At 36.9% G+C, this 144,179-nt stretch overlaps 1 long non-coding RNA gene across 1 annotated transcript; it reads right to left on the bottom strand.

Moving 5' to 3' along the window:
• Positions 1 to 63,693: 63,693 nt before the first annotated feature.
• Positions 63,694 to 122,602, bottom strand: LOC118540170 (uncharacterized). The gene is made up of 6 exons (XR_004919498.2): positions 122,530 to 122,602; positions 89,757 to 89,855; positions 87,421 to 87,494; positions 86,523 to 86,621; positions 64,781 to 64,831; positions 63,694 to 63,896 (listed from the first exon to the last, which is right to left on the bottom strand). It is a non-coding gene; the product is annotated as an uncharacterized LOC118540170 (long non-coding RNA).
• Positions 122,603 to 144,179: the final 21,577 nt, after the last annotated feature.

The raw sequence follows: 144,179 nt of genomic DNA, 5'->3' as shown, positions 1-144,179 counted from the left end.
CTTAAATGACTTAGACCTCTACTACTCAAAATAGTAGCCACTCACCACATGTGGCTAAATTTAAATTAAATTACTTAAAGTTAAATAAAGTTATAAATACTGTTCCTCAATCATACTAGCTACATTTGAAGCTCAATAGCCACAAGTGGCTAGTGGCTACAAATTGAAGAGTGTAGAATGTTTCCATTTTTGTGGAAAGTTTATTTGAACACTGCTTGTCTAGAGTCTGTTACACCATCTTTGTGTTCAGTATAGACTGTTACCATAGCTTTCTTGTTTACTGATCAGTTTGTAGGATCCCTCCTTTAAATACATTATAATGTCAGATTAATTTTACCTAAGACCTAGTCAGTAAATACCTTGACCAAAAAATCTTTAAAAAATCCTACTGACTAGGAATTCATGTCATAACTTTCAACACCCAGTGCCTTTTTAATGGACCACAGTAAACCTCTTTAAATTTATCATACTATGTTCCCCAAAACGAATGTGCTCATCAAGAAAAAGTGGACCAGATTCATTCTAAACTCCAGTCCATTTCTCACATCCTCACAAGAATTTCCTCCTCACCTTTCCTCACATGATTTACCAAAATCCTGAGCCCCGTGTAACCCCCATCTTTCCATGAATTCTCTGGGACTCTCCTGTGGTCGGTGATCCCAGTCTTTTCTTCCACTCACACTCCTGCAGCATGTCTGGATAGAAAGAAGGCTTTCTTGTACTTGCCATGTGAAAATGGTCGGTAGTATCTGCACAGAATGCAGTGTTGAGAGAAGCTATGAGAAGGCATGAGGGAAAGAGGGATGAGATCAAGTGGCAAGCAGAGTCATCAGCAAGATAAGGAGAGGATGCCAAACAAGCCATATGCCTGTCAAGCCTTCTCTGGGTAGGTATTTGAATCCCCAAGTATTCATTCTGGGCACCTTACTTGTCATGCTCTCCTCTCCCCTCTCTGCATACACAAATGTGACTTTTCCAAGGTTCGGCTCTCATATTCAGCTTCTCTGGTGAAACCCTGGAAAGACCTTGAGAATCTTGTACTTTACGAATATACTTTATCACACTACATATTATAAATTCTCTAAAAGCAATCTTGCTTCTCTTCATTGGGCCTAAAACCTTGCAATATTTAAAGAAAATAGTAAACAAACTTTTTGTGAAATGAAAGAACAATTGTTACAGTTGCCATGATTCATTATTTTCATTTAAATGACTTCACTATAAAGAGAAAAAAAAAATAAATTCGAATTTGAATTTTTCTTCGCCTTGAACTTTTGCTCAAATTTAACTTCCTTTTCTTTTATTTCATGAATATATGTTAAAAACTTGTAAGGAGGGGCGCCTGGGTGGCTCAGTCGTTAAGCGTCTGCCTTCAGCTCGGGTCATGATCCCAGGGTCCTGGGATCAGGCCACACGTCGGGCTCCTCGCTCAGCGGGAAGCCTGCTTCTCCCTCTCCCACTCCCCCTGCTTGTGTTCCCTCTCTCGCTGTGTCTCTCTCTGTCAAATAAGTAAATAAAAAATCTTTAAAAAAAAAACTTGTAGGGAGATCTGGATTGGAAATTTTCTCTTGCTGATCTAAAATGAGAAATTCTGGACTTAAGAGTTTGATGTCAAAAGATTATATCACTAGGGTGCCTGGGGGGCTCAGTTGGTTAAGCTTCGACTCTTGATTCGGGCTCAGGTCATGGTCGTAGGATCCCAAGATTGAGCCTCGTGTCAAGCACCAGGTCTGGCTCTGTGCTCAGTGGGGAGTCTGCTTGAGATTATCTCTCTCCCTCTCCCATTGCCGACCCCCCCACTCTCTCTCTCTCAAATAAATAAATAAACCTTAAAAAGAAGAGTATATTACTAAAATCCAGATCAAATTTGAATAAATATCTGGATTTCTGAAGATTTTATTTTATTTTTTTTTAAGATTTTATTTATTTATTTGAGAGAGAGAATGAGAGAGAGAGAGAGAGAGAGCACATGAGAGGGAGGAGAGTCAGAGGGAGAAGCAGACTCCCTGCTGAGCAGGCAGCCTGATGCGGGACTCGATCCTGGGACTCCAGGATCATGACCTGAGCCGAAGGCAGTCGCTTAACCAACTGAGCTACCCAGGCACTCTGGATTTCTGAAGATTTTAAAGGAAAGGAAATCACACTCAAAATCAAGCTCAGTTTATCCATAAACTAACTTAAAAGAAATTGCATTTGAGAAACATGAAAAACCAATCAACTGCTCCTATTTGTGATTAATACTCAGATTTTAAATGTGAACTAAAACATTTCTAATTGTTCACCCACATATATAAGAAAATCTTGGCATTAATTTAAGTAATCGTTATAAGATCATATTGGTCATTCATTTTACTTATTTTTTAGTTCATTAGAAATGCCAAGCACTGGGGCGCCTGAATGGCTCAGTCGTTAAGCGTCTGCCTTTGGCTCAGGTCATGATCCCAGGGTCCTGGGATCGAGCCCCGCATTGAGCCCCGCATCGGGCTCCCTGCTCAGCGGGAAGCCTGCTTCTCCCTCTCCCGCTCCCCCTGCTTGTGTTCTCTCTCTCGCTATGTATCTCTCTGTCAGAAAATAAATAAATAAATAAATAAATAAATAAATAAATAAATAAATAAGAAATGCCAAGCACTAAGCTTTGCCACAACAAGTATTCAATAACTACTGAAGGAATTAACTGCAGATCTGCTGTCTTATTTTCCTAGCCCCCCCAAAAAAGACAAATGGTAGGTCTAAATACCATGATGCCCATTACTCACAAAAGGTTGCTTAGCTGTTTTATTCAGAATGCATTTCTAGTCATTAGTCAGAGCAGCAATGTGTAGACAGGAAAAGAAAAATAAAACAGTTCTCAAGAAGTCCATCTAAAGTGAGGTTGATGATATAAGGCATAGAAACCCCCAAATTAAATGTCATAGTTGACTTTAGAATAGCCTAAAACCCATTGATATCCTTGCATATTTGATCCAAAGCATTATTTCCAGAGACTGAACCCAGAAAGAGTTGCTTAAGCCCAGGAGGCTTATTCTGGCCTAGCTCCAATGCTATTGAACATCTATAAGGCTTCTTTGACTGTACAACCATTATACATAGTACTGACATATATAAAGCTGTGTGCATTTAATTTTATAATTATTGTTCATCTGTGGGGGACTTAAGTTATATATATATAAAATACATAAAGGTGGGATAGTAGAACGGTGGAATAATGTTTTCCGTGAAAGTGGTTGAAAACTGATTGTTTTTCTTTTTTTTTTTTAAGATTTTATTTATTTGAGAGAGAGAGCGCGCGCACATGAGAGGGAGGAGGGTCAGAGGGAGAAGCAGACTCTCTGCTCAGCAGGGAGCCCGATGCGGGACTCAATCCTGGGACTCCAGGATCATGACCTGAGCTGAAGGCAGTCGCTTAACCAACTGAGCCACTCAGGCGTCCCGAAAACTGATTGTTTTAAGGACATGCTGCAATGAGCTTCCACTGGCAGCAGTAAGGCTCTCAAAATTAGTCATTCTCTTTTTCTCTAACAACAGAAAGTAATTGGAGACTTCTATTGCTATAAAATAAATAATTATCATTTATCCTGAATAGCTAATATTACTTTCTTTTGATGTTATAAAATCAAGATGATTGACATATGAAATGTGGCTTACAGTTATGAAATAATGTCAAGAGTAAAAACTTTTTGGAAAGCACAAAAAGTAAGAAAGATGTATGTGTTGATCATGAAACAGTCATATAATAACCCAATGAACACAGAAAAATGGAAAGTGTGACAGTGTTAACTTATGCATAATATGTAGACTCAAAAGACTTCACTCTAAAATATTATTTAAACTTGGAGACATTTTCAATGAGGATTATGTCAAAATTTATAAGTGAGTAATAGTAATAACAAGAACCTGACATTTCCAGTAATCAATTAAGAGAAATTTGCCAAGGCAACATAATTTAAGGACAATCATAACTAGTGATGAAGCATGGTGTTTTTTCTATAACTTGGAAACAAAATAGCAAAACACATTGGAAAACTCCAAACACACCCAGACAAAGAGGGCACAAACAAAAGTCAGAAAAGAAGACAATGGTTATTTGTTACTTTGACATCAACGCCGTGGCTCCTGCAGAATTCCGCCTACAACATCAAGAAGTCAAGCCTGGGTAGGAAATAGAAATTGAGAATTTCAAGGATTTGATATGATGGAAAAGTAGAACAGTGATTCCCTACATCTCACTGATGCTGCTTTAGCTCAGTATTTATTTATTAAATATGCGCTGAGAACTATGTGCTAGGCAAATCCCAGCTTTCATGAACCTTACATTCTAGTGGGTAGACTGATTGTGGAAGAATCGACACATGGATAAAATAATTTTAGGTAGTAATGAAAGCCATAATGAACAACTAAAGATAAAAAACAAATAGTACATTATATGTTAAAAAAAGAAGAAGAAGAAGAAGATAGCAGGAAGGGAAAAACGAAGGGGGGGAAATTGGAGGGGGAGATGAACCATGAGAGACTATGGACTCTGAGAAACAAACTGAGGGTTCTAGAGGGGAGGGGGCTGGGAGGATGGGTTAGCCTGGTGATGGGTATTAAAGAGGGCACGCTCTGCATGGAGCACTGGGTGTTATACACAAACAATGAATCATGGAACAGTACATCAAAAACTAATGATGTAATGTATGGTGATTAACATAACATAATAAAAAAATTAAAAAAAAAAAAGAACAAGCTCTGTATGCTTCTTAAGCAGCAAGAGGGCCTGTGTGAGCAAAGGCAAGAGGAGAAGGACAGATGTGGATGGAGACAGAGTCAGATTGTGCAAAGCATTGTAGGAGGGGTAAATGAGTTTCCCCCTTAGTGTGATGACAACCACTTGTGAGTTCTGTTACCTGATTTACAATTTTACAAGTTCATTCTGGCTGCTATTATAACACTGTAGGGGAACAACAAGGAAACAGAGAAACTAATTAGGACTCTTTCAAAATATTCCTGAGGAGAGATAATGGTGTCTTGGGCAAAGGAGAAGTGGGGGAGGTGGTGAGAAGTCCTTGGATTTAGGTCATATTTAAAAGTTAAAATGAACAGGTCTTAACAATGAATCATTATGAGGTTTGCAGGAGAAGAGGCAAGAATAACTTAATATGCAAAAACCTGTATCCAAGTAAATCTTTCTATACTGGAAGTTTTTAAGATTTTGCTGGCTTTGAGGGCAATGATCAAAGAAAGATCTCAGGTACGTTTTGAGGAGTTGCCAGAGATGAGTTCTTTGAAAGTCTCCTAGGATGTCCTTGAATGTACAAGTTCAGTAACTCTTGATAAAGACAACCACACACATGGGGAGCCTCGCTGGCTCAGCTGGTGGAGCATGTGACTCTTGATCTCGGGGTCGTGAGTTTGAGCCCCACGTTGGGTGTGGATCTTACTTAAAAAAAAAAAAAAAAGATAACCACAGACATAATTTTAAGTTCAGCAATATTATGTCACTGTCAAAGATAAATGTTGCCAGATGGATTCACTTAAGCATATGTGACCCATGCACTTCTCTCAAACCAGATAGTGAATGAATAAATGTAGCAGTTTAGTTACCCGTCCTTGCATCCTGGCCTTCAAAAACAATTACTATTTGATCTATAGACCAGATAAAGAGCAGATAGATAGTTTTTATGTTTAGAGCACAGATCCTTAGGTCACACATGGCTTTTTGGAAGGGAACCATGAATCCCTATATGTACCAAGTATTATCTGCAGACTGAAAAAATTAATAATTATTGTACATATGTATAATATTTGAAAATATCTGGAAATCCAGTGTGATTAATTATAGACATAATTATTTTAATGTATTACTTAATAATTAGTAGTTTTCTGCCATGCATTACTCAAAGATCACACACCATAAATAACAAATCAGGAAATTTGCGGTGTTGGTTAACCAAGAATATTGACTCAGTTTTTTTTTTTTTAACCTGGATAGAGGACCCAGGCACTGTGAGGAGCCTAAGATGTATAAGTTCTCAGCAGAGGGGAAATATAGTGAGGACAGTCAGGGAAGCAAATATATGGTCAGCTAGCTGACGTGGTAACTGGTAGTCCCTACAGTCCGGTGTGGCCCATGGCAGTGGGCCCTCCAACTGCACTCAGTGAGAGTCTATAAAACCATCTGATACCTGCTGTAGGCCAATCACTGGGATTTTCACTTTCTATTTCATATTGGGCTCTGGAATCCTACACAGGCCTCGAGTCCTAAAGGCTTATGTGGTTTGTATTTTATGATTTAATACAGAAATATTTGTCTCATTCTAGTAACAATTTCCAAATGGTAGATAAATTGATTTAATAGTAATTTCATATTTAGAAATTTCCTTAACATCTGATTTTTTTCTTATCTTCATACTCACCACTCATCGACATAATTATGTTTGAAACCTACAATCTTGCTACCAGTTTTTAAGCTTCATAAAGACACCTTTCCTGTCTAGTTCACTGCTATAATCTCAAGCCTAAACACAGTACTAAGAACTGTTTAATGGATGCATAATAAAGATTTCACTCATTTAACAGTTATTTTTAAGTACCTACTAAATATCTACTTGACCTAAGAGCTAGGTTAGAGCATAAATAAATAAAAGTAGTTGCTCTTACAGAGTTCATATTCCAGTGAATATTTGATGAATGATGAGCAAGAAGTTTTTACTTGATTCATAGTCTCATACTTACTTCCCAGGTGTGGTGTTAGGATGTTTAAGAGTCCCTCAGTTGTTTATTTAAATAATACCTGAAGAACTATGTCAGAAGACATGTCCCTCTCTCTTTTTTTCTCATGCTCTCTCTCTGTCTCTCTCCTTCCCTCTGCCCCCATCTCTCTGTGTTTTCCTCAGGTGACAGACAACTACCAGCCCACCCAATAGCCACTTCCCTCTTATCCCACAGTAACCAAATCTTAGGAAATACGTCCCTGGGAAATTCTGCACGTCCCAGACTCACTGATGGTTGGGCATGGCCATGCAACTAAGTTCTGGCCACTAAAACTTAACTAGAACTTATTGGTGGTACATCTGGGAAAATTGTTCAAAAAAATGTGGCCTTTTGCAAGTCCCCCTTGCTTAGGGCCCGAGCTATTCTGTCACTAAACTCCATATTCTTCTTAATGTTCCCTATACTACGACAAACAGAGAAAAGTTTTCAAAATACAGAAATGGACATGATAATATGATAGGGGAAAAAAGCATTTGGTATATTCAAGCCAAAAGGCAAATTTCAAAGATTTGTGAAAGCTAATAAATATAAGCTAAAAATAAAGGAATAACCATGTAATACACAAATATGTAATAGGTTAAGAGGAATTTTCTGCATTATTACATAGAGATAAGAAGAACAGGTTCTGAATGTAGTCAGACCTATACATAAATAGCAATTACTAATTGTGTGAACTTTGACAAATTACATAAGCTCTCTCGGCCTTCATTTCTTTATTTTAAAATGATAATAATACTACTAATTTTACTGTAATGTTCTAAGGATTAAGTTAGATAAGTTTATGAAGTTTTTAACATATAGATTAAGGATCAATAAATGGAATTTTCAATTAAAAGGCAATATATTAAGAATAATAGTATAGAACAAAACTGATGTTTGGAAAGAATAAAAATTTAGAGGATAAAGTGAGAAGTTGTAATATATATACACATGCATACATAATTTAACAATTAAGAAGGTCAAAAGAAAGCTTTTAAGAAGGCAACAGTATACATTTTAGGGCTTAATCAATTTTTGCTAAGAAAAACAGGATCATTTGAGTAGTGTTTATAAAAAAAAAAAGTCCCCTGGGAGGTGGGAAAAATGGAGAGATGTTGTTTAAGGATACAAACTTCCAGTTATAAGATGAATAGTTCTGAGGAGGTGATGGATAACATGGTGACTATAGTCAATACCGTATTATACGCCCAAAAGTTGCTAAGAGGGTAGATCTTAAATGTTCTCATCACACACACACACACACACACACACACACACCCAATCATAAATATGTAAAGTGATGGTTGTATTAGCTAACCTTATACCAGGAATCATTTAACAATATACTTGTGTATCAAATCATCACTTTGTACACCTTAAACAGACACAATATTATTTGTCAATTACATCTCCATACGGCTATAAAAAATCTATAGACCTCCAATTTGCCTTCCCAATATTCCAGGATCTCTGGCCAGATGTCTGCCAGGAGAGCTAAGGGCAGAGAGCAAAACCCTTGGCCTCTTGCTTTTTGCCTCACACTCTTGGTTGCCTGTGTGTTTAAGTAATTTGGGGCAAGGCCTAAATCCAACACCTGTCATGCGGTGTTTACGCCGATAAAAGCAAACCCTCCCACCCACTAACGACTAGCAATCCCTTTATAAAGCCACCACTTATGGAATGTCAAACACAATATTGTGTTTGCTGCTGAGTCTCATTAGTTTTCTAGTTTGATCTTCCTTGCTTTTATTTCCATGTCAATTTGCAAATCATCTTGCCAGATTTATAGCATTTGATATACTGTAAGTTGGATTCTACTTTCTAAAACCTTGGAAACACATTTAAGAGAAACGTCACATCCAATTTCAATTTTAATATTTAAAATGGTTTTAAACTTCAGAGTGTTTTTTTCTTTCTTATTTCAGAGACCACTCACCCTTGCACTCCTATCTAGTTATATTTTAATCTGAGTATGGCGAGGAAGAGTGGAATAAAGAGTACCCAATCTTTGGCCTGAATTTAACAAGGGCACATGGTTGAACAAGAGGTAATTCTTAGGTTACACACACACACACACACACACACATCCCTCATCTCATTGAATTTCCTAGCACCAAGGATAATGTGTGGTTTGTTTTTTTTTTTTTTTTTTTTGGTTTGTCTTCTGATGTCCCAAGTCTGCAGATATTTTAAACTTTAGGTAGGAAGGGGGTCAAGTTCTTAATCAAGCAAAAAACAGCCTTACTGTGGTTTTTTTTCCAAAATATAAGTCTCCCCAGTTCTTCAAGAAAAATATTATGTGTTAACTGTGGAAAGTCAGAATGTCAAGTCTCTTGTCAAAGGGCAGATTGATGTGATATGAACTGAAAGAGAGAGAAACATTAGCTAAACTGTAACCCTCCTGAGACAAAAAATTTAATAAAACCAAGTAGACTTTGAAGTTTATTCATTATTTAAGGTGATTTTTTCATGAACTTGTCTCCTTTTATATGTTATCCAAATATCCATATATTTTCCCATAGGGATAAGAAAAAAATGCACATAAGACTTTTTGAACATATGGGTTTCTAAGTTTCACACTGATACAGATAAGGTACTTCTATAAGATCTTATACTGGCCACGTGGTTAGGTTGGAAGCATCCAGAGCTTGACTACCCATGGCCAGAGATACCTAAAACTACTTTGAAATGTAAAGTGCATGATTCTAAGTTAGAAGAATCTCTAACCTCTCTCTCACCACTCTGGCAACTTATCCAAAGGAACATTTTCCAACATATGTTACTTAAAATGCATATCATCACTGGATGTTTGTAAAACAACTGGTTAATTTAAACAGGCTTCTTCATCGCAAACTTTCTCAGAACATTTGCTAAACTAATGTGCATGGGGAGGGACAGAAATATATATAATATGTAATATGTCAGGTCTTAGGCTTATTTTCCCATAGAAGATATTGTTCTTTTTCCAGGGCAAGGAAGGGTCAATATGTGTGAAGCAAAGGCAGGGTTAAAAAAGAGGATGAGAGGGAAAAAAAAAAAAAAGAAACTAGTGAAGCTAACAAAGGCTGGAAGAGAAAAAAGAAAATTTCCACAGGGCTAAAATTAGAGCCCCTGGAAATCAGGGCCATTTCTTTATTGGAATTGTTAAACTTACAGTGTGATATAAATAACTTTTCTGAGCTGAGAACAGTCATGCTACTATTGGCTAGACTCATCCTGTTAACAATTTGTAGCAGTATGATATTTTGATATACTAACTGATTACACTTTCCTGCCTGCCATGTCCTTTTTGTTCCTTTGGCCTTCCCCATGCAAACCCGCATGAAGAATCCCCACTGTCTCAGCTGATGGTTGTTACACCAGAAGTGGAAGGGGTGGGGGGGATTCAAAGACTTGATTTTCCAGTTTAAAAAAAAAAAAAATCTGACCAGTCATACAGTGTCCCTTTGTCAGGGACACTAGACAGGTTGGAGAGGGAGGGGTGAATCAGAGAGGACATAAGAGGTTTAAATGCAGGAGAGTCCTTCAAAAGGGCCTGGTGCTCCACTCCCCTCTAGCTTCCCAGTTTGCAAACACATCTTATAGGTTCTGGGTGCCTTTCCTCTTCTGGAGAGGACTTAGGAAAAATGTCCCAGTCTTTCCAGTATGGAAGGATGCAAGGCAGTTGTGTGAAGGGGCTGCAGATGTGTGTAGGATGGAGGCCTTGAGATGGTCTTGCTGAGTTTCCTGGAGCCTAGATGCAGGGGGCTGAAGTTAGCTGAGTCAGAGAAACTCTCAGGAAGCACCTGCTCACATCAAAGCTGAGGACAGGGGGATGAAAACTCAGTTGTGACATGGGGCTGGATGACCACACTGAGTCCAAGAGGGGATGTCTTTTCCCTTCCCTCGCCCTTGTCATTCAGTAGCATTTCATCTATTTGTAGAAGAGAGAACCAATGAATACAGAGTTTATGTGTCCTAGGAAAGTTCACATAGCTAGTAAGTGGCCCAACCAGAGCTCTATGAATCCAAATTTGATGCTCCTTGAACTACTTCATGGCAAATGGGAACACAGTCGGCTTAGGGAGAAAATGATGCACTGAATTAAAAAAAAATTGTTTTTGTTTGAAATCTCATTTAGAAATTTGGCAGTTGGAAATTAAAGACTCGATTTCAGAGACTAAGGTTTAGAGAAAGAAGCCATGGCCTTGGTTATAGTGTAGGGGAACATGGTGAAGGGGCATGTCGGTGGTGGAGGGGAGAGGGAGGATAGGACTGGGGGGAAAGCCTGCAGGTTGGCCGCCAAGGCAGGGGTGGAAGAGCCCAGCTAGAAAAAGAGGGAAAGAATGCGAAGATGATCCAACAGTCAAAAAAGTTTCAAGAAGAACGTGTCTCCTGCTTTTAGTTAAAAATGTAACGGAGAGCCAATCACAACTGTTCTCAAGGCCTCGTGTCAGAAAGACAGGCATTGAATTTTGAGCAATTAACCTACAGGAAAACAAGTCATTTTCTCACTCATTTACTACATATCCAATTCCTATAAATGCAGTTATAGAATTTCCTAACAATACACAGATGATTTGGGGTAGTAAATCAGGAGGAGTAGGAAATGTTCTGGAATTAAAATAAAACATAGAATAAGTAACATGTAAAATCACATCTACGGTAAAGAGTGCAGAAAATTATTCAAAGAAGTAACACCCCCTAAAATGCAGCAACGGCAATAAGGTGCATAAACAGCTCTACAGACTCTCCTACTTCTGAATCCACTCCCTAGAACACGAAGTTAAAAAAAAATCAAAGATACTTCTAGTGATGTTCCAGAATCTGCATTAAAAAATTTCTAATTAACGAACTCCGGCAAAGAAATCAGGAAAGTATGCAGTTTCTTTTAGAATAAATATTCATCAGAAGTATTGGCTAAAGGAACATGGTAAAGTAACAGGAAAATTTATTTACGTGGAATGGTTTGATCCTAAAGTAATTCTTCATTTTCCCAGTACTTTGGTCAGTCGGGAATCTTCTTTAGGTGATAATAATGTGACATGCATGTATTTGACAAAGTATCAACACAATTTAGTGTCTCCAGAGCTCGGCCTCCGGAGCCAAGCAGTTGGAGTTAGAATCCTGGGTCTGATGCTCACAGACTGTAGGACTCTGTGCAGGTTTTCTGCATCTTTCTGCCTCAGTTTCTTCAACACAAAATGGTGATAATAAATATATTATTTTGTGGGAATTCATACAAAATAGCACTTAAAATAGTGCCTGGGACACAAGTGAACATACTATATAACTTTGCTACTGTTATTACATGCCATATGATTTTATTAATTACAACTTTCGTGAGGTTATTAGAAAATGCAGAGAGTAGAATAACTTTGAATAAATTTAGTGAAAATATCCAGAAATAATTTCCCTTTACTGTGCTTTATTTTGCTGATTATCTTCTCCTAAGTTTTAGGATAGCTACTTTTGCTTAACCTTAAGAAAAATAATCCAGAACATTATCATGATTGTAGAAAAAGAAAAGAATATTCTAAATACCATATATGAGGATCTTAGATAAATGTCTCTTAAGCTCCCCTTTCAAATCTGAATGTCTGCCCTAGGGAAACCAAATAAACATAGACCTTTCCATGTTTTGTAGATTTACCATGTGTGAACTTCTGGACATAGGTACAAAAGCTTACAACATAAATCTGGGCTGTCCTGGACATAGGTAAACTAATCCTACTGTGGACAGAGGTGGAGACAGATGGAAAGGACAGCTACTGCAGGTAGGTATGAATGACTACGTTCCCATCTGGGGGGGACTGCCAGGCTTTCAGAAAATGGACCCAACAGTAATTTTTAACAACATACATCTTTCCTTCTGGAAGCAATACACCAATCTGCAAATAATCTTGTTTCTTTTTCAGTTCTTGGAATTTAAACTACTTTAGGTTTTTGATTCTGACAAGGATTGCTTTCCAATGGAAGTGGTTATTGGAAGTTTTTTACTTTCTTCCCTGATGGCTCTCCTTCGTGAAAATTCATACCTGTTTTATATATAGACGGATATAGTTGTGGGCATAAATATAGGTATAGATTAACAAGTCAGTTCTTTTTGATTTTTGCTAATATTATCTTTTAATTTTATCCTAGCTTAAATAAAATTCTTGAAAGTTCTCCCTTCAGAGTCTCAAAATGAAAGCAGGCCTGTAAATAACCAGGTGAAAAAGTACCAATTAATAGTTTAGTCCTGGAAGATAACTTCTGAAATTTTATGTACAATTCTTCTTGTAACTTTTCTAAAATTAAGCATTAGTGACTTACCCCTTGAATTTAGGTTTATCTTTATGAGGTGAAAACTTTCAATCTAAAAGACAACGAATGATTTTCTATCCCTTCCTTTTCTTGTGTCTCTGAACAGATACAACTTCCAAGTAATCCAAGGTCCACTATTTTTCAGGGTATTTCTTCTGTACTAAGGATATTCTTAAAGAAGACACCTTAGCCACACAGGCTAGTGACTCCGGGACTGTCACTTCTCTTGAGGCAGTGTAACTTACTGGTTAAGAGCATGGATTTTGGAACAAGACTAACCTGGTTTTGAATTTCTATCACATATTAACTCAATGGTCAGTGGAAAGATATTTTACTTTTATGAATTTCAGTAAGATTCAAAATGTTAAAAAAATAAGGATAATTAAGGATAATAAGGATAAGACTTCTTTAAATATCTCTCATACAAATTAAATGAGATTCATTCTTTCATTATTCAAATCTCTATTGAGTACCTAATTATGTATTAAACTCTACTCTAGAGCTGAAGGATACAATGAGGTGAATAGGGACAGATAACCATATTCACAAATAAAAGAAGAAAATATCAGTTAGTGATGAGAAATATGATAAAGAAAATAAAACCGTTGGGCTCCTGAGTGTTTCAGTCAAGTGTCTGTCTTTGGCTCAGGTCATGATCCCAGGGTTCTGGGATCTAGTCCCAACGTTTTCTGGGGGCGGGGGGGGGGTCTCTGCTCAGTAGGGAGCCTGCTTCTCCCTCTCCCTCTGCTGCTCTCCTTGCTTGAGCACTCTCTCTCCTCTCGCTCGCTCTCTCTGTCAAACAAATAAATAAAATCTTCTAAAAAAAAGAAAAAAGAAAACTGTTCAATGTGAAAGTAGTTGGACTACTTTAAACGGGTAGTTGGGGAGGCCTTCTGAGGAGGTGCTATCTGAATTGAGATCAACAAGCAAAAGGAGTAAGTTGCAAGAAAAATTTTCTGGGTGGGAACTTTCTGGGCAAAAGGAAGAGTAAATGCAAAGATCATGAGATGGAAACAAGATCAGTTTATTCAGGGGACAAAAAGGAGGCCAGGATAGCAGGCATTTAATGATTAAGAGAGGGTAGTAGCACAGGACAGAGATCAGAGAGATTAGAAGTAGAAGCTAAGCACCGGTGCTTGGAGTCAAACAAAAGAGAATTTGGGGTCAAATTCTCTTTACCACTTGCTAGCTCTGAGACAAGAAGCATTTAAAGTATTTGACCACTGATTTCTTTATCTGTAAATTTATATGCTATTGGGCTATGATTATAGTTTTCTTTAAAGAACAGAGTACATAAAAATTCCCCCCAAATGGCAGGAGCCATTATTATTATTATCATTATTATTCTCTTACTACCTTTACTAAAGTAATCCAGTACACTTGCACCTAAAGGAATAAATGTATAATCGAAGTACACATCCCTGTGAAATAACTATTTCAGCATGTAGTCGGCTAGTACAATATTTCAAATCCAGTTAGGATGAAAGATGTTCTAAAAAATCCTTTTTCCAGTCTTTCCGCAGTTCCTAGAGCTCTGTGCCTTAAAGCATTATTTTTTACCACACAAGCATAGCAAGGTTAGATGCTGGCTGGAGAAGGGCAAAGTGATTTATAAAGTCACTTTCATTTTTCAAGGGTTTTTCTTTCCAATGATAAGTGAGGAAATGTCATTGGGAATGTCAGCTGGGAATAAACTAAAATATTTCAGTTGCTGTGGGTTCACTTACTTATTGTCTGTATCCTGTACTTTGACATTTGATCAAAAGCCACATAAATCTTGGTTTGTTTCCTCCAAACCAAGTTTATTTCTTCTGTATCCTGAATTTGATCCTTCTTTCTCATATTGTATTTCTTTATCACCCCTGTCCTTGTTGGTTCTTCTAATGATCCATGTTCCTCTGCAGCTGTATTTCCACTGGACTCATTCTCTCATTAAACCTGTTTTGAGCTCTCTCACTGGTCCCTCAGCATTTGGTCCCCCAATATTTATACACAGGCAAGAAATTTTATTAAAAGCTAATAATGGCCATGATTGGTTTTTTGGGTTTTTTTTAAGATTTTTATTTGAGAGAGAGAGTGGGTGAGAGACAGCACAAGCCAAGGGAGAGGTGGAGGGAGAGGAAGGAGCAGACTCCCCGCTGAGCAGGGAGCCCGATGTGTGACTCGATCCCAGGATGCTGGGATCATGACCTGAGCTGAAGGCAGACACTTAACCAGCTGAGCCACCCAGGCGTCCCAGTGGCCCTGTTTTTGAAAGGGTACAAGTCATCACTTTTTCCAGGTTTGGGATGTGAGAAAGAACCATCAAAGACACAAGTGACGCAGCACCAGAGTTTATATCCAAATCACAACTATTCTAATTATGTTGGAAAAAGTCAAATATATGGATATTTCCAAATATATGGAATACTGCCCATCAGATAAAGTATATCAGTGCTTCACTTAATTTCCCACTTTTTGTTCTGACATTTTGTTATATATATTGTTGAATTACACTTTATGATTGGTTCAACAAAGGCACTTTAAGCTGAACTTAAGGAAACATTAGCTGAACTTAAACTTTTTAAATGTAAGGGTTATTTTTTGATTGTTTTAAAAATAGCTTTCTTTAGACCATAAAATAAAAATATTCATAATGAAGAAAAGTAGAAAGAAGAAAATGCAAACCATTCCTGAACTTGGTTACATGTCCAAGCATATATTCTTAGGATGTGGCCAAACATGTGACGGTGGATAAAAGTGTGTGAGGGGCTAATTAAGAGAGTGGCTAGCCTCTCTGATAGTATCAGTCAGCTCTGGCTGCCGTAACAAACTACCACAGACTTGGTGACGCAAACAACAGAAATTTATTTTCTAGTTCTAGAGGCTAGAAGTCCAAGGTCAAAATGACAGCCGATTTAGTTCCTCCTGAGGCCTTTCCCCTTGACCTGCAAATGGCCACCTTCTTCCTGGACCCTCAGGAGGTCTTTCCTCTGTGTATGCACATCCCTGGTGTCTCTGTGTGTGTTCAAATTTCCTCTTCTTATAAGGACTCCAGTCAGATTGGACCCAGGACTCACTCTAATGGCCTCATTTTAACTTAATCACCTATTTAAAGGCCCCATATCTAAAACCAGTCAAATTCTGAGGTAGTGGAGTTTAGGGCTTCAACATATGAATTTGGGGGGACATAATTCTGCCCATAACACCGCCTATTTTTAAGCCCCAGAGATTTTTTCTCTTTTGTGCCTGGAGCAACCAGGGCCTTAGGGACTGGCTACTAGAAAAGCAAACAAAAACTAAATCTGAGGAAGATACCAGAATGTTCACTGTTTATTTATGATGATAACTAAGAATGTCACTCAGACTAAAAATTCTATTATTGGCATCACAGAAAATGGTTCATGTGCTCAAGCTACATAGGGCTTTAGAAGGTTGCCTGATCTGTTGTGTGTTTTCCAAAATCACTATGCAGTTAATGCAATTCTAATACTCTCTATGTAGAGACAGCATCAGATCCCACAGGTAAGGGCTCAGTCCCACAAGACTACAATCTCTTCAGATGTCAATTGCAAGTCTGTGCTTCTGGCCAACCAGCTAGAGATTGGAGGTTCCCACAACCTCCTCCTCTGGTTTGATTAATTTACTAGAATGGCTTGCACAACTCAGAGAAACATTTACTTATGTTTACCAATTTATTATAAAAGATATTATAAAGGATATAGATGAACAGCCAGATGAAGAGGTGTATAGGGTAAGGTTAAGAAGCGTCCTGAATATAGGAGCTTTTGTCCTCATGGACCTGGGGTGCACCACCCTCCTAGCAATTTGATGTGTTCACCAATGTGGAACCTCTCCAAACCTGTCCTTTGGATTTTTACGAAGGCTTAATTACCTAGGCATGATTGATTAAATCGTTGGCCATTGATGATTGAACTAAAATCTCCACCCCCATTCTTCTCCCCAGAGTTGGGGTGGCGGTGGGTGTGGGACTGAAAGTTCTAACTCTCTAATCCTTGGTTGGTTCCCTTGGCAACCAGTCCCCATCCTTACTTTCTGAAAGTCTCATTAACATAAACTCAGGTATGGACTAATAAAAGGACTTGTTATGAAAAGGGACTTGCTATGAATAGCAAAAGACACTTTTATCTCTGTTATTATGTAGGAAATTCCAAGGGTTTTTGAAGCTCTGTGTCAGTAGTGGGATGAAGACTAAATAATGTATTTCTTATAATAAATCACAATATCATATCTGGTTACCTTCAACTCAGAAATATGCTTAACTAATACTGAGCATCTCCACCTTTTGATTAATACCTTTTTCTTCACATTTGTTAATATATATATAGAAATTTACAAATATTGTGAAGTCTTATTGGAATATGAATCACTTTGTCTCCTAGGCTGATTTTACAAACTGACTCTGACAATAACTGATTTCTCTTTGTTTTTTGGGTTAGTACCAGCTATCACAGTAAAGAACAGGATTGATAAAGACCACAAGTTAGAGTTTGTTATCTTTCTTTTTCATACATGCAAATAAATGAATAATATTTCTCATGACATTAACTATTCTATATCACAGAAGAGTAATTTTCACTATTACAGATGTGCATTTGTTGAACATCAGTATTGTTTGAATTTTATTAGTGAATATGCCACTTAATCATTATGAATAGCTAATGGTTGCATAACATTCCATTATTCACTTATAGTCAGATGTTAGATTTATGTCAGTTTTTTTCATAGTAAATACCATTGTGAAGAGCACTCGTTCAACATGTCTTAGGATACTTTTAATTATTGATTAACTTATTAGTAAAATTGTCTCCCCAAATTTACTATGATGTGGCATATTTTTAAGGCTGTTGATATACACTGTACAAACTACCCTATACAAGGGTGGTACTAATTTATACTCTGACTAACAGTGTTGAAAAGCTGTTTCCCCACAGCTATCATTTATGCGTAATTTGGTGGAATATACTATTTTAAAAATATTTTTCCTTTTGGTACATTAAACACTGTCATCTCATTATTTTCATATGCATTTATAGTAACTAATTAAACTTGGCTTTTCACATTTTTTTTTTTTTAAAGATTTTATTTATTTGACAGAGAGAGACACAGAGAGAGCGGGAACACAAGCAGGGGGAGTGGGAGAGGGAGAAGCAGGCTTCCTGCGGAGCAGGGAGCCCGATGCGGGGCTCGATCCCAGGACCCTGGGACCATGACCCGAGCCGAAGGCAGACGCTTAACGACTGAGCCACCCAGGCGCCCCGTCTTTTCACATGTTTAATGTAATTTTTGAATTACCTGTTTATGTTTTCTGCTCCTTTTGCTATTGAATTATTTACCTTTTTCTGATTTGTATGAGATCTTTGTATATTAAGTATACTAACCATCTGTACTAGTTTTTAAAAAGTGTCAAATTTTTTGTTCCTGATATTTTCGATCACCTGAAATTTTTATTCTTGTGTACTCAGAAATCAATATTTTTCCTTTTAAAAAAAATTCGGATTCTTCTTTTCTTACCCAAAAGTCAGATCATTGTTTATATACATCATGCACTGTGCTTTCAAATAAAATTCACTTTAGTTTTTCAATAAATTATATGTGCTGCACAATGTCCAAAATTCCTCCGAATTTAAGACTTGCAAACTCAGCAAAGGGATGATTATTTCTTATCAGAGGCTGTGTAGTATGGTATAAGAACTACCAGCTATATGACCTTGGGTAAAATTACTTGTCCTCATGGAAACCTATTTCCTACAAAGTGAGGATACTAATTACCTCACAGGGTTGACATGAGGCTAAAACAATATTATAGATGTGAAAACACGTGAGAAACATTTAATAAATGTTAGTGACTTTCATTTTCACAGATCTGTTATTGTTGAACATCAGTACTGTTTACCTTTCACTGGTGAACTTATCACTTGGTTTATCTTTATCTTCAACATAATGCAGCCCACTCTCTAACGCATTTGAGATTTTTTATGTACTAAAATACTAACACAGTAATACGATTGTTCATCTACTTATCTATATCTTTAATACTTCGAATGCTTTACTACCATTACTTTTTTTTTCCTGCTAGCTATGTATTTCTCTATAGGATATCTCCATATTGCCAAGGAAATTGAACACTAAATCCTACAAATTACTTCAGCAACATAGGAAATATCAGATACCAAAATATTCTATTTCCAGTTTTGTAGCAAATCAGTTTTTTTAATTAGGCTGCTTTCAGTAACTGGTGACATTTTTCAATTAATTGTAACATTAATACAATTCAAAAGAACCTAAATAAAAGGAATTGATCAGTTTTTGAAGTTAGGATGTCTAAGGATGCAGTTGGCTTCCAGGACCCAAGGAATCAGTGGTTTAGTCAGAAAGAATTTTCTTGCTCTCCTCTCGCTGCTTGCTGCACTCTCCCCCCTCCACCCCCACCATTACCATTGGTTGTTTCCCTATGTTACAAGACATATGACTCCCCTGACTTTAAGCCACTTTTGCTTCTTACTGACTCAGCTATCGATGATAACACTACTTCACCATCTCTAACTCAGGAACGTATCGGGGAGGAGGCCAACTGCCCTTCATCTTGGCGTGGGCCACATGCTTCTGGCTTCAATCACAGTGTCCACAGCGATTCAGCAATGTGATTGGCCCAGCTGAGGACACATGATCAGTTTCATGACCAATCGCTTCTCTGCCTTTTGGCTGAACTGAAATGCAACCTCAGGACCAGCAGGAAGGGCACTGTAATTGGGAGCCCTATCAGGACCACAAGAACAAGGGAGGAACACATCCTTAAAGTAAACGTGGGAGTGTGCTACTACAGAGGATGTGAATGGGAAGACCTGTTTGGTGGGGTCAAAACAAATCCCACACATCCCACAGAATCAAATCACTTTTGTTAGAACATAATAGAAGATTTTATTTATTTATTTATCCATCAGAGAGAAAGGGAGCACAAGCGGGGGGCGGGGGGTTGAGCAAGGAGCCCAAAGCAGGACTGGATCCCAGGATCCCTGATCCACCCTGATCATGACCTGAGCCAAACACAGACACTTAACTGGCTGAGCCACCCAGGCATCCCCAAGGAAGATTTCTTTAATCCCCCCCCTATTTTTCACTCATGCCGCACTGGGCTTAATCTATAGGATTATTATTTAAAGTGTTCTTATACCCAGAGCTGATGGTCCTTCACAAAGGCAAGAGAAAGGACAATTACCTTAATTAAAATATATTTGGCACAAAAATTGTCAGGAGTATATACCTTAATTCTCACTGTCTTAAATCAAGTTTACTTTAGCTCCTGGAGTTGTTGGGTCTTTTTGGTTTTTTTTTTTTTTAATTTTTTTTCTTCTTTTTTTTTTCAGTGTTTATAAGTGCCTTGCAAATTTCTGAGCAAATGATCCATTTGTATGTTATGTTAATGGCATAAATGACTAATAATTGCATTCATAATTATCTTTACTTTAGCATGGCATTCTGAGCCTCGTGAATTCAAAAACATCCAACCATGAAAATAGACCTTTAGTGGCATATGATACAATCTAATTTCCTTCCACCCAAAGGGCAATTTAGCAATATTGACCATTTAAAGGGCCAAATCAAACAAGATAATGAGGGATAATTCACTTTTCTCTTTCTGGATTACCAACCCAGATTTGGACAATATGGACAACAGAACAATGCCACCATAATTATTATTTGGCTTTCAGAGCTATACAAATGAATAATCTTTTTCAATGTTGCTTCCAAAAAAAGTTCTAACATTGTTATATAACTACATTTTTCCCTTGCCTTGGCTATTTTGGTCTTGTTAAAATGTTGTTTTTGATCAAATAGCCCATACACGATTAGCTGCAGTATTATAAAATAAATGAATCACAGCTGCACTGGAAAATACATAAGCAGGAATAAAGAATGATAAATGCAAAAACAATTCCATCTCTAGCTGGAAGTATCCTGACAGCAATAATTATAGAATGCAAGAGAGCCAGTTTGTCCATCATATATTAATTTGACTACATTCAAATATGCTGACTGAAATTTAAGGAATAACTTAAAATATATCTTCAGTTATATTGATCTCATGTATCTGCTTCTGGAAAATGGAAGCACAAGGAAATAGGCAATATAAAGGGAGGTCATGGCATTAGAACATGGTTATAAATGGTAAAGTTCTTAAATAAACGTGTGTGTGGTATGTTGATCTTACATTTATGCCCTCTCCCACCCAATGCACACTTTTTTTTCAGGCCATGTTGCTTCCTGACATTCAGAGAAAGACTCCTAGTTATTCTAGTGGGAGTCTAATCAGTTCACCCCCAGATATACCATGTATAACTAAGTACAACCTGCTATATCTTAATGGATCCTGATTATGAGATGAGAAGGCAATAAAATGAAAGAGAGAGAGGTGAGATAAGAAAAGTCTTCAATAAGAACAAGAGTAACAGTAGATTGTAAATCCACTCTACATGCAATAACAACAGAATTGACACTTTTTTCAGAAACTTCTTTTTTTTTCTAAGAAAGAGGTGAATCCAAAATGTGAATGGTAAATTAACTTCTACCCTCTGCACTTGAGATAAAGATACTGGCCACCCTCCCCTGAAACAGCAACTGAGAGGAAGGATGACAAATTTGGACGATAGAAAACAGAGGCCCCACATTATGCAGTGTTCCCGCGAAAGGTACAAGATCACATGGGGCAACTACAAGGAAGTTCTCACACAGGTAAATGCTGACTTGTAATGTGCACTCAAGTCAAAGCACCTAGGTTCAAACCATGACTCTGTCTCTTCCAAGTTGAGGCACCTGGAGCAACTTACTGAACCTCTCTGTGCCTTAACTTATGGATCTGTAAAATATGGATACTTATAATACCCTCTTCAAAAGTCTGATGTGAGGATATAACAAGGTTTAACTCCATCAACCTGGCATATGTTAGCAATGATTACAGTAAAACTCTAAAACAAATTTGGGTTATTCATTTCCTACTTTCTCATTGCCTACCATGCTCTGTTGATTGAGTGAAAAATCAAAGACAGGAGAAAACATTCCTAACCTGAAAAAAGACATGCATATGCAGAATGAAGGAGCACATCATTTTCTAGGCAAAAAAATAAAGAAAAGAGACATAGGAGACATATTCTGGCTAGATTTTGGAACTGCACATGTAAAGAAAAATCTCTAAAGTTAAAAAAGGATAAAAGGCAGAATATTTAAAATACATACCTTTAACTCTCTCTTTCACATTAGACAATTTATCTCATTATTCTCTGATCTGCTTTTTTAACCTGCTATCTTCTGGAAGTCTTTCCATGTCATTGCATGCTTAGTTATCTCATTTTTAAAAACACACATAATGGAGTTTGATATTTTTTTTAATATTCCCATTCATTGACTTTACCAGGGGAGAAAACATTGTATTATTTTAAATGAGAATCTGGTTAAATTTTGTGTTCTTAGACTACAATATAAAAATATATGTCATACTTCTTCATTACACGTTGTTTAACTGTGTGTACTTGTTAATGATCAATTTTGAAGAAATGGTTCAGAATTTGGACATAGCATTCTTAGTCATTAAAAAAGGATTAGTTTAATTGCTCCAGGATGTATGCCATTTTGTTTGCAAATTGCATTGCACTTCTCAATGTCATCCAAAAACTGGAAGGCCATATGGCTCTCACTTCAATATTATAACAACTTTTTAAGGAAAGGGCACCTGTTGTAAATACCCACCCACCCATACAAAAATACATAGCAGCACTAAGTTTTCGGCAAATTCTAGCAGAGAAAGTTTGTCTTTTGAGTCAGAAAGAATCATGATCAAGATGTGCACACACCAGGGAAAAAAACTAAGAGTTCACGTCTCAGGATCAGCTGTCTGTCCATATCTCTTGCCCTCTGAGCTCTGTGGCAGAGCAGAGTGGCCCCCAGTCAGATGCTGTGTATGCAGTAGGTTTGTGCCACATCTGGGGCACCCCAAACTTAGGAGGCCTCATTTTTTATAATTGCTCCCCAAAAACCTGCCCAAACTTTGCCCCAGGCTGTTTGCTATACAAACATGCTTTAACAGAGAGTCTAGAACAAAATGTTGTCATGCCTCTCCTCTCGACCTGGGCAGAAACACAAGAATGACCTCTTAGCAGTTACAAAGAGTCCTATCCGGGTGCTCAGTCCCTGTCTCCCTGGTCACGGTGATTCTTGCACTCCCAACATTGTTGTGTATACAGTCTATATACTTCTGGAACCTTGTGCTTTAAGGCATTGGGATATATTAGAAGGAAAATGGGAATTGGTATAATCAGATGTAAGTTTTAATCTCAATCTATCGTTATGTGTAGAGAGATATCAGGTATCAGAATTAATATTCATAGATTGTTAATAATGGCTATTTTCAATTGTAGAATTTGGGATGATTTTTAAAATTTTATATTTCTGTATCATTTGCACATTTAAATAACAAGCATGAATTAGTCTAGCAAGGCAATGTCATCATCATCGTATGAAACATATTACGAGTACAATTTTTAGATAGTAATTTATCTATATTTCTAAAATCTCTTTCATTTCTGCAGTAATTCATCCAGCAGTTTGATAATCATTATTTTGGTCAGGAACTGAGACACAACCCAGCGTGGCTTCAAATGAACGAAATGACTTCTGAACAAAATCAGATTAATTTTCCTGGAAATATAATGGTGACAAAATTGTATTATTGTTCCTTGCAAAAGCCAAGTTATATGACTGGAAAGAAAAAAAAAATTCTTATAACCTTTTAAAATGAGGATCAACCGCTATGCAAAACTATATATACTAGTCCTACATAAAATGTTTGATTTTTTTACTTCAAAAGTTGACTCTTAAACAAAATATTTTACTATCTCCTTCATGCCTTTGAACTGGTTTGAATTATTTTTTAGTCATTTAAAGATGGGTTTCCAGTTATGTCTCCAACAACCATGGTCATCATTTTTCTGAACTTTCAAAGTGGAATGTGCTTATGCCATGTTGCACATAGATGAAATTGCTGAAAACATGAATTTCTAAGACCTAGAAACCCCCTGACCTTTCATATATATAAAATGGCACTAGAATACATTGGCTGAAGAATTGCATTATTGCAAAATAGTCAACAGGATACTATAGCAAAAACAATAGTACCCACTGATAAATGAGACCTAAATTGCCAGGATATTCTGCAGATATATTTTGGTTTGATAGAATGAACTAGGTAATGCAGTGACCACAGCATTCCTTACAAAGCACCATATTCATCTCAAGAAATACCGTTCTACCACAATAGAGGCTTGCTGTCCACAATATCTTCTGGCAAATATGTTTACTTTGGTGAAGTACATTCGTATATAAATCAAAGAGCACACATAATTTGTAGCCGAAGTAGAATGAATATGAAACACCAGAAATTTCAACTATTTTTCTAACATGTGACAATCTATATCATTCATTCATTCAACAAATAGTTATTAAAGGCCAAAAAATGAGTCAGGAATTTGACAGATACTAGGAATTCAAATGGGAAAATAATGAACAGAGTCTCTGCCTTTATTAAGCTCATGGCCCGTTCTTCATTGTGAAGAGCATATAAAATGAAGGATACATAATTTCTGTTTTACTATAATGCTGAAAGTAATGGTAAAATATGATCTGATGCTATATTGGAAAAATGATTTCATTGCTAGGGTGCCCCCTTATTGAGAAAAAACATCTAAGTAGAAGATAAGGGAATTCTTACTTTCAGTTTTGCAAGCCTAAGTGATTTCCCTATAATATTTTTATTTTATTTATTTTTTAAAGATTTTATTTGTCAGAGAGAGAGAGTAGAAGCAGGGGGAGCAGTAAGCAGAGCAGGCAGAGGGAGAAGCAGGCTCCCCGCTGAGCAGGGACCCCGACGCGGGACTCGATCCCAGGACCCTGGGATCATGACCTGAGCCGAAGGCAGACGCTTAACCGACTGAGCCACCCAGGTGTCCCCCTATAATATTTTTAAGATAGCAATTTAGGTGACTAAAATGAAAGTGCTGTATAGGAAGAAATACAGTCTTCATCCTTCAAAATATTGAAAAGTCTAATTAAATTATTACATTCCAGTGTTCCTTTTTAACCTTAAGACTTACTAATGGATACAATGATTAAATAAAACAAAATCATTTCACTAATATTAGTTTTCTATGCTACTTTGAAAATAGGAAGAAAGCATAATGAATCTACATAGCCTCAAGAAGCCTTCTAATGTTTTGACAATATGAAATATATTTATTAATATTGTGTGGCGACATCAACATGGGGGAAAATGTAACTTCGCTTGGCTTTTGGATATCTCCAGACTGGTGTGGAATGTTGAGCATGACTGATGTCCCAGAAAAGTCATTTAGGTAATCCTCCAGGGCCAAGGAGAATGCTTATGCAAATTAGGTAAATTGCGTAATATTGTGCACAATTTAAGAATGGTCCAATCTAAAAGTAAAATGAGAAAATGACCACCACAAGTAACTCCTGGTGCTTAGCTGTTCTTTCTAGCTCGACTTCCCTGCAAATCTGGCCTTCAGCAAACATACTCTAGCCTAGTCAATACGTTATGTTGAGGAAATTCTCATGAACTGAGAATCCTGTTTCCTTCATTTCCAGTGGAAGGATCCATATAAAGAGAGAAGACTTCATTTATTGCAATTTCATTCCACCTCCCCTCCACACACATTTTTCCCCCAGAATACTTTACAAAATTATACTCTGGTTTAGATGAGCCACAGAAATATTACTTACGAATGTGAATTTTATATACCTATATCGCATTCCCCATGGTCGCACATTATTCTCAATTCCATTATACAGTTGACCCTTGAACAAAGTGGGGGTTAGCAGCACTGATGCAGTTGAAAACTCAAATATAACTTTTCTTCTTCAAAACTTAACCACTAATAACTTACGGTTGATCGGAAGCCTTACCAGTAACATAAACAGTCAATTAACACATATTTTGTTTGATATATGTATTCTATAGTGTATCCTTAAAGTAAGCTAGAGAAAAGAAAATGTTATAAGAAAAGCATAAGGAAGAGAAAAATACATTCACAGTACTGCATTTATCGAAAAACATCTACATGTAAGTGGACTCGTGCAACTCAAACCCATGTTGTTCAAGGCTCAGCTGTACTTTCATTTTCTTTAAAGGACTCAGAAAGAGTCTAACACCTGTTTTTTTTTTTTTTTAATTTGCCTCTATGTGTAGGTATGATCTATGAGGACAAAGACTTTGTCTTCTCATGTATTAGGACACACACACACTCATACACACACACTTCACCTCTGTAAGATGTTAGGATGATAACAGAGAGAGTATTAACGAAGACAAAATGGGAACAGAGACTTCAGCCAGTGAAACTATCTTTAAAACTAAGATACTTATCAAGGCAAGAGGTGAAGATTTCAGAAAGGTTGGATTGGTCGCTGACGCGGGGGCCAATAGTACAAGATTGTAAATATTACTTCACATATACTGCAGTTACATTCAATAGGTGAGCAATAATGTTTGAAAAAGGCATACTAAGGCTCTATCTCAGCTTCAACTTCTATAACTGTATGAACTTGAGCGAGTTTTTACATTTCTTTAATTTTTTTTTATTTGAATATAGCTGACACAGAATGTAACATTAGTTTCAAGTGTACAGCATGGTGATTCAGCCTCTCTGTACATTATGCTGTGCTCACAAGTGTAGCTACCATCTGTCACCATACAGGGCTGTTACAATATTATTGACTGTATTCCATATGTTGTGCCTTTTATTCCCGTGACTTCCAGTTATGGGGTTTTTTAACTTCTCTAAACCAGTTTTGTTATCTAAAAAATGAGATTCTGTTATATCTTATTGTGAGTCTATGTTAAGTATCATATTAGATAGTGCATGGGAAATGCTTAGTGCAGTGCCTGTGGCTATTCAATAAATATTAAGTCAGTAAGTATTCAAAAAATTAATATTATCTATAACTGTTAATTTACATTTTTCTCAATAACTAGAGTCATATAGTTATTTAGGTTTATGTGTATGTTTACTTATTTAAATTATCCACGAGTGGAAAAAGGAAGGAGCAAAAACATAGTCTTTTTTTTAAAGATGTCATAGTATCGACAGTGCCCGACATGCACCGCGCAGGCGGGGGCTGGGGGCTCAGCGGTCCGAGGTCACCCTCCTCCCCACCGAGCGCCGCGAGCGCCAAGCCCTGCTCCCGGGGGGCTCCGCCGGAAACTGTCTCCAGCGGCCCAGGCGACTCACCGTCCCCGCGGCACCCGCGGCCGCCGCAGCTGCAGGAACGCACACCTCCGCAGCTCGCGGTCGCGCGTCTGTCAGAAGGAGGCGGCTAATATGGGAGCCTCCTCCAAGCTTGGGACGACAGTGGACGTACTGCAGGAAAAGATCGGGAGCCTCCAGAGATCCAGGATAAAGGAGGAGGAACTCAAGAGAGTTTGGGGTCACCAGATAGAGAAGATAAAGAATCACCACATCGTGCTGGACAGGGCAGTGGAGAAGCTGCAGATTCGCTTGGATGACTTGAAGATTGTCCATGCTCAAATTAAAAACCTTGAAATGCACAAGGTGGACAAAAGTGTGATGGAGCAGGAGTTGAAAGAGAAAATCTTAAAAAAAAAAAAAAAAAAAAAAGGAAAGAAAGAAAGAGATGAGTGAGCAGTTTCCTCTCTCCTCCCGCCTATGCATCCTGAGCCCAGCTCTCCCACCCAGGGGAATGGAGTCATCCAGCCAAGACAAAAACCAGGCAGAGAACCTCCCACAGTTTCCTTCCATCTTTCTCATATAGAAAGGCTAGGGAAGCTTCCCCAAAGTTGTCCTGTCAACTCCTATTTTCAGTGACTCAGGATTAATGACAATTTATTATGTGAACTTAAAAATCATGCACCAGCTTCTCCATCCACAGGAAGACCTTGGCTTAGACATGACAGTCGTGTTTGAGCCAGTTAGACCCCAAGGTTGAATTTAAACAAAGGCCGGGCATTCAGGGTCCCGGACTAAAAAACACAGACCAGAGTGGTCGGATCCCCCAACTTCCTCCTGCTCCCACCCCAGCATCCCTGGCTCCCTGAGTCCCCTGTGTCTCTAGAAAGCCGACAGGAGCACCCTGGCAAGCAAGGCGAGCCGGGCCGACCTGGAGACAGTGGTGACAGAGCTGAACGAGATGATTCAGGGCATGCTCTTCAGGGTCGTGACCCATGAGGATGACTGGAAGAAAGCTCTGGAGCAGCTGAGCAAGGACCTGAGCACCAAGGTGAGTACCCCATAGCAGCCGTCACCTGCTGCGTAACAAGTAGCCCTGAAATGTGACACCTTGAAACGACAAGTGCTCAGAGTTGCCGAGGGCCAGGAATTGGGGAGCAGCTTAGCTGAGGGACTCAGATTCTCCCGTGAGGCTGCAGTCAAGAGGCCATCCAGGGCTTCAGCCCACTGAAGTGCCATTTCTAAGATGGCACCCTCCTATGGCTGTCAGCAAGACACCGTACTTCCTTGCCACTCAGACTTCTCCTCAAGTCTGCCTGAGTGGCATCACAACATGGTAGCCTACTTCCCCAGAGCGAGTGACCCAGGAGAGCCCTACGGGAGCTGTGTATTGTCTTCTAGGACAGCCACACCGTATCATTTCCGTAGCATCCTGTGGTTCCACAGGCCAGCCCTACTCCGTGTGAGAGGGTGTGAGGACCGAGAGGTGTGGGCCAGGAGCACCTTGGAGGCTGACTACCGTAACTCTCCTGCCTGGCCCAGCAAAGGGGCATGGCAGGGTGGCGGTGGGGGGCGGGGGAGATCTGCTGATCATTTATTTCTTCTTCTGTCATTTACTGACCACCTGTGATAAGCCAGACTCTGGAGAAATGTTGATAATGAGTCCCAGCCCCTGCCTTGATCAGGACTGTCCAGTAGAGAGACAGCAACAGTCAAACCAACAATGACAGTGCTGTGCAGCTCCTGAAGTTTGGGTTCAGAGTCCAGCAGCCCTGGGTGCAAGTCCCAGCTCCCCCTGAGCGGCCATGGGCCCCAAGTGGTATGACCTCCCTGAGCCTCAGCTTCCTCCTCCGCAAAACGAGGATTTGTTCGTTCATCAACTGTGACCTACAGTGGATGTAATGACAAGCAAAACAGATACGGACGTGTTTGTCTCAGGGACACGTTCCTCATAAAAGTCACATAGATCACTGCGGAATCGCAGCCTGAGTGAGTCCAGTCATCTACAGAAAACTGACCTACTTTTCTTCAATAATTCAATGATGGGGTGGGGAAAAGAGTGGAGACAGAGACTGTTCTAGATTACAAGTGTCTCCAGAGACAAAACAACCAAACGCAGCTCATGAGGAGACCTGGCTTGTGTCCTGGTTCAGTTGCGCCAACTCTACACATGGGCTGGGAATTGGTGCAAAGTCAGGAATTCCTGTTCGTGTGTTCGGTGTCCTGAGGGCATTGCGGTCATGTAAGAAAATGTCCTCACGGTGGGGGGGCGTGGGGGGGCACAGTTGGTGGAGGCTCTGACTCTTGGTTTCAGCTCAGGTCGTGATCTCAGGGTCGTGAGATCGAGCCCCACGTCGGGCTCCATGCTCAGCGTAGGGTCTGCTTGAGATTCTCTCTCTCCATCTGCCCCTCCCCATCTCAAAAATAAATAAATAAAGCTTAAAAAAAAAGAAAGAAAAAGAAAATGTCCTCATGAGTACTACAGTATTTATGAGTGAGGTATCATGGTCTTTCTGTTTTAGAGAAAGAGAACACACAGGGAGGTGGGGGAGGGAGAGAGAATCTCAAGCAGGCTCCACACCCAGCTGGTTAACCTTTAACCATTTTAAAATGACTAAATCGGTGACATTTTGTACATTTACAGTGTTGTGTAAGCACTACCTCTGTCTGGTGGTAAGACACTATCATCTCCCCAAAAAGAAGCCCATACCCATTTAGGCAGCACCCCCCCAGCCCCTGGGAACCACTGGGCTTCTTTCTGTCTCTGTGGGTTTGCCTATTCTAGACATTTCATATAAATGGAGTCATACAAACTGTGACCTTTTGTGATTGGCTTCTGGCACTTAGCATCATATTTTCAAGGTTCATTTATGGATCAGATCTCCATTCTTTTTTATAGCTGAATACTAATTCCATCGACAAGATAGACCACATTCTGTTTATTCATTCATCTGTTGATGGACACTTGGGTTGATTCCACCTTTGACTACTATGAATAATGGTGCTGTGAACATACATGTACACATTTTTGTTTGAATGCCTGTTGTTAGTTCTTTTGGGTAGATAGCCAGGAGTGGAATTGCTGGGTCATATGGTAATCCTCTGTTTAACTTTTTATAGGTAGGGGTGATATATCATGTCTGCAATTCACTCTGAAATGATTCAGAAAATGAACGGATACACATATGTACAGATAAAGAAAATGTGGTAAAATGTTAAACGTTGATTAAATGGATGTCCAAGTGTCAAAAAAAAAAAAAAAAGATGTCATAGTATCAGAGGTGTCATTCTGTTCTACATTTTATGTGCTCTCCATTCTACAGACTTTGATTAAGTGACATTATATATTCTTATGTCTTCAACTAATAATGCAATTATGCAAAGAACTTTATCTCCAGTGTAGACCTCTCTCATCAGGTTTACACTCTGTAAAAATCTACTCATTGGATATTTCTTCTTGGATGTCCCACTGCAACCCTAAACTGAAGAGATTTTCAAAACATTATTCTGAAAATCTGTTTTTCCTCTTGGATTCATTAACAGCCACTGGGTTATAACCTTACTCCTCTCTCTTTTGATCCCCACAGGCCATCACATCCCAAGTCCTAGCAAGACTACCTCTTTCATCTTCATCAGTCATGCCTCTCACCCTGGTCTCCAGCACTACGCCACTTCAACTGAGGTCCTGATCATCCTCGGTGCTGAAGGCAGCAACAGCTTCCTAACACATCTCCCTGCCTCCATTCTTACCTCCATAATTGTTCCAAAGGAATCTTTTGAAATTTGAAAAGTGACCAGGAAAGGTTCTCCATCACCTCCAGGGTAAAATCTGAAGTCTTTAGCGTGGCATACAATACCTCTCATCATTTAGGTTCTCTCATATCTCCAGCTCTCGCTTCTTCCCACGCCGTACACTGCACGAGAATTACTTGAAGTTTATCAAATATTCCATGATTCCCTCACACTTTTTTTTTTTTTTTTACTTTTCCCAAGTGGCTTCTACAATGTAGAACGTTAACCCCCTCCATTTTTTCAATCTAGCTGATTCCTAACTGTAAAACTAGGCTGAGATGCCTTTACTTCTAGGCAGCCTTCCCTAGACCTTCTCTCTGTCTGTGCATGCAGCTTTCAGTGTTTGCCTTCACGTTGCACTTACCATTCTGTACATGATGATGGGTTTGCTTCTCTTCATCCCAACTTGGGCCTGAGTTTCTTGATGGAAGGAAAAGTGGTTTGAGTCTCTGTATCCTATGAAATAATTCCCACCATTCCACATGTGCAGAAATGGTCATGTAGGGATGCCTGGGTGGCTGAGTCGTTAAGCGTCTGCCTTCGGCTCAGGTCATGATCCCAGGGTCCTGGGATCCAGCCCTACATCGGGCTCCCTGCTCAGTGGGGAACCTGCTTCTCCCTCTCCCACTCCCCCTGCTTGTGTTCCCTCTTTCACTGTGTCTCTCTCTGTGTCAAATAAATAAATAAAATCTTTAAAAAAATAAATAAAATAAATGGCCATGTATTCAATACAGTGGGCTCAGTAGATTTGAATAAATGATATTATAACTGTATCCAATCATATATCATGCCTTTGTGTCCTCCTTTATCTCTAACTACGTGCCCCCTATCTTCTCTCAAAACTTGCCCAGACTTGAAGGTAAAAAAGAAGATAAGACAGCAAGCTTCTGTCTGTAGACTGTTTCCCCAAAGCTCACTGTCATTAACAGCTGCTAACTTGAGGAATGTGGTGTGAAGGGAAACTAGTTATTGTCCACTGTCTTAATATTGGCCTGGTCCACTAGCAAATATGATCACTTGTACTTATATGATCACTTTAAGATAGTTAAATTTATAGACACTTTGTGTATACTAATTAGGAAAAAAAGGGCGCCTGGGTGGCTCAGTTGGTTAAGCGACTGCCTTCGGCTCAGGTCATGATCCCGGAGTCCCAGGATCGAGTCCCGCATCAGGCTCCCTGCTCAGCAGGGAGTCTGCTTCTCCCTCTGACCCTCCTCCCTCTCATGCTCTCTGTCTCTCATTCTCTCTCTCTCAAATAAATAAATAAAATCTTTATAAAAAAAAAAAAGGAAAAAAATCAAATTATTGAAATTAGATTGTGTTGCCTCGATTGACAAATTCAGGTTTCTAAAGAATTACGTTTGTTCTTAGACTTATATACAGTTTAAAGGGATACCAGCCAATAGAGACATTTGAAAGTCCCATGAAACACTTTGGGAGTGGGACTGTTGTTGCCATGACCGATGGGCTCAGCAACAAATACTGACAATCTTTAGAAATCAAGTTAGTCTCATTTTTTTGCTAAGTCACAGTGTTTATAAAATTTAAGGTCACCATAAAATGTAAGTGGTTTGCTGGTATTCTGGGAAATGATTTCCTTTACACCCCAAGTACAAGGTGTACATTACTTTGTATGATGGGCTTAATTTGAATGTGTATTGAATAAAGCAAAATATATTCTGTAAGCAAACTGAGGCAAATTTCTTTAGAGCTTAACCTCCCTACATATGCATAATTCCTGAGCAATGAAATGAATTCATGTTGCTTGCTGGATTTATGTAGTCTTTTTGTGAATATCTGATATTGTTGACTTTATCACTTTCGTCAACATGGAGTCTTTTGTCGGTGAGCCATCATCCCAGCAGGCTCAATTCTGAGGGCAGGCATTAACTTTGCTAACGCTGTGAGGATTCTCAAACATTAGTATTCTAATGAGGCACTCATGTGTCTCCTTCTATATTAAGAGCATCTCTATACTAAACCTGCTGCTTCTATGTCTACACCAAAGTCACAGATCATGGATTAAAGAAAAATTGACCTGAAAACAGAAGTTAATTTTTTGTAATGCTTTTTACAGCTTGCCATCTATAACACCCAAAGTCATTTACCAAGTAGTTTAGCCAATTAGTCATCAATGAGGGACCACAAAACAGTTTGACTCTCTTTACAAATGGAAGTAAATTGTGATATAATATCTGCCTATTTTATTTGCTTGTTTGAAGAGCAAGAAAATATGTAGCTCTACTTGATCCCAGGACTTTTGAACCAGGAGTGCTTTAATGGTAAAATGATGAAACATTCCTGACATTTTCCCAGCTCAGTAAAAGGTAAGCCAAGCTGTGCTGTGAATACCAAAGCCTCAGGCAGATTTCCACCAAGAGGGCAAAATTGTTTTTCTTTCTTTGAAGGAGTACATGTGGCTCCTGAAGAACCATGAAACTAGGGAGAAAATGAAGAGGAAACAGTAAATCTGTTGGGGGGAAAAAAGATGTGGTAAAATATATACATTACAAATCACTTCAAAATTTGCTCCAAAGATCTAATATAATTAAAAGGCTTTGAGAAAATAGGCATAACTTACCTGCCAAAAAGTTACTTAACATACCCTCTCTATTTTGTATTCTCCTTTCTCCCCCCTGGCTTGCTGAAAATTGATATCCTTATGGATGTCATTTGTAGAAACCAATTTAGCATTTCTAAGTAATTAATATTCATTATATTCCTTACACATGCATATATTTAAATTTGCAATTCCCCCTATTATTATAAAACTTTTGCAAAACTTTAAAAGAAGAGTGTTAAACAATGTATGTATTTTTAAGATCTAATATTTGTGGTAAGCCTGAAATAATTCTAACATTTGGAATAAAATAATAATGATCTCTTGAGGTGGCAGAAGAGTCTTGTGTTAGGTTGGAGTTATAAACGTCAGTGTAGAGATTTTTAGAATCCTTTTATATAAGAGATAAAGTGGGAATCCATCCGGCACGCTTCTTCAGTTCTCATTCCAAGCTTCCAGACTGCACTGAGAAACTCTAATTTTAACTCTAATTTTGGGGTTTCCCCCCATCTAGAGCTTCAGCTGATAGGAACATTACATGGAGAAATGTCCTTGACTGAAATACAATGCTTCCCCTTGCTATCACGACAGTTGGCATCATGGGGAAGAGTTAACTGTGCAACGTGTATACTCCTTTCTGAGGTTGTTGGTTCTCCATCTTTGGGTACCCTAGAATAAACTCTGTTACACAAATTTTAATAATGTCATTGAATTTGACGAAAAGAGAAACATCCAGTCAACATGTATGCTTAGGTGTTTCAAAAATATCTACATCAATTTATATAGCTACTCATGTATTCATCAAACATGGGTTGAGCACCCACCATATCCATATCCCCTCTGGGGATTGGAAATAAAGGCATGCTGGCCCACCCTTGGAAACTTTATGGCCTCATATCAGGAGATAGCCATATGCAAAATAAGCACAATAGGACACAGGAAGCAGAATTCTGATACTCTGCGTGCCTTTATGCCACTGAGGAATCCCACAATTAAATAAAAGTTCAGGAAACAAATAGTTCCTTTGATAAATTTAGAAAGTCTGAATCCTAGTTTCAAATAAGTGCTCCATAGTAACCACAATATACCAGTAATATTTTTGAATGTTGAATCTGACTCAACCAAGCTCAACTTTCAAATTAGAAAAAAAAAACTTATTTGAAATGTATATTATTTGATTTTCCAAGTCTTTCTTTATTAAACAAATCACCATAAAGATCTTAATATTAACTTTAAATTTTAACAATCACAAAATACATTAAGAAAGAATTTTTGTTTGTCAAGGAAATGTAGAGGCAAGAAGATAATATGGAATATACATAATATAATGTAATAGACAATTTGAATAGCATACCACTTGAATATTCATGTGCAGTAATGGCAACTTCTAATTAAAGGGTTATAGATATTTTAAAGCTGTAATACATGGCTTTTAAAATGAAATATTAATGATTAAAATAGATTTCTCCGATTTCATGCAGCAACTGTGATTATATGTAAATTTATCTACAATTAGATAAAATGCGTGAAACGCTATAAAGATTGCTCTACACCAGTTGATCAAATGAGTCCGGATTTTATCCAGTGCAGACCATTTGATTATGTATGCAGACACTTATCTTGCTGTTTGAATAATGCATGGGAATGAGAAGATGTTTATTTTGAGATTTCAAAATGAACAGTGACTGTGCTCTGGAAACAAAGCATTTTGTTTGTTTATTTATTTATTTTAAATGTCGCTGTCTCCTGAGCCCACAGCGGGAGAGTTTAGGACCTCCAAAGAGTCTCCTGATCTCTATCTGCTCTCATCTTTCAACTCATTTGACTTTGAACGACCACTTCAAAGTAAATTGCTTAAGAAACAATTCTTAATTTGGGTCAATTAAAGATTTGGGGGTACATAAGAATTTTAAAACTTTTAAAATTTAAAACTAAAAGAAAAGTAAAACAAAAGGAAAATTGTAACCTTACCTTTTGAAATTGAAGAAAGTATGATCAAAAAGAGTGACACTTATATAAAGAAAATATGCTAACAACTACAATGTGCCATTATTTTGCTTATAGGTGTATGGAGAATGGAAGTGAGCAATTTGAAAAATAATACTACAAATAATTAAGAAATATATGAAAAAACCGGTCAGCTTCATAAGAAATAGAAAAGAATCTTAAATATATACATATATGTATACATATGTACACATACGCATATATATTATACATCTTTCTATATATACCTATATTCCTATACCTCTGTCTATATTATATAAATATACATTTATTATAAACACAGAATATATACTCCTATCAACTAAGCAAGGCCAAAGAAATGTATGCATACCCAACTTACAGGTGAGTTTCTGTACATGTCAAGAACAATAGAAATTAGATGAAGAATTATTCTCATGTTCTCTGTTCTGAGTATTTATCTCTTGATATGACAAAGCATGTAAACACAATTTCAAATGAGCTTAGCAAAGCATCATCATTTTTTGGTACCCCCCCCCCAAAAAATCTGTCTACCATTTGCATGACTAGTCAAATATTTACTTTTAATGATGGAGTTCTGTACTTTTCAAGGTGCATAATAGATTTTTATACCAGGCAATTATTTTCAGGCTCCAACATTCAGATGACAGGGGAACAAAAAGTCCATTAAGTAACCTGCTTTACATCTTCACAGAAAGGCAGGAATGAATTGAAGTTCGAGCTCCCCTCATCTGACTCTGCCCGTGTGTGAGGGCAGAGGGGAAATTGGGTTGGAGGTTTGTTTCAAAGTTTCTGAGAACATTTTCTTTAGAATAATATTCATGTAAAAATACTCTGAAACATTCCTATTCCTCCTACAGTATTTATCCTGAGCGTCTTAGCACCAGAGCCGGCTCAGAGCAAGCCCTCAGACATAGCACTACTCATTTCCCATTTCAGAAAAGCAAAGCATTTAAATAAAATTGCCATTTCTTTTAGTGATAAAAAAGTATAGACTTTAAAAATCATTTACATAGAGCAGAACTGCAATGCAGATGCTGCATAATCCCTCCCTATTGAAATGAAAAATAAAACTTTCTCTCTAACATCTTAAAATAGTTCATTACAGAATAGAAAAAGATGAGGTAGAGTCAAAGATGACATTGGGACATCTAGCTTTCAGTTTGTTTATTTGTAAGAGTAAGCTTTAGGCTTCACTCTGGTACAGAACCGAAGTTAAATACCAAAAAAACAGTTCAGATATTCCATTTTGATGAAAAAAAAAAATCTTTTCTGAAAGCTAATGCTTTGTTTAACTCTTCAGGAATTCAGGCTGAAAGATCGGGAGTGATATTTGTCTCAGGAAAGAGTTTCCGAGGGAATCAAATGTGTTATTTGAACGATTTATATACATTATGTAGGTAGGGTTGTTGGGACTGACCCTAAGTAATTTGCTTCCAAGCTGTCTTTCCTAACTTTCTTGTTTGGAATCCTCATCTCTCAATTTCCCAGGGCTGTTCTGGGCTCCCTTGGGCATGGTCCCCACAGTTATGCTTCATGGTTCAGATTTCTCCCTTTCCCAGATCCAAACTTTTGATTCCAATTTCCTTGGGCCCTGCTTCATGATTATTTAAACACACACACACGCACACACAGACACACATACAAAATAGCACAAATTTTCCCTATGTATGCATAGGACAATGCATTACTTATTTCAAGGGCACATTCATAATTTAACCTCTGCTCACACTTAATACAAAGACATGCTTCTAACAGTTAAAATTCAGGCCCTAGGTGAAGTCACTGGTGGAAATAAGGACATGCAAGGCTTTTAATGTGTGCAATTCTATTAGTAAATAAGGCTGAGCCTGAAAGTAATATGGAAAGTAAAAACTCACAATCACCATAGTGTCATGAAATACGATGATCAATTTTTCCCTCCTCACTTCACTCCATCCCCACCTTCAGACATGGTGTCAGTGCTTCTCAAACACCAAAGTATCTGAGATCTTGGTTGAATGAGATTCTGATTCGGTGGGTCTGGGGTATGGCCTAAGGCTCTGCATTTTTAACTAGCTCCCACGTGATACAAATGCCTCTGGCTCATGGACCGCATTTTGAGTGGTAAGATATCGGGAGACATCAGAATGTTTTATGTTTGGGAATTAGACACCTGCGGTTTATCTAAATTAATGCATCAGGCTATAAAGGGTGTTTTACCTCCTAAGTATTAGGAAAATAATATGTCTTGATTTAAATACATATATGTATATATTTTTTCTCTATTTACTCTCCCACTTTACCAAAATACTTCATCATGACAAGATAAATGCCTCATTTGGAATGGAAGTTTTTTCATGGTTTGACCAAACAGACCACACCTAACTTCTTTCTAACCATGCAAAATTGTGCTCGTTTGGTCAACACCTAGTATTGTTTTTATATAGTACAGTACTTCTCTACATACAGAGTCCCTCTGTCTGGGCTTTACTATCCTGATTTGCCTTCCTGCTCCCTCTAGAAATGTCCTTCAAGAATCAGATCATACACAGCCATCTTATGCCACATGATCTAGTGTAGCAAATATTAAACACTTGACATTAAAGGGATTCTCTTAACACAATTCGCAAAAATCAGCAGAAATTTCTAGAGAAAAAGATGTATCATGGCAAAAAGTAAAACCTATTATTATATTGTTTATTAATTTCGGAGCAGCTAGGATTTTGACTGTCAATTATGTTTTCTTTTGGTACACTGAAAAACATATTCTCAAAGAAATATACAGAATTGAGGTTAAGATGGACTGATTTAGTAGTCATCACCTCCCACACCCTTTATTAACTTTCCCATGAAACCCTTATGCAATCTCAAAAGCAGATGTAAATCTGCAACAGTGCTAGAAAGTAGGACTATTGATAAAAGAGATGCTAGGTCTCAGAGGGAATTTCCACACACAAAACACAGATGAAGCCCTTAGTCAGAGTAGCATGACAAGAGATACTGGGAAAATGAACTGTCCTGAACAGTGCCCCACATACATGGACACTCCATCAAGCCAAGGGAGGCAGTCATCATCCAACTCAGGAAAGCAGATTTCTTCAGTAGCCATACATATTTTATTTTTTTCCCATTCAAGACCTAACCTCCAATAGCACTTGGGACTCCAGCAAGCCCCATCAGTTGCCTACTGCAACAACAATTTCCTTTCTCTCCTTTAGTGCAAAATCTGCCTCCCTCCTATTATAAAATGTAAGCCACTCGCTTCCCAGGGTTCCTTGTGGTTAAGGGTGGTCATGTGGCCCTATTCTGAGCAATGAGATAGAAGGGGTCTTCCAGGAAACTTTTTTTTTTTTTTTTTTAACCTGGGAAGGGAAGAACTGTCTCTCTCATCACTCCTTTCTTCCTGCCTTTGTAAACAGCTCATTTGTAAGGCTGAAATCAACCTGATGAAGATGATGAGCAGAGGAAAAAGAAGGAAAAGAATTGAGCTGCTTATCAACTTTGGGCTTCTCTCCCTCTAAGTGTGCCCGGGCTATTGTGTTTAGTACAGCCGAAATAGGAGGTACTGTACATAAAATAGCCTGAAAGAGTGAGGGAGGGGTGCAATCTGTGCTTTATGCATATTTGACTTACTGTTGTTTATACACAAAAGGATTCCAGCAATATGGTGTATAGAAAATCATTCCCCTTTCTTCAGCTTTCAACCCATCTGTCCTGAGTCCTAGAGTTTTGGAGCCTCTCTGCATTTTATTTTGGATCTCCTAGAATGGAGACACCTGAGGTCAGTATCAGGAACCTAGGTCAAAGGCAGAGAGTGGGAAGTCCTGAAAGGAGATTTCTGTCTATCTAAAGAAGGTAGCTTTCAGTTCTGCATGAGGGATCCTCTTCACCCTGGCCTGCCAGAGACCAATAGGACCTGTGCCTCATTGATCTATCGAAGATCAAGAGACCACTTAAAGGAGCCCAAGGGAGCTCAGTAACCAGAAAATTAAGAAAGCAATAAAATAAAAATGCACAACTAGTAAGACAGCTGCTAAAGGAGAGAGATGACATTTTGATTACAAAAATAATAATATATAGAACACTTACTAATGTTCTAGTGAAGCACTAATGAGATATTCTTGGATAAAAATAATAATTTCCTAAATAAATAATTCAGTAGATAAAGTAAAGAAAAAGTATCTGTGTAAGAACTGAATCAGTAGACTTAGAGATCAAGTGTAAATATAAACTATATACTTATATTTTATATTTATAGAGCAGGATTTTTCATTTAAATTTTAGAGCAGTTTTAGGTTCACAGCAAAATTGGGCCAGAAGTATAGAGATTTCTCATATAACCCCTGAGATCATATAGCCTCCCATATTATCAACACCCACCCCCCACTGGTACATTTGTTATAATTAACTAACCTACATTGACATATACAATTATTCAAAATCCACAGTTTATATTAGGACTCACTTGTGATTGTACATTCTATGGGTTTGGACAAATGTGTAATGATATGTAGCCATTATAGTATCATACAGAGTATTTTCATTGCCCTGAAATTTTTCTGTGTTCCACTTATTTATTTCCTCCCCACCCCCATCCCTGGCAACTATTGAATCTTTTTTACTGTCTCCATAACTTTACCTAGTCTAGAATGTCATATAGTTGGAATCACACAGTATGTTGCCCTATAAGATTGGCTTCTTTCACTTAGTAATATGCATTTAAAATTTCTCCATGTCTTTTTTATGGCTAAATAGCCGATTCCTTTTTAGTTTCTTTTTATTTGTATCTCTTTTTAGATGCTATCTGTAGGGTTTTTGTAGCTAGGCTTTGTCAAATTCAGGAAGTTCCCCTCTAAGATTGCTGAGAGTTTTTCATGATTGGAGCGGGATTTTGTCAAATACTTTTTCCGCATCTACTGATATGATCATGTGGGCTTTTTGTTTTTTTTTTTTAGTTTGTTGATGTGATGGATTACATTAATTAATTTTTGAGTGGTGAATTGCTCTTACATACCTGGGATAAATCCTACTATGGTGTATAATTATTTTTATACGTTGTTGAATTTGATTTTGGTGAGGAATTTTGCATCTATGTTGATATTGGTCTGTAGCTTTTTTTTTCATGTGATGTCTTTGTCTGATTTTGATATTAAGGTAATGCTGGCCTCATAGAAGGAGTTAGGAAGCGTTTCCTCTGTTTTTATACTCCAAATGAGATTGTGAAGATTTGGTATAATTTCATCCTTAAATGTTTGGAACAATTTACCACTGAACCCACCTGGGCCTGGTGCTTTCTCTTTTGGAAGGTTATTAGTAATTGATTCAATATCTTTAATAGGTAGAGGCCTATTCAGATTTTCTATTTCTCCTTGTGTAAATTTTGGCAGATGGTGTCTTTCAAGGAACTGGTCTAATTTATCTAGGTTATCAAATTTGTGGGCCTAGAGTTGTTCATATTATTCCTTTATTACCCTCTTAATGCCCATGGGACCTATAGTGACATTCCCTCTTTCATTTCTAATATTAGTAATTTGTCTCCTCTTTCTTTTCTTCTTAGTTATCCTGGATAGAAGCTTATCAATTTTATTGTTCTTTTCAAAGAACCAGCTTTTGGTTTCATTGATTTTTTCTATGGATTTCCTCTTTTCAATCCCCTTTATGTGTGCTCTAATTTTTACTATTTCTTTTCTTCTGCTTACTTTGGATTTAATTTACTCTTTTTTAAAAATAATTTTCTAAATTCAAAGCCTAGATTATTGATCTAAGATTATAGATCTTTCTTCTTTTCTAAGATATGTATTAAATGTTATACATTTCCCTCTAAGCAATTTTTTGCTGCATCCTACAAATTTTGATATTATCTTTTCAGATAGTTTGAAATATTTTTATTTATCTTGAAACTTCTTCTTTGACCCATGCATTATTTAGAAGCACATTGATTAATCTTCACATATTTTGGTATTTTCCAGCTGTCTTTCCATAGGTCTAGGTTCTAATCTAAAAGACAGCAATCTAACCATAGGACTAAAATGCTTCTTGTCCCCTTCCTACAGGCATATTTACAGGAGTTGCTTTTATCTGGCATGCCATAACTGGCTAGCAAGAAAAAATCTCAAGGGATACTAAAAAGCAAAAACACAATTTGAAGTTTTTTTTGATAAAATTTCATACCACATCTTTAGTTCTTAAAATCTTAGTGAAATATAAATAGATGTATATTTCTTCAAAATGATAAGAATTTCTATCTAAAGCCAAGAGCCAAAACTAAATTTAATTATAAAATGTCAGACACATTCCATTTAATTTGGGGTTCACGTAAGAATTCCTATTGCAATCGTTATGGCTCAATATTACTCTGGAAGTCCTGGTCTATTCAATGAAATTAAAAGAATAAAAAAGGTATAACTGTTACCATATAAAAAATACGTATCTTCACAAAGGTAAAAATATCAGAGACAACTTAAATTTACATAAAATGAAGATTGGTTAAAAGTGAATATAGTACAGTCTCACTGTCATTAAAAATGATACTTAAAAATATTGAAATTGGAATTTTATAAAATATTATAACATAAAAATGTGAATTATCAATTAACGCACTGAATAAATATGTGACAGGCACTATTTTAGTCAATGGGGATAGGAGAGTTAAAACACACACACAAATTCCTGTCTCCATGGAGCTTACAGTCTAGCAGGAGAACACAGAGTGACAAATAAGTAAATGTATGTTTCTATTCATATTCATGTTTATCCCTCTCAGAGAATAATAAGTCTTCATATCTAAAACATTATGGTCAGGGTGCCTGGGTGGCTCAGTCGGTTAAGCGTCTGTCTGCCTTTGGCTCAGGTCATGATCCTGGGGTCCTGGGATTGAGCCCCGCATCAGGCTCCTTGCTCGGCAGGGAGTCTGCTTCTCTCTCTCCCTCTGCCTCTCCCCACACAGCTTGTGCTCTCTCTCTCTCTTGCTCACTCACTCTCTCTAATAAATAAATAAAATTTCAAAAAAATAAAATAAGACATTATTGTCAATTTAACTTTGATTTTTATCATTGACTTTTTAATATAGAAATATATGTAAAAGATTAGAAATTTAAATATCAAAATATAAATTGTGGTAATCTTCGAACATTGTAATTGTGGATGATTTCGTAGTTTACATGCTTTCCTTGTTTTTCAAAACTTATTTCTAAAATGAATGTAGAAAATACAAAATTTAGAATTATAAAGTGTATTTTAAAGTCCAATGTAAGACATCACAATTTTTTATTCCTTTTCAATTTATTTAAAACCCGGAATGTAAATGATCAAATGTCATATCACAGACCAAACTATAGCAATAAAGATGAATATTGGTATGATTTCTCTCTATTGTGTTGTGCTGAAAGCCATACCAAAGTTAAATTTGAAATCTGTGTTTCTCTGCAATTAAAATAAATTATATATAATCAAAAACAGTAAAGATTAAGATCGACTGCCAGTTACATTGGCATCCAAACCATACTCTGCCCCCAAATGCCATGTTGTAATTTGCTAAGTTGAAAGAACAAACATACATTATTTGTAGAGCCAGACATATGATTATCTGGATAAAAGTATGTGTACCAGCCCCGTAAGGCATAATCCAATACATTACTACATAGCTAAAAAGCCAAATTCAACTCATTCTTATCTTACTGATTCATGCTTATGAATAAATTTCAATAAGTATTTGTGTAACCATAACCTTGGAAAGAATATATGATTCATTTATTACCCATTGTAAAACACAGGGTTCTATACAAATGCAGCTGTTCCCTCATCTTGTTATATATTCTAATATCTTGAAATGTGACAGAATGTTACAGAGAATGACTAACAACATTGTTTCAGAAAAAAAAGATGGAAATTTATGTACCCTGTGCTATCATAAAATACAGTAGTTATGTGGCAGAATGAAGAAAGAAGATTTGGCTTGACACCTATATGGAAAGCAAACATTCAATAAAGTTGTTTAATGCTTACTTCTACCAGCAAAATAAAGGAAATTATCTAGACAAATCTTATGGAAAGCATTGTATTTCCTGATAGAAGACACTGCAGAGGCAGACCAGCTAATTGTCTAACATCTTTCATGTTTAGAAGATTATGCTTTTTATGGAACTCATAAGGGTGAACAAAAACTCTTCATCTAAACGGATTTCTTCTCTTCTCGCCTCCCTATTTCCATCTCTCCAACACTGATTTATTGTGTTCATACTGTGTTAGACAAGCATTTCCTGAGCAGTGACAGTGACAGACAGGTTCTGGTTTACGAAGATGAAAAGGTATGGTCCAAGCCTTCCGGTGATTCGCATCCTAGTTGGGGAGCTAGGACTGTAAAACAGAATTACTTCAGTAATTATATATTTAATATCTTTATATGTACCAAGGAGGAAAAAGGAGCTAGAAATTCGTAATATTCTGGGGTGTCAGGGAAAGTTTTATACACAGGTTGCCATAGAGTATGATTTTTCATAGTTCTGCCCTTTGAAGGAGCACAGATCAAACAATGCCCTTTTTTTACAGGACAGACATCATATATTTGATTGTGCTGTATCTCTTAGGCTTCTTTTAAGTATATATGTTTTTATTTCATCACATGGTTCCTGGCACTTCCTCATTTGAGAAGTCTTCTTCCAACTTCACCTAAATCAATCCATGGCCCCATTCAGTATTTACTGTGGAACATGCCAGCCATTGTTCTGAGCCCCGGAGTGCAATACACCTTCAGGCAGCTTCCATTCCAGGGAGGAGAGTAAAAGCATAAGTGAAGCAAGCTAAAATGATAGTGACTTTGGTATGGGATAAATGACATTAAATTAAAGGGCCTGGAATGGTCTCTTAGAGTATTATTGGGCAAACTGCAACCTGCCACCGGTTTTTGTACATAGAATTTTTTGGAACATAGCCTTGATCATTCGTTCACATACTAGCTCTGGCTGATTTCCTGATATAATGGCAGATTGTGGTAGTTGAGACAGAGATTGAGATTTTAAGACAAAGCTTAAAATATTTACAAGATGGCCCTCTACAAAAAAAGTTTGCTGACCCCATCTTAGAGGAGCAGATATGAGATCTGAGGCCTGAGTGAAAAGAACAAGCATACTAATTGTATGGCCACACAAGAAATTACCTCAAGACTTTGTTACTTAAAGCAACAGATGTTTATTATCTCACAGTTTTGTGGGTCAGGAATCCAGGGGCGGCTTAGCTAGGTCCATTGGCTGGAGTCCCTAGCAATACATGGCAGCCAGGGAGGCAGTCATCTCCAAGTTCAACTGAGGGAGGATCTGCTTTCAGTCTTCCTCACAGGCTGTTTGCTGGCCACAGGTCCTCACTGGCTATTGGAAGCATCAGTTTTTTTGCCATGTGGGCTTCTCCAAGGGGCCACTCACTACATAACAGCTGAAGGTATTAAAAGTTGCCACCACGAGGTGTCATTCAGGTAGGAAGAGCATTCTAAATGAATTGCAAAGCCCCCAAGTTAAAAATGAGCTTGATTGAAAGGGTAAAAATAAGTCTTCCAGGAACAAGAAAGCTAGCGTAATTAGATCATATGGAAGGAAAGGCAGATAGATACCAGGGAAATAAGATTTGGGAGGTCAGGCCTCGATTATGTAGGGATTTACAAATCAGGTAAAAGAAGTCAGATATTATTCCAAGTATAATAGAAGGTCACTAGAAGACTTTAAGTTGGCGAAATGACATACTCAGATTTATGACTTGAAAAGATTTATTTAGCTGAGTGAATGTAAAAGAAACTTACTAGCTAAGGGCATATAGTTAATTTTATTTGTCATGGGAATCCCTGATAATGTGGATACTGAGCATGTTGGCTACTGGAAGATCCTCTAAATTTACTGATAATAGTGGATTAAAGATATGTAGGTGGCTAGAAGGTAACTTGGTAAATATGGGTATGACAGTGCAAGTGTTTGACAGTAACCAAATTTTAGCACAAAAATCTAGTTTTTGAAAAGCTGTATTTTAATTGAAATATATTTTACAAAAATTTCCAGATGTCCATTGTGCCTGACAGTATCCATTACTATAAATACACAAAGGTATGCTGTCATCCTCTTTTTGATAAAATGTTTCTTAATGACATCATATCCTTTTCTTTGACTCTAAGCATTCATTTTCCCTGTCCATACTAGAAAAAAAGAAACACTTGGCATAGTCTAGCAAAGAAATATTCCATTTTGAGTTAATTCTAACTACTTATGTGAGTATGTCCTCCCCTTCATTTTGGCACAGCCTTTTTGAGGTATAATATACATGCCATAAATCATGCATGTAATTAAAATTTTATTTTCCATACATTAATGCCAATAATTAGGGCACCTGGCTGGCTCAGTAAGTAGAGCATGTGACTCTTGATCTCGGGGTCATGAGTTCAAGCCCCACGTTGGGCACAGAGCTTACATTAAAAAAAAAGTAAAAAAGTAAAAAATAAAAGACATTTGTTTGTGAAATTGAATTGTGTAGAAGAAAGAATATAGAATATCTATTTCCAAAATTCTACTAAATGTTTCTACTAATTGTTATCAACCTTTTATGAGTCAGAGGAAATACTCTTCTTCCATGAATTATTTTCTGGCCACCTCTATAATACCTCCAATTCTCTGGAAAAAAAAATCTCTGCCTCTTGCTAAATCAACTGAGTAAATAGTCTCCTCACAACTCCAAAAGCAGTGACAATATAGATACCATTAGCGTAACGTCCATTCTGATGTGTTCGCTCAAAACTATGAACTGAATAATAATAAGTGTTTAGTACAAGTCCACCATCTCTAACTTTCCAGTTCATGCTCTTATACCTTTTTTACAACCATTTTTGGACCCTTTTAGAACCTCTAGTCTATTAGATGATCAATTTCTTACTATCGTATTCTTCCTCCTGTCTTTAGCTTCCTTAAATGCTCTTTACTTAAATTCCCTCATCCCTCATTATAATCACTCCCCACCCTCAATTTTCTTGCCCTTCATCCTCTCTCAGAGTTACCTGGTTGAATCCATCTTTCAGTGTTTTCTCTGTCTACTCGAGAACAGATGAATATGGCTGCAGAAAAATCCACAACTTTGATAACTTACCTCCCTTCAATTTCATGGCCTCAAATCTCATTATTGTCTAGCAGCCCTACCAGTTTTAATTGGCCCATTCTTTTTCCCACCCTCTGAAATTAGTCTACCCTTTCTCATCTCTCTTCAAACAGGCAAAATGCCCTCCCTGCTCATCACTCTCAGCTGAATACTTTGCATTTTTACTTTACTGAATAAATAGGTGCAAACAAAAGAGGGCATTCATATTCTCTAACTTCCGAATCTGATTACAATGAATAGACCATCAGAGCTCTTAAGGTCACTCTTTTTTCTGTGCACTGGGTCCCCTATCTTCTTTGCTTTTGCAATCATTGCATCTCTCTTCAACATCATCATTTTCATCCACTTACTAGACCATTCCCATCAACAACCTCCATTGACCCAGCATTCTCCTCCAGTATTTTCTCTTCTTTAGAACAAAACTCATGAAAAGATTTGCCTGTACTCTGCTTTACTATTATCTTCCTATTCTCTTTCAATCTATTCTATCATTCTACTAAAAATGCTCTTTTCTATGTCGTTCATAACCTCTATATTTTCAAATCCAATTAAGAATTTCTCAGTCCTGGGGCACCTGAGTGGCTCAGTCGGTTGGGCGTCTGCCTTCGGCTCAGGTCATGATCCCAGGGTCCTATGATGGAGTCCCACATCGGGCTCCCTGCTCAGCGTGAAGCCTGCTTTTCCCTCTCCCTCTGCTGCTCCCCCTGCTTGTGCTCTCTCTCTGTCTCTCTCTCTCTCTGAGAAATAAATACATAAAATCTTTAAAAATAAATAAATAATTAATTAATTTGGGGGGGAAAAAAAAACAATTTTTCAGTCCTTATCTCTTCCAATCCCTCAGAAGCATTTGTTTGTGTCGATCAAGCCTTCCTTCATGAAGCACATGTTAATTGGCCTCTGAGTCTCTATGTTCTCATAGTTTTTTTCCTATTTCATTGGTGGCTGTCTTATTGGTCTCCTTTTCTGAATATTCTGACTTTGGTATGTTGCCATGACACAGAGTTCAGTCCTCAAACCTCTTTTCTGTTTCCATTTACCTTTGCTGAATTTATTCACTCCAGTGCCTTTAAATGCCAAATCTATATTGTCTCCAAAATTTGTATCCCATTCCTTATCAATTTTAAGTTCCAGAATTCAGCAATATCCAACCCACATGTGGTATTTCCACTGGAATGCTTAGTAGACATCTCAAATGTAATAGGTTCAAAATGGATTTACGCCCCCCAAACTTACCTTCATTGTGCTCCATATTCCAATAAATGGAACCTCATTTATCTAATTGTTAAAATACTTGGAATCTTCCTTGACCTCCATTCTTCCTTTTCCACAGATCTAATCGGCAAATACTGACAGCTGTACCTTCAAAGCCCTTCTCCCATTCAGCAGAGTCTCAACAACTCTACCTTTAACCGCCCCCCCATCCAAACTGCCAACCCGATTCATGGATTATTGCAAACTAAAGGCCTTGCACACACTCTGTCACCCATATAATACAGCTTTGAGCTAAGAGCTCAAATTTTGAAAGTGCATTGCAAGGATTTATGTTCTAAACCAGTTAAATATCTGTTGTCTGACCTTAGGCAAGTTACTTAATGTCACTGTGCCTCAATTTCCTCACCTGTACTATTAGGAAAATAATAGTATCTAATTCATGGGATTGTTGTCAGGACTTAACAACATCATGTATGTAAAGCACTTCGAACAGAGTATGCCTTATTAGCCATATAATAACCAATATAAAAATATTAGCCAATAATTATAATTTTTAAAAATTATACTATAATCTTTTTAAAAATTAATCTATTGTAATTTTTTAAAAAATTAATCTATTCTCTACCTAGCTACAAGAAAGACCCCTTAAAAACAAATCAAATTATGTCAACCCCTTGTTCAAATGCTCAAATGACTTCACCTTATACGTAGAATAAAATTTAAAAATCCTGCTGGTCTGTGTGAGTGGTCTGTCAGCCCACCTTGCTCAAATCTCATCCTCTGCCAGTGTTCCCTTTACATATTGCCTTTACTCAAATGTCTTGCTTTTGCTCAAACTTTACAAGCACTCATTCTGCTTGGGATCTAAAATCTTCCTCTCAAAATATTTAAATGACTTTTTACTCCATTTCCTTCAGTTCTTAACTCAGTCATTTTCTCTGCATTACCTTCTCCTTCTACTCCGTTTGCAATGTCATTCCCTTCCCCTACAAGTTCATAAGCCATTTTCTCGCTTGGAACCTACATAAGGACTTGTTATTATCTAATGTATTATGTGTTTTAATAGTTAACCTCATTAGGGGCACCTGAGTGGCTCAGTCATTAAGCGTCTGCCTTCAGCTCAGGTCATGATCCCGGGGTCCTGGGATCGAGCCCCGCATCGGGCTCCCTGCTCCGTGGGAAGCCTGCTTCTCCCTCTCCCACTCCCCCTGCTTGTGTTCCCTCTCTCGCTGTGTCTCTGTCAAATAAATAAATAAAATCTTTAAAAAAAATAGTTAACCTCATTTATTGCCTATCTTCCCTTCTGGAATATAAGTTCCAAGAACACAGAGATATTTATTTGCCTTGTTTTCTGCTGTTTTTCCAGTGTTTAAGACAGTGCTTGGCACTTAAGTACTCAAAAATACTGTTTGAATGACTGAAAAAAAAAATCTATCTATAAAACAAATAAAACCAGATCTTATTAAAATGAAAAAACTAAACAACAAATAATAGTTCTTGGATATTATAAAGGTGATACCACAAAATAAAAAAATAGAAAGCTTAGAAGGTATATTTAAGGCTATTATAAACCTTCTAAAAAGAAAGAGAAAGAAGATAAGAAATTTAGAGAAACCATCTCAGAGTGAATATATGAATGATAAGAATTTCTAAAAAAAGAAGAGAGAAAATGTGGAGAGGATATTATTAAGAAAAAAATTAAGAAAATGAATATAGATTTCCAGTTCTAAAGGGCCCACTGAGGGCAAAAACATCATCGACAATAGCAAAACAAAACAAAACAACAACAAAAGAAACCATAGTTGGGGGAAATATCGTATCAAAACCCATTACTGTGAAATGATAGAATACTGAAAATAAGAGTATCTTAAAAGCTTCCAGAGCCAGTAAGTTCAGGTAATGAACAAGTGATTAGAAATCAGAGATTCTCAGGGTGCCTGGGTGGCTCAGTCGTTAAGTGTCTGCCTTCGGCTCAGGTCATGATCCCAGGATCCTGGGATCGAGCCCCACATCAGGCTCCCTGCTCAGCGGGAAGCCTGCTTCTCCCTCTCCCACTCCCCCTGCTTGTGTTCCCTCTCTCGCTGTGTCTCTCTCTGTCAAAAAATAAATAAAATCTTAAAAAAAAAAAAAAAGAAATCAGAGATTGTCCACAACAGCAATAGATACTAAGCAATAAAGAAAATTCTGAATGAAAATCATTTTCACTGTACAATCCTTTGTTCAATAAAGAGTAGAGTTCAATGAGAGTAGAATAAGTACGTTTCCAGATATGCAAGTTCTCAGAAAAAGGGATCCACAGCTAAATCCAGTTCTTAGGATGTTACCAGAGGTATGTGCCACTAAAATAGGAGTAAACCAAGGGTGGATAAACCATAACATCCTGGAAACAAGAGAATCAAGGTAGGAAAAAAGCACAGAATGAATACTCTGCAGAGAAAAGGAAATCTCACAGCCACAGCTAGGAAATGAAAGCAGAAGACAGAGCGCTCAGGAAGAGAGCCCCAAGCAGCCGAATTTGTGGGATACCTGATGTGTTTGAAGTTAATGAGAAGAGGATTACACTTATGGCCTAGAAAGTCTGGGAATGGATTAGTGATGAGTATACAGAAAACAAAGCAAATGAATATATAAGACAATTAACATCAGGGAAAGTAAAAGCTTTGTACAAAAGCATAATTGTAAGCATTAGTCATGAATGGTACCACACATTCATAATAATCTAGAACTATTTATTCAATCAAAATGTATGTCATAGCTACACTAAGTTGACAAGGAGATGAGACAATGAATGTGTGAACTAGTGAGTGTGTGTGCATATATAGATGTGCATGTGAGTGTGCTTCATATATATATATTTATGTATTTTTTGCATAAAAAATGCCTTGCATTTCTTAAGAAGCAGCAATAGCTGAAGATATGACTACTCTGATAATATTTTCCATGATTTTCATCTTTTTTTTTTTTTTAGTTTCCAGGTTATGGTCAAAGAATCCATACATATTCTAAGTTATACTACATAAAATTGGTTTAAGATAAAATATTCAATTTAATCGACCATAGAGTGACTCATTAGCTTTAGAGAAAGACAGATAATTGACAAGAAATCTATGTGAACTACAAAGCTATGTGCCATAAAATCTAGAATGACCTAATTAGTTCCTTGACATATGATGATGTACTTTGGAGATAAATATTTCCACAATGTCTTGAAATCTTCCAAAGCCAGAGATAGAATAAGATGCCTTCATTTATAATCTCAAATTTGAGATACAACATATGTCTTTATTTTATAAGTAGTGTATTACCATAAAGGGTCAAATAGGAAAAGTAAACTATTCCATATTATAATGGAGTCTATAGAAATTCATTTGCTTTAGTAACAACATGATTAAGCAATAGCTACAGCTATTAAAATGTAATTTCAATTCAAACTATTCAATAAATTGATTAAAAAACACAAAAGCATCACAAGTTAAAGCATCTTCCAGTTGTAGCAAATTTTTTCTTAATTAATTAATTTTTTAATTTTTTTTTTATTTATTTGACAGGCAGAGAGAGAGACAGCGAGAGAGGGAACACAAGCAGGGGGAGTGGGAGAGGGAGAAGCAGGCTTCCCGTCGAGCAGGGAGCCTGATGCGGGGCTCCATCCCAGGACCCTGGGATCATGACCCGAGCTGAAGGCAGATGCTTAACGACTGAGCCACCAAGGTGCCCTTTTTTTAAAAGTTATTTATTTATTTTTATTATTTTTATTATTTTTATTTATTTGACAGGCAGAGAGAGATAGTGAGAGAGGGAGTAGCAACTTTTTTCTAGGGAAATATTTTTGTACTAGAAGTAAAAGACTAACACAAAATGCATATAATTGATGACATAAATCTGTGTTTCTCATGAGACTAGTTTTACTTCTTTGGGTTTATGTATGTAATATTGATGCTTTAATGTCCTTTAGAACCAAGAGCTATCAACACAAATCTTGAAAACAAATAAATATCTTGCTACAATATGGTAAGGTTAACAAACTCTGTAATGTTTAAAATTCCACTAACAATATATTTAAGAGTAGACTAACATTTTGAATTATTTCTTTATTATGCAAGAACACCTGTAGGACTTTGTCAATTAGGTTTCTTTTGCAATATCATGATTTTTTTTTCTTAATCCAGTCAACTGGAAAAAAAAAATTACCAATGCCTAAAGTTAGTGAAAACAAAAATAATCTAGAGAGGTTTTCATCCATATAGACACGTTTACCATTTTCCAGGCAAGAGAAAATTGTGCTAATGACCTCTCATGTTTCCTCTAGAATATTATTGTTATAGGACCCTAGTGACTAGCAAAGAGAATATAATCTCCATTTTCTTCCCCATGGAGAAAAGGTCCATAAAAGGCCTTTGTTACCTTTTTTAAAGTATTCATTTAGAATCCAGAAACTCGAAATATTTTACCAATCGCTAAATGTAAAGCGTTTCCTGGGTCATCAACTCTACAATGCTTTGTATGAACTTCCAAAATTTAACCAATTTTTCATGCTCCTTGTAATTATGGAATAGTAAAGTACAAATAAAATTCCTAAATCCCAGGAGAATAGAAGTTCTGGGTCGTACGAGATAATAATACCTGAATGTGCATCTGTGCCCCTCTGAGTGAGCAGGAACAGGGCTTGATCCTTTCTACCATTAGACCTGATTGGACCAGGAATGAAATATGAGAGTTTAGGCCTGAAATCTTGAATTGGGTGTTCTGACTCCAAAATATAAGCGAGGTAAATCAGAGTCCTGCAGAGACCTTATCGGCTGCAACTAGGAAGACTTGGAGGCTCTAACAAACACTGTGGAGAGCACACGATTTGTGGAGATGAGAGACAGCATTCTCTGGAGCTCTTCCAAGGGGCTGCAAATTCAGCCTGCCCTGGAGTTTTATGGAGATCTTACATGCATTTACAACAACGCTCTTCTCAATTTTTTTTTTTTTTTAATCTCTGAGTGCATTTTCTATTTCCCGTAAGAACCTTGGCTGAGACATGATTATTTTGGTCACCTGACTGCATAAAAGACACAGCCTGATATAGAAGAGAATTGTGGTGCATTAGTAGTGTGACCTTAGATTGGTCATTTATCTCTCAGAGCCTCAGTTTCTTCATCAATAAAATGAGGAAAGCAATCCACTCTTCATAGGATTATTATTAAAATTTTCAAAAGTGCATATAAGTGATGCGTCACTAAATTCTACACCTGAAACCAATTTAGCATATATGTTAACTAACTAGAATTTAGATAAAAACTTGAAAAGAAAAATAAGTGCCTGTAAATCTATCATTTTTCTAACACAGAATAAGAGCACACTAAATGATGTCTACTTTGTAATTATGCAATTAGGTTGTTTATCTTTCATTTGGCCCATGAAAAAGTTTTTATTTTTTACATTTAATCAAATGTAAGGTACTAAAATGGTGAAGTTTTCCTGTCAAAGGTAATAGGCTATATTTCCCTCATATAATTTTTCTAGCCTGAAAGTTAATAAACATGAAACATATAAGCCATGAAAACTGCATGTATTTTTTGTGTGCTGACTTTTTTTTTTTTAGAAAATATGAATTGGTGAAGAATGAGTCTACTCATTCCTTACATTTTCTTATATTGTTCATTCCAGTGTGACGCAAGTATATTTAATGGTATCTGGCTATTACTCAGTATCATAAAAGCTTCTTCAAAAAGACCAGCCCTTCATTTTCAGATGATTAGACAAGGGAACTATGTATAAATTAGCCATGGTGTGGCTTGCCTTAAACATTTACATAGCACCAGATCCATCCATAATTTTTATCATAATCTAAATACTCTTTTATTTATTGAAGTGTCAGAAAGAGTTTCTCCTAAACACCATAACTGAATACATTCTACACATTTCCTTAGGCAAGAATATAGCCATTTCACGTAAATTTCCCATCTTTCCTTGTGAATATACAAAATGCCTGGTCTTGGCAAAACAGATCTTTGACAGAAGAGAACAAATGAATTTATCTTTCACTTCACAATGGGAAAAACAGCTGAAAACCCTTAATTGAAACAATGAGAGGACACACATAGTCCATGTAACTCTTTCAAGAAGAGTAACCCTTAAATGCTTTCCAGTAGGAGGGACTTTAAGAAAATAAAGTGGATAAATAAACTTTTGGTGGACAAATCCCCAAATAGTCTTTTCTAAATTGAAACCATCAATGCCTAAAATCAACAGATCTCTTTTCTTTAAAAAATTCAGTGTCGTTAGAAATAGTAACCTTTCGGGGCGCCTGGGTGGCTCAGTTGGTTAAGCGACTGCCTTCGGCTCAGGTCATGATCCTGGAGTCCCTGGATCGAGTCCCGCATCGGGCTCCCTGCTCGGCAGGGAGTCTGCTTCTCCCTCTGACCCTCCCCCCTCTCATGTGCTTGCTCTCTCATTCTCTCTCTCTCAAATAAATAAATAAAAAAAATCTTTAAAAAAAAAAAAAAAAAAAAAAAAGAAATAGTAACCTTTCTTTATTCATCTTACCAAGTAATATTTGAGTTATTGGAGCTGGTGCAAGTTCCTTGTTCTGTGCCAGAATTTCAATCATTTTTGTGCTTCTACCTTAGTGTTAGCTTACAATGATGATCTGAAGGAAAATAAAGTCCATCCTCACTCAATGCTGGCTTATTTTAAAATAAATAATATATTGACCAGTAACTTTTAAAACTGTGAATTTAGCAACGTTATGAAATATACCTTTCCTCCCTCAGTAGCTTTGTTTTTTTCTTACCAAACCTACCCAGCATTCCAAACTATCTGCTGTTTACAAAAAAAAGGAGCAAATATAGTCTAAAAACAAGATCAGAACTTCAGGAAGACCATAATTATGTACATTCCCATCTCACATAGCCTGCCTGAGACTATCAAGCCACCGGAATTTCTTTATTGATCCTAAGGTTTTGTGGAATCATTTAAAAAAATAATGCATATGTTATAAGAGAAATCTTTCCTATCCAATGAAATTAAACAAAGTTGTTTCAACATTAGTAATTCTCCATGATTTTAAGAATTTTAATTTACTAATACTTAGATATGTTTTTTTATGTAGAGCATATAAAAATTCTAAAAATCATAACCATTCTCCCAATTTATGTTAAATAAATTCTCATTGTTGAATGCTGTGAAAATAATTTTAAAAGAGAGTAGAATAAATGCATTGTCTTTAGCTTCTCAGTCCTGTAGGTTAGTGTGGTACTTACCACATTTTATCCAATGTTTTAAGTTAAAACAAAACCCTGGTTTTGCTTTTGTGCTACCCTATACAACCCATCAGAAACAAAAAGCAATGTGAATATAAAGAATCAACTAAGCAAAGGTTTCTCTAGAATAGCTTTTGTTTTATTAAGAAATAAATAGTTTTCATCAAAAGCTAATGATGTAATGTATGGTGATTAACATAACATAATAAAAAAAAGAAATAAATAGTTTTATAATCCATTTCACTGCATGTGAGTATAAACGCTAAGACCATTATGTTGGTTTGTTTATAGTTCTAAGGAAGAGAGGTCTTACCATATTCAAATTGCACAAGATATTACAAGAGCAAGTATAAAAGAAGTGAGAATTCAAAGCAGTTCCGTGTGTAAAATCCCTTTATAAAAATAAGTTTTAGTACAATTTTAAAGTGTTTATCTTATAAAGCAACCAAGGAACATTTTTTTGAGACTTCCAAGAGAAGTTTTCCATCTTTCTTGTAATTTCAAACATTGTCTTTGCTTGGCTGGACAGGACAATTCACTTTTTAATAGACTCATTAAAAATAGAATTATATCTTTGTATGTGGCATAATTTATATATTTTCAGATACATTTTGATATCATATTGAGTTCTGAGTAAATACCATTCAAATCTGTGTTTAAGTAGAATGCATGACAGCAATTTAGTTCACTGAATTGGAAGAGAATGAAAGAAAGCTGTGTATGAATAGTTAACTGAATTGGAAGAAAGTAAAAAAAAAAAAAAAGTTGTATATGAATATGCCCCAAAATTTAATCTCTGTGGGGAGTGTGATAATGATATAATTAGCTATTGGGGAAACAAAATGAAAATAAGAATTTTGGAAAGGTGAGAAAATATTAAGATTTATTCCTTAAATTTCTTACCAAAATTAAGAAAATTCTTTTCTTGTTCGTTTATATGTGTGTTCAACATTTAACCACTTAACTATATGGCTTTTAAGCAACAAAGTTTAGCAGTGCATTTGATTTGCATCCGTATAATGGACACCTTACTTGGGTTTTAAATTGTGTTTGGATAAAAGTGAAGCATGTTAGGATAGGGGATCTTATCTTAACTTCCCAAATCCCTTAATACTCAAAGGCTGGAATGAAAACAGAACTGAGCAAGGGCAATCTGCAGGCTTTTTCTTTGGAACCTAGCTTGCAAAAGGTCTTTGCCACAAGACAGTTTTAAGAAAACAGACATAAAAATAAGCCCTGCACTATATTATTTAATTGTAAGTGAACTTTTTATTGAGCAAAATGAGTAATAAAAATAAACATTCATTCAGTCCCCAGAGTTATAGGCTGAGGTGACATGAATGAGGTGTGTTCCAGAAGGCCTGGATTATTGTGGATGGCTCCAAGAAAGGCCAGGTTGTTTTGTCTTCAGTTGTATACATAAAACTCCATCAGATACTTCTTTTCCTCTGTGAGTCAGGGAGAAGCAGCTCATAGTGGCTGTTTAACCACACACAGAAACGAAGATTAAATGCATTTAGCATAAGGTAGTTTTTTTACCTATCTAGAAGGAAACCAAGGACAAACTTGGTTCCTCTCCTTCCCCCTCTCTCTCTTTCCCTCTCTCTCTCTCTTTCTTTTCATCAGTCCAGCTGTTTTAAGTGACTTTCAGGAGTAGCTATGAAAACCTTGGTCGGAATATTTCAAAATCCTACCAAGTATTTTATATGTTTGTTCATTTATTGAGTGTTAGATAAAACAAGGCAAAAATTGTTCGGAGTTAGGAATAATCTCCAGGTTTTTTAGAGAGGTGACCACATCCTGACTCTAGATTTATTTCATGGGTACTAACTAACCTCCACTCTTCCACTCCCATTTAATTATCAGGAGGAACAGCTAGTCAGTTCGTTTACAAATATGGGAAGGAGGATGTGAGCACTAATTATAGAAACCAACAATAAATTTTCTTCCGCTGATCAAAGAGACCAAGAGATAAACTCATGCTGAAATAAGCAGAGGTCCTTTTCCCTAGACAATCCCAGCATTTATAATATATGGCAAACTCCACCAGGCTCTCAGCAGCTTTGCTGAATGTGACAGGCTTAATCAGACATAACACAGGCCAGATCACACATGGGCAATTAGCACTTTCCACAGGTCTCTAACCTGTGACCCTTCATTCTTTCTTAATTAACACCCAGGACTCTAATCCACTGACATTGGTAAACAATTCATATGCAAGTATGGTACCTCTAAGGATGGAAAGGAATGAAGAGAGTTGCTAATCATACTCAAGTTTGCCAAAAACTGGAGGATATGCTGGACTCTGTGGATAACTTATAGTATAAACTCATTATACATCAGTATGCTGCATGTTAAAAATTCCATCTCCTGCCAGATAGGTTGTATTAGCATATTTATAATGGAATACTGGATTAACAACGTTTGACATCTTCACTGTGTTCACTTTCAGTTCTATTATTACTCTAAACAGTTCCTCCAAAAGTATTCTCTGGCTCATAGTAGAATTGTGAGCAACTGGAGGAAAAAAAATGTTAAAATGCTATTTATATTTTTAGTGAGCTGCTTTTTGATGAATGATCCTAGATTAATTATAGCATTATAAAAGATGCTATAAATTTAAACACTCTTTCCTGTATTAAGTCACACGTAGAAGCCTCCTTCAATAGTTGCAAATCAAACATAATGAAAACATTCGAATTTTTGATAAGTTCATGATGAAATACTTGGACAATTTCACGCCTTATGGAGTAAGCAGAAGAAAGATTAATTTATTCATCCAGCCCTGCCCCCAAAGGTGATCTTTTTATTTCTAAATACCTGCAAAGGACTTCCTTGTAGGTATCAAATTTGGAAGATAGGGCCATGTGATTTAATAAAGAAAAGACAAAAAAACACATCAACTTTGGCTGAGAGCAAACGTGGGCTTGAATAGTTACTAGCTGTCTGACAGTGGGAAGGCTGCTCACTGTTTCCTGATCTTCTTTTTACTCATCTACAAGAACCAGGTGATAATATTTTGCAGGAATGATTTAGGATTAAAAAAGTAAGTATAAGAAATGAAAGTTGACCACCTCCCCCCCAAAAAAGTAACTGTTAAATTGTTCTGAGAAAATATTCTCAAAGTTTCCATTTAAGTTATTAAAAATAAATTAAATGATCCATTAAGCAATCAGTCCCTTCATAAACATTTCCTAATCTGACCATCTTGTTTAGCTAGGCACAGGATGGTAGTGAACACAACGTCTGGCAAATCAGACAGCTTTTCATGTAACTCTAAAATTCAGCACTGGAGCTTAGAAGGTCATGTGCTTTTAAGAGTCCCTGGAGAATTGCCACTAGTCACCATAGACCACTGGTTCCAAACACTTGGCAACAGAAGCAAAACAAACCACCCATGAATTTAACCACAACTGTATTTTTTAGAAGAGACTTGAAATCTTGTTCCAGACCAGTATTTTCTGCATGCTAAGGCCATTTCTGCCTTACCAGTTTCTTTTAAAAATAAAAAATAAATGTTTCCAAATGGTCAGTAAAACTTCTTTCATGAGAATGCTTTATGGAGTTTTTTTTTTTTAAGTGAAATGTTCTTTTTACTTTTAGATGTATACTAAGAAAAATAATTGATTTAATTGTACTAAAGGAAAACAGATCATACCTACACACACACACACACACACACACACACACACACTCAAATCTGGATTGGAATTATTTTCCCTGAGCCTTCTGAATACAAACTTGTTTTTTGACTGAAGCCAACTTAAGAGACTTCAGTTCAAAAGAATTTGTATTAAAGAGTCCTAAACTATTGCACACAGGGAAAGTGAAATGGTGAATGTACCCTTACATTATTTGAAACCTTAATTTAGAGTGGGCTTAGTGGGAATTAAAATTTGTGACATGTTTGCAAATAAGTGTCAGAATATTCACATACCGTTTATCGCCAAGAAGATGATGAGATCATTAAAGTAATTTCAATAATTCTAGAATGAACAGAGCAGATTTTCTTAAAGTACAGGATAAAATAACATCAAATTCAATGAGACTCTAAAGTCAAAATATAAGGCACATTTAAACTCCGTGTTCTCAAGCAAAAGTACCTCACAACCCTGCTATCCATCTTTATCATATCCCCATCAACCCTCCCTACCCCTTGCTCTGTCTTGAATCCCAAATCTTGGCAGAGCTTCCAATGCCCAGGAGCCAGGCTTACTTGCCAAGGATTTATTGAGTGCTTAGTACCAACTTGGCATCTGTTTTTCAGAGATTACAAATAAAATATATACAAACCAATAATATATATTATACAAATGCATGACTCATAAAATAGTTGTCAAGCAAAACTCTTATATCCCACAAACTTAAAATTCATTTAATTACGGCTGACGGGTAAGGCATATCTAAATTAATTCTTGCTCTAGAAATCCTTGAAAACCCCGAAACACAAAATATTTAAGCCTTGTTTAGAATTAAATTCAATTTCATTTTTCAAAAGTTTTATTAAGTGCACATTTTCTTTTTGACACCTTAACTCCTTTAACTACAAGAAAAAACAACTAAATGAAAAACCTGAAATTTTAGTAAAGTGCTATTTATAAAGATTAAGAGAGGGGCACCTGGGTGGCTCAGTCGTTAAGCGCCTGCCTTCGGCTCAGGTCATGGTCCCAGCGTCCTGGGATCGAGCCCCGCATCGGGCTCCCTGCTCGGCGGCGAGCCTGCTTCTCCCTCTTCCACTCCCTCTGCTTGTGTTCCCTCTCTCGCTGTGTCTCTCTCTGTCAAATAAATAAATAAAATCTTAAAAAAAAAAAAAAAAGATTAAGAGAATAGTGGGCCATTATTTCTTCTCCTGGCTCTCACTTGAAGGTCACTTTTCAGTCTATTTGGAGGGAAGGACAAGTCATAGGAATATCTCATCAGAGAGGAGATAAGAGAAAAGAAAAATTAATATATGAAGACAGGACAGAACTAACGAGGTGGGAGGTCAATGAGGTGAACATGGTGTTAACAATAACAAAGGAATGAAAATGTGGGATTTTGTGGAATGTTGCTGTCTTTTCCCAAAAAAAATATAGAATGAAAGGAGAAATAAGGAAAAGTGGACACTGCACAGTGCCCACCAGCCTATGCTTCCTAACCAGTTTGAATTGGCTAGTGCAAGTTGGAATGCAATGCTTTGGCCTGAAATTGGACAAATTCACTGATTTTAGTTTTTTTTTTTTTTAATTTAGAAATTTAATTAACATTAGAAACAGCTCCTCTTTTAGGACTGTTCCTTCTCTAATAACAAGGGATGCATTCACAGAATCCCTTACCAGTTGGCTTATTGTGCAAGTAAATTTACTATTTTTTTCCTACTATATATTGAATAAATGAAGAAATAGTGTAAATAATTAAGAAATTATTACAACATATAATGCTCTTTCATTTTCCAGGCTTCCTGGACCTGAGGGTCAAAAATAAAGACAGTTTGGGGGGAAAAGAAAAAAGAAGACATTCCCCCAACTTACATATTTAATCTTCATAAGGTAAAAGTTATGTTGAAAAGCCTTTAAAGAAAGGTTGTTTTAGTTAGTTTGTTTTTAAACAGCCCCTGGTTATTTTTGCTTTCCTAAAATGAAAATACAATTAGACAACAATGTGAAATCACTCAATAAAATTTTAAAATATGTTTCTGTTTTAAATCCAGCAAAAGAAATTTCAAATGGATGCACCAGACATCATTATGCCATTAGAAACCACAAAGATTGGGAGGAAAACATTGGTCACTCCTTACAATTAGTGTGTTCATTCATGCAGTCCAATCAGATCAGAACAATTGCTGAAGCTTTAAAAACATTCATATATACTTTTAGAAAGTCCCTAACTACCACAATTGCAAACTGAAATAAACTAAGTGTTTAGTTTGCTTTATTGGTTTCAAAATGGAGAATAGAAATTCCAAAATTCATTCAGATGTTAACCCCTGGTCTCCCCTTCTCCCAGTCATTGGTTGTACTAGAGAAAAGTACAAGAACCCTTTGTTCCTGGAATTCACCAGCCACCTAAATCATATACTTTTTCCTTTTTTAAGGTTACAGTCAGGTTGACCATCAATAAGTATCTTTCTCTGTTAACTTTATTCCTAAGTTATCCTCCTTCTTATTTTGAATTGCAATGTTACCCATATTTGTAGACCTGTTAATCTGGGATTCAACTTCTGGCTATCTAATAAAGGTACTCTTTATATATGTGCATGAATGTGCATGGATGGTGGGAGAAAAGGAAGAGCTTAAGTTCCAGTGGTATCCATGACTGGTATTGAGATATGGTAGGTTCATTAAGGGTCAGTATGCATGACAGAGTGAAGAGCCTGCTAGAGAGCATATTTCCTAAGAAAGAATGCAGGAAGGCAGGCAAATCAGGCCTAATAACAAGAATCTGGGTATCACAGAGACGAGACAGACTTTACTATTACATGGTGACAAGGAATCTGTCCATAACCAATTCCTCAGGAATTTATATTTGAATTTTTTGGTGATATGGTTCAGCTGTAAGCTAAAATAGAAACAGTTGTTTTATTAAAAAAAAAAAGAAGAAGAAGAAGAAGAAGAAAGCATTGGAAAAAATAGCACTGTTTGATATCTGTGATTTGCATAACATGAAAGAAGAAACAGGGAAGCATATATAAATGGACTTGGTTCAGGGCATCAGGAACATTAGAAAACACAAAAACAGCAGTAATAGCCTGAGAAAGAAAGTGCATTACTTACTGGGGGCAGTGGTGCTCTGCTAAAAAGATGGTGGGTCAAAGTTCTTGAAGCTATTGGGAAGATTAGGCAGCTATGGACATACCTGGGACTCTGGGGAGTTTCCACGTCACACTATTATAGATACAGTGTGTTTCTCCACAGAGAGTTTTATGTAAAGACAAGAAGATAATAGTAGGTATCAGGTGATAGCCAATAGATCTTACTTATATGCACACCTGACATACCCCCAGGACATCTCAGGAATACCTGAGGAGGTGGGAGACTTTGAGTAGACTACAAACCCTAAAAAAAGAGGGCAAATGAGCTACAATTTATTAATGCGATTTCATTTTAAAGTGGGGTTGGCATAACCTTGGGAAACATAACGTCGTTCTATTTTATATATACTTAATCCCTCCTTAGGTAAACATGTCAAAAGATTAACAACTGGCGAATCTAAATGATGTGAAGACATTCATGGTACTCTTCTTTTAATATTTTGTTGATTTGAAAATTTCCAGAGTAAGACACTTAAAGAATGGATGCATTTCTAGTATTTCAATATTTAGCAATTATTTATAAAAATTTGTAATAAATCTATTTTGTTTTGATCCATTGTATACCACTAATAAATATAACTCAATCTAGAAAAAAATAACACTTAGAACCTTATGATCAAAGGATTTTTTAAAAATCCAGACTTCATTGTAGCATGTATTTAAGATAATGAAATAGGATAATCAATAAAGGACTTTCAAGGATAAAAAGAAGTAAAATGGAAATAATAGTTCAAAGGTAAAAAAGAAATAATGTAAAATTTTCAAATGCTAAACAGTCTTTTCAAGTAATTATGTTTACATGGATGATAGTGGCTATCTCATCACTAAGGTATTTGGCATGCATATCTCTGCCCCGATCCACTAAGAGCTGTTTGCAGGTAATCTTGGCTCCTTATTTCTAAAATCCTAGGAAGACATATGCAACAGTACACAAAATTTTCCTCTTTACCCTTAAAGATATGTGACTCTAAGATTTTAAGATTTTTCACTACTCAGCGTCTGAAACCAGTCCTATCATTTTATTCTATATCTCTCTTTGCTCATTTACTTCTTGTGTCATTTTTAACTTAAATGACTGTTGCTACTGGTAAAATTTTAATAACTGATAAAATCTGAACGAGCCAAACTGACAGGGGAGCGTCTTACACGTTAAGGACTTATCATGACTTATTTGGGTTCTGAAAATTTAGACATTATCATTTGAATGAAATATTTTCAGCTTTTTTGTTAACCGCCGAAATTGTATAGACTCACTTCAGTTGCAGAGTTAGGAACAGGACTGAATTTGAATTACTCCACTGTGATAAAAATTTTCTTTTCACTCAACAAACTTGTTTTGTTCCCTCCACCCAGGTTGTAGGAGGTGGAATGATAAGGAGAGGGCTGTCTTTGGGAAAGATACTGTCAACCTAGCAACATGTTAAAGTTACACCATGAAAAGTGGCCAACATCAGAAGATGATCTGTCTGCTTTGTAAATCGATGATTCTGGAATCAGGACTTAAGGCTTTTGTCAGTGACAGCTCTGAGCAGCTCCTCAAGGACAGAACCAGGCATAAGAACTATCAAGAGTCACAAGGACCTGACATCACTAAGGTAAAAAAGATAGGAGCCACCTACAGAAAGGTGGGAAGGACAAAGGAAATCATGGAGATAAGAAGAGAAAGAGAAGACAGCAAGAGAAATACCCATAGGACATTTTTTTTAAGATTTTATTTATTTATTTGAGAGAAAAAGCATGAGCCGGGGGAAAGGCAAAGGGAGAGGGAGAGGGACAAGCACTACGCATATATTGTCTCCTGTCATGTCCACTTTGCAGCTGAAGAACAAGGCACAGAGACATTCACTTTCCCAAGGTCACAGTAAATGGTACAGCTGACATATGACCGTAAAGCATCTGAATCCAGAGCTTCTGCTCTGAGTCATTCTGCTGTTCTAGAAAATTAAAAAAAAAAAAAAATTATTGGTTTTATGAAACTAATTTAAAAGATTTAATGATTAATTAATGTTATTTTACTACTTCGTCAAAAACTATTGAAAACATTCACAAATAACTCATGATTGAAATGAAGATACACTTTCCACTTTTGTATTGTCACTACAAACTGTATTCATTTTGAGCAAAACTGTTACAGTAAGTTAGAGAACATCACACTGGAAGCTACATTAGCCAACCTCTATTTAAATGAGTTGCCAGAGTAACTGAGGTTCCCCACTTCCCAGTAAATTATATTATTGTCGCCACAGGACATCAACTCCTTGTAACTAATAAGGAACTTTGCATATACCTGCGCCCATTAGCTACCACCAGCTGAGCTGTGCGCTCACCAAGGATTGTTTTCAATTTTGTGTACTTTCTTTTATAATTATTAAATTTAATCAAATATTATGTAAAATGATGACTGAATTAATAGAGTTTTTATGAAAATTAAGTTGAAATCTTTGGAAAGACTCAATAAACCTGAGTTCTAAAAACGAAAAACATAATTGAATTGAATTAAATATGAGTAATACAACTATAAAATAATGGGAAAAATAATACAACAGTGAAAGAATTCTGAATTAAATTGCTGCACAACTGGGGCGCCTGGGTGGCTCAGTTGGTTAAGCGACTGCCTTCGGCTGAGGTCATGATCCTGGGGTCCTGGGATCGAGCCCTGCATCAGGCTCCCTGCTCAGCGGGGAGTCTGCTTCTCCCTCACCCTCTGTCTGCTGCTTCCCCTGCTTGTACTCTTTCACGTGCTCACTCTCCCTCTCTCTCTCTCAAAATAAATAAAATCTTAAAAAAATAAAATAAAATATATTGCTGCACAACTTACACAGCCATAAAAAAGGATGAGATCGTTCCATTTAAGACGACATGGATGGACCTAGAGGGCATTATAGAAAGTGAGATAAGTCAGACAGAGAATATGATACAAATACCATATGATTTCACTCACAAATGGAATCTAAAAAAAATGAATAAACAAAAAGCAGAATCAGACCAATAAATACAGAGAAAAAACTGATGGTTGCCAGAGAGGAAGGGGTGAAGGGTTGGGCAAAATGGGTGAAGGAGAAAGGGAAATACAGATCTCCCAATTATGGAATGGGTAATTCACAGGAATAAAGCCCAGAGCATAAGGAATACAGTCAATGATACTGTAATAGCGATGAATTGATGTAATGGGACAGATGGTAGCTACACTTGGGGTGAACATAGCATAATGTATAAACTTGTCAAATCACTAAGTTGTACACCTGAAACTAATGCAACATTGTGTGTCAACTATACTCAAATAAAAAAAAAAAAAAATGCTGCACAACTTTCTTGCTCAATTTTCACAGGTTCGTTTTTAGAAAGAAGAAAAATCCAATCTGTTCCACCTGGTCCTACATCATCTAATTAGTGAGTGAACTTATATACTAATAAATTTTAAATATATATGTATCATTTTTAAAAATAGTTCCCCTTTTCCCCCCTTGACAATTTCCTACAGACTACTGGGGCCTGATTGTTTCAGCTTCCACAGCACTTTTGAGTTAAAATATATTTGGAACAATAGTTTTTTGAAATTTTTAGAACAAAGATAGAAAAAGAGTTAAGAGTTACTGAAATGCTGTTTATTTTGGACTAGTCACAAAGAAGTAAAAGTTAGTGGAAACATTTAACCAGTATCAATTGAAGAAAAAAAAAATCTAGGATCTTGACTTATCTACCTATCGTGAAATACAAGGGAGATCCAAAATTGCCCCATAAAATGATAATATACCCACATTCTCCCTCATCAAATATTGATACAAACAAAAGGAGTCTTCTTAAGCTGTTCCAAATTCTTGCGATACGTCGTCACTGGTCTGGGAGGCAGAATCTGGACGTGTGGTGTACATGTGAGCCACACTGTCCTTACTGAGGTGGACCGAATACAGAGACCGATGTAGTCACGGAAAATATGAGCTAAGGGGTATTTCCAGGACTAATGGAAACTTTGCTCCAAAACTTTATTTTTTTACTAGTCATTGTTTGTTAACAGGTTTACATGTCTATGAAAACAAAGGCTAAAAATATTTTTATAATCATAACTGTGCTAACCATCGACAGCTTTTCATCCAACAGTAAGTTTCACTCCCCAAATAGATGTTTGTTGCCACACCTGACCCTCCTTGACTTTCAGGCAGTTATAGAAATTATACCACACTGCCTACTATTCTGCTCTTCTTTTCCAACCTCATTTTGCTTGTTCTTCCCCTTGTTTACACATATTTTTGTGGGTGCATTCTCCTTCTTTATACTTCTCCACACTATCTCTTCCTCTAATTAAAATGCACGCTGCTTTGCCTCAAAGGAAGGCTATTGACAACCGAAAAAGAAAGGAGTGTTTAGAGCTAATGCTACAAAGGCAATCATATTGCAAAAAGAAATCAATCAAGGGATCCCTAGATGGGTCGGTTGTTAAGTGTCTGCCTTTGGCTCAGGTCATGATCCCAAGGTCCTGGGATGGAGCCCCACATCGGGCTCCCTGCTCTGCGGGGAACTTGCCTCTCCCTCTCCCACTCCCCCTGCTTGTGTTCCCTCTCTCGCTGTGTCTCTCTCTGTCAAATAAATAAATAAAATATTTTTAAAAAGAAAAAGAAATCAAATCAATATGTTGTACACCTTAAACTTACATAATGTTATATGTCCAAAATATTTCAATAAAAATAAGAAAGAGGTTGCACTGAAGGACTAGGAGAAATAAAATGTCAGTAGGCATTTAGAGGATGATGAGTATTTCAGTCTGCCTAAAGTGCTGGTCTGGATAAGAACAAGGACAGGATGAGAAAGGATAAAGCTGAAAAGGGAATTTGAGGGCCAAGTTACTTAAAACAAATTCTATTCTAATGAGAAGTCCTTCCAATTGCATACACTTTAAAAAATATGAGAAATTATAATTGTATCAAAAATTATGTTCCTTGATAAATATAAACAGAAGTCTTTTCTTGATAGTCAAGCACTAAAAATTAATAATGAAAGTGAAGGCAAACACATATCCAGTGTTCAGGCAAGTTTAACTCATGTCAAATTCCAAGATAAATAAAATCAATTTATTTAACTGGTAAATTGTAATAGTCTCTCTTCTCAATATTTCTTGTTCCCTCTCACATTTTATTTTTTATTTATTTTTATTTATTTATTTTTAAAGATTTTATTTATTTATTTGATAGAGAGAGAGACACAGCAAGAGAGGGAACACAAGCATGGGGAGTGGGAGAAGGAGAAGCAGGCTTCCCGCAGAGCAGGGAGCCCACTGAAGGGCTTGATTCCAGGACCCTGGGATCATGACCTGAGCTGAAGGAGGACGCTTAAAGACAGCCACGCAGGCGCCCCTGCCTCTCACATTTTAAAGGAGCCTCCAGCTCTATACTGGATCTCTTCTGTGTTTCTTTGTTTCCATCTCCGCAACATGTGGGATTTGGGCATTTTTCTCCATGATGTAAAATAGAAAACTCTATGGAAAATAAATGCTGTGGATCTAAAAAGATAAAGCAAAACAACACAAAACTTGTATCATAGAATTAGTAATATTATCCAGTATCATTTAACTTCAACCTGAAATGGATCAGTTCTTGATTTCCACAAAATCTTATAACCAGTGGACATATCTTCTCAAAGAGGAGAGGTCTGAGTATTTGCTGGATTTCTAAAGACCGTAACTTCTTAGGGACAGAGCTTGAGACCAATTAATGAAGGCAATCTACATACAGGTCACAAAGGTTAGACTATAATTAATGCCCTGTAGTTTCTTTTATGGTATTCACTTGACAGACTATTATTTAAAAACATTGATTGGCTATTGTGTTTATTGTAGAAAAGGGAAAATGTTTGATTTGAATTTTTAATTTTGGTTTTTCAGCTTATTCCTATTTCAATCTGTTTCATTGGTGGATCGCATCCACCAATCACAGCCATCCAGAAAAGGCCGGGGAGATCGGGAAAAAATAGTGTAGACTCTGGCCTTCAGTTTGAAGTAACCACCAATTTCTTTGTAGAGCTCAGGTCAAATGTCATTTCTTCAGAGAAACTTTCCCAGACCTGCCTGTCTAAACAGCACAACCCGCGCCAAGTCAGGTCACTCGCCAGCTCCTTATCCTACTTGGGTTTTCTTCACAGCCTTATCTCCATATAAAATAATAGTTTCCATTTACTCATTTAGCATTACATTTAGCGTTACATTTAACATTCAATAGTATAATAATAATAGCTAACTTACTGAGCTCTCAATATGAACCAGGGACTGTTTTCAAGGTTTTACATGTACTAAATTATTCAATCCTCATATATCCCTATGAAGTAAAAACTAATGTATTCCTATTTTAAGAGATAGAAACAAGCACTGAAGATTAAATAACTTGCCCAAGGTTATACAGGCAGAGCTGAGCTCCCTTCCAGAAAGTCTGGATCCAGAGCCCGGCTCCCCACTGGAGAGTTACCCAACCTCCATAACGGCAGGAATTTTGTTTATCCCACTGTTATGTTTATTTCCACTGCTATGTTTCTTGTGTACCTAGCACAGAGAGGTTACTCAATCAATATTGTGTTTGTAGAATAAATGAGGGAGTGATCGAATTAGAGAGTGAAAGTGTGAGTATAGGGGAATTAGAACATAAGTTAATTCCATGTAGCATGTCACACCCGCATCAGCAGCATTCCAGAAAATTCAAATTAGCAAAGACAGCCAAGGTCTGGATGTGGGTAATTAGTTAAATGCAACAGGGGAACTGGCTTTGTTCTGAACTTTTAAAATCATTTCACTGATCTTGGTCTGGAAGGATTTTCATGTTGAAGATTTTCTCCCTGTAGCAGTTAGTATCTCTAATCTTTCGGAGCCTTTTTGATAAAATGAGCATTCCAAGGTCTTAAATGTTTGAATTTTTCAGTATTGCCTTTATTTGTAACCGTAGAGGAGGAAAGCCTCCATCAAAATCCTGTTTCTCATGTAAAGTAATATTATTCCTGTGTCAGAAAGATCTGAGTCAATGTTTGATTAAAATGCTGGAAGAGGTGCTCTGGGTGAAAAGTGCTAAGCCATAGCACGCTGTGCTAAGAGACACTATTCTTAGGAGGAGGTACAATTTCCATTTAAAATTATTGGTGATGGTTTATGTGCATAATTTGAAGGGCAAGCTAAAGGACAAAGCAAGAAAGTTTGGAATAAAACGAACTTGCGTATATTTTAGTTTTACGTCTGCTGTAAAGGAGAATGGGACGTTAAATGGCAAGGTTTTGCTCTAATTTTTGTAGGAAGAGCAGGCTTTGTTGACTGATGTTTGGATGAAGCCTGTGTATGTATATGACATATTTTGAACTGCAAGCCTTAAAGTGATGGTTTTCTTTCCAGTGTTTCAAATAATGCTGTCATATTTGGGGAAATTATCATCTTTGGAAGACTGGTAGAACTTGGGGCTCAGCCCAAGTTCAGCCTTTGAAACATGACTTTTACTAGAAAACTTTTGTAGAACCAAAATTCGTCAGCTTATGAAAAGCAGAGCTATGCATATGGAAGTCAAAAGGAGAACCAAACACCCCATCTGCTCACTCCTTGCCTTTTATGTGGCCTCTGCAGAACTCCAAGACACCATAAACAAGGCATATGGGGCACAAGCAGGATAGACTAGCAACCATTTTCCAACATGGAAATGTTTATGAAGCATAAAATCACACAAATATCTTTTAATGTTTTTCTATCCGTAGAACACAAAAGCTGATTTGTGCGAAGTATACCTTAGACAAAATCATTTTTCTTATCACTGACCACCAAAAGGCTTATAAAACCCCACCGAACTTTCCTATCTTGTAAAAAGAACGTGTCCTTTGGAGGCAGAACAATCTATGATTGCCACTGACCTCTAGCACAGGACCTGACACATATTGCATACTCGATAAACTCAATTCTTTTAATATCTTCCTCCAAAATCACCTTATCTGCATGCCACAGATCTTCCCTCTGTCCCCTTCTTGCTCACATCTGCTCCTTATGAATCCCTCGCACATTCCTGCCTTCACCTTCTGCAAGTTCCGTGGTCTTTGCCTTGATTCTGTTTACATGAGCTTCTCCCTCACCACTGTCACCAGAAAGTACTCAACACAGCACCTTCCCACTTCTGTTCAGAGTAATACTAAATAGAAAGAGGCAGGTGCTTGAATTTCTTATCTTCTCCTGAAATGGTACATTTGATGCTCTTCCTTCCTTTATGTATAAATGTGTAGGCTCTGTGATACAGACATTATACTCTTTCAGAGCTCTTACCACTGCAGCAGTGACTATGAAGCCTGTCCTCTCTCCCTTTCACAAGACATGTTTTCATCATGTGTCTTAGTTGTGTAATATTTGGTAATTATCTTTCCCATCAACTAAACGGTTTGGTCTATGAGGAAAAAGATCTTGTGGCAATGTTATACCTCCTGGAGTGGGGCAAAATGTGGTCCATGTCTGTCTCACCATTTTGTTGTGGATAGAGTAGTTATTCAGTAAACATTGGTTGAATAAGGAAGTGGAGGAATGGATGAATATCTTTCTGCTCTAAAAAAGTATTAAATAATTCAAACTACTCTCTGAAATCTCCAAATAAATATCCTCCTTGAGTGAAGTCTTCCAATAATTCCTACTTGTTCCAGAATGCATTAAAACTCATCAGAGTTTTAGATGGCTTTCAAAAGAATATGTAGGGATAATATTAATAATAATAGTAACTGATATTTATATCTTATTTTATATTTTCCAAAACATTTTTACATACATGACATTTTCCAATCCTCAAGTAATCCTGTGAGGTAGATATACAATTATTTTATTTTTAGATGAGAAAATTGAGGCTTAGAGAGTATAACATACTTACCTTTGATCTCTATCTGGCCAATAAGTGACTGGGTAATTCTAGAATATAGATTTCTCTATTCTAAATCCTGTATCTTTTCATTATATTAACCTAAGATTTTTGACTTAAAACAAATAATGTTAATATAATAGGATAAAATAAAATAGAATTACCAAGATCTCATAAAATTAATAGAAGATAGAAACTCAATGAAAAATTTACTTATTTATTAATTCAACATGTTTTTTATTGAGTTTCAATAGGTATGGTCACTCATTAATATGCTGGAAATACAGAGTGAAAAAGACAAAAAAGGACCCTGTCCTCATGAACCTTAAATTCTAATGAAAAAAGAGCAACTAACCTATGTCAAACAGAAGATTAAAAATGGACAAATACACTCCTAGTCTAGTGTTCATGCATATGAATACATATGAATAATATGAATAGATAAATAGCAATGAACAGGTGCTGAGAAAAAAAATAACAGCATAAAATGGACAGTAAAAAAAAGTTTTAAAAAGAGAGAGAGAGACTGGAAGGAAGAGAAAGCTTCACCAGCACAATCCTAGATCTCCTGAGAATTGCAATTACAGTGAATGGGACCACAAAATGTATACTTTTTTTTTTTTAAAGTAGGCTCCATGCTAGGGGGTGAAGCCCAATGTGGGGCTTGAACTCACAACCCCAAGATCAAGACCTGAGTTGAGATGAAGAGTCTGATGCCCAACTGACTGAGCCACCGGTGCCCCACAAAATGTATATTCTTAACATGTTCCCCCAAATGATCATTTTCAATCACCACGCTGGGTAAAAAATCCTAAATATGAGGTCAAATAGCAATGAAGTTAAATAGTACTCAAGTTCAAGATTAGAGGATTTAAGAATTAGAAGTGCTGAATTCTTTAAGCTAGATCTTGAGTACCTAGCATATGTTTTACTTCAGGTAAGTAATGTAACCACTTTATGACCCTGTTTCCTCAGTTTTTCCAGAGTTCACAATGTCTTTAATATCTGACACAAAATAATCATATTTATGGCTCTCATTTTATAATGCTATTTGCTAATACTGAAATAAATTGCCACTGTAAATAGAATCCATTGTATTTTAAACTAAAAACTTCATTCATTCCAGATTAGCATTAATTTACACATTTTATGTGGCAGATTAAACTAGTAGCTTAGTTTTCATTTCTCTGTAACAGGAATATCTTGTCATATACTTGCTCTGGTATTATGGCAGGCAGGCCATACTTTCCCCAAACAGGTCTATCTTGACCAGAGGCTTGAAATGTGATTGAGTCCTCTGGCTTGCCTTATTACACTTTTGCCGTTGTCTTTAGAGTGATCTGCTTTGTGGAACCCACTGACCCCACCTGAATGAGAAAGTGGGGCAGACATGAAACCACCCAAATCAAACCCAGCAGGCTTGGCCTACCATTAGCATGCCCCAGCCACTTTGCAGACATGTGAGCGAGAAATAAGTGCATATCTTTGCATGTCACCAATATTGTTTGTTATTCAGCATTGTTTTGCTTTATTTTTTTATTATGTTATGTTAATCACCATACATTACATCATTAGTTTTTGATGTAGTGTTCCATGATTCATTGTTTGCATATAACACCCAGTGCTCTATGCAGAACGTGCCCTCTTTAATACCCATCACCAAGCTATCCCACTCCCCACCCCCCTCCCCTCTAGAACTCTCAGTTTGTTTCTCAGAGTCCATAGTCTGTCATGGTTCGTCTCCCCCTCCAACTTCCCCCCCTTCATTTTTCCCTTCCTACTATCTTCTTCTTCTTTTTTTTTTAACATATAATGTATTATTTGTTTCAGAGTCACAGGCCTGCAATTCAACAGCCTCACGCAATTCACAGCGCTCACTATAGCACATACCCTCTCCAATGTCTATCACCCAGCCACCCAACCTCCCACCCCCACCACTCCAGCAACCCTCAGTTTCTTTCCTGAGATTAAGAATTCCTCATATCAGTGAGATCATGATACATGTCTTTCTCTGATTGACTTATTTCGCTCAGCATAATACCCTCCAGTTCCATCCACGTCGTTGCAAATGGCAAGATTTCATTCCTTTTGATGGCTGCATAATATTCCATTATATATATATATATATATATACCACTTCTTCTTTATCCATTCATCTGTCGATGGACATCTTGGCTTTCCATAGTTTGGCTATTGTGGACATTGCTGCTAGAAACATCGGGGTGCACATACCCCTTCAGATCCCTACATTTGTATCTTTGGGGTAAATACCTAGTAGTGCAATTGCTGGGTCGTAGGGCAGCTCTATTTTCAACTTTTTGAGGAAGCTCCATACTGTTTTCCAGAGTGGCTGCACCAGCTTGCATTCCCAACAACAGTGTAGGAGGGTTCCCCTTTCTCTGCATCCCCGCTAACATCTGTCATTTCCTGACTTGTTAATTTTAGCCATTCTGACTGGTGTGAGGTGGTATCTCATTGAGGTTTTGATTTGGATTTCCCTGATGCCAAGCGATGTTGAGCACTTTTTCATGTGTCTGTTGGCCATTTGGATGTCTTCTTTGGAAAAATGTCTGTTCATGTCTTCTACCCATTTCCTGATTGGATCATTTGTACTTTGGGTGTTGAGTTTGATAAGTTCTTTATAGATTTTGGATACTAGCCCTTTATCTGATATGTCATTTGCAAATATCTTCTCCCATTCTGTCGGTTGTCTTTTGGTTTTGTTGACTGTTTCTTTTGCTGTGCAAAAGCTTTTTATCCTGATGAAGTCCCAGTAGTTCATTTTTGCCCTTGTTATTCAGCATTGTTTTGATCATAGCTGATGAACAAAATGTAATTCTTTCCAGCAGTGTGATGCAGACTTACTCTAATTCTTGCGCAGTGTTCTTTTAGATGGCTGCTAGTATTGTTTTCTTAACTACTTTCCTAGTAAGGAAACTCCAGAAGAAAAGGAACCAGTTTCAAAAATACATTTGGACAATCATCTAGTGTTCAATTAAGAGTAAATTTATGTCACTCATGGGTCTTTATTCCATAGTATGCATGGGTTCTACTTAACGTTTAAATAAATCTAAAAGAAAACTGGCTGTTGTATTTCATTTTGTTTTTTTTGTTTTTTTTTCTCTACCCCATCCCAATCCCAGTCCTCCATTTGCAAGCAAAAAGTATTATTTTTTTCCTCCCTCCTTCCTTTTATGCCCCAAAAATAGGAAGGGAAAAAAGTACTTGTACCCAAATCACATACTACTTGCTGCACCTACTAATTTACACAATGGTTGAGTTTTGAGTTAAATAAATATTGTTTAAGAGCCAAAATAAAATCCATCATTTGGCATCAAATTAATGCCTGACTGATACTTCACTAAAACTTTGGGTTCCCTTGTTCCACAAACTTAGGCTAGCATTCAAAAACTGTCATTTGTGGTGAGAATGGTATTCTACATCAGGTCACCACTTTTTCCATTTTTGATATTCAGCCCTTTTATGATCCATTGCCTCATAAACTTGGGAGAGACTAAGCCGGAGGGGCGTGAGGAGAGAGAGGGAAATAATTTAAAGACCATGAAAATCAGATATGACAAAGAAAACACCTGACAGCAAGTGAATTATCCGCCCTTATCTTTCTCATTTCATACTTAATAATAGCAAATGACTAAGTGAGATGGTGTCAAGTTTACAGATTTTAATCTCAAATGTTTTAATAGTCTTTCCCTATATTTGCTAAACAAAATCCTCTGAAGGTTGTTCATCCATTTACAAATTTGTATATAATTAAAGTTGATCATTAATAGTTTTTGTGTGTGTTCTAATGTTCATGACATTTTTTAATTATGTTAATCATTAATATTTTATGATATTGCCTGACCATGAGAGCACAGACTCCCAAAGCACTAGCTACAAAAAAAAGAAAAAAAGAAAAAAGAAGTAAACAAACAGCCAATATATTTTAGACTCAAACTAAGCATTGCTTATCAGAGAGTTAACAAAGATACCAAACAAATTTTAATAAAGGACATGGAAAATAATAAGAGTGATCATCTTAGGATATATGCTTATTTCTATGACTGCCTGTATTTTGAAGATTGGGGATAAAAATCCTCCACGTTGCCCTGTGAGAATGTTAGTATACTGTGAGCTGATTGGTTAAATAAAACCAGGAGCTACTGTACCTGTATTCTAAATAGGTTTTCTCAGCAAATGTTCTGTATTTATAACTGTTTCCAGAAAACTTCCAGAAGCCCTTCGGAAGAGGGGAGAATTTATTAAACAAGCCCAAGTCTTGATCACATTCTCATTTGTCTTTATCTAAATGCAGATATCTGGATCATTACAAACTACTCCAAACTGACTTTTCCTATGGAAAAGGACTTAATGGGATAATTTTAGTGTCAAAATATTCAACAAATGTTTATGGAGCACCCACTAAGTCCAGGTACTGTACTAGACTCTGGGTACAGAGTAGGGTAAAATAGTGAGCTACACAACCATGGTCTTTCCTCTCATAAGCACTCCCAATCTAGTGGGTAAGATCGAATTAGAAAGTTCAGAGATACAACATAGGTTATTATCAATACTGAAAATATCCCTAAAAGAAACAGTGAAGGGGAAATCTTGTTGGTGATTCACCATCATCAAATCCTAAATTGCCAAACTTTTTTAGGTGATTTTCTTAACCCCTGATGGATAGTGAGGTTTTTTAGGTATTTGAGATAATTATTGTGATCTTTTTATGATTTCCATCATAATTTGTTGGTTGATCTATCTACACATAATGTTAAAGATAGTACCATTGAGACTTTGTGCTTTGGGGTAACTAGCCTAGAGTATGACTTACATCTTTTCCCAAAATTGTTGATGTTTCTATCTTTCAAAGCCTACAGATGTTGTCCAGGCTGAAATTGGTTTTAATCTTTCTGAAAGCAGAATATTCATGTTTTTGATGACTGGCCAAAAGTATGTTATTTATTTGAAATAGTATGTGCATAAATATACGCTAACTTTATCCCAGGACACTAGTAACTGAATCACCAACTTTTAAAAATGTAGTCAGTTGTTTCTAAAACAACTGAATGATTTTCCCTAGTCATAGTGTTGGTAAGGATTGGCTTTATTTTCTCTCATCTTTTGAAGTTTTCATGAGGGAAGACAATGTTTTGAAATGTTATCTGGTGATTGTTTATTCCTGGTAATTCTTGCTGCCCTGAAGTTCTCTACCCACTGCAGGAGGCATCCTTAACTTCAGGAAGAGGGCAGAGGCCAACCAAAAGCAAAGGCAATATAGTTCAGATTTTCACTTTTTAGGTTACACTTAATGCTCTCTTCACAGATGATAATTTTGAGAATCTAAGCTTTTTAGAAAAAGAAAATAATCTTCTAAATTAAGATGATGATGATGATGATGATATAGGTGATTTAAATAGGCACAAGTAGAGACTGTCAAGCAAGGGACAGAGGGTTTTTACCATAAGCCAGAGAGTAAGAAAGAAGAATGTATGATTTACGGATACTTCCCATCCAACAGAAAGGAGAATGTCCTCAGAGCCGGACAGAAAACGCCTACTGGAATTGAAAAGGATGCATAGCTTTCTCCCTGTCCATGCATGTGTGCACGTACCCCCTCCACCCCCCACCACACACACACACCATTCCCCCCATTCCCCCTATGGGCTGAAATCCCAAGATACAAGGGGACCCTTTCTCAAAAGACCCAGCACAAAACAAAGTCAGGTGGAGAATGTAGCTGAGTCTTAGAAGGTCAAATAACACCAACAATGGCCCACAGGGGATTGCCACCAGCTGGGTGATATGGCCACACTCCCTGAGGATGATCAGTGTGAATTGTATTAATCCAGGGGTAAGAGCATGGGTTACAGCAGGCATGGAGTCTTCAACAGGGACACTGTGACAACAGCTGACATCCAGACAGCAGGCTGGACTAGACATCTGGGAGCCAGTCAGGGACAAATACCCTTTCCCAGCCAGAAAAAAAATATGTAAGCCCAGCCTATACTGAGCTCAGGCCTTGAGAGAAGGGCAGGTAAAGGGGGAAAGGGAGAATGCAGAATTTGACTAAATGCTTACCCATCAGGGAGTAACTTTACAAGCCCGAAGGGACTGAGCTGCCTTGAAATGGTAAGATTAGGTCCTCCCACCATCATCTATGGAAGATTAAATTCACTCATTAAAAATAATTCAACTTTTGCATATATGGCTTATAGTATACATACATCTATTACACTTAAAGCAGTAATTTTATCTTGCTGTCCCTCAGTTCAAGTATAAACACTATAAGGAGGAATGCCAAGGTCTACTTGTAGAGTGCACTCATTCACTTATAATATCTTCAAAATATATCTTCCAACAAAACAGCAGTTTGAGTCTGTATTGTTCACAGACGCCTCTTTATTATCTGGAACAGAGCCCCACATATAATGGATACTCAATGATTTTTTAATAAATAAAATATAAAATTGATTGTTCTGGAACTATTTTATAAAAGAAGTCCCTGTAAGATTTAAAGATCTCTAATTTTCAAGCTTTTTATGCTGGTACCCTTGGTTTATTCCTGAATTTAATATGAACAGCCAGTCTGATGAAAAACAGTAAATTAGAAAGTGCTATGGACTGAATTGTATCCCTGCAAATTTTATATGTTGAAGCCTTAGCCCCCCATGTGAGTGTATTGGAGATTAGGGATTTAAGGAGGTGAAAAGGTTAAATAAGGTCAGAAGGGTGGAGCCCAGATTCAATAGAATTAGTGTTCTTAGAAGAGGAAGAGAGACCAGAGTTCTCTCTCCATATGTGAGGACACCAAAGGAAGGTGGCTATCGGCAAGTCAGGAAAAGGTTCCTCACCAGAACCCCACCATGCTGGCACCTTATCTTGGACTTCCAGCCTCCAGAACTGTGAGAAAATAAATCTGTTGTTTAAGCTGATGGTATTTTGTAATGGCAGCCCAAGCCAACGAAGACAGGAAGTGACTATTTTTCAGTAGTAAAAATCATCATTGTGACCCATCTAAAATAAAATAGCAAATAGTAAACTTCCTTGATATGTTTAAAATGTGATCACTTTTGGGGTGCCTGGGTGGCTCAGGTCATGATCCCAAGGTCCTGGGATGGAGCCAGTGGGGCCCCCCTGCTCAGCGGGGAGCCTGCTTCTCCCTCTCCCTCTGCCCCCCCCCCCCCGCTCATGCTCTCTCTCGCTCAATCTCTCTCTCAAATAAATAAATAAATAAAATATTTAAATAAAATAAAATGTGATCACTTTTCATGCAAATTGCCAAGACCATGTCTACAGGTACCCATAATCTGCAGCAAGCCCACCTCACCTGGGGCTTTACTGTATATCCAGACTGCCCGAAAAAATAAAAAAGGCTCACCATAAAGAAGTTGGTAGCTGACATCCTTGAAATTAACATTTTGGAACTCAGATAGGCATTTAATGGTCAAACACATGTAAAACTATAAGTAAACAAGTCTAATTTTCAAAGGTATAAAATTTCTAATTAAAAAAGCCTTGACCTTGCCTCTTCTTTGCCTGATGATTATGTAAAGTTTCATTTTCATTATTATGCCAATTTCCTACCTTCTCTTCCCACTCCCACTGAGATTTTCTTAAGCCTTTTCTTTTCATGTATTATGAATAAACTCAATGCAGTTGTCTGGGATTTATTCCAAGTAAAGAACAATGAAACTTTAGCTTTTGATTTTTATATTCATAAGTTGTTTTTGGAAAGGGACCATTTGAGAAACACTAGTAGTAATTGCCTGCTATGCAGAGTTGTGAAGGATCAGTACCCACAATTGCAATTCACTTGAAAGCAAAGCACCAGGAGCCCACAAAATGCTTTCAGTCTAGTGCCAAACCTAAATTTCATTCTCTGGAAAGAACTGTTCCTTCCACTGGAAAAGACAGATACCAAACTGAGAAGTCTTTCCTGTGTTTGTTTTGGGAATGGCTTAGTCATTGGGCCATAAGTAAAATAATTCCATTGGGGGAGGGAGGGTCAGGGATGGGGAATATTGATATTAATTTACACACCTGAAATGTTTTAAAATGCAGGTTATATTGCAGTAACAAACTGTCTTAAAATATCAGTTGCTTACAAAAAGGGTTTATTTCTTGCTTGTGGAATTCATCACACATAAACTGCATTGTCACTCCTCGTCTTCATACAAGAAGCCAGGCTGATGAAGCAGCCTCTGTCTACATTTTCCTGATCATCACGGTGCAGGGGAAAGAAGAAATGGCAAACTGCACATTGACTCAAAATTTATGCCCAGATGTGACACATACTACTTCTGTTCATTTTTATTGGCCAAAGCAAGTCACACTGCCAAATCTGATGTCAGTGGGTCAGGGAAATATAATCCTCCCTTTGGGAGGACGTTCATATATCTGGAAACAATAATACAACTAACCACAACACCTTCCTATACAACTGGAGTCCAAAGTATAATAGATTCATTAATAAGCAAATGTAACTTATTTAATACTTTTCTACTAGAAGGAGGATGAGGAGGAGGGTGTCATCTACTCTATTTTTATTAACTGCCAGGATCAATGAGAGGCCTTTTACATGTGTTATTTCATTTAAATTTAAGACAATGGTACATAATTACCCCCATTTTAAAGATGAAGCTAGTGAGGCTTAGTGACATTAACTTGTTCTGTACTGCATGCATAGTAAGGGATGAGGTGAGATCTGACTCAAAGCCATTATGCATACTAACAGTAGTAACTTGTTGGTTTATATGTGTACTTGAACTTGTTCTCAAAGCCACTTTACATTTTTTTTCTTTTTCCTTTATAAACTAGATTACCTCAAGGTACAGTGACAAAGGTCCTTTGAGTAAAACACCAATCTAAGGTAGAGAGCAGCACGCCTGAGAATCAGTCGAGAATTAGTTGTCTCAAGTAAGCTTAGAGCACTGAACTGTCAAATGGGGACCTGTCCGTATAGACCATGAAGGGGCCCAGGGCAATGAAAAGTTTATGAATGACCAGGGGACAATTATTCCTGACTTGTGAGGTCTGATCCTGTAAAACTGAGCAAAACTAATTTTATTATTGCTAACATTTTTAATTTGTTTATTTGACTTTGAGAAAGTACGTGCAAGTACATGCGAGAGAGGAAGTGGTGTATCTTGATAGTCTTCTGAATTAAGAAATTAATTTGAGGGGCGCCTAGCTGGCTCAGTTGGTAGAGCATGTGACTCTTGATCTCAGGGTCATGAGTTCGAGCCCCATGTTGGGGTAGAGTTTACTTTAAAAAAATAATAAATTAATTTGATTTAGTCTATTGGCAACTATGAAATATAATAAATCAAAATAATAAATTAATCTGATTAAGTCTATTGGCAACTACGAAAAACCTCAGAGCAATGTAAGTTTTCTTTGTAGATCTGAAGAGTCCCCAAGAGGCATATATGACTGGGGCTACCATCTGTGTCCTTGAAATGATGGTGGTGGCAGCATCCTGTTTACACATGTAGGGCTAATACCAGGGCTTAACTCATCAAGCCAGTGATCCAGTCTGAAAACTGAATAAGTGCTCCTGAAATGCTTCTCATCAATAAATCCACAGAGAACTGCTTATTTGTTTGGTTTGGTTTGGATTTGCTTGAAATACCTTAAGGTGCCACTTCTTTCTTTCTTTCTACTTTATTTTGGAATATTTGTTCTGACTGTGAAAAACAAATGCAAACGACTCTCCCACTATTACCTTTTTCCTGGGCCATCTCAAAATTTTATGTTCAGATTATTTTTAACAAAGCAGGTGCTCCTGGGGTGCCTGGGTGGCTCAGTTGGTTAAGCGTCTGACTCTTGATTTTGGCTTATGTCATGATCTCAGGGTTGTGAGATCGAGCCCCACATCTGACTCTGTGCTCAGTGGAGAGTCTGCTCGATATTCTCTCTCTCTCTCCCTCTGCCCCTCTCCCCCATGCTCTCTCTCTCTAAAAATAAATAAAATCTTTAAAACAAAACAAAACAACAAGCTTCTTGGAATCTCTGAGACCTTTATGAATATAAAGAGTGGTCTCACCTCCTTCTTTAATCTTCCTTATTATTGGAATTTTCCACTTGTAGTATAGATTTTTACTACCAATGTTTTCTTCTGCTTTTAAATAAAAGTTGTTTATGAATGTGGGGATCCAATATTCTTGTTACGGATATAAATTATATACATAACAACATAATAAATAAACAATAACAAATTATCTTTATAGTCACCAAGATTGCTTATTTCTGAGATGTCAGTGCACCTGAATTGTTAAAATTTGCAGTGCTTCCTTAGTCTGTGCAAGGAATGTTTTTCATTTGAGCTCTCACATGCTGACCCACTTACTATCTTTGGCATGTCCTCTGCTTCTTGTTGTTGACCACTGACCACCTATTATAAACCCACTGGTACCAATGGACTAACAGATACCTGGTACTCCAGACTTAGAAAGGGTTTTACTAATCTCACCTTCCACGATTCAGTCTAAAAAGGATTGAAAATAATGCTTCCTTCCTTATCTCAAAAGATGCTTTCATGTACATTCATGGCTTTAAATCACTAAGTGCAGGTAAGTATATACAGTCTTCAATCATATAAAAGAACTAAAGGATCAAGTGCATTAGGCTTCTTCAGAAAAACACAATCAATAGGAGATATATACATATATTTTATATATGGAGATTTATTATGAAGGATTGGCTCACATAATTATGAAGGCCAAGAAGTCCCATTACTTGCTATCTGCAAGCAAGAGACTCAGAAATGTCGGTGGTGTAGTTCCAGTCCATTTCCAAAGGCTTGAGAACCAGGATTGCTGATGGTGGAAATCCTGGTCCAAGGTCAAGAGAAGACCAATGTCCAGACCAAGAAGAAAAGCAGAAAGAAAAAGGGGTGAATTCCTGTTCCCTCCAGTTTTAGTTCTATTCAAGCCCTCAACAGACTGAACGATCCCTCCTCACATTGGGGAGTGCAATCTACTTTACTAAACCTACTTATTCAAATGCTGGTCTTACCCAGAAAGTCTTAGAGATACACCTAGAAATAATGTGTTATCTGGCCTTCCCATGGTGCTGCCAAGTTAATATGTAAAATTAACCATCACATCAAGTAACCTAAAATAATCATTCAAAATTGGGAGTGTCTAAGTCAATAAGAAAATACATTTACTATAATTGCTGAGCTTTTTTTTAATTCTAGCGTATATTGCTGACTAATCTAAGATTAACTTTCCAAAGCGAATGTTCTCTGTAAAGTCAGATAAAATTTAAAAAATAAAATAAAACTATTTTGAATATCTATTTCCTAGGAAAAGACATGATCATCTAAAAGAATGGCTCCTTAAAAATGGAATGAAAAAATATTTCTTTTTTTTTTGAAGATTTTATTTATTTATTTGAGAGAGAGAGAGCATGAGTTGGGGGTGGATCTGGAGGGAGGGGCAGAGGGAGAAGGAGGGGCAGAGGGAGAGGGAGAAGCAGACTCTCCTGCTGAGTAAGGAGCCTGACATGGGGCTAGATAGCAGGACCCTGGGATCATGACCTGAGCCGAAGGCAGACGCTTAACAATTGAGCCACCCAAGCACCCGTGATTTTTTTTTGCATTTTTAACATCAAGATTTTTATAGAATGTGAAGTGAGTCATTATTTCATTTATGTCATTTATTACTATGAACAAATATTTCCTTTATATGAAAACCCAAAATTCAGTGGAAGAAATTTTGTTAACAGTGAGAATTTTCAGAGCCAATATTCATTTTTCATTTCCTGGTGCATTATATCCATTCAAATATATAAAACAACTTGTTTTAATCAACATTAGTTCTTTATTTGTATGGCTGGATATCACTGACTGAAATAAAGATACAAAATGCTTTTGACTGAGTTCTTTTTATTAAGATTCAAAAATATCATAATTTTTTAAGAGAAATACAGTAAGTTGAAAATATGTTTTTAAATGTGAATATTCTTGTGAATTTTATATACTCCTTTCAACAATCCTATATAATAGTACAACAAGACTAAAGTGATAAGTGGGGTGAAAAATTGGAAACCTCCAGATTTCAAATGTTTTGTTTCATCTTAGGCTATAACTCAGAAACCATGATCCCTATTGTTTGAAAAGGAATGCAAACAGAATATTTTTTAAATGAGAGAAAAGATATTATTATTGATGCTAGTTGCAGGTTAATTTATTGTACATATAACTAAATGCTATCAAAAAATTCACTTTCTACATATAATTCTTTAATAAATTTCATGGACTTCAGGTCGGTAAATAGGTCAAAGGAAATCTTACTGTGCTCCTTGTCCCTCCAAAACACAAAGCCAACTCCACATTACAATTTTTTCTTTGAGTAAAACTTGGGATTCAGAATTATCTCAGGATTGATAGCAAATTTATTTAAGAAATTTTCTAATGGTTTCAATCAACCTTACTAGGTCTATTTTGGTCCTTATTGAAACGAACTTATCTCTTATCCCTAAAATGAGGGGACTTTAAGAGAAACCAAGTAGACTTTTTAATTTTAGAAAAATGTTTGAGTTATTACTTTATCCAACTAATAGATACAGACATGAACAGGTTAAGAAGAAGGATGACTGTTCTCCATATATCTAAACAACAAATGAGATGAGGATATCCTATGCAGATGACTCCAAGAAGTACAATAATAACAGACAAATCACAAATTCCCCTAGTGGAAGATATCCGAGGATCACTAGAAACAACTAAATTAGAAAAGTTGAAATGGCCTGCCACACCTCAGAACAGAGAACAGACCTGTGCAGACAGAGTGCACACTGACACCAGAATGACAAACAGGTAACTTTTTCATGACATTTTGTGACGTCAACAATCATGCATCAGGACTTCGATGTTCATCTCCAACTTTCTCACTACACAAACATGCACACACATACATATCCTCACACTCCTGCACTTAACTAGATCTATTTGCAGATCCAAACAACCTTCCTACAGTCAGTATATCTTTAAATAAATTAGACCAAACAAGATAACTTAAAAATGCTCGGAACTCACCAAAAGCAATTGCTTGTTCACCTTCTATCTAAATCTAGAATAAATGTTTCCTAGGGTTCTCCCGATATCTTAATGACAACTTTCTGATAAGCCACTAGTGAGAAAGAATCTCTATAGATTCATATTTCATAACTATAAAACTAAACCCTACTGTAGAAATACAGAAATTAACTCATTTCGCAAAGAAGGATAACAAGTCGCAAACTTGCAAAAATTTAATTAATGAAGCAAATAAACAAATGGCCTAACTCTCTGGAATTGCTGAAATTGGATTTTTAAAAAACCTAGCATCTAGGTTCATGTACCATACAAGGTTAAATAATTCATATTATTTTATAACACTTGCTTTCTAGAGTTTTCTAATTATTAAAACCATTTCACTGAAGTGAGTTGCATACTTTGTAATCAAGTAAGATAAAAATGTGATGCTTTTGGAGGAAGTGAGCAAAACAAAATCAGAGAGCAAGATATCTTCTAGTGAAAGATGATACTTACCTGTGAGTCTCACTCCCTGCTGTTGTTGTGGTTGTTGTTGTTTAAAGATTTTATTTTTAAGTGACCTCTATACTCAATGTGGGGCCCAAACTCACAACCCCAAGATCAAGAGTTGAGAAGTCCACCGACTGAGCCAGCCAGGCGCCCCTCTCACTCCCTGTTTTTAAGTGAATTAATGTTACAAATAATTCACGTTCTAGTCCTCAAGTATTTTACTTTCTGTTTTGTATCTGGTGGTATCTGGACACATCCTGAAGAGAAGGTCCATGGGAGCATCGACCCTACTAGAGGTTTCTTATATTTGTGGCATATTTTTGGAATTGAGCAATGGTCTACCTTTGGGGAGGTGGCAGAGATATTGGGGATGCCATGCTGATGTGGAAAGGCAAGATACTGCCAGGTGGGAAGGCAAGGAAAATGTAGAATTACTGAAGATGTGCTCAATGGCAATGGACTAAAGGGCTACTAAAAAGGTTCAGTATAAAGAGTTACTGCCTTAGAATCACTAAGCCTCTTTGCATTACTTAGCTACTGTGAAACAATATATTGAGAGGGACTCAGTGAATGGAGGACTGTTCCCAGTTCACCAAAATCCTATATTGGGCATAATATTTTGTTCTCATTTCAACTTTAGTTCAACAACGGCTAAGCAACTATCATGTACAATGCATGAGGTTAGATGTTTGGGGGAGTCAAAAATGAATAAGCCACAATCCTCCCCTTGAGAAATTTTTGATGTGAGAATCTGAGGAAAAAATGAGAAACATTTCTACAGCACTTACTATTTACAAAGCACAGAATTCAAATGCATCCTCTTATTTAAGCCTCATAACAACCCCGTGAAACATCTCAGGTACTTTTCATCCCATTTTATTGATGGTTCAAAGAGGTTCAAGGAGGTTAAGAGGATCTCCTAGCATTTAAAAATTATTTAAAGGAAGAACAAGAGCTAGAGTCTAGATTATCTAAAATTAGAATTAAATTTTGACCCTTGCTTTTTTTTTCCCAAGATGTGACAGGTGTGTGTGTGTTGGAGGGGGTGTGTATGAGTGCGTGTGGTTAATACACAATTTCTCTACCTTTCTATGGAAACATTCATGAAAATATAGAGACACTGCAGTTTCAATTGTAGGAAAACCAAAATTAACAATCTGAAATTTTCCATATCGTAAAGGGATTTTTAACTTACCAGAGGTGGGGCTTTAAAGCAGAAAGAATCTCATCCCTTAGGGGGATACTAAAATACTCAGCGCTCAGTACCTAGCAAGTTTTAAGGGAGTAAGCCCACACAACCTCTTTCCACATTTTATAGGGGTAAGGGCTTTTTGGAATTTCCATACCATTTAATATCATCTCTCGTATTTCCCATGAGTGTGTTTGTTTCTACCTGCACCCAGCGTAACACATCCCCCATGAGTACATTTCTTTCCCCATCCACCCATTCTACAGCCAATATTCTCTATCAGGTAACGCAGCTAGAACTGAAGGTGAACAGTTCAAACTGATGACATAGGGACTTCCCTCAGACATTAAAATTGCACCAGAAAAGGGAGGGATATGAAAAGCCAAGAGAACAATATATCTGGAGATTGTGTTTTTTCATGCACAGCCTCGAGAAAGAAAGTTCAATAAACTGCTTCAAACTGTCCTTGATCCATGGAACCATGTCTTCCAGCTATGACAGACTATATAGGCTATTGGTTCAGAGTCTATACGACATCTTGTATGATAGAAACCCAGCCTCCCAGGGTATGCCATGTTCTTCTAGGTGATAGGGGACACCCTGAGACCAATATACCTTATGGGCATCACTTCTTTTTCCATAAAATGAGCTCCATTACCAGTAGCAATGGTATGTAAAATATCATGACAAAGAATAAGAACTCAGCAAATGCAAAGAAACATGAGAGGGAAGTCCATATTAAAAAAATAAGCATCTATTCCAATGAGAACAATTCTCTACCCCTTCCATGAAGGAAGGGAAGCTGGTCCAGGCAAGGTATTGTGCCTCTTCAGAGGCTCAGCGTTACTCATAGTTGACAGCCTGGGTACTCATCAGCCTGGTGAGAGGGAAGTCCGTGCTATTGAACGCATGTATGACCTCCGCCCTGCTACCTTGTCCATGAGTCCGCCGTGCAAACACTGGGGAAGTTTCCAACTTGTCTGCCCATTACCTCTTTTGCAGACTCATTGCTGATCCTCTTGTTCCTTCCAAGTCACTTCCAGTTCCAAACTGACAGTCACTACCAATGAATATATGCAGATGCATACTTCTAAAGTGAACAAAAACCAGATATACTGTTCAAATGTCTGCTTTTTGGGAGGCGTTTCCTTCCTCAGTCTTTTTCCCTAGGCCAAGTGGCAGCCTACTTTAGGGTTGTACCGAATCATCTGTAAAGAGGCTCAATTTTTCTCTCCCTTAGTTAACTGATGATAAGAAACTCTCTGAGGTCTTCGTTGTGATTTGAGGGCAAGGTGGTGCTGCAGCAGCAGTGGGCACCATGGAGATCTGGGTTATCCTTCATACCTGTAGGACCTGCCTAACCTTCATGGCCCGTATACCACCTTTTCTTGATTATGTACAGCAGCTGCACCTTGCACACGATTTCTGGATGGATTGTATAACACCCAGTTTGTAATGGACACCTCAGGTCTTATGGTCACTTGGTGGCCTGTGCCCAGCTCTTCAATCTCTATAAGAACCTAGCAGCAAGCCAAGAGCCATTTTTCAATACGTGCTTGACAAAAAGGAAATGGGGTTCTTCCACACCTCTCGAATTCCACGCTGTGGCTGTCACTGGGGCTTGCCAGAGACTCCGTTTAGCACAGTGATCTGCTGCACACTCTTAAGCATCACTGTGGGACCTGCACAGTAAGCTGCTTATACTCCAGCATGTCCCAGCTACACAGCTGCCTCTGGGCTTCACCAGAATGGGCAGCTTTATGAGTGACCCTGTCAGTGGGCTGAAGCAGCATTTGCAAGTATGGCATATTTGGTCTCCAGATTGAAAGATGCCAACAGGCATTGTGCCTCTTTCATAAAGGTAGGTGTTCCCAGGTAGGGTAACTTACCATTCACACTGGAGAGGCTATAGACATGCTGCAGACTGTGGAGTTCTGAGGGATTTCACATGGCACATCCATCTCTGCAGAGGCCAAACAAGCATGTTAAACTGAGATTTGACAGAAACCCACATCTATGGCTCTTTCAGGTGCCACTTCCCTCAGCTATTCCCTTAGAGATACAGTGCTGTTTTGATTTACGGTTTGAGCGGGTTGGGGTGGGTTCAGGGAGCTAGGCTTTCCCGTATGCCTGGCCTCACCCCTTGGGCCAGTGAGCCAATAGATACCACTCTACGACTCTGCTACTTTAACTAGGCATTCTCTCCAATAGATACCCTGTAAAAGAAATTGTGGCCAGTATAGTACTGATGATATGACTCCCTTAAATTCCTACACTGGTGAACCACGGTGGCGTTTCATTTTCCCAGGGATTTGAATAAGTTCAGAGACACTGTTTAATACCATCCTGGTATTCTGAGTATAACTTTTTCCAGTTATATATAAAGCCATTCTAAATGGTCACTGGTTTCTTTGAAAATGACTAGAAAGGGGGGAAGAGGGAACTTAAAAGGAATTTTAGAACACAAACTCATGACACTATCACAGTGTCTTTCCTTTAGGGACTCCATCCTCTCTACTATTTAAGGGACTTTGAGTCTGGGAACAAACTCAGGTCATGGAATTAGATGAGAACCATAACTCTTTATTATTGACTTAGGTCTGTGTTGCCTAAATTTAGTGTTTCATTTTTTTTAATGTTTTTGTTTAAATTCTAGTTAGTTAACATACAGCATAATATTCGTTTCAGGTGTACAATATAGTGATTCAATACTTCCATACAACAGGTGCACTCCTTAGTCCCCATCACCTATTTAACCCATCTTCCCATCCACTTCCATTCTAGGAATCATCAGTTTGTTCTCTATAATTAAGAATCTGTTTCTTGGTTTGCTCCCCTCTCTTTCTCTGTTTTTTTCCCTTTGCTCATTTGTTTCTTAAATTCCACATGTAGGTGAGATCATATGGTATTTTTCTTTCCCTGGCTGACTTATTTCACTTAGCATAATACTCTCTAGCTCCATCCATGTCATTGCAAAGTGCAAGATTTCATTCTTTTTATGGCTGAGTAATATTTTGTATATATATACCACATCTTCCTTATCCATTCTTCAGTTGATGGGACACTTGGGCTGTTTCCATAATTTAGCTATTGTAGATAATGTTGCTATACACATCAGGGTGCATGCATCCTTTTGAATTAGTATTTTTGTATTCTTTGGGTGAATACCTAGTAGTGCAATTGCTGGATCATAAGGTAGTTCTGTTTTTAGCTTTTTGAGGAAACTCTATACTATTTTCCTGGCTGTACCAATTTGCATTCCCACCAACAGGGCAAGAAGATTTAGTGTTTTATTTTTTGACATAAATATTAAGTAAGAGTCAGTACGCAGCTCATACAGATGTTATGTGAATCCTAAAGACATGGGGATTCCAATGGGTCTAATCATTGCAGTTCATGCTTTGGACCTGTTATCCAAATGCACTCTGTGCCCGATGCTTAAGAGCTACCACACAGCACTGCGTTTCTGGTATTCCATCATTCTGCTGAAATCAGGCAGCCCATTACATCATGGCATCTTCCTCTGTCATCGCCAGCTTTCAGAAGGCACTTACAATAGACCTTCCCAAGGAAGTTAACGCTTCTCTCGTCAATGTATTTCCCAGTACTTTGGTGAAGGCAGTATTTTTGGAAATTTTCTGGGGTTCTGGTTTTGAGTAAACAAGTGATGTAGTGGATAAATGGAAAACACGATAAACTCTCTCAATATTTCACTTCTTCTAGGTCAAGTCAAGATAAATTATATTAAGCTTGTAGGTTCACAACCCTCTCTCAGGAGCCTTCCTGGTATAATCTAATATGCAGAGAGAGACTGAAGAAAGAAGCAGGCACTCCAGGCAGGAAGGTAGCAGTTATAATAACAGCAAAGAGAACTTACATGCCACACTTATCTTGGGTAGCAGCAAGATGAATAGATCCCTGCACCTGCCCTCCAAATCTTAAAAGTTTGTAAAGAGGCCCTAACTGGGCTCAGTCACATACACCGTGCAGGGGCTTTCAGCATCACATCACCATCTCAAGCCTCTGTCACTGGGAGAGGTAAAGGCAAGTGGAACCCATGTTCCAAGGACAGAGGAGGGAGTGAGGAGCCTCCGAGTGCCCGGTCCAGCTTAGGGGTCAACCAGGGGTCAGGTCTTTTTGTTCATGCTCCCCAGAAATGCTGTAGTAAACAATCCTCAAATATCAGTGCTTTTATTTATATATAAAAGGTTTATGTTTTACTCACACCACTTGTCCATAGCAAGTCAGCAAGGGGGTTCCACTCCTGGAGTTACTCAGTGAACCAAGCTGATGAAACAGCCACCATCTTGAACACTGCCTGTCACTGTAGCAGAGGGAAGAAATGCTCTGGAACTGTGGATTCAGCAATTAAATGTAATAGCCTGCAAATGATGTGTGTCAAGTTCTCTCACAGTTCACACACCCCCTACTAACTAACAAGTGCACTTTTGTGATATTCTCAGTACAGGACTTGAAATATTTGTCAACAAAAATGAATGTCTACCACAGCTGCCATTATGCCAGAGAAGTCTGGCATCCTATTTTAACTTAATGAAGGCCACCACTGAGATTTCTCTTTACCAACTGAGCAGATTTTCAGTGCTGATCTCAGATGCTCAAGCACATTGAGCACACTGAATCCACATCTCTGGTAATTGCCTGGATAGATAAATTCAATTCCCATTAATGACTTTCTTCCTTCCTCATCAGCACTCTTAGAATTGATTCTCATACATACTGCTCCAGTTTCTACCAAGGTAAATTCATAAAATCTTAAGATTTTTTGCTTTCCACTCCATAATTGTTCTCCCGAGACATGCTGGAATCTGACTCTAATGTGGATCTGATGGCAACTATGAAGTGGATGTGAAGAAAATTAGAATCTCTTTGTAGGTACCCGCCTCAGGTAAAAGCCTTGCAGGATCTTCAAGCAAGACAGCACAGGTTTCATCTGTCAGAAGGGACTACTGATAGCAAAAGAGCTCATGGACGCTCAGCATCAGGGAAATCCAAATCAAAACCTCAATGAGATACCACCTCACACCAGTCAGAATGGCTAAAATTAACAAGTCAGGAAATGACAGATGTTGGCAGGGATGCGGAGAAAGGGGAACCCTCCTACACTGTTGGTGGGAATGCAAGCTGGTGCAGCCACTCTGGAAAACAGTATGGAGCTTCCTCAAAAAGTTGAAAATAGAGCTACCATATGACCCAGCAATTGCGCTACTGGGTATTTACCCCAAAGATACAAATGTAGGGATCCGAAGGGGTACATGCACCCCGATGTTTCTAGCAGCAATGTCCACAATAGCCAAACTATGGAAAGAGCCAAGATGTCCATCGACAGATGAATGGATAAAGAAGAAGTGGTATATATATACAATGGAATATTATGCCACCATCAAAAGGAATGGAATCTTGCCATTTGCAACGATGTGGATGGAACTGGAGGGTATTATGCTGAGCGAAATAAGTCAATCCGAGAAAGACATGTATCATATGATCTCACTGATATGAGGCATTCTTAATCTCAGGAAAGAAACTGAGGGTTGCTGGAGTGGTGGGGGGTGGGAGGGATGGGGTGGCTGGGTGATAGACATTGGGGAGGTTATGTGCTATGGTGAGCGCTGTGAATTGCATAAGACTGTTGAATCACAGACCTGTACCTCTGAAACAAATAATACATTATATGTTAAAAAAAAAAAAAAGAAGATCGTAGGAAGGGAGAAATGAAGGGGGGGAAATCGGTGGGGGAGATGAACCATGAGAAACTATGGACTCTGAGAAACAAACTGAGGGTTCTAGAGGGGAGGGGGGTGGGGGGATGGGTTAGCCTGATGATGGGTATTAAAGAGGGCACGTACTGCATGGAGCACTGGGTGTTATATGCAAACAATGAATCATGGAACACTACATCAAAAACTAATGATGTAATGTATGGTGATTAACATAACATAATAAAAAAATTTAAAAAAATAAAAATTAAAAAAAAAAAGCTCATGGAGGCTTGGTGATTCACAAACCCAGATTCATCCAAACCGACTGTCCCTCCTATCACATTCTTTTAAAATCACACTCTTACCTAATCAGTGTCCTAAATTTCACATAGAAATTTGGTGAAGCTATGAACTCTAACTGCAAGATCAGATTCTATCTTATTTTTTAGCTACGTCAACTCTGGGTCTACGAGAGAAGACATTCTTACAGCAGTCATAGAAGGTCTCCTGTCCTCAGGGCATGCTGTGAGATCACCATTTATAATTCAGAACATGTTATTCTCTTTCTTTAATTCTTTTATTACTTCTGGAATTAACCACTGACCCAAAGTGGAGATAGGTATCCTTTAGTTCCATCACAATGGTTTTAGGACAGCAGCTCCAGAACGTGCCTCAAATAGCCCCTTTCTTCCAGGCAACCTCAAGTACTCATACAATAGGCAGTTTTTCTACTTATTCAATTAGCCACCAGTATCTCATTTTTCACTGGCAATTGGGTCATTTTTGCCTTTGGGCCAACCTGCTGAGATAATCTCAGATGTCACACTTTGTAAACCTGTTTATGAGAATGAGTTTCAGTGCGGGAATGAGAAATCAGCCTGGGTGTTTCATACAGAAAAGGAATTGGGTACTTAAAATTTTACTGAAATTAATGGAAGAGTGGAAGTCATAAGACTACCATCAGATTGCAAGGCCATGCCATGCAAATACTATCCAAATATCAAGAAACTGTTGCTGCTATTCTCAAGGACTTCTCAGGAAACATCTGGAAAAGGATGTTGCTATCACAGCTGCCCATTCCACCAGAGAGTGACACGTGCAATCTGGCCTTTAAATAATTTGTGTCTGTCAGAACCTATCCGCCAACTATTACCATCACAGGAAGAAGAGCCCCTATTTCATTTACCTTCCAGATTTCATGCCAGTGCATTTCTTTGAAATGTATTTAATCCTGCAAGGTAAAAATGACCTAGAAAGTACAAATTTTATTTTGTTCTAATTTATAACAAAAGGCAATTCCCATGAAAACCTTTTTTTTTTTTTTTAAATGGATTGTTGAGAAATTGATTCTAAACTTTTGAATAAACAAGTGAGTTGAAAATATCTATGAAAAAGAAGAGTAATGAAAAGAGTTTGTGCACTCAGAAATGAAAATGCATGGTAAACTTTTATCAGTACACATTGTGATAATGATATAATATGTGTGAGATAGGGGCGCCTGGGTGGCTCAGTCGTTAAGCATCTGCCTTTGGCTCAGGTCATGATCCCAGGGTCCTAGGATCGAGCCCCGCATGGGGTTCCCTGCTCAGTGGGGAGCCTGCTTCTCCCTCTCTCACTCCCCCTGCTTGTGTTCCTGCTCTCGCTATCTCTCTCTCCGTCAAATGAATAAATAAAATCTTAAAAAAAAAAAAAGATGTGTGAGATAGACCAGTGGAAAAGAACAATCATCTAGGCAGACAGTAGTATGTATAATTATGTAGTAGGGGATTACAATGGATACACAAATCAATGAGAAAAGAAGTTGCTTAATCTATCCAAACAATTTTTGGCAATTTGTAATGATACTAAAAACTCAAGTTTGTACCATTACTTCCTTAGTCAACATATTCTTTAGATAATTTTATGTAAAATTATAAGTTAATAAAAATGGAAAATTGTATAGGTAAATGCAATTTTTATGAATGAATTTCCCAAGAGTAAATGCCTTCCTATTGCTCAGTTATTGAAATCTGTCTTATCAGACCTCACCCATCATCCATGGGAAGCTTCTGCTTTCCTAGTGGTGGTGATGGGTTGGGGAGGGATAGGTAATAAAGACTTTTTAATTATTATCTGAGGATATTTTCAACAAGCATTGGGGAAAAACTTGCTAGTTAAGCAGTCTTTTTTTTAAAGATTTTATTTATTTGAGAAAGAGAGCAAGAGAGAGCACGAGCGGTGGGGGGAGGGGCAAGGGAGGGGTGGGGCAGAGGAAGAGGGAGAAGCAGACTCTCCTCGGAGCAGGGAGCCCAACCCGGGAATTGACCCCAGGACCCCGAGATCATGACCTGAGCTGAAGGCAGATGCTCAACCGACTGAGCCACCCAGCACCCCAAAAGTTAAGCATTCTTAATAAGGTTCTAAAATTCAAATTCAAGGCTACTTCTTTAAAGTTAAAATAAATAAAATAAAATTATAATCTACAGGAAGAACGTTTCTTGTAGAAAGAAGAGCCACGCAAAGATCTTAGGTGACAGCAGGTTCTGATGTGTTCAAAAAAGTAAGTAATGCATACTTGCTGAGTAAATGAATAAAGTTCTCCCAAAACAGTGAGGTCGTCTTAGAGTAACATTAAGCCAATGATAAAGTTTGAGCTCTCGAGTATTTTCTCGGGTAAAATTGCTTTAAAAAACTCAATAAACAAAGTAAAAAATGAAATCATCATTTTCTATCTTGCTTTGCCTGAACTTTTGGTCTGTAAGTTCTTTTGAAACTGAGATCAAATCCTAATTTGCTCTGCCTTGTATTGATGAACCATCCATACTATGGACTACTTTCACATTTTCAACCCATCTCTCACTATTTCTCAACACAAGTCCTGCAGCTCAGCCAAACATTGCTTATTTGCTGATTGTCAAGCACACCATATTCATTTCCATCCCAAATCCTTTGTTCTTACTGTTTCTCTGACCTGGAATGCCCTTCTTCTTCCTCCCCTGCTCTGTTTTTTTTTTATCAAAACCCTGTCAGAGCTTACTTCTTTCTTCTTCAGTCATTGAAGTCTTCACTCATTCTCTCCACAGCCTTACTTCATACAACTGTAAATATCTTTTTCACTCAGCCATTAGATAACATTATTATTGATATTACTTTCTATTTTAGGTTGACAAATTTCTAGGAACTTATTTTGAATTTAAAACCTACAGAAAAGTTGTAAGAAGAGTACAAAGAACTTTTGTATTTCTTTCACCTACATCACCCAAAATTTGTTAAATATCTCACTATACACACACACACACACACACGTATATATGAAGTTGAGAGTACAATATGGTAATATATGTACACCTCATTAAAATTTGTGGCCCCAAAACTAACAAGGATCTTGTATTGCATTAGTTGTCATGTCTGTTTAGCCTCCTATTCAATTTGAAACAGTTCCTTCATCCTTCCCTGTATTTCATGACTTTGAGAGTTTTAAAGAGTATAAACTTTCCTACCTGGAGGATGTGCTTCACCTGTTTACATCTGATATTTCCACACATCCAGACTTAGGTCATATATCCTTCACAGGAATCTCACAGAAATAATGCTGTGATCTCAAGACATCATAGCAGAAAGCATGCAATCAAGTTTGTGCCAGATTTTTCCAACATAAAGTCATCATTTTCCATATGTAATTGATAAACATTTTATAGGAAGGTACTCTGAGACTTTTTCAATACCCTGTTCCTCATCAAACCTTTACTCCACAGCTTTCATTTCCACTGATGACTCCTACCTGAACCAAACACCACTAAGCTAATTGACAAAGGTTGACTTTCTTTATCAATATTATATTATTAATTGGCAGTCTAAGGATGATCTTTACTTTCTCGCCTCCATATTAATTTTTTAATTTGTTTTTATCAGTGTGGATTCATAGGTTTCTATTTCTTCCAATGGGTAATAAACTGTTGATATTATTATTTATTTTGATGTTTAAATTGCTCCATATTTGACAAGTTAGAGCCCCTTCAATATAGCTCCTGTGTCTTTTTGAAGTGTCTCCATCATTTTTTAAATCAGTTTTTTACTTTATGGCTCCATATGATGTGTAGGCTCAACTTGTACTCTCTGTCTCAGCCTTGAATCAGTCAATTATGCAAAGAGTCCTGGTTTATTTTAGTGGAATATGTTATATAGAAACAGAGGTCTGGTCCTCCATGTTCTCATTGCTACTGAGGTATCATTGAGTCTAGGCCTTCTCAAGTGGATATATTTAGAAAATAAATGTACACACACATAGACCCATACATGTATCTAGACCTACTTCTGTATCTATTCACCTATTGGGTTTTTGTAAGTTCATGTAAACAACTCCATTTCCAATTCAATACTTTTCTAGTTTTCTTCCTTTACATAGTTGAAGTCCTTCCTCCAACAATGAGAAATTTGGCTCCTAATATCCTTAATATGTTTGCTTACTTTTTTCATTCCTCCTGTATGCAACACATCTCCTAACCACCCTTCTACCACTTCCCAAGCTCCACATTTCTTTGGCCCCACTGTCACTTCGTTGTCCTTGCAGCTTCCTGGGCCTGGCCACCACTGAGACCCTCAGTCATATCATTGCCTCCAAAGAAAGGCAAAGGAAGTCAAGGGAAAGAAAAAGAGAAAAAAGAGGTGAAAGAAAAAACATTTTTATTTCATTCTTAAATTACCACAAGTACTTCCTAATGAAATGTGTGTGCCTAACAGTGTACCACACAACTTTTTAAACCTTGAAATTAGATTGGGCCTAACCACTGTCATTGTCTGCTCCACTTTGATTTTCACACAAAATCTGTTTTGATTATAACTACCAAAAACTGAACTTAGCAAAGATAAGAGGTCATCTAAAGAATTGTATTTCAAACTATTGTTGAAGCTATATACTATCTCAAGCTAGTAATTGACATAGTCTCCAACAAATGTTAAATTGGATTGAAATCTCCAATTCTAAAATTTCCCATTTTTTTGAATGCAGGTAAAGTATGACCTCAGGCAAAATTTTTAGAAAACTTTCCATTCTTCTCAGTGGAGCTGTAATTGAGTCCAAGCTTGTTCTGCTCACTGCAGGACCGGCCAGTAAGTTGAGGGGCAAAATGTTGGGGTAAGAGAAGGGACTTTATTCAAAAAGCCAGCAAACCTAGGAGACAGTAGACTACCTTCCTAAAGAACTATCTCCCCTCAACTTGAAATTCAAGCTTCTTTTATGTAGGAAAAGATGAAGCTGCAGGGTCAGAGTCAAAAGGTCAGGCGCCCACAAGGGTCTGAGAAGGTTGTGAAACTGTTTTGTCCTTGTCGGTTATCTTCACATGCAAGAATCTGGTCCTGTCGTGCCTGTAAATCTTAAACATAATATATTCATTTCTGTACATATTTCCTTTCCTCCTCCAATGAGGTAGGTTTGGGGTAAAGAGCGGTTTTTGCAAATCTTACCTGTGATTTGTGCAAGGCTAAGCAGAAGTTTCTAAGCTACAGGTCACAGCAGCAAGGGAAATAGAAGCAATATAGAGTCAGACATGCTAGGTTTCTCCCTGATACAGAGCCATTTTGAATATTCACTTTTTATAATTTATTTTTTGCTCCCATCTTTGCTATATAAATGAAAACTAACACACAAGCTATTGTTAACTCTCCAAAGAAGCTTTGGAAGGAGAATACGGAGACTATCTTGGCTCTTTCTTTGGGTGTAAACATCTTTGAAAATCTCAAGTGAAAGAAGTATAGAAATAGAAATAATCTACTTAATAGGATTCATGGTATTGTCTTTATAATTATCTTTGCTTTTGTTGTACTTAATAAAACATTTCACATTACTTCTCCTATACTCTATAACTTAAATAAGGAATCTTGTTTACTTATTTTTAATTACTGTCAACAAGCCCAATTTGGAATTGTAATGTGAGCTTTGTTAGAACATTACATCCTGCAAGAAGACATCAGTGTATTCATAAGTTCTAACATTATAGAAAGAGTGTTCATTTAGGCTTTTGCCTAAATTTGTCTGGTCTTCAACAGGGTTCAAATCCAGTTAAATTCTTATTTCATCTAAACAGCTGCTATCTCCTTTTGCACATCTTTGCCTCAACTATAATAAGGCAGCAGTCTAAATTTGCATAACAATTGGCCCCTTTCCCAAGAACTTGAAGTGTGTTCTAGCCAAATGCAGATTAAATTGGCAAAGTAGTAATGCCCTTCAAATTGTTGTACCCTGTTTCAAAAATGAAGTATAACTCCTAAAAACTAAAAAACAAGTTGTTCTTCAACTTATGTGTTCTTCAATAACACTGAAACATAGCTTGGAGCTTTGAAAACATCCGCAGAGAGAAAATGGGATCGACAATGAACCACTTGTGACCTCCACTACTTACTAATTGTGCACATTTTTGGCAGAGGTCACATCAATCCACTGATCCATCAAGCCTACCTGTTAACAAGTGAGCACAAGGGAGGCTTTACCACTGGTGATTTTTAAAAAGTTTCAGTAATGTACAACTCTGGAGATACTAGCTAGAACTTGTTTTAGAATTCAAGTGCTCAGCATTAAAGATCATACTATGATTGAATACAAAAGAAACCCAGAAATCTCAGGTTCTCTAATAAAGATAGAGAAGGTGCTCTGAATGTCACCCACTCACATTTTGCTTTGTTTTGTTAACTATTTATTTTATTACATGTGAAGAATATAAGACAAGATTGTCTTTTTTTCTCATTTTCAATTCTAGCCCTAAAATGTTAAGGCTTTTACAGGATGAAATCACCAGACTCAGACTGGCCCTTCAATAGAAGGTCAAGGGGGATGGTGAAGTCACCTCCATCGATAAATACCCAGACACTTCCCAGCTGAACAAGTCTGGGCTTAATTCTTGCCATTTCCAAATTCACAGTTCTCTTGGGACGTGTCATTCAATGGAGCTGCATAGGATGAGAAATTCCACCCCAGAGAATTCTGTTTATAAGAAGTTATTCACATTTAATAATCTCAGGAGATATGAACACAGCAATGTTGAAATTACCTATTAATTGTTAATCCTTGGAGAAAAAATTAGACAATTATTTTTGAAAACATGAAAAGCCTCATTATAATAAAAATTAGATTCCCACATATGATTCAGCTTCTACTCATTAATTATGGAAAAGTTAATAATTACTAAATTGCCAGAAGTGAAAAATAAATCTTTCATCACTGGAGAAGTGCTGAGTTTTTACCAGAAATGATCAAGACAATTCTATTGGCTTGAAAGCTTTTGGCGTTCTAGAATTTTTCTAATATATACATCAACCTGCTTAACTTTTCCAGTGCAATTTAAGGCTGATTTTCTTTTATTCTTATAGTAGTTAAGATTTTATCTATTTCATATTTAAAAGCTCATTAATTAGTAGTTTAGTGTATTGTTCTTTCTGACAACTCCATTTCACTTTTAGAGATAAGACTCTCTTGGGACCAAAGTTTGGTTTCGAATTTTCATAACATGGACTAATTTTGAAAGCATGCCTATTTTTAAAAAATCTTATGGCTAAATTCTAACATCTGTAGATGTTGGCCAAAAGTCTAGCCCTCAAAAAGGAAACAAACAAACAAACAAAGAAGCATAAAGGGAGGGTATTTACCTTTATGAATGACTGTATGTGCCCTTTAATAGGTACTTGTTTAAAAATGATGCATTTCCGCAAGGTAGTTATTTACATTTTGCTTAGAGTGCAAGTCTCTCTAGCAGATCGAATCAAGATAAATCAGAGAAAATGTTGGTCACCCTTGCAGTTAAATCTTGAAAGCCTTATAAAAGTAAAATAAAATAAATCCAAATGTGTCACACCAATATTCACCAATATCCAGGCCCTTCTCACCTCATAATATTAGCAAAGCTGGAAACCCTCTGTGGTCAACATGGTTCAAGTCCTCTTCCCAGTCACTTCAGTGCCTTCTACAGTGAGACTTTCGTCTGCCACTTTTCTATTCAAAACCCTGCAGCTTTTTGGTCTCCTCTAAGTAAAACACTAATACTGTAGTCTGACATTTATGAGCCTGGGTACTCTGGTCCGACTTGAGCACTAGCTCTACACTGTTCAGGTGCTGACATCATTACCCATTATTATTTGTAAGGAAAACAGCGTCTCCCTTCTTTCCTGGGGACTTACTAAGTAAGGAAGAAGTTTTGAGAATGACAGCTCCTGTTCTTCTCTCCAGACGCTCACTTGGTCTTTTCTAATGAGGCAAGGAGACATATCTAATTGGAAGAATTTAGAATCTGCATACCTGTATGGGACATGCATTCTCCTGGCCTTTCCTGCTGAAAGTGCATTAGCTGAGCAGGCTCTGCCTTATCAGACCAGAAAGACTGCAATTGGAACAAGGCAAATTCACGTCTTAGAACAATTATTAAAAAGTGACTTTGCTTGCTCTTCCTAAGCCATACACTGTTACCCAATCTTTGCAGTAATCATTTTGGTTCTATCTGTCTGACTTTTCTTTTTTTTTTTTTTTAAATTTTTTTATTGTTATGTTAATCCCCATACATTACATCATTAGTTTTAGATATAGTGTTCCATGATTCATTGTTTGTGCATAACACCCAGTGCTCCATGCAGAACGTGCCCTCCTCAATACCCATCACCAGGCTAACCCATCCTCCCAACCCCCTCCCCTCTAGAACCCTCAGTTTGTTTTTCAGAGTCCATCGTCTCTCATGGTTCTTCTCCCCCTCCGATTTCCCCCCCTTCATTCTTCCCCTCCTGCTACATTCTTCTTCTTCTTTTTTTCTTTCTTAACATATATTGCATTATTTGTTTCAGAGGTACAGATCTGAGATTCAACAGTCCTGCACAATTCACAGCGCTTACCAGAACACATACCCTCCCCAGTGTCCATCACCCAGTCACCCCATCCCTCCCACCCCACCCCCCACTCCAGCAACCCTCAGTTTGTTTCCTGAGATTAAGAATTCCTCATATCAGTGAGGTCATATGATACATGTCTTTCTCTGTTTGACTTATTTCGCTCAGCATAATACCCTCCAGTTCCATCTGTCTGACTTTTCTATTGCTCAACTAATTTGTACTTCTTAATATGATGAAGGATGTGCCTAAATATCACTCTTTAAATTCAAACATTAAACTACATAAATCTCATGTTTGGATCCCACTGATTACTCGTTAATCACTAAATACACCATTCCTTACCTGTTACTGTCCAAACCATGTTGTCCCCCCACCTTCTTAAACAGCCTCCTTCCCATCCTCACCTGATCATTTTTCATTCTACTGAAGAGCATCAATATCCAACCAGCTGCCAGTGCCAGAAATGCAGATGATACACTTGACATCTCTTCATCCTTCTTCTCCTTAAACCCATCAACAATCCTGTCAGTATCATGCTACAAGACTCCTTTGAGTGTTTTTGCTGGTCTTCATCATCATCACCACCCGAACAGAACCTGTTCCCTTGTGGGCCACTGCGATAGACCCTTAAGAGGTCTTCCTGCTTCCACAGTTGCGTTTTGCCTCAACCTTTCAGCCAAAATATCTTTTTGTAAATGCAGATCTGATCATGCACCACATCAAGATGCCCTGCCCAACAACACTTATTTTCAGAAATATTTTGTATATTCTAATTGTACATAAAGATATACTTTTTTTAAAAAGCCTCTCCAGGATTAATTTACTCCTTTGGCCCCCTAGCTTCCTGGAAGCCAATTACCCTGGCTTTCTTATATTGTGGGGACTTGTCATGTACCTCGTCATAGGTTTTTATACTTGCTTTTCGCTATGCCTGGAATGCTTTCCTCTTTCTTCTCCACATGCTTAACTTTTAAAATTTCAGTTCATTTGCAACTTCTTTGCAAATCTTTTTTACTTTCTTGACTAGGAAAATGTTTCCATTTTATCCTCTTATAAATCGTTATGCCTCTACTCTATGTAATTTGTTCCATTTGTAATTTGACATTTAATTCTGTTATTACTTCTAAAATCTGTGCATGTATCACCATATGTAAACCCCATGAGGACAGAGGCTGGGTCTAATTTTTCTCACATAACACAGTTCTAGTACATAGTAGTTGCTCAATAAATATTTAAGTGAATGTAAAAATGTACAAATGGATGAACAAACTCCCAAAGTAGTTGCAGAATTGCATTAAAGCTCACTCTGGCCTATTGGGTGATTTTCTTGAAAGCAGCGAAGATGACCAGCCAAGGCCTATCTTCTTCAAGACTGTACTATAATGGCCCTGCTTGGTTACAACATCTCTTGGGAACAGCTTTCTTTAGCAAAGAATAGTCAAGGAAGAAAGGAAAAATTTTTGGCAGAAGTAATCATACATGTAAAGAAATAGAACTGTGGAAAAGAAAATGGTGTTCAGAGAAGAACAAGTAAATTGATTTCACTACAATGTGATTTTCAAAGAAATAAATTGCCTAAATGTCAATATCAAATGCATTTGTTAATTAAAAAATCAACTGGAAATATAGTGGAATGAATGGAATAAAAGGTGTCAGCTTTCATAAAGCTTACATTGTAGGGTTGATAAAATAAAGATAATTAAAGAGTAAAAAATTCCTCATCCATTATGTGTGGTAAGCATGGCACAACAATTTTAGAAGACTGTCACATCTACCCAAACTGAAGATACACATACCTTTCATTTATGTTTACATACCTACAAAATTTCACAATTTTTTTCTAAACAAATATGTGTAGGTATATTCATAGAAGCACTTTAAAGAAGCTGGGAAGTCCTCAAAATGTCCATAAACAGTTGAATAAATAAATCGTAGTATTCTCATATAATGGAACATTGTAGAGCAAAGAGCGTGAACAAACCACAATTACACGTAACAACAGAGATGAATCTCACAGATGTGATGTTGAGCAATAGAAGCCAGCCAAAGATAAGAACTCACTGTATGAATTCATCCATATAAAGTTCAAAAACAGGCAAAATTTATCCATGCTATAAAAATACAGGATACAGGTTACTCTTGGAGGATTGGTGATTGAAAGGGAGCATAAGGAAGAGGGCACTTCATGATTGCTAATACTCTTCAGTCACCGAGCACTGGTTTCATGGGTATATTCATTTTATAAAAATTAATTGAGCTGTTCTTTCATAATTTATGCATCTTTCTGTATGTGCATTAAAGGTAATTAAAGATAATATTTTCTACTTTTTCTATTTACTTTTTAAATTTATTCTTGAGTAAATTTTTATCATTTATATTTTTCTGGGAAATAACCATTTCATCTAAATTTTCAAATTTAATGGTCTAAAATTGCAACATTATCGTATCATATTCAAATCTTGACTGTACCTATAAATATTCCCTTTTGTCTTTCCTATTCTTTCTCTTGAAAGAAATTTATCTACTTTACTAATATTATTTTAAATAGACTTTATTTTTTAGTGTAGTTTTATGTTCACAGCACCATTGAGAAGGTACAGAGATTTCCTATATACTTCCTGCTCCTACACATGCATGTCCTCCTCCACTGTCAATATCCCTCACAACAGAGGTACATTCATTGCAATTAATGAACCTACACTGACCCATCATAATCACCCAAAGTCCATAGTTAACGTTAGGGTTCACTCTTGATGTTCTATGGGTTTGGACACATGTATAATGACATGTATCCACCATTACAGTACCACACAGAGTAGTTTTACCTCCTTAAAAGTCCTCTTTGCTCTGCCTTTTCATCCCACTTGCTTCTCTAATCCCTTTTATCCACTGATCTTTTCACTGTCTTCATAGTTTTGCCTTTTCCAAAAGGTCATATTGTTGCAATCATACATGTAACTTTTTCAGATTGGCTTCTTTCATTTAGGAATATGCATTTAAATCTCCTCCATGTCCTTTTATAGCTTGATAGCTCATTTCTTTTCAGTTTTAAATAATATCCCATTATCATAGTTTATTTATCCATTCACCTACTGAAGGACATCTTGGTTGCTTCCAGATTTGGGCGATTATGAATAATATTAACCTTTTCAAAGGATAACACTGGTTTCATTGGCCATGTTATCCCCAATTCACAGATGAGTCCTACAGAGGTAATGTGACTTGCCTGAAGTTACCCAGGTAGTCCGAGCCTGCTCTCCTAACTGTACAACATACTGCCTCATCCAGTGAACACACACATATTTCTAAATAGAATATCACACACACACACACACACATACACAAAATTCTGTAAAGATAAACCATTAATGTACATAGGTATACTTGCAGAAAGGACATAAGAATTGATTGATAGTGTAGAAAGTCATATAGAAATTAACATTCTCTGTAATGTTTAAAATACATTCATATATTTTTATGTTACTCATGGAATTGAATTACTTAAAAATAAGAAATGATATAAAAGATACAAACATCAAATCAACCCTTCCTGATCCTCCTCTTGCCCTTCACATTATCTCATCAAAGCAACCATTTTGCAGAGCCAGACCTTCCCACATAAGCAGCAGGTCCTTCCTTTTTTTTTAAGATTTATTTATTTTTTTACTTATTTTAGAGAAAGAGAGAGTGTGCAGCAGAGTGAAGGGCAGAGGGAGAGAGCTGAGTGCAGAGCCTGACATGGGGCTCGATCCCAGGCCCCTGAGATCATGACCTGAGCCAACACCAAGAGTCAGCCGCTCACCTCACTGAGCCACCGTGGCGCCCCGCAACAGTTCCTTCTTACCCTGAAGCCATGTTAGCTCTGCAAAACCACATCTCTAATATTAAAGAAGGATTTTTGCATGACATTTGTGTATGTAAAGATCCATTTGGTTGCTTTTCGGAATATTTCTCCTACAATGATTTAAAAATATTGGTGTCTGGCAGCCAGGCAGTCAGATGCATGAGGGTAGGAGAAAGGAAACAATCCATGTGCTGTGTCAACTTAGTCTCACTGCTGCACTTATCCCAACATGTTCTTTCTCCCCAAAATAGAAAATTTCTTAGGAGTTTGGTTTTACACATCTTTAAATCCAAACATTTCCAAAAAACCTTGCATTGTGCATAGTACAAACTTATTTAGGGTTCATAATAAATAATCAATCTATTGGGAAATGTTCAAAACAAAAGCAAAGCATTCTTTTTGTAGAACCTGAAAGTACTATGAAAAATCAAATGTTTAATAAATGTTTATTGATAGTTATCTGCATAATTATGTTTTCTAACATCAATTAAGTACTTTTGGATGCTTAACACCATGCTAGAGAAATATTACAAAAACCATCTCCAAATTAATCTGGGACTCCAAGGGGCTACATATTATCTAAACTCTCCTTGTGCCCCCAACACTAAGAAATGCATACAAGGCTGTCTTGGAGTTGAACACAGGGTGATTTTTTTTTTCTTTTTAAGAAATAAAAAGAAAGAAAGGGGGGAAAAATTCCTTCATAGTTGTGACCACACATTTTTCTTACTGGAATTTGTCCCCTAAGCATATTAATTCTGCATGGATGACACAACCTGAAGTTGTACAAATGATTTGAATTTGCCTCAACTCTTCGCATCCCCAGGAAACCAGAAGAAGCAAAGACACTCTCTGGAGAAAGTCATGTCTATCTTCGACCTTGATGGACCTCCCAAATAATTTTGTACAGGCGATGACTAGCAAGCAGCCAAAGAAAATATATGTAAATAATAGAAACAGATCTGAAAGTACATCAGATATTAGAGTTATCAAATAAATAAATATTAAAACAGATATGCTTATCATATTTAAAGAAAGAAATGACAAATGAAAATACAGAGTACAAGAAACTTTAAAAAAGATTTTAAAATAAATTAATTATAGAATTAATAATATAGTAACTATAATTAAAAACTCATTAGCCAATTTGGACCCATGTACACAAGATAGAACTAGTGAACCTGAAGATAGATCAGAAAAAATCATCACAAATGCAACAAATGTCAGTCTAAGATGACTTCACTGGCAAGTCTACCACACACTCAAATTAAAAAATGAAAAGCATAACATTGATCTCACATAACCTCTTCCAAGGGATAGAAGAGGCAAAAACATGCATAACTCCCTTCCTAAGGGTCAGGAAAGAAACCAAAGCATGACAGGGTCAAAAGAAAGAATCTCATTCACTATCACGGATACAAAAATTCTACACCAGTTACCAGCAAGTTGGATCCTGCTGTATATAAAATGGATAAAATCATGATGAAGCTTATCCCAGAATTGCAAGATAGGTTAAACATTGTAAAATCTATGAGTGTGTATAAAACAGGTATTGAAAAGGAGCTGGGTAAAAAGCAAATATGAGCAAACTAGAAATGAAAAAGAACTTCTATATGTGCGAGTTGTGTAAAAACAAACTGCAGTAAAGGTGCATGATGCACTACTGAGAGCTTTCCTTTTGACATCATCTACATGACAAAGATGCCACTATCAAGGGTTTGAGTCAACATCCCATGGGGGTTCTCTCCAAAAACGGGCAAGGGAGAAATCAGGTATATGACGGCACTGGCATTACAGATCACTGGGGCAAAAACCGATTATTCTGTACATTGGTACTTCAACAATCGGTTCCATATAGGGAGATTTGATCCCTACATAGCAATTCACACAAAAACTCTTTCTAGATAGACTGGGGATTTAAATCCTTTAGAAGAAAACATAGGAGAATATTCTTATAACTTTAAGTAAAGAAAAAAAATGTTTTTTCTTTAAAAAAGCTTTAAAAGCTTTAAAAATTTTTTAAAGCTTTAAAAAATCTTTTTCTTTAAAAAAAATTTTTTTTCAATTTTTTATTTATTTATTTGACAGAGAGAGAGAGAGAACAAGCACGGGGAGCGGCAGGCAGAGGGAGAGGGAGAAGCAGGCTTCCCGCTAAGCAAGAACCCGATGCGGGGCTCAATCCCAGGACCCCGGGATCATGACCTGAGCCAAAGGCAGTTGCTTAACCAACTGAGCCACCCAGGCACCCCAAAGAAAATTTCTTAAACATGGCACAATATAAGAATCATGTATAAAAATATTGATAAATTAGACTTCACCAATTTTAAGAACTTTTGATTAGTAAGAGCTTTCAGAAACTTACGTTTTGATAAAGATAGTGGAAAGGCAAGCCATAACTGGAAGAAAATATTTAGAAAATACATATTACTTACAAAGATTAGTATCCAGAAAATATAATATATATTACAGAATATGTATGAGTCAACAGGAAATTTAAAAAAAAAATACATTAAAATAGGACAGATGACAAGTCTTAAAACACAAATAACCAATAAACTTGTGAAAAATTCTGACTTCATTAGTAATTAAGGAAATCTTAATTAAAAATAAAAGCTACACAAATCAAGACTTTTTTTTATTATTTTACTACATTTTAGCTTGTAGAATTATATAGAAGTTAATGAAGTATAATATTCAGGGAAGACTATTGGAACTTTAATGTTAACCTGGCACTCTTTGACAAAATTAATTAAAATTTTAGTTTTAAAATTGTGATAATTATAATTACATATAAATTGCCACATGAGGATGAAACACAAAATCTGACTTCAGTGGAGCATACTTTGAAAGGCAAAGCCACAAAAGGAAAAAAAAAAGGAATGAAAAGTTGCATTGGTAAAAGTCTGCAAGTCCTACTAAATAAGTTATAGTTCACAAGGTGGAAGTTTGTGAAATGTGGTTAACATGCAAATAATTGAGTGTTTGTGAACTCAAATGCCCGTCTACCAATGTGACTTCAATTAGAAAAAGACATCAAATGAATTAAATGTTCATTATATTTGGAGTGTGGAATCAAGCCATAGTAATCCATTGCACATTTGCCAGTTTTCTGATGTTTTGGCTCCATTTATTCAATTGTCCTGCTGAGATGTTTGTATAGTGTATGTGAAAAATATGTATTTGTATGTCCATTATGGCAAATTCATATAATCCACACTATATATTGCTCCTGGCTGTGTTTAATGGAATCTATCCAATGAGTGAGGAATGTCTTCAAGTTACAAACAATATTCAAAGAAGACTTTTATCTCAACCAGATACTGTGTTTTGTTCATGCTATTTACCCAGATACTGTGTTTTGTTCATGTTACTTACCCAGGATATTTCTATATACATATAATTTGAGCCAGATCTCCAATAAGGGAGATTTGTTTAGAGGAAGAACTTCATGCTTTGAAGGCCAAACTTATTGTTTGATTTATTTCATTTCACTTTTTTATTTTATTTCACTTTATTTTTCACTTACTTGTTTGTCATATCTCTAGAACTAGGTCTAAATAAAACTTTGAAGATAAATGCCATGAAAGAAATCTGTTGAGAAAGCATGTTTTATTCTGGGAATGGACAGCAAACACATATTAACAAGCTCCCCTTGCATTCACCTCACTACTAATTCTGAATTGATCTCCTGTATGTATTTAGGAGACAAAGTGATGAAAGATTAAAGAACTGTTTTGTCTTTCAGAAGACAGGCTTATCTGAGAAAAAGCCATTATCTATACAGAAGGGTATCTCTTCAAAGTTTAGTTTTCCTTCCACAGGTACACAGTGTATTGTGCTAATGTTTGGTTTTTTAAGTGGCAGCCACGGTGACTATCCATCAGGACATATTTTGGCGCTTTGTATGATTTACGTAACAATTAAAAAACTCAACTATGTTTTATATAAAATTGGTGTACATTTAAAAAAGTTACAAACTACCATAGGGTTTAGCAAATTCTTTATGTATATAACAAGTTAGATTAATATCCCTACTTTTTTTATTTTTTATTTTTTAGGGTGGGGGAGGGGCAGAGGGAGAGGGAGAGAGAGAATCTTAAGCAGGCTCCACACCTATTGTGAAGGCCAACGCGGGGCTCGATCTCACAACCCTGAGATCATGACCTGAGCCGAAATCAAGAGTTGGATGCTTAACTGAGCCACCCAGAGACCCCAGTCAGAATGACATGCTCCTAAGAATTATTGAGAGAAATATTTATAAGCATTTTGGTGCACATTTTTTTAAATATTCAAATGGTTTCTTGGAAAAGATTGTTTTCTTAAAAAGGTAATCACAGATTCAGGCTTGTCTTCACGAGGCAAAATGAAGTAGGGAAATGTGCAGTTCACCATACTTTGTGGGTGTAGGCACTCAATCTGAGTAGATCACACTATATCCAGTATTTCAATCAAAATTACTTAGCAGATTTAAATGGCTGCTTGTTTTTTTTTTTTTTTACTTTAGAGATAGATATACTTTTACAACCATTTCATAAATTAAACCCAGTATCAATCAATATAAAATATTATTGCTTTATTTATTAGCAGTATATCTATATGAGGTCAAATATCCATTCAAAATGGATATTTTTCAATCATAATTTGGTGCTTCAAATACCAAAAGAAGTCTGGTTTCAATCAGATGAAGTTTTGGGATAGTTGACTAATTTTGTTTCCCATTTTGAATGATGTGTTCAAACTCTTTCAGCCTATCCTAATATTGATTGATGATATGTAAACAAATCAAAATATTTTTCAAATCTCATAGACCTGTTAAATTGTTGAAGTTGTTTTTAAAAAAATATTTCTGTCTTTCAATGTTATTTACAGGGATTCAGATCTAGTCTAATCTGTTCAACTTGTTAATCACTGTTAATCACTGTCAGGTGCCAGATTCCGATTGGTTTTGAATGTGCCCGTATGGCTTTTCTTTCCATATTCTTTGAGTTAAATTTCTATTACTTATTTGAATGTTATTTAATAAAGCTCATATATTTAAAATAAAACCACCAGGTAAAATGAGTGCTGGCTTAGTATAAAGAAGCTGTTACCAAATTAGCTTTACATATAGAAATGGATGTGGCTCAACGTTGATTTAGACAAAAGAAACAATGACTTGAACTGACATGTATCACCATGACGCAGCCTGTCATGTGTTTGTGAGTAAATCCAGATTTCAGCACATTATTCGATTCCTTTCAGTACCTCTAGAAGGTGGTTTATCAAGTATCCCCATACTACTGTTGAGGAAAACAGACTCTGCTATTAACCAGGAAGTCAACTGGAAGGCATTTTTATAACCAATATCACATTAGGAAAAACTGAAAAGTAATAAGTGCAAACTATATCACTTGGAAAAGGGAGATCTTAAATGTCAATTTCAGTATTTGAGAATTTGGATTTTTGGATTTAGTTTACCATCAACAAGAAGAAGAAATAAAAAATCTTAAAAAAAAAAAGCAAAAATCCTAACATCCACCAATAGTCTTTGTGTTGGGAGACTGACACTGGGCATTTTGGTGCACTACATACAGCTCTTTTGACCATATGGACATGGTGACAAAACTATTCAGATTTAATTTGAGTGAAAAACACCCACATCATGAAGTAGTGCTTTGTACTGTCTGTGATACACATACAGAGTAGCTCTGATCTTCAACCCAACATAGATGGCAACCCATGCCTCAGGCTGTCCCAGACGGTGGTCTCACTTAAGCTCAAAGACGGGGTGAGAGTAACTGAACACCGGAGCGGTGGAAAGCAAGAGGGACAAGATAGGACTATCAGCTCTAAGGCTCAGAGGTTGCCTGGGGGCCCACGATATGGTGATGTTGGGGACCCACTGAAACTGTCAACTGTGAACAGTACAGGGTAGTAATAAACATAAAAGGCTGAAGACATCATGGTTAAATTTGGGAGGAAAGAGTCTCTGGGGTCAAAAGAGTTTTGCTAAAAGGAGGACGTCAGAATGACATGCTCCTAAGAATTATTGAGAGAAATATTTATAAGCATATAAGTATACGTTCCTAATCTTATTAACAACATCCTTTTTTGTCATGTCAGCTTCCCCATGCTATAGTTGCCACAGAGAACCTAAAACAGTGCCTAATACATAGGAAGCAATTAGTTCTTAAATTAAAAAAAAAAAAAAACTTGCAATGATTTCATGTATTTCATTGAAATCCGTTTCCTGTACAAATCTCATCCAAAGGCCCTATCCAGCATTTCTTTTCCCTCAGTCTTTTCTGGCCTCTTCTGATGCCTAATCCTAAACCTTATTTAATTCCAGCCATTTCTAAAGACTCAGATGAAATAATAAAAAGAGAGCAGAAATAAAGCCAAATTACCCCAATCAGTCCATGTCTAATATATAGGACAAATTCATCCTAAACCCCACAAACCAAAAAATAGTAGGTTTGAAATTCAACCTAAATTCAGCAGGCAAAATTATTTGCTAAAATTAATAATCACAATATAGAAACCCTAAATCTGTTATTGCAGGCAAAATAATGAAATTCACACTTTGTCATTTTCAGGAAAGGATACACATGTTAAATATGACAAAACATATCTAATTAATCACAATAAAATATCTTTGAAATAGAAATGATTTATTCTTATTCACAAATATTTACTATAATGTATTTAGATGAAGACTTTGGGTGAAAAATAGTCATAGCTATCGTGTATAAATCAAAACTGCCCTCTGGGGAGAAAAATGGTACTTTTATTAATAATGGAAGTTGAAGCTCCAAGGATGTAAAATAATTTTCTCCTGGTCACACAGCTAATGACCCAAACCAAGCTCAAACGTGTCTGACTCTAAAATTGTGCTTTTCCCACTGTGGACAATGACACTGTGACAGCTGGATCTTGGTCTCATAGTTAATGGTTGGGAATACATCAACATAAGTACCGTCATCCTTTGTTCGGTGTCCTTTGTCATCAACTTTTTCTTCTCTGATATGTCAACATTCACATTTTGAACACAGCCAACTTGTTCTTAAGTCTACTATAACACAATCTTAAGTTGGGAATTGAAATTGTCACAAAATTTTCTGTTGTAAAAGCATGTACATTTCTTGAGTTTCAGCTCCATGTTACACCTCCCATTAATTCCAATTTTTTTTAAATTCCTGATACATGGTCAAATAAATTTCTCAAATTAAATATTTTATTCATATCCAAAATGATTTGTATTTCAGTTCCTCATTGTATTTACTTTTGGCTAAATCTGGCTTCTCCAAGTAAAAATTAAAATTTTATTTCAAAAGTTCAAGGGCCTTAAGCTTACTGGCATCCAATGGTCTGCAGGGAAACCAACAGACAAATAAAAACTCATCTTTTCATCAATAATACTTTAATTGTTTTATGCATAAGCCCCTAAGCACCAAGGATTCTGGATGATATTGAGTGTATATTTAAATCAGCAAGGTGGAGATGCTCTTTAGAATCTAACAAGTGATAGATGGGGCAGCATGATACTTGGCAAAACCATTCAGGATATGTTTGCCAAACAAGAAGAGATTGTAGGACCATGCATTGCCTCTTTAAAGAATCTTCTCTCCCGAATTTTAGTCTTTATCCTTCATCTCACAACCACTTCACACTCACATACCCAGAAAAAGAAAAATTAACTCCTCCTTCTAGAAGGAAACTTTCTTGCCTTTATTTTTAGGACATCTGTTCTGCATAGCTGTGATGGTGTCACTGAACCACCGTTCTTCACCAGAAGATTACATGAGCGAATTTGAATGGATGAACACTGGAGGGGACCAGCCCAGCACACTCACTTGAATTGTCCTTTAGCTTTTCAGGCAGTTCAAGTGCCTTTGAAAAGAGTGGGAATAAAGTGACTGCTGATTAAGCAGAGGGGCTGACATGGGAATAGGTTTGTCAATTGTTTGAAAGTCACACTGCATAGACTACAACTTTTAAAATGTAAATGCATGACACAAATACCCCACAACACAATGGGATGAAAATGATTGAGACAGCCACAAAGGACAGCCAAAGCTTTATTCTAGCAGTAAAGAAAAATATATATCTGGTGTCAGAGCAAGGTAATTTGAAGCATTTCATAGTCGTTAGTTGCAATTTAAGAACCTAAAATTATTTTTAGTTTTCGTTCCTATAAAAATTGTTTCCTAAGTATTTTCAATTTCTAGGCAAGATTTCCAATTGTGTACTCTGTCAGTTTATATTATTTTGAATAGAATTTTGAATAGAATAGAATAATTTTGAATAGGATGGAATGAAATACTCCCCACCAAAAATCTACTTTTCTGGTAGTAGATCAGTTCAATTTCCAGTTTAAACAATACTTAGATTTTACATAATTCCATGCTGACCAATGTGATCAAAGCATCCCTCATACAACTTGGGGAGCTGATACAAAGAAGCAGTTTTCTTGGTGGGTAGGAAAGGAAAGGCTTCATTGCCAGTTGTCCAATTATCCTTCAACTGACCAAGGTTGATTTTGGTCCCTGTTTTGTCTTCTAATTATGTTAATGAAGAAGTAAATAATGGTCTTGAATCTAGAAAAAAATATTAATGCTTACATTCTCTAATTAGCTAAAATATTTACCAAAAAAGCCATGAAAAGGAAAGTATTTAACATAATCGTAATTTATATTTTAAAATTACAGTAATTTTAAAAATAAAAAAAGAGAAAGGAAAAGAAGGACAGACATAAAGAGAAATGAAAGAAAAGGAAGGAGAGTGAAATATCAAATGTATGGCAGTCGAAAGGAGGAAAGGCTACTTAAACTTTATCCCAGAACTTCTCATTTTCTTTTATTTTATTTTATTATAGTTTTTGATGTAGTGTTCCATGATTCACTGTTTGCATATAACACCCAGTGCTCCATTCAGTACGTGCCCTCTTTAATACCCATCACCAGGCTAACCCATCCCCCCCCCTCCCCTCTAGAACCCTCAGTTTGCTTCTCAGAGTCCATAGTCTCTCATGGTTCATCTCCCCCACCGATTTCCCCCCCTTCATTTTTCCCTTCCTACTATCTTCTTTTTTTTTTTAACATATAATGTATTATTTGTTCTCATTTTCTACTTGCCCTACAAACACAATTTTCAATGTTACAGGATGAGGCATATTTCCTAAATTTGAATTTTAGGGAAAAAAAAAGAAAGGACGCACAAAAGAGATCTTCATAATCCAGATGTTTCTGGGTCTTTATATGTTATTTCTGTTTTAGAAGCATAGCAAATCAAAAATAAGAGTCTCTTTTTTTTTTTTAAATGAATTAAAGCATTAGCCAGTAGTGTAGAACAAACTGAACATTTTGTCAGGCAAGCTAAAGAAGAAGTCTATACTCCTCACCTCACTAGAAACAGCTTTAGACTTCTGTCTATGGCATATCTGTGTTTCAAATTTCCATCATGGCCAGCCTACAGAGTTATTCCTTTTTATGCTCCTCCACACAATGTCCACAAAGCAGATGTTCCTCCCTCTTCTGTGTTTCCTCCCAGAAACTTCAAATCCCTTACTGTCTAGGTCCTCTGCACCACCTGCTTACCCTCTCAAAGCCATAATTGGACTCAATGAAACAAGATGTCTTCTAGATAAGGACCCAAGCCTTGAGAAGGCATTTAAATAATCTTCGGTTATTTGCACATGCCCCTTATAGTCTCATTTCTCTTTAGGCTTCTTCAAGGTAAAATTATTTAAACAAATAAAAAGCTGTCAACAAAAGAAATGGTAAATGGTTTTTCCCATCATTTTATAAAAGTTTGAAGGCAATTTTCATCTTTAAAATCAGTTGTAAAATATAACTGTAAAGATTATGACTAGAGGCTCATTATTTAAAAGGGTATTTGATTAACTAGAACTCAGACAAATGGAGAAATATTGTGTATTCTCAAATGTGTCTTCCCTATATCTCTTAAATATTATCTTAATATATATATATCATATACTATATATACATGCTATAATATTACTGTTTCAATTCCTCGGGAAACAGAAGCACATTATGAGCAACTGAAACTGAGAGGAGAATAATGTATTCTTTAAAATAATGCTATCTGCTGTAGCTGATAAACAGTGAAATCTCAAAGGCTGAGCAAATAAGTGTGTCTCTTGCTCATGTCACCATCCCCTGTGGGTTTTCCCAGTTAAGAGACCATCATCATGATCTTTCAGGGATCAAATCTCCTTTCATTTACTGGTTGCATCCTCCTCTTTGTGCAGCCAATAGATGGGGGAAAGAGATGTAGAGAAGACATATATGCTTCTTCTTTTTTTTTTATTTTATTATGTTATGTTAATCACCATACATTACATCATTAGTTTTTGATGTAGTGTTCCATGATTCATTGTTTGCGTGTTAACACCCAGTGCTCCATTCAGCACGTGCCCTCTTTAATACCCATCACCAGGCTAAACCATCCCCCCACCCCCTCTCCTCTAGAACCCTCAGTTTGTTTCCCAGAGTCCATAGTTTCTCATGGTTCCTCTCCCCCTCCGATCTCCCCCCTTCATTTTTCCCTTCCTACTATCTTCTTCTTTATTTTTAACATATAATGTATTATTTGTTTCAGAGGTACAGGTCTGTGATTCATCAGTCTTACACAATTCACAGCACTCACCATAGGACATACCCTCCCCAATGTCTATCACCCAGCCACCCCATCCCTCCCATCCCCCACCACTCCAGCAACCCTCAGTTTCTCTCCTGAGATTAAGAATTCCTCATATCAGTGAGATCATATGATACATGTCTTTCTCGGATTGACTTATTTCGCTCAGCATAATACCCTCCAGTTCCATCCACATCGTTGCAAATGGCAAGATTCCATTCCTTTTGATGGTGGCATAATATTCCATTGTATATATATACCACTTCTTCTTTATCCATTCATCTGTCGATGGACATCTTGGCTCTTTCCATAGTTTGGCTATTGTGGACATTGCTGCTAGAAACATCGGGGTGCACGTACCCCTTCGGATCACTACATTTGTATCTTTGGGGTAAATACCCAGTAGCGCAATTGCTGGGTCATATGGTAGCTCTATTTTCAACTTTTTGAGGAAGCTCCATACTGTTTTCCAGAGTGGCTGCACCAGCTTGCATTCCCACCAACAGTGTAGGAGGGTTCCCCTTTCTCCGCATCCCTGCCAACATCTGTCATTTCCTGACTTGTTAATTTTAGCCATTCTGACTGGTGTGAGGTGGTATCTCATTGAGGTTCTGATTTGGATTTCCCTGATGCTGAGCGATGTTGAGCACTTTTTCATGTGTCTGTTGGCCATTTGGATGTCTTCTTTGGAAAAATGTCTGTTCATGTCTTCTGCCCATTTCTTGATTGGATCATTTGTTCTTTGGGTGTTGAGTTTGGTAAGTTCTTTATAGATTTTGGATACTAGCCCTTTATCTGATATGTCATTTGCAAATAGCTTCTCCCATTCTGTCGGTTGTCTTTTGGTTTTGTTGACTGTTTCTTTTGCTGTGCAAAAGCTTTTTATCTTGATGAAGTCCCAATAGTTCATTTTTGCCCTTGCTTCCCTTCTCTTTGGCGATGTTTCTAGGATACTTTATGTGGAAAACCCAAAAGACTCCACCCCAAAACTGCTAGAAATCATACAGGAATTCAGTAAAGTGACAGGATATAAAATCAGTGCACAGACATCAGTGGCATTTCTATACACCAACAACAAGACAGAAGAAAGAGAAATTAAGGAGTCGATCCCATTTACAATTGCACCCAAAACCATAAGATACCTAGGAATAAATCTAACCAAAGAGGCAAAGAATCTGTACTCAGAAAACTATAAAATACTCATGAAAGAAACTGAGGAAGACACAAAGAAATGGAAAAACGTTCCATGCTTATGGATTGGAAGAACAAATATTGTGAAGATGTCAATGCTACCTAGAGCAATTTACACATTTACACATTTAATGCAATCCCTATCAAATACCATCAACTTTTTTCAAAGAAATGGAAAAATAATCCTAAAATTTGTATGGAACCAGAAAAGACCCCGGATAGCCAGAGGAAGGTTGAAAGAGAAAAGCAAAGCTGGTGGCATCACAATTCCGGACTTCAAGCTCTATTACAAAGCTGTCATCATCAAGACAGTATGGTTATGGCACAAACACAGACACATAGATCAACGAAACAGAATAGAGAGCCCAGAAATGGACCCTCAACTCTATGGTCAAGTAATCTTCGACAAAGCAGGAAAGAATGTCCAATGGAAAAAAGACAGTCTCTTCAACAAATGGTGTTGGGAAAATTGGACAGCCACATGCAGAAGAATGAAACTGGACCATTTCCTTACACCACACACAATAGACTCCAAATGGTTGAAAGACCTACATGTAAGACAGGAAAAAAACATCAAAATCCTAGAGGAGAACACAGGCAGCAACCCTTCGACCTCAGCCGCAACAACTTCTTCCTAGACACATGTGCTTCTTAGCCACACATTACCTCTACTGCATTCCACAGAGGGAAGTTAATCACATGCTCCCAGCTAGATTTGAAGTGAGGAAGGCTGAGAGTGGTAGCTCCAGACTGGACAGACACCTCTCAGCAACAAATCTGTACAAAAGAAGAGAAATGTGCATCTTTGGTTTAAAGTTAGCCACCTCTTACTCATAATAAGTAAATGCAAAGAGACTGAAATGGTGGTGATTAAGTAGATTTATTTTGTCCCTATTGATGAAATTCATACAATATATGGCTATATAAGATAGCAAATAGCAGAAAAAGGAACATTATTTGAAATAAGAATATCATGGATAAGGTTATCTTGTAATTAGAAAGCATAAATATGAAGACCCTATATTAGTAGTCCCACTATAGCTCAAATAAACCAATTCTTTCTTTAAAACTAGCCTTTTCCCTAAGGTCCCCATCTCCATTGGTTCAAATGAAAATAGTGACTGCAAGAATTTTCCTAACTATAGTCTCTGCACTTTTACCTGTCTCTTTTAGTAAAATCCTACCTCCTCATTCACCCCAACTCTGAGTGACACATTGATGTGTATGGGAACAAAAACTGCTGCCATTTATAGGTTTACTTAAGGGAATAAACCATGTGGTAGAGGAAGGATGGATGTTCTGAAAATATAGAAAATTATTTCCTAGAAATTAGAATGGTAGGGAACAGACTTTCCAGAAATCTTCACTAGCAACTTCTGACTAATTTTCTCGCATAGAAATTTTATAAAGTACAATTAAAAACAGTTACAATTTTCAATACTCATTACTCTAGAACCCTTCTCAACAGAGGAATAGAAGGGTGGTTCCTTCTTCTGATAGAGTATCTATAAAATCCTGCAGTAAATAACACTTAATGGTGGACTACTGAAAGCCTTCTCACAAGATTAGGACCAATCGTGTGAAATCAGTTATAACAATTTATGTTCAACATTCAAGTGAGGTCTTAACTAGTTCAAGAAGGCAAAAAAAGAAAATAATGGTTATATGGATGCAAAGGGAGAAATAAATCTGTAATTATTATATACTTTTACATGCTTTTCTGTGTAGAAACTTCAAGAGTCTTCAGAAAACTATAAGTAAAAAGTAAGCTTAATAATATTTCTGAATATGACATCAACAAACTAAAATGAATTATGTTTATATACATCTAAAATAAAAAGCAGAAAATGAATTATATTAAAAGATATAATTTAGGGGCACCTGGGTGGCTCAGTCGGTTAAGCGGCTGCCTTCGGCTCAGGTCATGGTCCCAGGGTCCTGGGATCGAGCCCCACATCGGGCTCCCTGCTCTGCGGGGAGCCTGCTTCTCCCTCTGCCTCTGCCTCTCTCTCTCTCTCTCTCTCTCTGTCTCTCATGAATAAATAATATCTTTAAAAAAAAAGATATAATTTAGAATGACATCAAAAACATACACCTAATGAAATATGTGCCAGAACTTTATACCAAAAATTAAAAACATCAAAGATATTAAAGATGACCAAAATCAATGGAAGGGTATATCATGTATGCGCAGTGAAAGTCTTAATAATATACATGTGTCAATTATGTGCCAATTGAAATATAGACTCAATGTAATTCTAATCAAATCCCAGCAGTTTCTTTTATGGAAATTAACAGGTTGATGCTAAATTTATATATAATAACGAAACTAAACCAACTACAACTACATGTAACAAAAGGAACACACAAATATCACACTGATCAAAAGAGGCCAGCTAAAAGAGTACAGATTTTATGCTTCCATTTTTTTAAAGTTCACAAACTAAGGGAAAACTAAGGGGGTTAATTACTAAAAAAGTTAGGAGGCAGTTTCTGGAGGGCTGTTAATATTCTATTTCTCTATTTGCTTCCTGGTTATATCCATGCATTCAACTTAAAAAATTCATCAAGGTGTACGCTTAGGTTTTATGTACTTTTATGTATGTACGTGGTGCTTAAAACTCATGTTGAAATTGAGACCATTTGTTGAGCATAATTATAGATCACTGTTCTAAGGTCAGATGTCTAGTGCTCACAAAGCCAGGACTACAACAGAACCAGTCTGTGCCCACTGTCCACATTTCTCAAACACTACAATATCCTTGTCAATCCCATCTTATTAATAACCAGAGTTTTTTCACAAGGTAGAGCGACTCAATACCCATTACAAACCATAATTTCTTTGGAAACATCTGCTCCATGTTCCAGGAAATCAACATAAAATAGAATTTATTAGAATAAAATCTGATCCTAAGTTGAGAACCACTGGCTTCAATATTTAAATATAGTTAAATATAGAATTACTGTTTAGGGCAACATGATAGTAGTAACAGCACATACTATGAGGAAACAAAATACATATTTTTGACCACAAAAATTTGGAGGACCCTAGTATGACATTTTCACAAGTTTTCTATTCTTCAAGAGTTATCCAAGTAACAAAAATATCTTATGCCATCTCATGATGGAAAATTATAGGGATTCAATTCAAAACACCTGGTAAAAACTAAGTGATCACACAGTGGATCAGCATTCCAAGAAACTTTGGAAATTAATGTAGTTAAAAATGCAAACAGTGTTTTAGATTAAAGGAGATCATAGTTACTGATGTGTTGAAAAGTTCATTTGAGGTTTTTGAAAGGTTTTGAGCCAATTTTATTTTTTGAAAGTGTGTCTAAAACTTACATTCCTGTAAAACTCTGCTGAATCTTTTGAAAGCATAGCCATCACTCAACAGAAAAATAAATCTCTAAGTATAAAACAACTTTTATTTCCTTCATTCATCCACTCAGTCATTCAACCATCCACTGACCCCTTCTAAGCGCCAGGTACTGTGTTAAGAGCTAGATATAAGGGGATAAATGAAACATGGTCCTTCCCACGAAGCACCTCCCAATCTAAGATTAATTAATACTATGACAGAGTGTGAGGAGTTATAGCTGAAAACCAAAAAGTGTTGAATACCATGATCTAAATTTTAATTTCTTAAGAGTCCCATTATCATAGTAGTTAACATTTATTGAGTACTTACTATGTGTCAAACATGGAAACTGAGGTTCCAGTACATTGAGCCTAGTACCCAGTGACACCAAGCTAGTAATTCCAGCCCATTCCATATGTGTCCAGAGTCCTTATTCTGGGCTGTTTCACTAAATTAACCCTGAGATCCACCGAAATATGGAATATGGTGGCTAAAAAACCAACAACTTCAAAGAAACTGCTGGAGAAGGTAACAAAGGGGTTACACTGTGGTTTTCACGATAAAGAACTGTTCTTTTTGTGACATGATCCTTTGTCCTTCATTCTCATTCTGTTCTAGAGGACGATTCTACCTGTATTCATACTGTCTAGATCCATACATCAAGTCTAAAGTTAAATGATTAACTTAATTCCATGAGTTACCTTTAACAAGAAAAGGCTTTTCACTGTGCCCTGGCTTGTGCAATTAAGCTGCCTCCTGTCTCAGCGCCGGAACTGTGGGTTTGCTCAGTGGTTTCCTGGCAGCCCCAGGTCAGGGAGTCGGGTAAGGGAGATCGTTCCCCTTCAACTCTGGTCCACCCACCCCCATTCTGGGCTCTCAGGTGCTCCCATTTACAAGGCTGAATACCCAACAACAGAACCTCATTACCGCAGATGCAGACCTTCGCAAGAGGGCACGGGTCACATTAGCTCCTTTGTTCTGCGCGTTTTCCAAAACATTCCGTCTCTTTCAATTTCCCTATCTTTCTCCCTGGCTTGCCCTCCCTCTTCCTTCTACAGATCCACCCCTTTCTGCCTTGATGTGCTTCCCCTATTATGTTGCTTTTCCTACAAAACAAAACTTAGCAAGTAGGCACCGAGTCCAAACTCGAATGGTTGTTCGAGATAGACCTGACGCGGCGCCAGGAAGATGGGGAATCCACAACTGTCTCCTGCGAAGAGGACCATAGACAACTCTGCCAGTGTCCTAACACACACCAGAGACCTTGCTGAGATCTCTGGATATTAAAAAGCCTACTCCAGAACTTTCACCATCCCAGGAGAGGAGTACTGTCATGGAGGCTTGGGGTCCACACCATTGACACAATATGGGGGAATTAATACAGCGTGTAAGCCTCCTCCGCATCCTTCACGCTGCTGCCGCTTGATGCAGCATGAGATGCAACAAAAGGTAAGCTCCTTCGATGATGGTGCTACCAGTAGCCATCACAAAATCGAAATGGCTTGTTTCCTATGCAGGCCTTTCCTACCACGCTGTTACACCACAGTCCTCTCTGACAGTAACAATAGCATTTCAGCTTCATGGATGGGGTGTTCATGCTCCCCACCCTGCAATTCAGTGTCACCAACAGCAACTGTCACCAGTCCCTCCCAGTGAAACCACTAGATCACACTTCAGGAAAGACCTCTAGAAGACACGCAAGTGCTAAATATGCTCCAAAACCATCTGAAAGGTGAAACTATGTTTGTTTAAATATAGTTACGATATCACATGTTTACCTATACCAGCATTCCCTGCCTAATCTAAGTTTTTGAGGAGCAGAGCATTATAGGAGTAAGAAAATAGGTCTCTGTATCGTAGCCGCTAAAGACAGGCTTTTGTCCATGATACAGAAAGGGAAGTGACTACCTTAAATCTGTGAAACAGCACAGTTGTTTCTGTTGCTCAGCCCATATCCACATTTGCACGGCCACTGAATGCTCCTGACTCACATCTCCCTGGTGACTCATAAACAGAAATGAAATGGATTAAAGGATGACAAGGGTGAAAGATGTATTTGAGATTTTCATAGGCAACTTTAGTATGGTTTCTTTGCAGCATTACTAATTGCTTAGTGTTCAGCGATTTTCCTACTTCAGTGAAGCTAACAAAAATCTACCAAATCATGTGCTATTTTTTTTTTCAAGAAAGGAAGGGAGTGACACATTTGAAACTTTCATTTAAAAATACAAAATGGGCTCCAGATAAAGGTCTCCCTAAGTTATTTTCTCCCATCCCCCAATTTATGGTACATCTACCTTCAAAGTAAATATTTGAAACTATTTTTAAAAGTCATTTTAATGGGCCTCGGTAAGTGGTCTTTTAAAGAGACAATTTGAAAGAAAACTCTCATTATGCTCTCCTCTTCTATAATGCTTTGAGAGTTGTATTAAACAATTGACTGCAGAAGATCCTGAGGCTGCAAACGTCTGTATATGATACAAAGAATAGGGAAGATGTAGCATCTGTAATAGGCTTTGAGCTACTTAGGGAGCAGAGTTTTGGTCAAGTTTTTTGTTTGTTTGTTTATTTAATGGTGAACTTCATATGTGAATACAGCTTGCTTTTCTCATAGAACAAATAATAATTTCCCAAATTTCTAAGCTGATCCTGGGTATATCTGCAAAGTTTATATTCTGTGATGAGACAAATTTCCTGCAACTCAGGATTTCTCTTCCCACTTTTTGATGTTGGGTTGCCTTGATTGGATGAAAACAAAAAAATAAGGAGCTGTCAATCTGGTTTTTTTTCCAGATCTTTTCTATTCCTTTTGAAATTAGTTACAGCCTGCTTTTTGTAGCGTTGTAACCAGCCTGACCTAATTTAATTACCATGACTTGTGTGGTTTAAAGATAAATACTTTTATTCAGTCCGTCTACTTTGTGTACGTTTTCCTCCCTTTCATACACCCCTCTATATTTCAGCATTCAAAACCCTTGTCATTTCTTTCTTTCTTGGGCTAACACAGAGTTAGTTTTTATAGCGGTGTCTATATTCACGAGTTTTCTTTGATGCCATGTTTGCTCTCTCCCTGCTTTGCTGTATGTGTTTCTGTGCTGGGAATCGTGGGCCTTTGTGGGACCCAGACTAAACATTCTTTGACTTGAATCACAGAGCATCACTACTGTACGTGTCCCTGGGCAGACCCAACTGCTCTAATTTAGAAATAGAAGGGGGAGAAAAGGAAACTGAAAGGAACATGGCAGGGACTTGGGGCTTAGAAACACTGCATTGAAAATTTCAGTCCACAGAATGTACCACCAGGCCCAGGGAAAAAGATTAGACATTCGCTCAGGCTATTTAAAATGGGAACCCTATTTCTGTTATTCCAGATTCACGCAAGTCTTGTAAAGGGAATACTTACCATTTTACTGGCGCTTTCTTCCTGAGAAAAGAAGGCATGCGGAAAGATTTTCACAGTAAAAAGATCGCGCGCGCTCTGACTATTGAGCTATAAGCTCTAATAAAATGAACATCATCATAACAAGGGTAGTGAATAACCAGCATTAGGGCCTCACGAGGGAACACTTAGATTGATTGGAGTTAATCTATTAACCTCCTTGAGCTCACTTGATACGTACCATCTGAGGGGGCCCTTTATTTTTCACAGAAAGGAACATATGCCGAATCCTTACGGGGAATAAAACAAAGTGTACAATCAGCTCTGCGTCCTGCACGGATTGTGTCTTGCTACAGGTGTTGTGTAGCCCTTTGCCCGCCCCGACAGACCCTCCTCTTAAAAAACGTTCCCACAGCACGGTGCCTTTGCAAATTGTCCCACAGAAAACGTGAATGGGGCCTATTCTGCCACATGCGACACCATCTGAAGTGGCACAAAAACCTGCCGTTCCACAAAACAGACCATTCTATTAAAAAAAAAAAAAAAGTCAGAGAAAAAGAAATTCAAGAATGCTGTTTCCCTTCACAATCCCTGGTTTGCTTGGGCACATGAAAGGAGTTTTTTTTATCTTGCAAATGAAGTAAAAAAAAATAATTACAAAGACGTCATTAAGAAAAAAGTTCTATTTGAACTGTACAAATAATATTGTACCTTAAACAAACAGAAGGAGGTTTTTTGTAAAAGCCAAAAGCCAAAACCCTACAGATTAGCAGTGAACCAGTTCCATTACCTGGATTTTCACAATGCATCGAAATTGCCAGGAAAACAGTTTCCTGCCACATCAGTCTTTAGATAGTGACAAATCCCTTTAAACTAATCTGTAGCCAGAGATTACTGAGCGTACATGTAATAAAACAATGCCAAAAATCCCGCTGCAAAAGGTCACAGTTTATACCAAATTAATTAGTATGCTCAGGTTACATTTAATTTGGGGAAGCAAAGATCTCTGTAGCATCTTAAGTAGTTTATGGCTAATACTCAATACTTATTTTTTTTCTTCCTCAGTCATCTGTGAGCTATAGCTCCTTTGTTCACGAGAGTCAGTTAAAGATGTAGAGAACTTGATTTCGGAACTAATAACTCTGATGTTCATCACAGAAAGTACAACAGGAGCCTGGTACCCATCAAAGATAGCAAATGTTACCACCAAACACGGGGCCGGTTTCTGGTGCTCTAACCCCTTCGTTATGAAGGGCACAGGGACTGTACAGAATTCATGAAACTGCTGAAAGAAGCTCATACTTTGACAGCACGCACCAAGCTATATAAATTTTCACCTGCATACAGTATGAGCTCAAAGTACGTGATTTTCTATAGTGGCTCCTAATCATTTCTAAGTTAACTATACAATTTACCCAAAATTTAAATATTAATATAGCCATTATTTATTCATTAATTTACCAATTTGTGACCAGCTCCAGAAGGTCTATCCACAGGCTTATTTTAAGATAACATAAGGATAAATTAGCACCAGAGCTATAAAAAAAAAGTGAATATAGTAAGAATAGAAGAAAGAGATCTTAATATTACTTGATGATATAAAAAGAAGCTATGACAAGTTTTTTCCCTGAAATCTATATGAAATACCACACATTTAGAATTAGGAGAATTTTAAAATAAAGATATTAAGAGTGGATTTTGAATGACTGAATATTAAAGCATAATTTAAGCTGGAGTAATTAAATGTTCAGTCTTGATTTAGAGATATAGACTAAACAATGAAATAAAATAAATAGACCAAAAAGAGAACCAACTATGTATAAAATTTGGTTTATAAAAATTGGTAAAATTTTAAAAAATAGATTATTCAATAAATAATGTTGAGATAACTGGCTAATCTTCGAGGGGAATCATAAATTGCATCCCCACATCACTCTCTTACAAAATTAATTCCAGGTGGATAAAGGACTTAAAGTCTAAAGAAAAAATAGAAAAAGTAGCCCTTGAAACACAGGGAGAAAATGTGTGTTTTTAAAATAATCTTGGCATGGGGGAATTCTTTTTAAACAAGACTAAAACCCAGAAATAATAAAGAACAACACTGATCAATTTGACCACATAATTGTGAAATCATGTCATAAAGTTAAAATACATATTTAAAAATTTAGAAGAAAGTATTCCAAAAAAAATGGCAAAAAAGAAAGAGTTGATGCCTGAAACATACAAGAGCATCTGCAATAAGAAAAAGGGAATAGGGCGCCTGGGTGGCTCAGTTGGTTAAGCAACTGCCTTCGGCTCAGGTCATGATCCTGGAGTCCCTGGATCGAGTCCCGCATCGGGCTCCCTGCTCAGCGGGGAGCCTGCTTCTCCCTCTGACCCTCCCCCCTCTCATGTACTCTCTCTCATTCTCGCTCTCTCAAATAAATAAATAAATCTTTAAAAAAAAAAAAAAAAAAGAAAAGAAAAAGTGAATATTCCAAGAGAATGATGGAAGCATATAGTCAATTCAATTGATAAAGCTAATAATAATAACAATGATAACAATTGATGAGTTCCAAGCTTTGTGCTAATTTCCATGTACTCTTATCCCAGTTTTGTAGATAAGAAAATTAAATTAAATAAATTAAATTATCCAAACTTACATAATGACAGAGTAACAGAGAAGGGATATGATTTGTCTGACTCCTAAATCTGTGATCTGAATTATTGTTCAACAACACCTCCTATAAATAAAAAATATTAAATTCTATACCCTGCTTTCCTACGTGAGCTCCAAGAACCAGCAGCATGGGCATCACATGGGAATCTATTAGAAATGCAGAATCTAAGGCCCCATTCAAGGCCCACTGAACCAGACTCTGCCTTTTTAAAAGATTTCCATGGATTCTCATGCACTTTAAACTTAGCACTGGTGCTTGTCAAACTTCGATAATCATTAACTTCGATTACTAAACATATTTTTCAATGGTGTAGACGAAAAAGATCATAAGTAGGGTTGGGAGAAGTGGAGAATGGGGAGAGAAAAGCCACACCGTGTATAGTTAGAAATCTTTAGAGGAATTTTGTTGATATGCAACAAATTTAAAATGGTTTGAACTTGCAGTCTCACTTCTGAGCATTTATCCTAATTGGACAGAGTCCAAAGAGATGCATCATATTAGTTTCCTATTGCTGTGACAAATTACTACAAACTTAGTAGCTGAAAACAACACACATGTATGACCTGAGAGTTCTGAAGGCCAGAAGTCCTAAAATGGGCTTATGGAACTAAAATCAAGTGTCAGCTGTGCTACATTCTTTCCCTATTTCTTTGCCTTTTCTAGCTTTTAGAGGTTGCCTGCATCCCTTTGCCCATGCTTCCTTCCCTCCATCTTCGAAGCCAACACAGCATCTTCAGCTCTCTCTCTCTCTCTCTCCCCTTCATCCTCAATCTCCTTCTCTGACACTGGCTCTCTTATTTCCTTCTTATAAGCACTCGTGATTGCATTGGGCCCACCTGAATAATCCAGGATACTAGCTCATCATACAATCCTTAACTTAATCACTTCGACAAAGTCCTTTCGACCTATAAGCTAGCATATTCACAGGTTCCAGGGATTAGGAAGTAGAGATATTTGGAAGTCCATCATTCTGTCCACCACAGACACTATAAGATCTTTTTATCACAGTTCTATTTTAATAGTAAGCAATTAGAAACAATATAAATGTCCATTCATAGAAGGGACTGCGGTCTTTTCATGTAATGCAATACTATGTGGCCATTGAATGTTATGATGATCACCTCTATTTATCGAGGGAAATAATCCATATTTTGATGTGAAAGAAAAAGCTAGCTATGAAACAGCTCACACACATATGCAGAATCAGACAGACAGATCTACAGGGAGACAGAGACACAGAGAGACAAAGAGAGAAAAATGAAATTGGAAGTTTCACCATTATATTAACAGTACTTAGCTCTGAACAGAGAAATTTGGGGTGATTTTTACTTGCTTCTTTATGCTTGTCTACATTATTTGATTTCCTTATAATAAATATATACTATTCTTTTTTAAATATATACTATTCTTGTCATCATATAAAAAGGAGAAACTGTTTTCATTTACTACACACATTTTACTAGACATCTACATGATCACGAATATCTTTTTTTTAGACCAATTATTAGCCAAGTTGACTTTGACATGAAACATGAAAAAGTATAATGTGCACATTCTGATTTGGTATTTCAGTCTTAGGCCACATGCTGCACAAAATGCCAGGATATCTGGAAGGAAGTGACAGATTTAGCTCGAATGTGTATAAACATGTAAATAAAACCTAATAATACCTAACTTTTGGTAACAAGGGGATAGCCTTGATAAATATTCTTTCCTTCTTGGAGCACAATTACACTTAGGTTTAACTCACTTTTCTGCATAATATGCAAGAGCGGATAAATACTCCTTACCTCTTTGGATATGGGCTCATAAACAGACCAGTAATTTATTTTTGTAGTAAGAAACCTATAACCAGTATATTAGGCCAAAAAGTCCTAGATGTACTAGAAAATAAATTAGCCTGGCAGAAAAGCCTTCAGTGAATCTAGCCTGTGTAAAATACCTAAGATTTAAAACATTTTAGAGGGGAGCCTGGGTGGCTCAGTTGGTTAAGCATCTGCCTTTGGCTCAGATCATGATCTCAGGGTCCAGGGATAGAGCCCCGCATAGGGCTCCCCTCTGAAATGCTTCTCCCTCACCCTCTGCCCCTCTCCACCGTTTGCGCTCTCTCTCTCAAATAAATAAAATCTTAAAAAAAAAAAAAATTAGAATGCATTTGAAATCAAAGGAGTTTAGAACCAACCCAACCTTCTAATAGCCACCAAATATCTCAGTTTAAATTAGGCCTAAACATTAAGGCAAGTAACTTGTGGAATTAAGACAGTATCCGCTCATCTGGAAAATTCATTCGTTGGTTAAACATCAAATAGTTTCTTTTCAGATTAAATGAGATACAGAATGTAAAGCACCTAGTGCAATGAACAGTACATAATAGGTTTGGAATATTAAATTTCAAATTAATATTTAAACTCATTAAATATTAGTTACCTTTTTTCACCCATCATTGATATGTAGAGAGAACTACATTTAGTGAGTTATTACTCGTCAGGAAAAGAATGCCTTTGAACTGGAAACATATGAATATTGAATATTGAAAATCAAAATTTCAGACAGGATTAGGGGACATGAAACATTTGTACCAAAGCGTTATTAGAAGTCAGTTGCTTAGCTGGTATATTAGGATCATTATTGTTGCAAGCCAAATGTTTGCTATTTCTTGTCCACTGGCACTTGTAGTATAAGCTGTCTATAGACAAATGTGCTTGGAGATGGGGGTATTTTTCGCATTGGTCTAAGAGCAAAACACAATGTTGCCTCTCCTTTATGAATATGAATTACTTCCCACGGGGAGGGGGTTGATAAAGCAGGAGAATATTAATTTTAGGTAGAGACTTTAGCACATAAAGAGGACTGGGGCTATTAATGAAATCAAGAGGCTCTGTTCAATTAGATATTTTAGTAATGCCCAGGTCTATGGCACTACAGCTTTTAGAATGTGTGGAGGTATCACATGGGATACATAGAAAAGTGCCTCCCACAAGTCCTTAGTAATGACATTAGCCAACCTTAACCGATTCTTTTCCACGGTCCAGGCTCCTTCCTCTGCACTTCACTTGCAATGTCTCACTTAATGCACACATGAACCCCACGAGATACATACTATTAATAACCGATCTTTACAAATGAGAAAACTGAGAATGGCAGGTTGTGGGACTTGCTGAAATTCACACAGCTATTAACTATCACAGGCAGGATTCAAACCTAGAAAATGAGACTCCAGAGTTTTGTGGTGAACCATGAATCCACACTGCCTCCCTTGCTGTTCACGTTTCTGGGGCAATACACGGAAGGGCTCTTTGCAGCTGAGCTTGGGAATACATTTTGTGATGAGTTCAATCTGTTGGGCTTACTAACTACTTTTTTTTTTTTAAGCTTCCCAAGATTGATAACATTAGGGAAACTGAGGCAATGTAGTAAAAATCAGGTTGGTATTTACCAGTTGTATCTTGTTCCGAGTCCCTTCCATACTAATCTAATCTAGCAATGTATTTTATACCACCTGAATTTATTTGTACTAAACATGACAAGGTCCCAAGCAGTAAATAGATGTAATCTAATTTTGAACCGTCTGGAATCTCATACTGAGTACTTTGAGAGGCATGTATAGGCAAGTCATAATTTTCTGGAAAAATATTACAGCTGGACCCAACTCAGTAACGAGGTGCCTCCCCATTACCACTACTGAAGATTTTGTCTGTTTTTATTTCCTTTAACCTTGCTGGATCCACTCTTTCCTGAAATAATTTCTCTACTTCTTCCAACTGAGCTATGGTTTCTTCCCTTGCCTGATTTGTGGTTCTCAGGAGCTCAATTGCCATAATAAGGTTGAAAAAAGAGGGCAATTTCAAAAACAATTCCTGATCTTACTCTCCTCCCACCTGCTCCACAAGGCTGTTCATAGGCTCTAAGCTGCTCCCCAGCAACCTTCCTGCCCCCCAGCCTCTCTTACTCACTTATCCTGGCAAAGACCTAGTACTTGGTATAACAGCCAAGTCCCATCTTTTGGAAGCCAAGAGTGGTCTGATGAAGTCTGCCTTCCCATGAATGTGGGTGAGCTTATTTCAAACTTATTTACGTTTGAAGGGGACACACATGGAAAAGGCTTGGTGAGCACATGGGGATGCTGGGAAGGTGGCATACCTGAAGAGAGCATGGAGGCTCCGTATCCCCTCCTCTCCCCATACCTTGCTCTATGCATCTATTCCATTGGGCTGTTCCTGAGTTGTATCCCTTATAATAAACCAGTAAGCCACATGAGGACAACTGAGAATTTGTTTTGACTCTAGAGAGAAGTTCAGCTTAAGAAGAAATCAATAGGCAACCAGGGAAGAGGGAATAAGGAGAGGAGTTCAAAATGGATATTTAGGGGAATGCCTGGGTGGCTCAGTCAGTTAAGCATCTGCCTTTGACTCAGGTCATGATCCCAGAGTCCTGGGATCAAGCCCCACACCAGGCTCCCTGCTCAGAGGGGAGTCTGCTTCTCCCTCTCCCTCTGCTGCTCCCCCTGCTTGTGTGCTCGCTCTCTCACTCTCTCACTCTCTTGCTCTTTCTCTCTATCTCTCAAATAAATAAATAAAATCTTTTAAAAAAATGGATATTTTGAATGAAGATATGTGAAATAGATTTTGGTGAGAAAGAAATATAAGAGTAAAAGCAGACGAAGCAAAGTCCCTGATAATTTAAGAGGGATTTGGATCAAGAGCAAAATTGAAGGAGGGACACTAATCCCTCTAACACTAGATGAAAGAACATAAAAATGATATCAGGCATAAATAAGTGTGAGGGACTTTTGTGGGCCATGGGAAGAAGCAGGGTGGAGGAGGTGAGCAAAATTCCCGAAACTTATTGAGCTGGTGGGAAACAAGATTTCCTACAAGAATAAGCAGGGTTTGAAGCTGTAGAGTCTGAGGAAAGAGTAAAGGTTTGAAATGCTACTATGGGGAATGGTCAACTTTACTGGTCAAAAGAAGTAAAATTTTATAAAGCAGCACTGGTGTTGATGTTGAAGAACTTGTAATTAATATTAGAGAAATTTCTATCAAAACTTTTGTGTACCAGGATAGCTCTAAATATTTTGCCTATTTTGGGGCCACTTTTCATAGAAGGATGACATAGGTGCATGAACATTAAATGTCCCAATTAGACCATAGTTTAAATGACTGATTATGGGGTTAAGCTCAGAAAAGAGAAAAAGGAAACCAGGAAAGAATTGTTAAACAGAGAAAATGGAGTGGCCAGAACAGTAAGTCTTCTTAAGGTTGAAGAGTAGAGTGAGGGACTCTACTGAAATGAAAGAATAGCAGATTTTGTTCAGAAATTGTACACTTAGAGATTACAGTTAAAGTTTACAGATTAAAATTACAGTTAAAGATTTCAGACATGGGGTGATCACAGTGATAATAAATTCAAGGTGAAACATCATGAAAGTGCTAGCAGAGGGGAGAAAATGTGTTTATTGAAGTTAAAGAGACAAAGGAAATCTGAGACCAGATAGTAATTGATCACCATTTTATACAGATGTTGGAACCATCCAGTATGATGGCCCTAGATGACACTGGAAGGACTGTGAAAAATCTGTCCTTAATAAATGTGACAGAGTGACAGTACCCTGGAGGCTCTGTGAATACCTCCAAAACAAGAAATGTACAGAAGTACAAGGCTTTGGCTGTGGCTCAGAGGAGGGCCTACTTTCATTTATGGTGAGGAGTTGGATTTGTTCTATGAAAACCTAAAGATTTAGGGCATACCAACTTGCACTTACAATAATTATATTTGATGAACACTGTAACAAGCAAAAGAATAAATATATTCCATACCTACATAGCTAGTGCAATAATTCCATGCTTTCAGTCAATACCTCTTGTCTTTTAGGATAGAGTAACAGTTCTTTATCATGACCTTGAAAATGGGAGGGGTTGCATGTGCATACTATGTATCGTATATTATAATTATACTATATCTATCTTTCTCTCTAAACTTTATAGAGTAAAAGTTAGAAATTAAGAATGGCTTGACAAAAGTGAGAACAGCCAAGACTATGTAGAATCCCTCCTCACCTACAGTATGTCTTCCTTCAACTTTTTTGAGCAGTGAGTAGTTCATAAATGAAGACCACCAAAATTTTAATCTTCAGAAAGAGGCCAAATCAGAGAATTTAAGAAACTCTAGAAATTTTATTACTATTTGTATCTACAACCTTTGCATCATAAAATTTACAATCCTAGTTGAAAAACAATCAGATTGTGTTAGATCCTTTGTACTTCAATTTATTCCTCTACGAAGCAATGATTCGCTTACTAAATAAACACGTATTTAGCACCTACTATATTCTATGTTATGGGCTAGGTATTTTAAGCATGGTGGTGTATAAGGGAAATTTGCCTGCAGAGTCTAGTCTTGGATGTTCAAAACTTAATCTCAGAAAATGTAATCACTGTTTGAGATATAGGAGCTCGTGCAAAAGTTTGGAAAGTAAAAAGGCAGCTAAAAAATTTTTTTTAAAAGAGTCATTTATCTTTATTTTGGGATTGTTATTAACTATTACTTAAACAACTTGAAACTTGAAAAATAAAATCTCTAGCCCCTGTCATGCTTACTATATCCATGACAGGATAATATGACTTTTAGACAATAGAATGCCATTTTTTATCTTCTTATATGTAAAAAATGTGATCAAGTGATTGACATAACAATAAATAATGGAAAAGTAATTATATTTATCTCTATCTTATTTATTAAAATTATATATCAAGTAGTATAAAAAGTTTAAATAGATTCCTTTTTGACTAATACCAAATCATCCAAAAACAGTTTTAACATTTAATAATAGGGATGAGCTTTCTCTTTAAATTGATAATGTAAATTATAAAAAAGAATATCTCAAACTTTCTAAAGAATATGAGACATTTTCATCTATAAAGACTTTGCATATGTGCTGTTTAAAGTCAAATCATGTACACAAGCTTAAGTTAATACCGTCTTAAACTGCTTTAATTAAAATGTGTAGCATTTAAAATTACATAATGTGATTTATATTGTGCATTCTCTGAAAAGCACAAACACTAATGAGTCCTAGATTTCTCAACATTACTTTGAATTGAAGAAAAGAAGAAGGTAAAACTTTCTAAGTATAAAGTAATATATTTTGAAACCACTAACAAAGGGAATCATTCCTGGGGTGCGTAGATGGGTCAGTTGGTTGTGTCTGCCTTCGGCTCAGGTCATGATCCCAGGGTCCTGGGATCAAGCCCCACATTAGCTCCCTGCTCAGTGGGGAGCCTGCTTCTCCCTCTCCTTCCCACCCCCTCCTCATGCTTTCTCTCACTATCTGTCTCTCAAATAAATAAATAAAATCTTAAAAACAAACAAACAAAAAGAACCCAAAGGGAATCATTCTTATTAAGTCTGACATAACACATATTTTAAAAAACAAACAAACAAACAAACAAAAAACTGTGAAACTTAAGACGAACAAAACAATTAAAAAATATTTTGTGAGCCACATGAATTGTTTTGTCTACAATGAAACAGAATGATGACGGCTGTTATAAAACCTAAGATAGGTCTGTGGTCACTAATTTCTCCAGCTAATTTGTAAAATAATATTCCTGAATTCAATCTTCCTGTCCCTTCTCTTCATTATTTTCTCTTCTTAAGTTATTCTTTTCCTCATGCCTACCCTCCCCATCTATGAAAGAAGCAAAATGTCTGCACTGACCAATATAAAATGTTTTGCATTCTGATTTTAAATAATACGGTTTGGCAAAAGTTAGATTTTTAATTAAAACAAAGAACTAATTTCAAATTATTCCTAAAACAATATATGGTTATGACAGTAGAATTAGAATATAAAACGTTAGGGATAAAACAAATCTACAAAGAGTGAGAGTTTGACCTCTTCTTTGCCGATTTGTATGCCTTTTATTTCTTTTTGGGACTTCAAGCTCTATTATAAAGCTGTCATCATCAAGACAGTATGGTTATGGCACAAAAACAGACACATAGATCAATGGAACAGAATAGAGAGCCCAGAAATGACCCTCAACTCTATGGTCAAGTAATCTTTGACAAAGCAGGAAAGAATGTCCAGTGGAAGAAGACAGTCTCTTCAACAAATGGTGTTGGGAAAATTGGACACCCACATGTTGAAGAATGAAATGGACCATTTCCTTACACCACACACAACAATAGACTCCAAATGGTTGAAAGACCTAAATCTGAGACAGGAGTCCATCAAAATCCTCAAGGAGAACACAGGCTACAACCTCTTCGACCTCAGCCACAGCAACTTCTTCCTAGACACATCGCCAAAGGCAAGGGAAGCAAGGGCAAAAATGAACTATTGGGACTTCATCAGGATAAAAAGCTTTTGCACAGCAAAAGAAACAGTCAACAAAACCAAAAGACAACCGACAGAACGGGAGAAGATATTTGCAAATGACATATCAGATAAAGGGCTAGTATCCAAAATCTATAAAGAACTTATCAAACTCAACACCCAAAGAACAAATGATCCAATCAAGAAATGGGTAAAAGACACGAACAGACATTTTTCCAAAGAAGACATCCAAATGGCCAACAGACAGATGAAAAAGTGCTCAACATCGCTTGGCATCAGGGAAATCCAAATCAAAACCTCAATGAGATACCACCTCACACCAGTCAGAATGGCTAAAATTAACAAGTCAGGAAACGACAGATGTTGGTGGGGATGAGGAGAAAGGGGAACCCTCCTATACTGTTGGTGGGAATGCAAGCTGGTGCAGCCACTCTGGAAAACAGTATGGAGGTTCCTCAAAAAGTTGAAAATAGAGCTACCATATGACCCAGCAATTGCACTACTGGGTATTTACCCCAAAGATACAAATGTAGGGATCCGAAGGGGTACATGCACCCCGATGTTTCTAGCAGCAATGTCCACAATAGCCAAACTATGGAAAGAGCCAAGATGTCCATCAACAGATGAATGGATAAAGAAGAAGTGGTATATATATATACAATGGAATATTATGCAGCCATCAAAAGGAATGGAATCTTGCCATTTGCAACGACGTGGATGGAACTGGAGGGTATTATGCTGAGCGAAATAAGTCAATCCGAGAAAGACATGTATCATATGATCTCACTGATATGAGGCATTCTTAATCTCAGGAGAGAAACTGAGGGTTGCTGGAGTGGTGGGGGTTGGGAGGGATGGGGTGGCTGGCTGATAGACATTGGGGAGGGTACGTGCTATGGTGAGTGATGTGAATTGTGTAAGACTGATGAATCACAGACCTGTACTTCTGAAACAATAATATATTATACATTAAAAAAAAAAAAAAGAAGATAGCAGAAAGGGAAAAATGAAGGGGGGAAATGGAGGGGGAGACGAACCATGAGAGACTATGGACTCTGAGAAACAAACTGAGGGTTCTAGAGGGGAGGGGGGTGGGGGGATGTGTTAGCCTGGTGATGGGTATTAAAGAGGGCACGTCCTGAATGGAGCACTGGGTGTTATATGCAAACAATGAATCATGGAACACTACATCAAAAACTAATGATGTAATGTATGGTGATTAACATAACATAATAAAAAAAAATTCATGACGAGGAAAAAAAACAGAATCTAAAGTTGTTTTTCTTCGTGACTGTGTTGTGTTCCTTTGGTACCAAAAAGATGTTCTGTTTCCCACCAACCATTTACTTAATGTTAACAACAATTGATAATCTTATTTTGAATCAATTAAAGTTGTAAAGGGATGATTTCCTAATCTCATCATTTCTTCTAAATATATTATCTGGCAGTCCTCTCTCAAATAGTGTTTTTTGTTTCATCAGTTGAGAGTATTTTGTTAGCCTAAAGTAAAATTCTTGCTTGAAAGGCAAAAATAAATAAATAAATAAAAATAAAAATAAAACAAATCTACATATATGAAAGTCCATCACACACAGACACATATATTTTGAATGTATATATTCTCATATTTATTCACATTTATACTCATAAAAAAATTTATGAAATCATATTATAACACATATGATATTTTGAAATGTGTTTTTTACTTGAAAATATAATATAAAAATGTCTCACCACCAATAGTATTCTTGCTTACCAGTGGACAAATCCTTTTTTTTTTTTTTTTTTTTTTTAATGATAGCTACCCAGGGTTGATGAGGATATACATCAGTTGGCACTCCCCTAGCTAAGACTATAAATTAGTTCAGTCTGTCTGGAGTGAATTTAGCAATGTATTTCAAGAGCTTTAAATGTAATTTAATGATGGCAAAATGTGAAAGTCTTTACACCTCACATGATGTGTATGAATTTCCATTAAAAGAATATTTGTTACTGGGGCGCCTGGGTGGCTCAGTCGTTAAGCGTCTGCCTTCGGCTCAGGTCATGATCCCAGGGTCCTGGGATCGAGTCCCACATCGGGCTCCCTGCTCGGCAGGAAGCCTGCTTCTCCCTCTCCCACTCCCCCTGCTTGTGTTCCTGCTCTCGCTGTCTCTCTCTCTGTCAAATAAATAAATAAAATCTTTAAAAAAAAAAAAAAAAAGAATATTTGTTACAATATGCTTTATAATTTCCCAAAATAATAATAGACCAATGTATATAGCCAGAGGTGTCTGGCTAAGATATGCATATGTAATATATCCAAGCCACATAAAAATACCTTAAAATTATGTAGATCAAGGAAGAATATGAAAATTCTTCCAAGTTTAGTTCATATACAATTTTTACACAGATTTTGTAAACGATTACAATCTTAGCACAGATTGTTATTGATAGTACCACAAAAAGGACAATGGGAATTACCACTTAAGTACAGTCTACTTATACAGCATTCTAGAGAATACAGACTAACACAGAGAGACAGAAAGCAGTGGTTGCTAGGGTGGTGGAGTGGGGGAGTAGTGAGAGGGAGGGACAGCAAAAAGGGATCTTTGGGGTGATGGACATGTATACTATCTTGATTGTGGTAATGACTTAACAGGGGTTATACCTATGTCAAAATATTAAATTGTATGATTTAAATATTTACATAGGTACCTATTTTTAAATATGATTTTACAATGTGTGTACTTATGGTTTATCAATGTTACATCAAAAAGCTGTTAAAACGTTAAAATGTCTGACACAACTAGGTGTTGGTGAGGAAGTGGGACACCTGGAACTCTCATATATATTTTTGGTAGAATGTTTGATTCAGGTGCATTGGAAAAAGTCTTGTCATTTCTTAGAAAGTTAAACATATGACCAGCAATCCCACTTCTATATATTTACTTAATGGATATAAAAAACATATGCCAACAACAATAATAACAAAAAAATGTTCCTAAGATTGACAATGATCCTGTCACAAAATGTAATGCCTAAATTTATTTTTAAATGTTTTTAATTTATTTAAATATTTATGTATGTATGTAATCTCTATGCTCAAAATGGGGCTTGAACTCACACCCCCTGAGATCTGGAGTCCCATGCTCCACAGACTGAGCCAGCCAGGCACCCCTATAATGACTAATTTTAGTCCTGATCTTTTTGATTCCTCAGTCAGTCATTAGCAGTCCTGACTGCTCGTTACTTTCAGTTCTCTTTTCCTTGTCCTCCCTAAACCATATTCTTTCTTTTCTTTTTTTTTTTTAAAGATTTTATTTATTTATTTGACAGAGAGAGACACAGTGAGAGAGGGAACACAAGCAGGGGTAGTGGGAGAGGAGAAGCAGGCTTCCTACAGAGCAGGGAGGCCGATGCGGGGCTCGATCCAGGACCCTGGGATCATGCCCTGAGCCGAAGGCAGAGCTTAACGACTGAGCCACCCAGGCGCCCCGTTTGTTTTCTTCCTACATATTTGATACTTCCCTCTATTTCACCTTTGAGATCTCATCATCCTTAATCCAGCCATTAAATGCTATCTTGGTTTACTTTTAATTGCCTTCTCTTCTCACACTATGCTCTTTCTCTAGCCCTCACTGCACCCATTTCCATAGTTTCTAAATTAATATCTCACAATTTCTATCTCCTAAGCTCCAGGCACCTATGGAACAGGCCATGTGAATTTCTCTATTAATAGTTCTGCAAAGTCAGTACACCTTAGGATAAGCATGATCCTACCCACACAAACCTGACAATCTTAACAGTATTCACTATCTTGGTGAATGGCAACATCCCGTCCAATACCTTAAAACCTAACCTGCGGTCCAGCATCCTTGACCCCTCCCATTCCATCACTTCCCACATCAAAGGAATGAACTAAGCTCAGGCAACTCAACGCATTGTTTCTAAATTCCATTCATCTCTCTCCAGCTATACTGCCTCTCTTTTAATCGAATTTGTCTTCATCTTTCACCTGGATTACTGCAATAACTGGCCTCCCAAAATTTATTCTAGTCCCTGCCCAATCTGTTCTCCATGGTAAGGTAACTTTTTCAAAATGTAAATCTGATCTTAACACACCTGCAATCCTTCTTCCCCTATACAGCCCCATTATAATCTACTTTTTTTCCTGTTGTATTAAAATAATGACTGAAATCCTGAATATGGCAAACAGGGCCCTATTATTTGTGTGGCCTGGTTCTTGCCAACTTCTCTAGCTTTTTTCCCTCCACTTCCACCCTCCTCTCTTTTCACTACTCTCTTCTTTCCGGGCTTCCTTTCTCCACAGGGATCTTAAATGTACTGGTTCTGCCATACAGAATTCTCTTGTTGCTCCTCACCTTCACCTGGCTAACCCTTACTCAATCCTCTGATCTCATGGATCTTTACTTTTCCAGATTAGGTCAAGTTTGTCTGTTATGTACTTTTCCAGAGCTGAGTTGTTTTTTTTTTATTTTATTTAAACTTATCACATTTTAAATTATATATTCATTAATTTGATCAGTTGCATAATAACAGCTTCCCCTCCAAAGTGTAAGCTCCAGGAACAATGTTTTAGCTCATCTTTATCTCCAAAAAAGATAAATTGCACCTACAGGTAATATTTCTTACAAATAAGCTATGGCTCTGGAAAACAGATCTCATCATAACTCTTTTTAAAATTATAGCAATTTTCATATGTTTCATATGTCCTGATTGGTAACTGTTTTTAATATACAAGTATATTCGTAAGTTTTTATAAAACATGGATCACAAATGCACAAAAAGCTTCATTGCAGTAGGTATCACTATCAAAGCGCTGGAACACTTGGTTCCAGATTGTTATTTTCCTGTTTTATTTTTTTAAAAGATAGCCTGTTGTCCTTTGATCTTGCTCTGACACCTGCACCAACCTACTTCTCTCTTCTTAAGGGGTCCCTGTAGGATCCCAGGTCATGTGGATAAAATTAAAATGGACATCATGTGATTGAAAGTATTCTTTACAACTTCTCCCAAAACACACAGACACATATTCACACAAACACTTGGATCTGATTTTCAAAGTGTCCAATTTGGCTTTTAAATTTTATATCTCCACTGAATGGGTTTCTCACACCAATAACAAAACAGAAAGTGCCTAAATGTAATGTTTCAAAATTAATAGTTTGTGACACTTCATAATCATTTCCCTTTCACTGACATTCTAATATTTCCCTACTTCTTCAGTACATTTCCATTAAACCATTTTTTAATTCCTTTTTTTTTTTTTTTTCCCAGCTGGCTTTTCTGAAAGTTTGTCTCATCCATCAGTATCAAGTGACCTGATGAATGTTACAATTGCTTAATGTTTCCTCCGCAAAATGTAAACAAATGGGGATGGAAAGTAGGAGATTCATGAAGGATCTAGCTAAGAATCTTGTAATAATTTTCCATCTGTTTCTCAGTAATATGTTTACTGTTTTCAGTAAAGGCAAAAAAAAAGTGGTCTTAGACATAAGTCAACAAATCCCTTGCAAAGAAAGGAGAATTAGATAGAATTTCTGAGAATATTAATTTATAGAATTGATAGAACTACTACAACCAATACCAATGAACAAAAACAGAGTAATATTTATGGTAAAATATGAACTTTAATCTTTAACTCTGTAGAAGAATCAAAGAAAGTTACTTTTTAAAATATCAAGTGACTTGAAACAACTTTATGAATTTCAAACACATTGGATAAAATTTTTCCAATTATATCTCTACTTCCAGGATTAGAGGCATCATAATTCTATATACTTTCTGGTGACACTGGTTTCTGAAGCATCATTTAACATTGACACACTTCGGCAATAATTTAGTAACTCAATAGTCTCTGAAGATAGGAAAAGAGATAGTTAAAATTAATTTTGTATCCTTCTCACACTTCCTCCTAGCTTCCCAAATCAATTTAACATCTTTTGGGGCAGTTTCCAAAAAGAACTCTTAATTAAACAATCCCCAGATCAAATACAATCCCTTTTGCTTATTCTCTATCAGCCCATTGTCTCTGGTATAGCTCAGCCAAATGAGAAATTCAGGGCTAATTTGAAATACCTCTTGTTTTCTTACAGCTTGAAGAAAAGATAAAGGTCAGAAGCAGGCTTAAGGAGATGGACAGAAGTCATGAGTGAGAAATAAACAAAGGAAGTTCCTCAGCAGTAGAACTATTTAAAACATATGCCAATAAAATGTTCAAAGGATTCCTACAGGGCTCCAAAGATAAACACAGGCAATACTTTTTTCTTGCAAAACTCTACTTACCTGAAGCAGTAAACTCAAATATCCAGCATGGTTCTGTGGAAAAATACAAAAGATAAACATATACTATTTTATTCATTTAGTAGGAATTAAAACCTTTAGGGCATGTGACCTCGAAGGTTTACCTCTCAGCTCAACCTGCTGTTAGCTATGTGACTTGGGGTGAGTCCTTTCACATCTCCTTGCCCCATTTGCCTCATCTGTAAAGGGAAATAATGACAAATACCTCAGGGAAGTCTTAAATGAATAATAGATGCAAAATTCTTATAATCAGGCCAGTCACACAGTAAATGTTCACTAAATCCCAGCTATTATTTCCAGTTTTATTACTATCTTCACTATTCTAGTGAGGTGGCACATTAAAGGGGATGGCCATTAAAACTCTAACTTGTAAGAAACAAGCAACAATAAGTCTGTGGAAAGTGATGAGACTCACTTCAAAACACATTGAAAAAAATAGAAAGCACTTATAGTCCCTCCTTACTCCTCGCACAATGAGAGTTAAGATTTCAAATGAAGGGCTATTTTTCAATATGTTTACTGCTGGCTACCCTAGAGTTCAGGAGTTTGGGGGAAAACAATAAACAGAAATATGAGAAAAAATGTAGGAGACGTTAAAAACAAACTCAGAAAGCCCAGAAACAATGAAAAGAGATGGGGGAGTGGGGGTTATTAAAGAAATAATGAAGGAAAATGTTCTAGAGTTGAGAAACAATGGACTCATCTTGGGTCCCCCAGCACTGTTACTGGCTTCTCACTGACTACATTAGATGCTAGGAAGCAACACAGTAATATCTTCAAAATTCTCCAAATCCTAAAATTTCAAAAATTGATTTTGTCTTTTCTGTATGAAAATCCTGAATGCACATTTGTTTTTTTATAAGTTTTGTCTTGTATTTGCTGGTCTTACTAGTTAAATTTGTATTACTTTAACAAAATGATCCCTGGGGCACCTGGGCGGCTCAGTCAGTTAAGTGTCTGCCTTCCACTCAAGTCATGATCCTGGAGTCCTGGGATTGAGCCCTGTGTCTTTGAGCTCCATGCTCAGCAAGGAGTCTGCTTCTCCCTCTGCCCCTCCCCCCATTCATGCTCTCTCTTATCTCTCTCTCTCTCTCAAATAAATAAACAAAATCTTTAAAAAAATGATCCTGAAATAAAAGCTTCAACATAAGACAGAAAACCTTGAACAGTCTGGAGGCTTGCAATTCAGGACTGGTAGGATTTCTACACCCATTGTGGTTTCTCGAGATCTTCCAACATATTCATAATGCAATGGGGAAGGAGTGAAAACCAAGTTTAGTATATATCTATTCCTTTTAAGGACATGACTTAAAATAGCCACATATTATTTTGGCTCACCTTTCTTCAGGTATAAATTTGTCATAGGGCCAAATCTGGATGCAAGTGAGTCTTGCTGGCCTTTGCTGAGTGACTATGCACCCAGCTAAAACTTGGAAATGTAATTTCAAAAAAAAGAGATAAATTAATCCTGATGGAAAAGTAGCTGTCTCTCTCACTGGTCTTCACCAAGAACCATATAATACTTTCTAGACTTCTGCAACATTTTGGGACATTTTCTTTTTTTTTTTTTTTTTTTGCCATATAACTCACTAGATAGACATAGATATCAAAGATGATATTTGACTAATATGCTTTATTTACTGAAACCAAATCAATCAAATAAAAGTCTACTGTGCAGTAGAAGGTATTACATAAGATTATTTATAAAAAAACAGAATAATTCTCAGTACAAATGTGGGTAATACTATTAAATAATTTATTTAAAAGCTCTTGAAAGTTTTTATATAATTATTTCAAGTTATGTGGCATTTTTCCTTTATTAATTCATTTTAATAATTACTATTATTTTAATTTTAATTATTTATTTAATTACTTTAATTAAATTATTTAATTTAATAATTACTATTAGCATGTATATGGATGAACACCTTTTTTTTAAATCAGCTATATCTTAAAAATTTTTTTCTAAAGATTTTATTTATTTATTTGAGAGAGAGAAAAAGAGAGCACAAGCAGGGAGAGGGGCAGAGGGAGAAGGAGAAGCAAACTCCCACTGAACAGGGAACCCTCCCCCCCGACAACATGGGACTGAATCCCAGGACCCTGAGATCATGACCTGAGCCAAAGGCAGAACTTTAACCAACTCAGTTACCCAGGCGCTCCACATCTTAATAATTTTTAAGGAAGAAGACAAGGGTACAAATAAACTAATGAAAAGATTTCCAATTTTTGAGAAAAATAGACCTAAACTATGTGAAAACAGAATATCAAGGAGTAAAAGGATCCATAAAATATCTTTCGGATGTACTCATTTACTAAGGAAAAATAGAGAAAAATGTAAAAAAGTTGCTATAATTAACTACAAAAAGATTGAATTACCAAAAATATGTTGATATTAATTTGAAAGTAGAGAGTTATCTACTAACATGGAATGATAGAAATAACATCAGTGTTTTGCTTGAATTACTCAAATAATCTCTTCAATCGTATATTTTGCCTTTAAAAAATTCTTTTGGATCAACAACTGGATTCAATAACAATAGATAGTACTATATTTTATTATTTCCTGAAGACAGAAGATTTTTAAGCTATTATGAGACTATTGCCATGACGCTTACTAATTTTAATTTAAATTTCTTCTTTAAATCTGCATTATGCTCTGACACACTGCCATACAGCTAAGTCTAAATCATTCATTCATCCATTCAACAATATTTATTTTGGGGCTACTGTATGCCAGACATTGTTCTAGGCATGTGGGATACAAAAATCAACGACAAAAAAAGACACAGAAAAATCCTTGCCTCAGAGAACTCACATCTTGCAGGGGAAGACAAATAATGAATAGAGATGGGGAATAATTAAATTATGTGGTATTTTAAAAGATGACAATGTGCTATAGGAAAACACAGAAGGTGACACAGAAGATCAGGAGGGCTGGGACTGGGAGGAATTGGCAATATTAGATGGGATGACCAGATAGCCCTCAGGGGAAATGCTGTGAAGCATGGAAATATCTGGAGAAAGAGAGCTTTTAACACAGAAAGAGCCAATATACAGGACTTAAGCTGGGAGACAGCCTGGTTTGTTCCAGGAAGCAACGAACTCCCAGAAGGAAATAAAGTGGCAGACATGGAAAGGCCTGAGGGGAAATGATCTGGGTGGAAGACCCTGAGTCTGGAAAGAGTTGGAAAGAGTCTGAGAAAAAGCCAAAGGCCTGAGCGCAGAGGCCTTGTAGGCCACAGGGAGGACACTGAATTTTATTCTGTGTGTGGTGAGAAGCTATGGCAGATTTGTAAACAGCAGAATGACCTTATGTGCTTTAATTTTACAGGACGGTTATGACTGCTGAGTGCAAAACAGAATGTAGGGGCAAAAATGGAGGTAGGAGGCTCCTGAGGGGTCCAGAGCTAGATAAAATGTTGGTTTAGATCAGCAGTAGAGGACGTGGTCAGTAGAGGTCGGTTTAGGGTTAAATTTTTATTTATTTTATTTATTTATTTTTAAGATTTTATTTATTTTTGAGAGAAAGAGAGCATGAGCTGGGGCGGGGGGAGTTTCAGAGGGAGATTCAAGCAGGTTCCCCGCTGAGCAGGGAGACTGACTCAGGGCTCCATCCCAGGACCCTGGGATCATGACCTGAGCCAAAGGCAGACAACTTAACAGACTGAGCCACCCAGGCACCCCGAGGGTTAAATTTTTAAAACAGAGTGAATAATATTTGATAATGGATTGAATGTCAGATACAAAAAATGAAGGATGGCTCCTAGGTTATTTCCTAAGCAACTAGGCAAATTGAGGTAATATTTACCAGGCAGGTTCTTATTTGTTTTGTGAAAGAAATCACCGCATAATTCTTTCCAAGTTTCACATGTGCATTAAAAATATAATGGAAATAAAGGTTTTGGCACATCATATCAGACATGAAACTACAGCTTAAATCAAGATATATATGTTTTTATTTAATATTTCTTTTCTGTGCTATATATAAATGCTAATTAAAAATTTAATGAATATTATCTATGAATCTACCAATGCAGAGGACAGAAAAATCTGGAGATTAGTTTTGAATAATCTAACATCACTGTACTTTCTGCCTAATGAGAGTGAAAATGAGGTAACCAACATTACACACCTGCTATTAAACTGAAGAAAAGGCCATTTTATAAGCATTAAACTCCTGTGGTCTGCCAAATGTTCCTAGTCACTCACCTATTGGGAGGGTAATTACCATTCTAAGATTGCTAAAGTAATAGAATATGCCTTTATTTTCCTTCAGGCTGAAAATTTTTAAATGTTTTTAAAAGTTCACTTTCCAGGCTCCTTATTTGATTTATGGGAATTAAGGTGACATTACTGTATCATCTCAATCA

Source organism: Halichoerus grypus, chromosome 3 (assembly GCF_964656455.1).
Source record: "Halichoerus grypus chromosome 3, mHalGry1.hap1.1, whole genome shotgun sequence".
Lineage (NCBI taxonomy): Eukaryota > Metazoa > Chordata > Mammalia > Carnivora > Phocidae > Halichoerus > Halichoerus grypus.
Note: the sequence above shows the minus strand (reverse complement) of the source record. Positions and strands in the feature narration are given on the sequence as shown.